This window comes from Rhinatrema bivittatum, chromosome 6 (assembly GCF_901001135.1).
Source record: "Rhinatrema bivittatum chromosome 6, aRhiBiv1.1, whole genome shotgun sequence".
Taxonomy (NCBI): Eukaryota; Metazoa; Chordata; class Amphibia; order Gymnophiona; family Rhinatrematidae; genus Rhinatrema; species Rhinatrema bivittatum.
The window spans coordinates 237454345-237568294 of record NC_042620.1 but is presented as its reverse complement, the minus strand read 5'-3'; the positions used below and the strand labels follow the sequence as shown (position 1 = coordinate 237568294).

Sequence of the window (113950 nt, the reverse complement as noted above, 5' to 3'; positions counted from 1 at the left end):
GAACTGTCACTGTTATTTATTTGACAGCTTTTCTATACCGTCGTTTAGTATTACCATCACAACGGTTTACAAGTCGAACAATAAAGAATGTAAAATACAATCAAGGCCTCAAGTTCTCAAAACCGTCCGCTTAAATTTTAATGTGAATTCTCTTTCTGTGCATCTGAATGCTAACGTGTGTCCTGGAGCTACCCTAAGTGTAGTAGTAACCCAAAAGGCAGGCATTACTGAGTGTTGAATCCCAGCTGTGCTGGGCCTGGGGTGTTTGGAGAGAAAAGTTCTATTTACAAGAAGTGCTTGCATTGCTGGCACATTTTAAATGCATGGGAAGGAAGATTCAAACAAAACTTTAAGAGACATCTTTGAGGACTTGGGGTAATGTCAGATGGTGTTTGTTTTAGATGTACTGTCTGATTTTAAATTGTGAATGTTTTAGCTACAATCTGGGATAGTGCAAGCCTATACATTTTTAAATAAATACATAAAATAAATTATGATTGTAACTGAGAGTTGTGTGAGTTTCTCTGTGAACACTGCTGCCTATGGATAAAAGCCTCTCTTGCAGTATTAACAAAACACAAAAAAATAAGTAATACAGAAAAATCTTGGATGGTTGTTGCTTGCTGGAATTTATTTTGGCATCCAACATGTATAATTAGTGGTTAAAAGACTAATGAACAGATTTGATTTATGAACAAAAAAAAGTGCAAACAGTCAGTAAGTCAATATGCTCACATTTTACCCAAGGATTTAATTTCCTGTAACTTCTGAAAGGGAAAGAATTCCAAAGGAAAAGATTATATAAGCAAACACACTTCTAGTCAAAGCACTATTCCTGATTCTTAAATTTAACACTTTCTAGCAAAATAGTGTTTGCCGGTACAAATTCCTTTGGAATTTTTTTTACCTTGTAGAAGTTGCAGGAAATAAAAACCATGAGTAATCCTTGGGCTAGCATCCCATGGAAGGATGCCATAGACCACACCTTAACCAAAGGTTTAAGATGATAAAGTTCTCTCCTGATGTTCATACATTCTGAAAGTCCTGAATTCGTTGTTGGGGGCAAGGCCCTGAGCATTATTCAATAGTCAATCCAGTATTAAAGTCTCTTATAATAATAATCACTAATAACCATATTATTGTAAACAGCAGTAACAATCACGCTTGAAAAAAATTGATGGTTTCCAAATTAATGTTTATTGATTAAAGATGTAAGTTTAGTTCTTATTATTTGCAATCCATTTTACCACTTCTAATACATTTGTGACTTTCAGCTTCCAGTTAAGGTATTCTGTTACTGATGTCAATTGATATTTCTTGATATCAATTGACATCAGTAGTTTTGGAGCTTTCTTTCAAAATTTGGTGAATTGATGTGATGAGTGCTGTGGTATAGTTGACGCAGCCTCATAGGAGAACCTACGAGGCTTATGCTGACAGCCAGCAAACGTACCCTGAAACGGGACAGACTGAAGCTTCACCTATACCAGCTGCCTTGCCTGCAGTTGAGCCTTTGGGTTTTGGTCGCCGGCAGGACTTAGGACCCTAGTGCGATAGAGAGAGAACAAGTGTCCAAAGACTGGAGATATGGTAAACAAACCAGGAGTCGGGACAGGTGGCAACAAGTGTAGTCAGGTCCAAGGCTGTGATCAAATCCAGGCGGCAGACAAATGTGGTCAGGTCCAAGCAGCAGGCAAACATGGTCAGAATCAAGGCTATGATCAGTTCCAGGAGATCAAGTCAAGGATAGATGAAGAAAGACAATGAGACACTGGACATGACTAGCAGGGAAGGGCTGGATGAGATAGGCTGGGCAAGGCAAGGCTTGATGAGAGAATACAGGAACACTGGAACTGAGGTACGCAGAAGTAACACGCTGTGCACTAGGCAGGAGACCCATTGCTGAAGTGGTGATAGACAATCTGGGCCGCGTTTAAGTAGTCAGAACCTGCTGATGTCATCACTGCAAGGCTTTTTCCACCATTGGCCCTTTAAGTGCTGAAATGCGCTGTGTACACGCACCTAAGGAGACCCTGAGGAAGCGCAGAAACATGACGTCGTCAGAGCCGCATCGGGATCTCAGGCCCACTGGATTGCGGTGGTGTTCCTACCACATCAGAAGGGTGCTGAAGGTGCCGGAGTGAGTTGAAGAGAGCAACTGGTCGCGGGCCTACCCCATGGCTGGCCAAAAGTAACAATGGGCCCCTCCCCAGGATTCTAGGCTTGGGTTTACATGGAAAGCATCTGTGGAAGTCCTTAACAATTGAGGTGCCTGGAGATTTGAAGCGGGCTCCAATGAATTTTCTTCAGGCCCAAAGACCTTCCAAGCAATGAGATACTAAATCTTATTCCTGATTTTCCTGGAATCCAGAATTTCTTCAACTTCGTATTCAGTATCATCCTTGACCAGTTGGCTTAATTGGACTTGAGGTTCAAGACAGAATCATGTGCTTTAATAGAGATACATGGAAGACATTGTGGATGCTGAGTGCTGGTGAGAGTTTTATTGAAGGATAGAAAACAGTTCTACAAATCTGGGATCAAATTTCAAGGATGGCATCTTGAAGTGCAAATTTTTTGCACTGAGCCATACATACTAACTCTCCAGGCTGGAGCTGTGGCACTGGACCTCATTTCTTTTGAAGCATTCTGCAGCCTGCTGTAGGAGATGATGCATCTTTTGCCCAGTGGTGTGTGGCGACATTTATAGTTGGGGATTCAGTCTCATTCCCTCAACTCCCTTTCCACTTCCAACTCCCCCTCCCCCTACTCCAAAGTCATCAACAATCTTGCTCCCTCCATTCCCACTACCCTCTCACACACCCCTCCCCAACCCTTCAGCAAACTCACACCCTCTGTCCCCTTTCACCAATATACAAAAGCAGTTGGAACATATATGGCATTAGGCTTTTTGTAACAAAAAAGCCTAATGCCATGGAGTTATTCATGGGCTTGGCCTTCAGAAAGTCATGAATAAACAATTACAATATAGTAAACATCCCATACCAAAATATCACTAACTGCCAGTACTCAAACAGTAAAAACATTACGTATAAAACGGCAACAATGCAAATATTACATCAGGCCCTAAAATACCAATACCCGCCTATTAGGTTAACAGAAAAAAGCCAGGTTGCCTAAAAAATATCTGCAAAATAAATACCTTTACCTAAAAATATTGTACAAGAACTTTTGAAACTATATAGGCCCCTTATTCAGAAGTCAGATCAGAGATATTCACATCTAAAGATGGGTTCTATATTAGCTCAATAGCTCAAGTATAGTATTTTAGGATACATATCTCCAATAAAAGCTATCTCAGCCTGTCAAGAATGCAGTTTACCCCAAGAGACAAATCTGCCATATCAAAACAACACTATCTCCCAGGACTCAAACAGCAACAACCCTATCCAGGAAAGAGTAGCACTGCAAATATTACATCAGTAAAACATTTAAAAACAGCAGACATATCAAACAATATCCAACAATTAAAACTAATAGGGATAAAAAAAATATCCTCTGCTCTCCATACCTAGAAATGTTTGATTTCCAGTCACCTTGAAATTGTCCTGGATTAGTTGGGGGGGGAGGTGTACAAATGTTATCCTCTTTCTCTCCTCCATATACACACTTTTAACTCACATACACATACTCAGTGGCTCTTTCTTCTTCACACACATAGCCACAAAGGCAAGCTCTCCCACTCAGTGGCTTCTCTTCCCCTTACACAAAGGCACTCTCTCACACTCAGTGCTTCTCTCTTCTTCACACACCCCTTCTTATACACACACACAGGCAATCTTATACTCAGTGGCTCTCTCTCCCTCAAATGCACACAGGCAGTCTCACATTCGGTGTCTCCCTCTCCTTCTCACTCACAGACACTCTCCCATACTCTGGCTCTTACACACATACAGACACTCTCATACTTATTGGCTCTCCTTACCTTATACATACACATGCCCCCCCCCCCCCCGGCACTTTCTCACACTCAGTGGCTCTCTTTCCCTCACACAAACACATATGCAGCACTTTCTTACATTTAGTTTTATTTTTTTTAAGTACATATTACCCACCCTTCCTATGTTTAGAGCGGGGTACAATATAGAACATATCCATGTTCAGAGCGGGGTAAAATATAGAACATATACAGACAATAGGGGGGGGGGGAAGTGATACAAAATTTAAGGAAGGGGGAGAGAACAGACAAGTATTAAGGGAGTGAGTTCAGTAGTGCTGGAGTTAGAGGAGAAGGGACTAGAAGACTAGGTAGCATCAACTGAAAGGGGGATAAGAACAGAAGAACATGCCATCCTGGGTCAGACCAAGGGTCCATCAAGCCAAGCATCCTGTTTCCAACAGTGGCCAATCCAGGCCATAAGAACCTGGCAAGTACCCAAAAACTAAGTCTATTCCATATTACTGTTGCTAGTAATAGCAGTGGCTATTTTCTAAGTCAACTTAATTAATAGCAGGTAATGGACTTCTCCTGCAAGAACTTATCCAATCCTTTTTTAAACACAGGTATACTAACTGCACTAACCACATCCTCTGGCAACAAATTCCAGAGTTTAATTGTGCGTTGAGTAAAAAAGAACTTTCTCCGAATAGTGTCCCCTAGTCTTTCTATTATCTGAAAGAGTAAATAACTGATTCACATCTACCCGTTCTGGACCTCTCATGATTTTAAATACCTCTAACATATCCCCCCCTCAGTCGTCTCTTCTCCAAACTGAAAAGTCCTAACCTCTTTAGTCTTTCCTCATAGGAGAGCTGTTCCATTCCCTTTATCATTTTGCTCGCTCTTCTCTGTACCTTCTCCATCACAACTATATCTTTTTTAAGATGTGGCGATCAGAATTGTACACAGTATTCAAGGTGCGGTCTCACCATGGAGCGATACAGAGGCATTATGACATTTTCCGTTTTATTCACCATTCCCTTTCTAATAATTCCCAACATTCTGTTTGCTTTTTTGACTGCCGCAGCACACTGAACAGACGATTTCAATGTGTTATCCACTATGACACTTAGATCTCTTTCTTGGGTGGTAGCACCTAATATGGAACCTAACATTGTGTAACTATAGCATGGGTTATTTTTCCCTATATGCATCACCTTGCAGTTATCCACATTAAATTGAATCTGCCATTTGGATGCCCAATTTTCCAGTCTCACAAGGTCTTCCTGCAATTTATCACCATCTGGAGGGAGTTCATTGTCATCTAGGTTAGGGAATTCTCTCTTGAAGAGGAAAGATTTTAGGGCTTTTTGGAAGAAAGATCTTTCTTGGAGACATCTTAATGTTTTAGGTGGCTGTTCCACAGGAGTGGTCCATCAGAGAAGAATGTAAATTGTCTGGTTTCATCGAGATGGGTGAGCTTTGTAGATAGAGAGACTGATAGCATCTGGTTAGACGATCTGAGTTGTCGGGAGAGTGGATTTTTATTGTTGAGGAGAGCCATGAAGAGTTTAAGTTATGGATTGAGGAATGGATGATCATAGCAAGCTTATATTGTATTCGGTAGGAGATGGGGAGCCAGTGAAGAGATTCAAGTACAGGAGAAATGTGTTCATGCATGGGAGTGTTGGTAAGGAGTCTTGCTGCCGAGTTTGTATGATCTGAAGAGGACGAGTGGCATATAGAGGTAGGCCCGTCAGGAGGGTGTTACAGTAATCGATCCCTGAGAAAAGAAGTGATTGAAGGACCGACCTCAAGTCTGCATATTCAAGAAGGGCTTGAGGTGATGTAGCAGTTGTAGTTTATAGAAGGAGGACTTGGTGATATTTCTTATATGGTTGCGCATGGAGGGAGAGGGGTCAATAGTGACTCCCAAGTTTCGTATACTTTGGGAGATGGAGTGGGAATCAAAAATTATAAGGCTGGGAGTGTTGATGATTGGATGGCGTGATAACATGATGATTTCCGTTTTGGATGTGTTGAGAGCCAATTTATTTTTGTGCAGCCACTTTTGGATCGTTGTAAGATAGTTGTTGAAGAAAGCTTCAGTCAGGGCCCATGTTTCCTTGAGAGGAAAAAAGAATTGGATATCATCAGCATAGATTTTATAGTGCAGTCCAAGGTCATTGAAGATGTGGCATAATGGAGTTGTTGCGCCCGTCTGTTGCAGATAGCTGCGACCTTTGCTGCTCACCTCATTTTGCCTAGTAGCCTTGATTCTGGCTAAGATGGCTGTCTCTGCCTCTGCACGCCGATCTTCTTGGCGTTCCCGGGACGGTGAGGGCAATCCCGGTCGCCATCTTGAACCCGGAGTGACCTAGAGCAGGCGCGCGCCTGCCTCCTTCTTGTGCATGTCATGGCGGGAACCTCGGGGGCGTCCCCCTCTGCATGACGTCACTGCCTACGTGTATATAAGCTAACCAGACTTTCCTACCTACGAGTTAGCATGGATTCCATCTTGCTATTCCTTTCTCTGAGATGCTTTGCATCGCTGTACCAGCATTCTTGGCTGAGTGACTCAGGTACCCGCTCCTCGGGGGCCTTGCTGCTGTTATGATCCCCAGTTGCGGGGCGCTGCGACTGGGCTCATACCTCTCTCCCTGCCAGCCCTGGAGCAACTTGCAGCAGTCCTCTGACCTCTTTGGGCCGCAGCCTGGCCTGTCCATGGCGGTGCCTCCACGAGGGAGATGTCGCCAAGCTCCTGCACTTCCTGCCGCGATGGTGCCCTGCCCGCTGAGCCGGCTCATTTAAAGGGACCAGCACGGGAAAATCAAATACTCCTGTGAACTTACGTCAGATGCTGGCAACTACTTAAACCTGGCTCAAAGTGTCCCTCTTTGCCTTGCAACGAGGTTCACTCTCTCTGAGTTGCTAGTTGCTGTCTTCGCTCCTGCTTGTTCCTGACCCAGCGTGTTCCTGTCTCCTGCTCCAGCCTTGTTCCAGTTCCAGCCCGTCCTTGCCTGCGCCTGTTCCGACGTCCCCTTGGCTTGTCTTCCTGGCTCTTGACTTCGGCTTGTTTCTCGCTATTCCGCTTTGCTGCCTGTCTGCCGCCTGCCCCGACCCTTGGTTTGTCTCCACGTCCTGCATCTCTGCTGTCTGCCTTGATTCGGATTTATCTTCTAGATCCTCATCCTCTGGACACCGCACCTAAGTCCAAGTGGCTCGGGTCCTCACAAGCTCCTCCCGGGAGGATCGCGGGCTTCCAGTGGTGAAGTTCCTTTTGGTCTCCTGGCTCCGACTTCTTCTTTGGACTCTCTGTTTCTGGAACCCTCTTCATACCTTCATCCCCAGAGTACACACCTAAGTCCAAGTGGCTCGGGTCCCCAAGGGCTCCTCCTGGGGGGATCTCGGGTCTCCTGTGGTGAAGATTCTCTCGTATCTCTGGTTCAAGTCCACCTCCCGGCTACGACTCTGCTGTGGGTCTTCCTTCAGCACTGCATCACCATCTTCTAGCCGGCCCAAGGGTTTACAATCATAACAGCTGCACTCAGGGCTATCCGCTTCTTGGAGAGCCTCTCCTGCCTGTCTCACCTTCTTCAGCTAAGTGAGTTGCCTACATCGGATTTCCACTGCTGTTACTACGTATTCTCTACTGCATTGTGAGTACAAGACCTACTCTTCATTACCTCATCTATCCAGCTGTGTGGGATTCCTCGGGTTGCCTGGATCTGCGGACCACTACCGGATCCATGCTATCTTTTGCCTATTACCAACACCTACCTCTGGCTTACCCTGTGCTGCGGACCACTACCAGAGCTACAACGCACAAGCTATATCTGAAGCAGGTACTTTCCAGGTTACCCCACCTGGTGGACCACTACCAGATTTACACTGTCTTGTATCAGTGACTCACATCTGCCTCCGGCCTACCCTGCACGACGGATCACTACTGGAGCTACCACGTACAAGATTATCAAGAAGCAAGGATTCCCTGGGTTATCCTGCTCTGCAGACCACTACCGGAGAATCCATCTCATGTCATCTAATTCCAGGACTTAGTTTACAACCCGCTCCTCGGGTTTCTCTTTGCTGTATAATAAATATGCTCTGACTCCTGTATCCATCACTACTGAGACCCTGCCTGTCGTGGAGAGTCCCCACAGGGCTCCTCCCTGTGGGTGGAGTCAGCTCTCTCCACAACCCAAGGGCCCACAAACCAAGTTAAAACATAACAGATTGCTAACTCCATGGACCTGGCTCAGCTCTCAGCCTTACAGACCATTCCTGGCCTGGCCCAATGGATTTCGGAGCAACAGAGAACTTTGGAGTCGTTGACTACTGCCTTCAATCAGCTGAATACCAGACTGAATGCTTTTCCTACTCCTGATTTGAGTGCATCATCCCCGATGGTTACCGGGCATACTACAGTTCCTTTCTCTGCCCCTACTCGTTTCTCAGGAGACTCCCTGTTGTGTAGGGGTTTCTAATTCAGTGCTGTTTGCACTTCTCCTTACAACCGCTGTACTTTCCCACAGCAATTACCAAGACAACGTATATCTTGTCCTTGTTGGATGGGAAAGCCCTGGCTTGGACTTCACCATTATGGGAATGCAATGATCCAGTCCTGAATGACTTGCCTGGCTTTCTGACTCTCTTCAAATCTGTATTTGATGATCCTGCACGCCAGTCTGTAGCTGGTTCAGCACTCTTACACCTCCAACAAGGGACTAAACCACTCCTGGACTATGTAATCGAATTGAAAACCCTGTCTTCTGAACTCCTAAGGGATTTGGGTTGTTTAAGAGCTATCTTTTTAGAAGTTCTCAACGCTCGTATAAAAGATGAACTTGCAGCATGGGAGTTCCCTGACACTCTAATCTCTCGTATGGATCTCGCTGGAAGCATTGACCATCGTATCTGAGAGCGATCTGCTGAGGTAAAACCTCCCATGAGACCTCCTGAAGGTAATCGCAATCACTCCTTGCCTTCAGCTCAGGTTCAGACACCACCCAATCCTGAAAAAGAAGACAAACCCATGCAATTAGGCCGGAGTCACTTAACCGCCAAGGAGAGGCGCTTTCGCAAAAAGATGGGCCTCTGCATGTATTGCGGGAAGACTGGCCATGCAGTCCAAACTTGTCCCATCTGTCCGGGAAACATGCAGACCTAGGATCCACCGGAGGACTCTTCCTAGGTCTAGCTGCACCATCTCTTCCATTGACTCTCCCAGTCTCTATCATCTCTGGGCCGCTCGAGTTCACCACACAAGCACTAGTCGATTCTGGTGCAGGTGGGAATTTTATTCTGAAAAGATTGGTAGAACAGCTACGCATTCCTACTGAACCAGTACCCACACCACTGCTTCACTCATCCATACACGGCGAGCCATTGCCAGGAGACGTTTCGCTTACCACGCAACCTGTCTGCCTATGCACTGGGTCCCTGCATACCGAGACCATCACATTATTGATCCTCAAGAAAGCTATCCACCCTATAGTACTGGGTATCCCATGGTTGCAAGACCATTTTCCCCAGTTCAACTGGTCTTCAATGGAGTTATCTCGATGGGATCCAACCTGCCATGACAGATGCTTAAAAAAGGTAACACCATTGCTATGCTTGGCCACTTCTACTGCACTCCCTGGTCTACCACTGCAGTATGCATCATTCCAAGATGTATTTTCTAAACAAGCAGCTGATGTGCTTCCACCACACAGACCATTCGACTGTGCAATTAACCTGAAACCGAACACAGAGCCACCCAGAGGAAGAGTTTATCCACTCTCATTATCTGAGACCAAGGCTATGTCGGCCTACATTCAAGAAAATCTACAGAAGGGGATTATTAGACCATCAAAGTCACCGGCAGGAGCTGGATTCTTTATTGTCAACAAGAAGGATGGATCCCTTTGCCTTTGCATTGTCTATAGAGGTCTGAACGAAATTACCATCAAGGATCGATATCCTCTACCACTAATTTCAGAATTGTTTGATCGGCTCCAAGGCGCAAAAATCTTCACAAAGTTAGATTTAAAGGGCGCTTACAACCTGGTTTGCATTCGTCAAGGGGAAGAGTGGAAAACAGCCTTTAATACTCGCAATGGCCACTTTGAGTATTTAGTGATGCCATTTGGCCTGTGCGACACTCCAACCGTTTTTCAAAATATGATGAACGACATCCTGTGAGACTTGCTATACCAGTGTGTGGTCGTATACTTGGACGACATTCTCATTTTTTCCAGTAATGTGCAGAGCCATCAAGCTGATGTTATCAAAGTCCTGTAGAGGCTGCGAGATCATAGTCTATACACCAAGCTCGAGAAGTGTGCATTCCATCAAGAGTCTGTTTCGTTCCTGGGATACATTGTGTCCAACAAAGGCTTTCAAATGGACCCCCAGAAGACCAAAAGTATACAAGACGGTCCTCAGCCTACTGGTATTAAAGCACTCCGCCGTTTCCTATGCTTCACTAACTATTATCGCACATTCATCAAGAATTACTTGACTTAAACGGCGTCACTTACTGCTATGACAAGAAAAGGAGCCAACCCATCACAGTGGTCTCCGGATGCCATCGCTGCCTTTCGAGCTCTTAAAGAGGCATTCCTCAAGAAACCCTGCTTACGTCATCCTGACCCTCTTTGGCCTTCGCTTCATCCCTGCTCATTTTTTTCAAGACGCTTTTCACCAGCCGAGAGAAATTATGGCATCAGCGACAAAGAATTGCTCACTATCAAACTTGCATTCGAGGAATGGCGGCCCTGGTTAGAAGGTGCTCAACACCAGATAACAGTGTTCACTGATCACAAGAACTTGGAATATTTACGTCATGCACAGAGACTTAACCATCACCAAGCTCGGTGGTCTTTATTCTTCAACCAATTCGATTTCTTGCTCAAATACCATAATGCTGATAAAAACGTCCAGGCAGATGCCCTCTCACACTCCTTCACATCTGAAGATGTCCCTGACGCACCCTGTCACATCATCAACCCAAAGAAGATAGTCCTGGCTGCTACCCATTCTGTTCCAGTGGGTAAAACAGTGGTTCCTCAAAATCTTCGGAAGAAACTCCTGAACTGGGCTCATGGCTCCCGGTTAGCTGGTCATCCTGGACAGGCCCATACGCTTGCCACCCTTCAACGCTTTTATTGGTGGCAGACAATAAAAAAGGACGTCTAAGCATACGTTAAATCCTGCACTACTTGCGCCAGACAAAAGCCTCTTGCCGGTCGCCCTTGGGGTCTCCTACAGCCGTTACCAATTCCAGATGAACCATGGACGCACATCACAACCGACTTCATTGTAGATTTGCCACCTTCAAGCGGGAACAATACGATATGGGTCACAGTGGACTGCTTCTCAAAAATGGCACACTTTGTGGCTTTACCCGGACTACCATCTGCCCCAGAACTCGCCAAACTGTTCATACGACATATATGCCACCTGCATAGAATGCCTAAGCACATAGTCTCCAACAGAGGTGTTCAATTCACCACCAAGTTCTGGAGGGCACTGTGTCATAAATTTGACATTGCATTAGACCTGACATCAGCGTATCACCCCCAATCAAATGGGCAAACAGAATGAATTGGACTCTCAAACAGTTCATTCGTGCCTATGTCAACAGTAGGCAGAGTGATTGGGCAGAACTTTTACCCTGGGCTGAATTCGCCCTCAACTCTCATCCTGCTTCTGCCACTGGATCCACTCCATTCCAGATTGTTTATGGTCGTCAACCATTACCACCACTTCCTATATCTTTGACAGGTACATCACCATCGGCTAAGGCTACAGCTGAGGAGATTTACCAACTCTGGACTCAAACTAAGGAACTTCTACATAAATCAGGACAATGGGCCAAAAAGCAATACGACACTCATCACAGAGCAGCACCTCAGTTTGAGCCAGGAGACAAGGTTTGGCTCAGTACTAAGTACCTTTGCCTCAAATTACCTTCAGTTAGATTCGCTCCACGCTACATTGGACCCTTCTCTGTCCTTCGCCTCCTAGGTCCTCTGACCTACAGCCTAAAGTTACCATCATCCATGAAGATACACAATGCTTTCCACGTTTCACTGCTGAAACCCCTCATCCTCTCTGAATTCTCTTGCAAGACTCCAGATCCACAGCCTCTGGATGCTGAAGAGGACATCGCATACAAAGTAGATGACATTTTGGATGTGCATAAGAGAGGAAAGCATTGGGTGTACTTAATTTCATGGGAAGGATACGGCCCTGAGGAAAACAGCTGGGAACCTGCCATCAACATCCTTGACAAAGACATGTTACATCGTTTCCACTTAACTCACTCAAGGAAGCCAAAACCCCCTGGGAGGGGCCCTAAGAAGGAGGGTGCTGTTGCGCCCGGTCGTAGATGGCTACGATCTTTGCTGCTCACCTCATTTTGCCCAGTAGCCTCAATTCTGGCTAAGATGGCCATCTCTGCCTCTGCATGCCGCCCTCCTTGGCGTTCCTGGGATGGCAAGGGCGATCCCGCTCGCCATCTTGAACCCGGAGTGACCTAGGGCATGTGCGCGCGCCTGCCTCCTCCTTGTGCACGTCATAGCGGGAACCTTGGGGGGGTCCCCTCTGCATGATGTCACTGCCTACGTGTATATAAGCGAACCGGACTTTCCTACCTACAAGTTAGCAAGGATTCCATCTTGCTATTCCTTTCTCTAAGATGTTTCGCATTGCTGTACCGGCATTCCTGGCTGAGTGACTCAGGTACCCACTCCTCGGGGGCCTTGCTGCCCTCAAAGCTATCCACTCCTTGGAGAGCCTCTCCTGCCTGTCTCACCTGCTTCAGCTAAGTGAGTTCTCCTGCATCGGATCTCCGCTGCTGCTACTACGTATTCTCTACTACATTGTGAGTACAAGACCTACTCTTCGTTACCTCATCTATATCCTGCTGTGTGGGATCCTCGGGTTACCCCACTCTGTGGACCACTACCAGATCCACGCTATTTTGTGCCTATCAACACCTATCTCTGGTTTACCCTGCGCTGCGGACCACTACCAGTGCTAGAATGCACAAGCTATATCTGAAGCAAGTACTTTCCGGGTTACCCCGCCTTGCGGACCACTACCAGATTTACACTGTCTTGTATCAGTGACTCACATCTGCCTCCTGCCTACCCCGCACAACGGATCACTACTGGAGCTACCATGTACAAGATTATCAAGAAGCAAGGATTCCCCGGGTTACCCTGCTCTGCGGACCACTACTGGAGAATCCATCTCATGTCTTCTAATTCCAGGACTGAGTTTACAACCCGCTCCTCGGGTTTCTCTTTGCTGTATAATAAATATTCTCTGACTCCTGTGTCCATCACTACTGAGACCCTGCCTGTCGTGGAGAGTCCCCATAGGGCTCCTCCCTGTGGATGGAGTCAGCTCTCTCCATGACCTAAGGGCCCACAAACCAAGTTAAAACATAACAGGAGTTAGAGAAAGGTTAAATAGTGCAGTGGAGATAGCAGACCCTTGGGGGACTCCAGAACTCAGGGGCATCAGTGAGAAGATAAGAGTTAATTTGGACTAGTTGTGTCCTGTTGTTAAGGTATGATGAGAACCCAGCCAGCACCAAACCAGAGATCACGAAGGAACATAGCTTTGAGAGTAGGATGGATTGATTGACCGTGTCGAATGCAGCAAAGATGTCCAGTAGACATAAAAGGAACGAGGAACCGTGGTCAAATCCGCGTCTTACAGTATCAAAGCTGGAAAGTAGTAGCAATTCAGTACTATGGTGTTTCATGAACGTGAACTGGTATTGGTTGAGGATATTATTTGAGTCCATGAAGTTGCAGAGTTGGTGGAGAATTGCAGTTTCTGGTACTTTGGCCATGAAAGATAGGGTGGATATTGGGCGATAGTTGGATGTGATGGTTGGTTTTTTGATTGTGGGTTGGTCTGAGGCTTGTTTTAAAATCTTGGGGACGACGCCATGTTGTAGCGATGAGTTTAGGCACTTTCTCACATTCAATAGCTCTCTCCCCCTCACACACAAAAAGACACTCTTACACTCTTGCTTTTACACAAACAGGCACTCTCACACAAAAAAGGTATTCTTATACACTCAGAGGCTCTTTCTCCCTCACACACACACTCACATTTAGAGGCTCTCTCTACATACATACACACTCAGGCAATCTATTGCATTCACTGGCTCTCTGCACAAACACATAGAAACAAACACTAGCACTCTCTCAAATTCAGTGGCTTTCCCTTATATACACACACATACTCAGGCACACTCTTACATTCAGTGGCTTGCTTGCTTGCTCTCAAACACACGCTGTCTCTCACTCAATCACACAGGTTCATGGCATCCTGTTGCATCAGACCCTAGAGCCAAGGCTTCTCCCTGCAGGTCGTTGCCGTCGGTGGGTGGAGCTGACTGGTCAGAGGCCTACCTAGAGCTTCACCAATACCAGCCCATATTCCCTGCAGGTTGAGCCTTTGGCTGGACTTAGGCGGAGGCTTCTGGAAGAGGAGGTATCTGAAGAAAAAGAGTCAGGCAAGAAGGTCAATTCTGTACAGGCTGAGGGCAGGGCAAGCAACAAAACAGAGACAAAGACAAACCATGGTCTGGGCAGGCGGTAAGGCAAGAGATGTTAAGACGAGATCGGAGGTCAGACGAGACACGATCCAAGAAGAAGACTGAGTCAAGGCAAGCCAAGGTCCAAGCTTGTCAATCCAGGAGGAGAAGCTGAAGAAGCAGAGGAGCAGGTCCGGGAACCAGGAACACAGGAGCAGGAACACAAGCAACTTGCTACTCACAAGAGACGACCCTTTGCTGAGGCACCCATGGCTGGTCCAGGCTGTCCTTTTATTGGGAGATCCAGGAGACATCATCCAGGGGTGCCGCAGTAACTTTACTACCACAGGCCCTTTAAATCTTGAAGAGGTGGGTGCGGAGTGATGTTCCCTGCGCGGCACAGCTGATCCTGTGCAGCGGCCTGCCGCATCACTGCTGCAGGGGGCATCATGTCGTCAGAAGAGCCCCGTCCGCTCCCGGCTGGAGGTAGGGAGGACTGGCTTTGCCACGGCTAGCCAACCGCAACAGTACCCCATCCTCTAAGGCCACCCCATGGAGGCCTGGGTTTTCTGGGGTCAGAGGTGTGGAACACTTTTAGGAGGCTTTTATCCAAGATGTTTGGAGGAGGTTCCCATGTGTTTTCTTCCAGACCATAACCCCTCCAGGAGATCAAGTATTCCAATCTTCTGTTCTATCGTCGTACGTCCAGTATCTCATTGACATGATAACCTTTATCCTCTTCCATGGATAAGTCTGGTAGCTCTGGCACGCTCCTGGAAGACCAAGAGAGGATTAAGTGCTTGAGAAGGGAAATTTGGAACATGTTGTGAATCTTCAGTGAAGCAGGCAGCTGTAATTGGTATGTCACAGCTCCTATCCGGCGAGTAACAGCAAAAGGCCCAATATAATGGGGCACTAGCTTCATGGAAGGCACCAGAGGTCTAATGTGATGAGTGCTTAGTCAGACATTGTCTCCTGGTTTAAATTGGGGAGCTGGACACCGATGAATGTCTGTGGCTATCTTAGCCTTTTGGGCGGCTTTCTGGATCATCTCCTCTATTTGTACCCAGAGATTATGGAGCTCCTGCGCTGTCAATTAAGCAGCTGGAGAGGAAATGGAAAGCGGAGATGGACAGAGGAGGGTCTGCCATATACAATCAGGAACAGAGAAGATCCCGTGGTGGCATTAATATAAGAACTGTGAGAGAATTCCGCCCATGGAAGAAGAGAGGCCCAATTATCTTGTCGTTCGGCAATGAATGTTCTCAAAAAGGCCTTTAGCGTGCGGTTAGTGCATTCTGCCTGGCTATAGGCTTGTGGATGATAGGTAGTAGTGTGTAATCCAATATAATGTTGAACTTCCGGCAGAGGGACCGCCAATATCTAGCTGTGAACGTGACCCCTCGATCAGAGACAATATGTTGAGGCAAGCCCTGTAGGTGGAAAACATGCGTGATGAATAATCGCGCCAACTCGGGTGCAGAAGGAAGACCTGGGAGAGCAATGAAGTGGGCCATCTTGGTTGATAATGACCCAAATAGTACAACAGCCATTAGAGAGGGGAAGATCCACCACAAAATCGGTGGACAGGTGGGGCCAGCAATGGCTTTAATAGTCCCCAAGGTCGTCCCACCAGTGGTTTTTGTTGAGCACAGGTGGGACAAGAGTCCACATAGACCTTGATGTTACTCTGCATCTGGGGCCACCTATAATACGGCTGGAGTAGCGTGAGCATCCAGGCCCATCAGGGATGCCCAGCAACATGAGAATCGTGAAACTATTCCAAAACCTTCTGACTGAGATGGCATGGAACAACCTTCTTCCCTGGCGGGATGGGTGTGGATGCAGCAAAGAGGATATTGGCCGGATCAACGATGTGCCTCGGAGAGTCAGGTACATCTCCCATCTCCACTCGGGTATTCTTGGCTGCCGGTCGGTATCTCATGCTCAGATTCGAATCAGGCAAAAAACAAGGATCATAGAGCTTGGCAGGCATTCAACCGTTGGGCCCGATGGAGGTGCTCCAGGTTCTTATGGTCGGTGGATATCACAATTTGGTGTTGCGCACCCTCCAGCCACTGCCGCCATTCTTCGAGGGCCATTTTTTATGGCAAGCATCTCCTTGTCCCCAATGCAGTAATTCCGTTTGGCAGGGGAAAATTTTCGGGAGGAGGAGCACATCCAGAGAACACACGCATTTGGGTGTTGACTCAACATAGCCCCTACACTCACAGACAAGGCGTGAACTTCTAGAATGAAGGGACATGCAGGATCAGGGTGGCGAAAACATGACCCCTGGAGGAAGGCCTGTTTTAACTCATGGAAAGCAGCGATTGCTTCGGGAGGCCAGATCTTGGTATCGGCTCCTTTCCTGGTAAGTGCTGTAAGAGGGGCCACAATCCGAGAGTAATTGGGGATGATGTGCTGGTAGAAGTTAGTGAATCCTAGGAATCTCTGCAAGACGCAAAGTGCAGAAGATTGCACTCAGTCCTGAATGCACTTTACTTTCTCTGGGTCCATGCACAAGTCAGTACTTGAAATTATATACCCAAGAAGGGTAAGCTTTCCTTTTTAAAGATGTATTTTTCAAGCTTGGCATATAGCTTATGGACTTGTAGCCGCTGGAGAACTTGACGGACGTCATGACAATGAGACTGGAGATCTTGAGAGAATATCATCAAGATAAAACACCACACACACATACAGGAGGTCCTTAAAGATCTCCTTCATTATGCCTTGGAATACTGCAGGGCATTGCATAAACCAAAGGGCATAACCAGGTATTTGTAATGGCCTACTCACGTATTGAACATGGTCTTCCATTCATTGCCCTGCTTAATCTGAATGAGATTGTAGGCCCCACGTAGATTCAGATTCGTGACTACCTTGGCTTCTTGAAGGCAATCAAGAAGTTCCGAGTTGAGTGGCAGGGGGCAACAGTCCTTCTTGGTTATAGAGTTTAGCCCCCGGTAGTCTATACAGGGACGTAATGTCCCATCTTTCTTGGATACAAAGAAGAACCCCGCACCTACCAGAGATATAGAAGGTCTGATGAAACGCTTGTCGAGATTTTCTTGGATATACCGGGACATGGCCTTGGTCTCCAGAAAGGATAAGGGATAAACCCTACCCCGTGGCGGAAGAATTCCTGGAAGTAGATTGATGACACAATCGAAGGGGTGATGCTCTGGCAGCATATCTGCCTTACTTTTGGAGAACACATCTGCAAAGTCAGCATACTATGGAGTGGCCCCACAGAAGTCATAGCCAGAGAGATGGGCAGTGGAGGCCAGACCTGAATCCGAGAGTATACCCTGTCTAAGAGAAGAGTTATCCACAATATAAATAATGGTCTACTGGTCATGTATTTCAAACCAGTTCAAAAACATCAATTTTTGTAATTTTACTCTTTTTTTTGTATTTGTTTGTGTAGGATCGACACTCAGTAGGCTTGCAAAAATATCAAAGCCCCTGTTAGTTGAAAGACCACTTTATTAATATTCCAACACATTCAACACATTTGTTATATTTTCCCTTCTATGTTTAAACAATTTTTATTGATTTGAACAACCATAACATTCTCCGGGGCCGTCCCAAAGCCGTCGGGCCCCGCAGACCAAATTACATAAACAAAGGGTACAACAATCCCCATCCATATCCCCCCCAACAGCTCCCCCCCTTCCCTTTCCCCCCCCCCTTGCACCCAGGAGTCTCTGTGCCATCTGCGATCAAGTTCTTAATGCCAAATGAGCAGTCGTTAACATAGGAATCCTTTTGCTTTCAGTCACTGATTTACTAGTAAACTGCGCACACGATGTGGAAGTCTTTGCAAGTATGAGTCCCAAATTTCCAGAAAGCGTTTCTTCTGTCGAGGATCTTGGCGTGCTATAAAAGCCTCCATCTGCATCATCTGATGTAGTCTGTTCCTCCACGTCCAATACGACGGACTGGCAGTTTCTCTCCAGAACAACAAAATAATCTTTTTAGCTACTAAACACGCTTTATGAATAAACAACCGAGCTCCCAGAACTCTCACTTTCAAGGGTGAAATGCAACCAAAGAGCAGCCAGTAATAGGACAACGGAATGGAGACATCCAACACTGATTCCAAATATCTCACAACTTTCTGCCAAAAAATCTGTATCTGCGGGCATGCCCAAAACATGTGAGATAGTGATCCCCGTTCTGCCCCACAGCGCACACATCTAGGCGAATCCGTTATTTTAGAGTGAAACGCCTCTTGTGCGGCTATATAGCTTCGTCGAAGGAATTTATACTGCATTTCACGATAATTCATGTTAGGTGAGAGTTGTGAGATGCGCCGAAAATTAGCATTAATGATAGCTGCAGTTAATACAAACACCCCATCCCGGTTCCATCTTTCCACCAGAATCGTACACGTATCCTGAACCGTTATATTTTCCCTTCTAAAAACAGCAATATGGAAAAATTTGGTAAATATTTAGTCTTCAAATGAGCATCACATCACAACAGTACTTATCTTGCCATCAAAATACCGATCCAACCCCGACATGACATCATGTTTCAAACGCCTTATTGATTGGGTACATCACGAGAAAATATCATGTTTTGCTGAGCATTGATGCCGAGAAGGCTTTTGACCTGGTACACTGGTCTTTTCTTTTCAAAACCTTGGCGAAAATGGGTTTCGGAGATTCTTTTTGACACTGGATAGTAAAACTATATGATTCCCCAAAGGCACGGGTCAGAGTTAATGGGGGCTATGGTGACAGCTTTAACATTGAAAGGGGAATGAGGCGGGGTTGTCCCTTATCCCCGCTAATGTTCGCTCTTTTTCTAGAACCCTTCGCTGCAAGAGTAAGATTGGCTGATCAAATTACAGGGGTCTGTCTGCGTAATCTGCATTTTAAATTATCGCTCTTTGCAGATGACATCTTATTCACCTTAACCAGCCCAGAAGTATCTTTAACTGGAGTAGTAACAGAGCTAGAGCAATTTGGAAGGGTGTCAGGTTTTAAAGTCAACTATGACAAATCTGAGTTATTGAATCTCAATCTGATGGCAGTCGAAGAATCCCAAATTAAAGCCCGGCACTCTTTCAGATGGACTAAACAAGCTCTTAAATACTTGGGGGTTCAAAATTTATCAAGTGTTGTAAGTTACAACCATTCTTTGGATCTTCCTAAGTGCCTTCAGTTTGCAGTTTTGAGGAGAAGTTTCCAAAATCTTATGGAAGGCATAGCTTGCCTGCTTAGTTTAGGGGATAGGGAGGCAAGGATTAGGGTAGTCATACTGGTGGGAGAGGGAAGGGCACCTGAAGCCCAAATCAGCACTAGCAGTCTAGTACCTGAGCATTTAGTGGGTACAGCTTCACCCCCTTGTCCATCCCAAACTATGCCAAGGCTCTTAACCCTTTGCCTGCTAAATTCAGATATATATGAAAATTTTCAGATTATGTTTAAAGTAATTATGCATCTAGAGGGTTAATATAGTGCTGTTCCAGTTCATTTCATTCCTTTGTCTTGCTTTTACTGTTTGTACGGTCAGCCTGCATACAGGAATTTATAACTCTCTCAGCATGAGACTTCACTCTCTCATCAGCCTGGTTACAGAGGGAATGGAATCCCTTCTGCATGGGACTGACTGCTGGGCTTGGCTCTCCCCTTGTCTCCAGCTAAATGGTTTACAGCCAGAACTCTGCCTGGGCTATTTGTCCACGGATTTGAGTGAATGTAGTACTGATTCAGTAGATCACAACTGCCTGTGTGTTCTGCCTTCAGTTTCTTAGCAGCTCCTGCAGCCATAGTTCAGAATTTTATAACTTTATAGAACTCCATTGAGAGGGCTTCAGGGATAACATTTCATGATATAAAAAAAGCTGTAAAGTTCTTCCTTTGTGTTAAGCACATACTCTCCTGGAACTTCAGGCATACTTATCGTTTTCAGGTAGTATCTCTTGAAAAACATAGTTTTGGGGATTATTGTAAAATAAATAAAAATCTTAGGCCATTAGTGTTTCACTTTCATACTGGAGACTGCTTTAGACAGAATGGAGGGGGGCAGATAGTCCATATAAGAAAGGGCTAATTAGCAACAGCTTATATAACTAGAGTTTTCCTTGAAACATTTCCAGACCTCAAACATCATCGCTGATGATACTCAATTAAAAGTTGCCCCTCCTCAGTTTAATCCCACCTCTTTTAAATGTTTTCAGTCATGGCCTTGCCATGTTAACTCAAAGCCTCTTATTTGTTTTTAGTTTATGCATCCTGTCTGTGTGCCTTGATTACAAAAGAACACAAGATTTGCAATACTGGATAAGATCAAAGGTCCATCAAGTCCAGTATCCTGTTTCCAACAGTGGCCAATCCAGGTCAAATGTATCTGGCAGAAACTCAAAAGGTCAATACATTCCATACTGTTTATCTTAGCGACAAGCAATAGATTTCCCTAAATCCACCTTAATAATGGTTTATGGACTTTTTCTCCAGGAACTTGTCCAAATCTTTTTTAAACCAAGCTACACTAATATCTTTCACCACATCCTCTGGCAATGAATCCTAGGGCTTAATTTTGCATTGAGTAAAAACATATTTTCTATTTGTTTTAAATATACTGCCTAGTAACTTTATTGCATGTCCCATAGTATTGGTACTTTTTGAAAGAGTACACAACCAATTTTCATTCACCTATTCTATTCTGCTTGTTATTTTATATACCTCTTATCATATCTCCACAGATTATAAACTGCAAGGAGTAGAGACTGGCCATTGTGTGTCTCAGTACAGCATTATATACAGTTATGGGTTGTACAAATCATGATAATAATAGCATGGTAGCTCAGAGTGCTGATAATTTAACAAAACAGGGAGCATGTCAGCTGGTCATAATAACCTGGAATATTTTTCCTTCTCATGTTCTGGCACGATCCTGGTCTTATTTGCTGACAGAAAGTTAAAAGTGCACCCTCATCAGTGATGGAATTTCTCAATGTTATTTATGTATCAAGAGTGGTTGTGCCTGCCTGCAGTAGGGCTCCAAGCCCCTCAGCCCTGCTTCTTATAAACAGATGTCCCAAACTTTGTACCAAAGCTACAAAACTGGCACAAACTGGAGTATCTTAATGCATTTTAATGACATGTCTAGCAGCAATACAAATTTGGCAGAGCCTTATGACTGTCTGTCATTCAGTCTAGCAGTAGTATTTGTGATGAACTCCTTTGGTATTCATGTAGATATACTGTGCAATTCTGCAGGAACTCCATGCTAGTGATTTTAAAATACACTGAATGAATGATCTCCACAATAGGACCATAACATTCCATGATATCCTTTATTGGCCAATCAGACTGTAGCTTTTACCTTTCAGCACTCTAAACTACAATCTAATAAATGACCTAAAGAAAAATCTATATCCAGTGGAACAGTATAAAAATGTAATCGACCAAGGTGTTTATGATCCTAAATCAGAATATTAAGTGGCAGAGTTGTTGAATGTGTGGATTATAGTCTTGAAGAACAGACTGCACATATTTGTGATGAATATATAAACAAATGTGTAAGGATTTAGGATTAACTAAATCTTTTTTTTGGGGGGGGCGGAGGGCCATCAGTTTCCTCCTCTTCCTTTGGATTTCCAGGTCAGATGGGATTGGCTTGTTTAGTTATGGTGCCATGAAGTTTATTTTAACCCTAACCCAAGGACTGGGTTGAGATCCACGGGACGAGATGACAGGGAAACCTCAACTTTGTACCTTCTCACCAGTTCCCAGAGTGCTGTTGCCTTAATGACTTATTTATTTAAAAAAATGTATAGCTCAAATTCAAAGCAGATAATATAACAAGCAGAAAAAGAACAGCAAACAGGACACAGTGCCACATGAACAAGTTGTTCTGCAAACCAGTACGTTTGTTTTTTTTTGCTGCAAGCACAATGCTTAATATATCTGACAGGAATACTCTTGACCTTCCTGGCTTTTATATGCTTATAGGGCTCAACGCTAACAATGAACATGCAGATGAGAGAATTTTAATGCGGTCTTTTGTAATCAACATCTTTAATACTTCAGCCACTTAGATGACTTTTGTAACTTCAGTCTACCCTATTATGGTCCACTTAGGTACTCATTGGATAGATGCTTAGAACATTAGACAGATGTGAATTATAGTATTGAATGAAGGTATTGATTTTTTAGCTCTTGGACAAACTGAGCCTTTGAAATCAACAGACACAGAGAACTAGACAAATACTTTAAAATAATTAATAGTTACCTCACTTACCTCTCACTCTTCATTCCATGTTAATCAGATTATTTCTGCCATTTCTAGATAACTGCCATAGAAGGAAACTGTGATCATGTCTAGGGATGTGAAAACTCTCCCAAGACTTACTTGCTAAAGGCAAAAATCAATTTGCCATGTACTTTGCTCCTGTCCACTACTGTTTTGGGAGCGAACACAGCTATGGGGGGAGGGGAGAATAAAGCAAGTGCATTTTGCCCTTGGCAAATACAATCCCTCCCCCCAACCTCACCTTGGTGTAGTCCTCTTTTTCTCTTCCAGTTACTCATAACCAATAGCCCCCTCACTTTATCCCCATTTTCTGCCCCCCACACCATCTCTCTCCTACTCTACTCCACTTTTGCCTTGGCCTTGCTCCCTATCACTAGACTCCACCCATCCCCCCTGGGACCCTGCTCAGAGGCTGAACATGATGCTGCCATTAGTTTCTGGACCTTTCCTGGGAGCTACTTTCCGCCTCCCACTTGGAATCAAAATGCTGCCTTCCTGCTTCTGGGGCAGTCTCACTAGCTGTGAACATCCACTCACCCCCAGGTAAGTGGCTGAATGGATTTTGAAAACCCAGATTATGTCCACTTACTGGACTAAAGTTGCTAAGATCACTGTAGCTACTAGGACCATTAGCTGATGGCATTTGTTGTAATTAAAAAATGGCCCATGTGGAAAAACAAACCCACAACAATACTTAATTCCACACAAAATTCAAAAAAATTATTTTGTGAAAAATCTAACAAAAAAGTCTTACAAAGAATTTTTTACAAAAATGCACCCATCATAAGTGGTTAAAGGACCTTCATTTTTAGAGCATCTGTAACCAATCACATAGGTGCACGTCGTCACTGAGAACAGTACAACTTTATTGATTGAAACAAACATCATTGTAAGCAAGGTACAGCACAAAAAAATGTTCAAATCTAAATAAGAGAGAATTATTCAACAGACACATTGAGTCCTTTCGGCTGTACTGTATCCAATTTGTAAATCCAAAATTGCTCACACTGATTTAATTTAATTTCTCTGTTGCCACCTCGACAATGATCAGGAATGTGATTAATGACCATCCATTTAAGATCAGTGTAGCAATGTGAGAAGTCAATACAGTGTTGCACCATAGGAGCCAACACCTTCTGCATGGAGATACAACTCGTGTTCATTCATCCTTAGTTTGATCATACGTTTGGTGAATCCAATGAATATCAATAGGCAAGGCACATCAAAGCATATATAACCCATTTAGATGTACAAGAAGTTATTAACTGAAACCCGATTTCACAGTCCTTAACTGAAGAGCGCCAGTTTGCCCTTTGTATTGCCTGTTCACAATGGCTACAATGATGTGGTACACATGCCCCTCAACTAAGGTGACTCACAGATTCACTCTGGGGTGCAAACATCAGAGGTAACACAGGACTGGTCACAATATCTCTGATGTTTCTCCCATGCATGTGCACAAAACAGGGCAATTCATGTAGTACCTCACATGGTCTTGTACCACAAGCCAATGTTTCTTGACAATAGCCATAATCTGTTGAGATCTATCAGAATATCTCAACACATATTTCAAACAAGAATCTTCATATGAGGGGTGATAATTTAATAGTGACAATCTATTGGCAAACCAAGCTCTTTTAAAAGCCTTCTTAACTGATATCACTGGATAACCACGCTGAACAAAACGACTGTACACAAAGAGGTAGATCTTAAAAAAGTACGAGCGCGCGAACAAAAGTACGCCGGATTTTATAAGATACACGCGTAGCCGCACGTATCTTATAAAATCCGGGGTCGGCACGCACAAGGCTGCGCAAAATCGGCAGCCTGCTTGCACAAAACAGAGCGACAGCCCATCAGTTCCTCACTCTACTCGGTCACATGGCCTCCACAGTACATGTAACTCCCATGGCCAGATTAGCCATGACAGTAACTCAATGGACATTGAGATCACAATGGCTCCAAGCCATTCAACTACTGTCACATCAAATCCAGATAACCCACCAGTTACGTTTATCCCTTCTCTGGTGGACAAACGAGGACAACTTGCTAGCAGGAAATTCTTTCCAGCAACCAGTTCCACAAGTGACTTTAACTACAGATGCATCCACCTTAGGTTGGGGAGCTCACATAGGCAATCTCCAGACTCAAGGCACTTGGACAAAACTCGAAGCAACATTCCAAATCAATTTCCTGGAGCTTCGAGGACTGCCTTTCACACAAGACTGTTCTAATACAAACCGACAACACAGTTGCCATGTGGTACCTGAACAAACAGGGAGGTACATACTCGTACCTCCTTTGCCAAGAAGCCGCACAAATTTGGGGCTGGGCCCTGACACATTCCATGTTTCTCCGGGCCACTTATCTGGTGGGCATTCACAATGTAGTAGCAGACCGTCTCAGTTGTCTATTCCAACCTCACAAGTGGTCCCTGGATCCTTTAGTAGCGACCAGGATATTTCAACGTTGGGGTCAACCAACAGTGGACCTCTTTGCATCAGAACTGAATCACAAAGTGGTCAACTTTTGCTCCCTGCACAAGCAGAGAAACCAGTTAGCCAAGGACGCCTTTGCTCACCACTGGACTGCAGGCCTTTTATACGCGTATCCCCAGATACCGCTAATAACCAAGACTCTAGTAAAGCTACAACAGGACAAGGGGTCCATGATACTCATAGCCCCGTATTGGCCTCGACAGGTATGGTTTCCCATACTCCTCGATCTCTCGATAAGGGAACCCATTCGCCTGGGCACAGCACCCACTCTCAGGATCAGGGCCGGTTGCGCCATCCCAACCGTCAATCCCTATCGCTGACAGCCTGGATGTTGAAAGCTTGATCTTGCAACCATTCAGTCTTTCAACCAAGGTTTCTCAAGTGCTTGTAGCTTCATGTAAACCTAAATATCACCTGCGGTGTTCCCCAAGGCTCCTCACTATCCTCCACCCTCTTCAACATCTACATGTTACCCCTATGCAAACTACTAACAAACCTAGGCATCACCCATTACATTTACGCGGAAGATGTCCAAATTCTGATCCCCTTTTCTGACTCCTTACAGACGGCCCTAAAAACATGGAACTCTTGCCTCACCTCCATCAACCACCTCCTCACCAACATGAACCTTGCACTTAACCTGGGTAAAACAGAGCTCCTTGTCATTTCCTTGAACAACTACACATACCCCATCTCCCCACACAACCTAGGCGCTATGATTGACAATCAATTGAGCTTAAAACCATTCGTTAAAACCATCTTAAATGACTGCTATTTCAAACTTCAAGTGCTAAAAGAAAATGAGACCTCTCCTTCACCTCTCTGATTTTTGAACTGTTCTTCAAACCATCATATTCTCTAAAATTGACTATTGTAATTCTCTACTCCTTGGTCTCCCCTCCTCATCTATAAAACCCCTTCAATTGCTTCAGAATGCCACAGCTAGAATTCTCACCAATACTCGCAAAAAAGACCATATTGCTCCCATTCTAAAACACCTCCACTGGCTCCCCATCGCCTCGAGAATTAAATACAAAACCCTTACTCTCATACACAAGACTCTATTCAATGAAAATATACAATGGCTACATGACCCCATCTGCTTTCATAAATCTGACACACCCACTACATCAGTCTACCAGGGAATCTTACACACACCCTCTCCCAAACTCACACATCTCTCTTCCACAAGGGCCCGAGCAATCTCCTTAGCTGGTCCCATTTTGTGGAACAGAATGCCCCCCGACCTCCGCACAGAGCCTTGCTTACAGAAATTAAAAAAACAACTTTAAATCGTGGCTCTTCAAACAAGCCTTCGATTAACACCACCCACCCTTTTCACACCTCCCACCCTTCCCCCCCCAGCGAATTCTATACTCCTGAACCTAAATTCCCATCTTTAAATTTTAGCTGTCTTGTTTATTCCTTGCCAACCATTTAATACCTCTTTATAATAAGCTCAATGTTCCTGGTAAACAGTTGACTTGTACATAGATCTTATGTTGATTGACTTAAATACTTCTTACTTATTCTATATTTATATGATCTCAATTTGTGCCTTGTAACCATTATGCCTCACCCTATATTTGCTATGTTATTTGTTAACTGATATGTTGCTTGTATCTCTTATACACCATTCTATATGCACTGTGTCTTGGTAAACCCTCTAATTGCACTGTTTTTCTCTGTAAACCGATACGATGTGCAAACGGCAATCGGTATACAAAAAACCTTAAAATAAATAAACAAACAAATAAATAAATAAGAACTATCATTCTAAGTGGAAAAGATTCACCATGTGGTGTACACAAACGTATTGACCCTTTTTCCTGCCCCACCTCCTCTTTACTAGACTATCTACGTCACCTTTCAGACTCTGGTCTCTAGACCTCGTCAGTGCGAATGCATTTAAGTGCAATCTCAGCTTACCATCATACAATAGGGGATGCACCAGTATCAGTGCAACCTCTTGTTAGTAGGTTTATGAAAGGTTTAATTCACCTTAAACCTCCTATACAACCACCAGTCATAGAATGGGAACTAAATGTGGTTTTGACAGGCCTCATGCATTCTCCTTTTGAACCCATGAAGTCCTGTGATATTAAATTTCTTACATGGAAATCTATATTCCTAATAGCTATTACATCTGCTAGACGGGTTAGTGAGTTACAAGCACTTGTCACATACTCACCCTATACAAAATTCTTACATGATCGAGTGGTACTCCGTGCACATCCAAAATTCCTTCCCAAAGTAGTTACGGAATTCCACTTAATCCATAGTCTTGCCCACATTCTTCCCAAAACCTCACACTCACCAAGGTGATAGGTCTTTGCACACCTTGGACTGTAAACGTGCACGTGCATACTACCTGGACCGCACTGCAGTCCACAGAAAATCCTCTCAACTCTTTGTTTCTTATGATATAAACAAACCAGGTAAGCCAGTGGGAAAACAAACATTCTCCAATTGGCTTTCACATTGTATAGAGTTCTGCTATGAAAAAGCAGGCCTTCCTCGCCAAGGGCGAGTAAAGACACATTCAGTACGAGCAATGTCAACTTCAGTAGCACACTATCGTTCAGTGCCAATAGCTGACATATGTAAAGCTGCAACATGAAGTTCTCTTCACACCTTCGCAGCCCATTACTGTTTGGACAAAGAGGGACGACAAGATTCGACCTTAGGACAATCTGTCTTGAAGAATTTGTTTCCAACATAATCCTAACTCCTTCTACATCCAACCTGCTGTGATTTCAGGCTGCCTCATTTTTCCCAACAGTTCACCAGTTGTTGTGCCTGTTGCACAAGTTGTATGCTGTTGGTCCACTACAAATATGACTCAGCCTGTAGCTTGCTAATCACCCATATGTGAGGACTAGCAAAATTGCTTACCTTGTAATAGGTGTTATCCCAGGACAGCAGGATGTAGTCCTCATGAAACCCACCCACCCACCCGCCACCCCGCGGAGTTGGGTCCATTACGTTTTTTTATTTTTATATATTTTAGCTAAAGCTTATTGCTACAAACGAGACTGAAGGGAGACCCCTGTGACTCTAGGAATTATAGTGTGCTGGGCATGCTCAGTAGGCTCACACAGCCAGTCAAAAGTTTTCTAGAAACTTTGACAGAAAGTTTTCTGCTATATGGCTCCGTCGGTGACGTCACCCATATGTGAGGACTACATCCTGTTGTCCTGGGATAACACCTATTACAAGACTGGCAAATTTCAGGGAGACTCCCTTTCTTAGATGATCCACTTGCAACCACCACTGGAGGTGAGAGAAAACTTCCATCGGCAGGTGGTGCCAAATCGAATAGCCCTGAGCATGCGGGCTCCAACGAGACAGCAGGGAGCACTGAAGAGGACACGTGCGCTCTCGCCCACAGCACCACTTCCAGGGTTGCTGCCATCAAACCAAGTACCTGTAGATAGGACCCCACTGTCGGGCATATAGTGTTCATTAAGAGACGCACCTTCGCCATCAACTTCCAATTATGAGCTTCCAGCAGGAAAACCTTGCCCTGCTTTGTGTTAAACTGAACACCCAGATACTCCGACTGAGATAGCTGAAGACTGCTCTTGGCTAGATTCACCGCCCATCTGAAACAGAGAGATCACCTTGCAAGTCACCAGGTGGCTCTCTTCCAAAGACTTGGCCTGAATCAGCCAGTTGTCCAAATATGGGTGTACCAGGATCCCATCCTCTCAATTCTGCTGCCACCACCACAACCTTGGAAAAAGTTCTGGGGGCAGTGACTAGACCAAAGGACAATGCCCGAAACTGATAATGGCACCCCAACACTGCAAACGCAGAAAATGTTGGTACTGCAAGTGGATGGGAATCTGGAGGTACGCCTCAAACAGATTCCAGGGAGGTCAGAAATTTCCCCGACTGCATTGCCTTTATCATTGAGCACAATGTTTCCATGCAAAATTGAATCACCCGCAAATCACGATTGACCCCTTTGAGATCTAGGGTGGGATGAAAGGAGCCCTCTATCTTGGGCACAACGAAATAAATGGAATATCTGTCCGTATTTTCTTGAGACATGGGCACTGGAACCACAGCCCTCAGACTGAGGAGCCTTGATAATGAACATTCCACTGCCTAGTTCTTCTGCAAGGAGTGGCAAGGAGACACCATGAACACATCCCAAGGAACAGTGCATATCCCTCTCATATCACCTCCAGAACCTTCTGATCTGATGTGATTTCGACCCACCTCTGATAAAAGAGAGAGGTGTCCCCCTATCTCCTGTTCCCAGGGATGGGTTGGCAAACCTTCATTGGGAGGCTCCACTACCAAAGCCCACACCCTGCCTGGGCTTTCTGGAATGAAAGGACTGAGACCCACCGAAAGGTCAAGTCTTCTGAAAGGTCGCTCCTCTATAGGGTCAAACACACTTGGAACCCCTGGTACAATCCCTCATGCCAAAGGGGTACAGAGTCTGCTTCGTATCCTCTGGCAACCGAGGAGCAGGTAATTCACCCCGCTTACTGGCCAGTTTCTCCAACTTGTTCCCAAACAAGAGCGAGCCTTTAAAGGGCAATTTCATAAGATTATTATTTATTATTATTTATTATTTAACATTTTTATATACCGGGATTCATGTAGAATATTACATATCATCTCGGTTTACATTACAACGGAACATGCATGTAAGAATGCAATTACATTGAACAGGGCTTAGAACTTGGATCAAATAAAGGGAGGTAAATAAACAGTTATATTAAGGAGGAATAAATAAAACATTGTTTTTTGTTTTGTCTGAAGATCTAGGTACATACTGGAGTTAATGTAAGGTCTGGGTACGCTAAGTAAACTTGGAATGATCGGTTACAAAGTTCGGATGCTAAACTAAATGGATAGCTTGATTAGAATAGTCTGAATATTTAGCCTGCTTGCTAGTAAGGTGCAAGGAGATACGTCATTGGTGTACATGAAACGCTTGTTCAAATAGCCAAGTTTTTAGTATCTTTTTAAACGTGATCATGCATTGCTCCTGATCACGTTTAAAAAGATTAGCCTTGGAGGTTGCCTCGGCCGCCAAATTTCTGAACCATAACTGATGCATGACCACTATTACCGAAGTCACCCCTCTGGCTGAGGTGCAGACCAAACTGCAGGCCACATCTGCTAAAAAGGTGGCGGCTGGCTCCATAATTGCCCTGGAATTCATTCCAGAGTCATCAACCTCCTGAGAGAGAAGTAAACAAGTAAGAGCCACCAGGGAACAAGAAGCTATTTGCAAGGTCATTGCCACTGCTTCAAATACTTGCTTAAGGATGGCCTCAAGCCTCCTATCATGCACATCCTTCAAGGCTGCTCCTCCTTCCACGGGGATAGTTATCTGCTTAGAGAAGGCACAGACAAGCGCATCTACTTTTGGAAAATGCAGATGCTCTCTCACCACTGGATCCAGGGGGTACAGACCTTCCGAAGCCAGATTCCCTTTGAAATTTGCCTCCTAGATGTCCCACTTGATCAATCAATTCTTGAATGGCCTTCATAACGGAAAAAAGAAGAGGCTTTATGCAAAGAAACTAAAATGGTGTTTTTCTTTGACTCAGACATGGAATCTGCCCCACTTACTCCCAGCATCTTCAACAACTGGGAAATCAGAGCTGATAGCTCATCTCTATGAAAGAGCCGCAACATAGTCCTATACAGTTCCAGTCCCGGAGGAATCTCCCCATCTGCCAGAGCGTCAGGATCGGCCTCATCATCAGTACCATTCGAATTCCGGTTTACTTCAGCGCTTAACAGTAGTACTGGATGAGTGAGAAGCCACTGCCTGCGATTCTGACCTAACAGGATTGGACGGGGCTGAGGATTGTGACTGAAGAAAAGATTGTAAGGATCCATGCCAAAAACAGAAGGCACATGAGCTGCACCCACTGAGCTACTGTCCCCGCTGAAGAAACAGCTAAGGGAGTTCCAAGGTCAGGAGACTCTCCTGAAATGTCCTTACACAGGCCAACAGGCTGAGAAGAACCAGGCTTAATAAAATCAGAGGAAGATAATTCTCCCTGAGCCTCTAAGCAGCGCTGGCACAAGTTAGAGGGCACTTCAGGCTGAGATGCCAAAATATGACAGGCACAAGAGGGAAAGGCGCTTAGGTTTTTTAGTCATAGGCACCATTGGTCAGTCAGTACACTTAACAGGCAATTGAAGGTATGCATCCAGCTGCATTCATGCTGCAAATTTAGGAGCACAAAATGTATGCGCCCCAAGGCTAGGCATTGCTAAACTAGGCACATTTCCACCATGCCACACTTAAGTGCACAATCAATGCATCCCAGATTGTGCGCAGGCAGCACGTTCAAAAGAAACTGGTCGCACACCTCTGACGCACTTGCACGGACAGTTCTGAAGAGGGCAGCCTAACGTGCAGAAGGAAGTGTGCAAAAACACCGCAGCCTACCACGCAATGCACAGAAAAGAAAACCTAACAGTGGGGTCTAGCCTACCCGGGCTGCTCAATTTGCCAGGTTGCACAAGTCCTTTAAAATCTCAGGGGAGCAGGAACGAATGTTGGAACAGTGCGCCAAGCACGAAGACTGGAAGTAGGGCAAGGCCTACAAACAGCCCTTCTACTCTGTCTTTCTCCTTTTTTTATTAACCTTACCTGAGCTCAGCCTTTCCCGGCTGAGTACAGAGATGGTCTCTAGCTGCAGAGGGAAAGGGCATATACCATCACTGCCGCACTCAGCTACTCGCACTCGCTGCCTTTCAGCTGTTTTAATAAGCTAAGTCCACGCCGGCTGAGAAAACGAGTTATTGGCCAAGGTACTCATCTGAGGGACCAGGAATTCTCTACTGGGGGAGGAACCATTTCGTATCACCGCAGGAGAGTGGGGTGAATTAAATTGGAGAAATTACTTACCTGATAATTTTGTTTTCCTTAGTGTAAACAGGTGGTCTTGGGACTGAGCAAGCTGACATTACAGTATATATACTCCTGCAATGACCCCAGCCCGGCAGTATTCTCTTCAAAAACAACTGTGGACAGACTAGCAAAAAACTTGATTAAAAACAGCCAACCAGAACTGTACTCAAAACATCAATGAACTCAAGTAAGAACAGAGGTACCCCAATCTAGGGACAGGTTGAACACTTACCAGTAATCCCTTGGGATATGTAGCCCCACAGGAGCACAATTGACAATCATTTGGCAGTCGAGGACATGAATCTGGTTCATCTGTCTACACTAAGGAAAATGAAATTATCAGGTAAGTAACTTCTCCCTTTCCTAGTGTGTAGACAGATGGACTCAGGACTAGTGGAATATGCCAAAGCTACTCCCGAAATAGGGTGGAAGGCTGCCCGTGGTCCAATCAACACTGCACATGCAAAGGCTGCATCGTCCCAGGTCTGCACATGGAAAAACTATGTAAGGAGGTCCACTTCGCAGCTCGGCAGATATCGACGGGAGACAACAAACTAACCTCCACCCAAGACACCGCCTGAGCTCTAGTAGAATGAGCCCTGAGTAGGCAACGGCTTTTCAGCATCCACATTTGCAGCCATGACCACCTCCCTAATCCAGCCCGCGAAGCTGAATGGTCCTGCTTCCTACCACCATGAAGGATTAACGGGCAGTCGTCTTTCAGAAAGGTTCAGAAACCTCCAGATACTGCACGACACTCTGCTTAACATCCAAGGAACGCAGGAGGTGATACTCCTCCACATATCTGACCTTATCCAGGGACGGACCCAAAAAACAAGAAGGGAGGTGATCTATGAAAGCCGTAATGGTGTAAACAAAGGATATGGATGCCGAATGTCCTTTAAAAGTGTTTATTACAGTGGAGTTGTGTAAAATTGCCTGACTCTGGCCAAGTTTTGCCACGCAAGTGGCTGCCTCAGGGGCTTGCTGTTCATGATTCAAACATAAATCATTCATACATCAGTTTGATTTGAAGTGAAGCATCAACAGTCGGTGCGTGTCATTTACGCCCTATTCAGATGTGCTGTCTCTACTCTTACAGATATATCTGCAGGTCTTGTCTTGCTCCCGGCAAGACAAGGCCTGCAGATTGGAAATGCGACGGGCAGAACATATAGCCACCAGGAACACTATCTTCACTGTCAATAACCACAAGGAAAGGCTGCACAGCTGTCGACAAGTAGGGCCTGCCAAGAAGTCCAGCACCAAATTAAGACTCCATAAGAGAACCGGCAACCTTAAGGGAGACCTAAGGTGCTTCACCCCCTTCAAGAAATGGGCCAATCAGAATGGGATGATAAGGAGACACCATTCACCGTGCCTCTGAAACATGCAAGAACTGCAACCTGAACCTTCAAGGAATTAAGGGCCAATCCTTTATTCAACCCACCCTGCAAAAAATCCAGAATAAGGAAGATCTTAACTGAACGAGGAGGAACACCGTGCTCCTTGCACCAGGCCTCAAACACTCTCCAAACCCGCACATATGCCAGAGAAGTAGAAAACTTCCAAGCGCAGAGCAAGGTAGCAATCACCACAGAAGAATATCCCCGTTTCAACAGGCGAGACCTCTCAAGGGTCAAACTGTAAGACAGAACAGAGTCGGATCCTCGTGAAGAACCGGCCACTACTGCAACAAATCCCTGGGCGGCAGAAGACAAAGGGTTTTCTCTACCATGAGTCTCTGCAGATCCACATACCACGGATGCCTGGGCCAATCTGGAACCACCAGGAGTACGAGACCCCTGTGGTCTTCGATTCTGCAAATGATCCTGCCCATCCAGGGCCATGGAGGAAAGGTATACAGCAACTCTTTTTCCGGCCAGGCCTATACGGCCAGGGACCACAGATCTCTCCTGCGACTGAAGAAGCGAGGAGCCTTCACATTGCAAGAAGTTGTCAGCAGGTCTAGAGTCGGAAGGCCCCAATGATCCACTAGCAGCTGAAATGCCTCAGTGGACAACATCCACTCTTCAGGGTCCAGATTCTCCCTGCTGAGAAAGTCTGCTCTCACATTGTCCTTTCCCATGATGTGAGAAGCCGAGCTCATCTGTAGATATCTTTTTGCCCATTCCATAAGATGGTCTATTTCCAGCGACACTTGCTGGCTCTGAAGGCCACCGTTGTCACGTTATCAGACATCACGTGGACCGCTAGACCCTATAGTCTGTGGCTGAACTGCAAGCACGCCAACTGGACCGTCCAGGCGACTAATGCTCCAGAAGGGCTCTTCGGCTGTCCAATGGTCCTGGGCCATCAGCTCCTGACAGTGAGCTCCCCAACCTTGGAGACGCGCATCTGTCATGAGAACCAACCAGTTCGGGGAGGACAAGGACACCCCCCCTACTCAGATGAGCCTCATGCAACCACCACTGGAGGCAAGTGGAGGTGAACCAAATAGTCCTCAAGAGGATGCATATGCGCCCTCGCCAACGGCACCACCTCTAGGGTTGCTACTATCAAACTGAGCACCCGTAGATAGCATCACACCGTTGGACGCATAGTGTTTACCAACTGATACACCTGGGACATCAACTTCTGGATCTGTGCATGCAGCAGGAAAACCTTGCCCTGCTGTGTGTTGAACCAAACTCCCAGATACTCCAACGACTGAGAAGGCTGGAGACTGCTCTTTGCCAGGTTCACCCCCAACTGAGCTCCCGCAGCAAGGAGATCACCTTGTTGGTCACCAGGTGGCTCTCTTCCGAAGACTTGGCCTGAATCAGCGATCCCATCTTTCCTCAACGCCACCGCTACAACCACCATAATCTTGGAAAATGTTCTAGGGGCAGTGGCTAGACCAAAGGACAGCGCCCGAAATCGATAATTTCTGCACAGCACAGAAAACATTGGTGCTCCTAATGGATGGGAATATGAAGGTAGACCTCGGGCAGATCCAGGGAGGTCAGAAACTCTCCCTATTGCACAGCCATTATCACAGGGCGTAAGGTTTCCATGCGAAAATGAGTCAACCACATATGCTGGTTGACACTCATGAAATCCAGAATGAGACGAAAAGAACCTTCCTTCTTGGGCACAATAAAATAAACAGAATAGCGCCCCGTATTTTCCTGAGACATAGGCATGGGAATTAAAGACCTCAGCCAGAGGAGCCTTAGAAGTGTAGACTCCACCACCTGCTTCTTCTTAGGGGAGTGGCAAGGAGACACCATGAACTCGTCCCGAGGAATGCTGTGAAACTCCAGTGCACATCCTTCCCATATCACTTCCAGGACCTATTGATCCGATATGATCTTGACCCACCTCTGATTAAGAGAGAGATAGGCGTCCCCCTAATTCCACTTCCCGAAGGCGGGGGTGTTGGCAAACCTTCATTGGGAAGCTTGGGATGATCCGCTACCCGAGCCCACTTCTCCCTTTGGGACTGTCGGGGGACAAAAGGACTAAGACCTACCAAAAGGCCAAGACCTCTGAAATGTCAAGTTCCTGTATGGACGAAAATGCTTGGAACCCCTGAGATGACCCCTCATAGAAAAGTGCTGCAATTGCTTCTTATCCTCCAGTAACCAGGGAACTGGAGATTCACCCCACTTAATGGCCAGTTTTTGCAACTCGCTTCCAAACAAGAGTGAGCCTTTAAAGGGCATTTTCGTTAGATTAGCTTTGGAAGCTGCAGCAGCAAACCAATTCCACAACCATAGCCGTCTGGCCGCCACCAAAGACATTCCTCTGGGCAAAGTATGGACCAAATCACAGCCTGTGTCTGCTAAAAAGGTGGCAGCGGGTTCTTTAACCGCTCTGGAATTTACCCCAGAATCATCCATCTGCTGAGAGAAAAGCAGACAAGAATATGCCACTAGAGCACAACAGTAGGCAATCTGTTAGGTCACTGCCACTGCATCAAAAGCCTGTTTAAGGATAAACTCAATCCATTTATCATGCACATCTTTCAAGGCTGCTTTTCCCTCCACAGGGATGATAGTCCGCTTAGAGATGGCACAGATCAGTGCATCCACTTTGGGAAAACACAAACGCTCTCTCACACCTGGATCCAGAGGGTATAGGCCTTCCAATGCCCGAACCCTTTGAAATTTGCCTCTGGGGCGTCCCATTCAAGATCAATCAACTCCTGAATGGCGTCCATAACAGGAAAAAAGCAAGAGGCTTTCCGCAATTAAACCAAAATGGGATTGTTCTTTGGCTCTGACATAGAATCTTTCCCCAGGCACTCCCAGCATCCTCAGTATCTGGGTAATTGGGGCTGGTATTTCATTTCTATGAAAAAATCGTAACGTGATTCGATATGGCTCCAAACCAGGAGGAATTTCTCCATCTTCTATGGAATCAGGATCCGCTGCATCATCCATGCCATCCGGATCCCTACTGGGAACCAAGGCATGCCTCAGCATTTAACCGTAGGAGCGGAAGAGGGAGGGGCCACCGGCTGAGGGTCCGACCTGACAGGAGTGGGCAAAGCGAAGGACTGTGCCTGAACAAAGGCCTGCAGAACCTGAAAAAACTCCACTCAAGAAAAAGCAGCCAGATCCAGGCCAGGCCCAGAGGATACTGGAGCAGCTCCAACTGAACTGTGATCCCCTGCAGAGGAGCCAGTCAAGGGAGTACCAAGATCTGGTGAACTTCCAGCAAAAGCCATAACCAGACGATCATCAAAATGGGAGGATCCAGGCTTAGCAAAATCCGAGGAAGACAAGTCTCCCTGAGCATCTGAACAGCGCTGTCACATTGGAAGACAGGTCAGGCTTAGAAGCCCTAATCTGACAGGCGACGCAAAGAGAAAGGTGCTTAGGCTTCTTGTTTATCGGCACCATTAGTGGCGGTAACTGTACATCATAGCTGTTCGTGCTTAAAGTTACGTGCACAAATTCACCCTGGAAATAAGCAAAGCAAGGCGCACACACAACTTGTACGCCAAACTGGAGCATATCACCAGACTTAAAAAAAAAGTTATACGCACAAAGCCACCTAACACTGAGTGCACACAGCATGCGCAGAACTGACACACTGCACACAAAGTCCTGTAGAAGAGCATGCACAGAAGCACACGAAAACGCCATGGCCAGCACGCAGCTCGTAGCCAAAAAGCCTTACTGCGGGGCCTAGGCCACCAGGGGTCGCACAACCCGCCAGGCTGGCCAGTTCCCCTAACCCTAATGGGAGCAGGAACAAACTTCGGGACAGCCCACTGAGCATGGAGACGGGAAGAAATCCTAAAACCCCCTCTGACTCCGTCGCTGAAGGTAAAAATTTTTTAATTTTTTTTTTTTAATTTACTCAAGCTCAGCGCTTACCAGCTGAGTACAGAGACGGTCTGTGGGGGGCAAGGGCAACTGCAGTCACTGCCGCACTTTACCTCCTGCACCTGCTGCCTTTCAGCTGCACAAACAGCTAAGTCCACACTAGGAACCGGCTGCCGGACCAAGGCACACCTCTGAGGGATCACTGCATTCACCTCAGGGATTCTCAACTGGGGGAGGGACCTTTAGGTATCATCACAGGAGAGCGGGGCTTTCGTTTCCTCATTTTAAAATTCTCCTTCCAAAATTTACAGCAATCCCCATAGGGAGATGCACGTCCACCATCTGCTGGAGACGGAGAATACTGGCGGGCTGGGTCACTGCAGGAGTATGTATACTGTGATGTCAGCTTGCTCCGTCTCCATCTGCTCATCCTGAATTCATCTATCTGGGTGCTAGGAAAAATCTATTTTAACATTAGTATCTGAAATGTTCATGTTAACATAGCAACACAGAGTTCATCAATAATGAAGCTATGCTTCCAGCCTTCTGGCAGCAAGTGGGATCAGGCAGGCAGAAAAAGAAAATGGGAAGAAAAAAAAATCCAGATTGTAATGAGCAGCTGAAGTACTCCCTGTCTTGTCAAACTAGCAGCACTCTGAATGAGCATGCTATTGTTATCATCATTTGTATAGCACATACCAGACATACATAGCACTGTGAGGAGACACATAATGAACAGTCCCTACTCCTTGGAGACACATTCCCTCTAAGCTGAGCAGGTGAGCAATCGTTAATACGTTTCGGAGCACTGCTCACAGATTTTACATGGTCACTCACAAATTTTTCTTTGTGCTATATACAGAAATGCAACGCTAATACTGGCACTCAAAAATTGTTAGTTAAAAAAAATTGTTGCTCACATGAAAAAAAAAGTGTGCACACAGCTAGTCACTCCTTGGAGGGCGCATTACTTGGATCATTCAATCTGGTCAAGACAGATAAAGACAGGCAAGACACAGAAACAAAATATAAGAGGCTTTGAGTTACAGCAAGACCATGACTGAGAAGATTTGAGGCAGATAGGATTAAACTGAGGGGCAACTTTCAATTAAGTAGCAGTAGATATGATGTTTGGGGACCTGATATGTTTCAAACAAAACTCTAGTTATGTAAGCTGTTGCTGATCAGCCTTTTTTAATATGGAATATGACCCTCCCTTCTGTAAAAAAACCCAAAAAACAGATATACTACCCAGTATGAAAGTGAAATACTACTCTTGGTCTAACATTTTAACACATGTTCTGCCCAACCTTGACAGCATTTTATTTGTGCATACATATTAACCATATCCCCCAACTGAATCAGTTGTCCAATGTAGTTTTACAGAAACAGAATAAAGCATCAAAATACAATCATACAGCCACATATAAAAAAAAAAAAGAAAAAAAAAAAAAGAATAAGCCCTGCTATCCTTCAGCTCTTATACCAGGCTGTTACCATGTATAACAAGTTATCACTCCCGAGCCCCTATTTCACCTCGCATTGCTAAAACTTAGCTCCACCCTCACCATCCATCCTTCCCTGGTCTAGCAGAATATAGCCCCATGCTCCAAAAGGATCAATGCTGCAATCAGGCCTTGGGACATTAAAGATTTTACTTTCTTCCTGAACCATAAATAATTGTCTTCAAGTGAAGGAAAGTCATTCCAAAACTTGGATCTTGCTGCCCAAAAAGTCCATGCTCTAACCCTAGCCAAATGTAGGTCCTGAATGGGTGGAATCTCTATGGAACCTAGATGCAGAGAATGGGCTATTGCCTTAAATCAATATATAAGCATGGTTTGTTTCAGGTGGGACTCACAAGTAACTCACAGAAGGGAATTCATGAACGTTTAGGTCCTACTATAACAACTGCTCCAGTTCTGCACCACTGTTTTTCCTACATAAAATGCTGAAATATTTTCAGTGATAAATCTGGAACAGTAGTGGTACTGGAGCACACCTCAGAGACCTCTTCTGGTGATGTGCTATAGGGAATGCAATACAACATGGATTAACTGGTACTCCTGTCTGAGAAGCGACAATCTGAGGTTAAGCTTGTCATGAAAGAATTAATTCCCTAAACCCTTGCCTTTGGAAAAACTTGCAACACTGTGCCAGGAAAATTAAAGCTTTCTACAACTGGCAAGGAAGGAGCAAGAAAGATAAATTTGGTGAGTGCAAGTGCAACAGCTTATGCAAATTGAGTTTCTCTTGTGGAAAACATTTGTGCCAGTCACTTGGCTTACTACCAGTCTTCAGGAAAATCTGAACTATTTCCTTTTACTTCGTGACATGGATTGAGAGTAGGAGAAAATCCTTGCCAAATCAGGCCCACAGTATCGAATAAGCTTTGCAACTTTTCAGTTATGTTGCTGTAGGAAATGAACCTCACTCTAAAGCTCATGTGCAAGAACCTGGTGGTTTACTTGCTCTAATGACTGTTACAAGTAGACATTCAAGAATGCCATCACAACTGCTGCATCCATAGAAAAACCCAGCACCTTCATGGCTACAGATCATGAGACTGTTAATGATATGTAAGATTGTGATCTTCTACTTAAACATAAAATCATATTAAAATAATCCATACAGCATGCTGCTCAATGTCAGAATGCCTTGGAATGGCCTACTGGTTAGAACAACAGGCTGAGAATGAGAAAAACCAGGAGCCACTTCTCCCACTGACAGTCCTTATGATCTTGGGAACATCACTTCACTTTCCATTGCCTCCAGTATCAATTTAGATTGGAAGCCCTCTGGGACAGGGAACTACCTATTATACCCATTCAGGGATACTGCTATCCCACTATAACACACATCTTTGAATATTCACAAGTGATAGTGTAGTGCTTTAAGCTAATACGGCAGGGCTTTTAGTACTGAATTACAGCACACTCATCTTTCATGCCATTTTATAATAGAAAACATACATCAAGGCAAAGCCAAGATTTTTTTTTTTTTTTTACAGTAGATAAATCATTTTCATTAATATAATTATGCCAGAAATCTCATAATGTGAAATATTTTTTTTAAGCATAGGCACAAAATCTAAGAAAGTGATTAGGGGCACTGAGAGACAGATACAGAGTTTCCCCTATTCAGCAAGTCTTCACTTTGCTGTAAAACAGAAAATTGGGATACAAGGATACATCATAACCCATCAAAAGATGAAACCTGAGATCAGGACTCCTAGAGAACGAGACAAACCCTGATTGCATTTACCTTTTATTTCATGGCTATTTGTGATATCATTCCTTACAATGTGATTTAAATATGGATCCATTGTTTGCAAACTCTGCTCCTTTTAGTGGATTTTTTTTTTCAGCAATACAAAATTTAAACACTTACAAGCCATGAAATGACCCACTGAATACTTTCGGGTGGATTGATCCTGAGCGGCATCATTAAGTTTAAATACCAATGAGGTGATTTTGGAAAGACATTATAAAATGAAAAATGTTTTAATAAAAGTTTTTCATAGGTGCTGATATAAAACACAATTTCTTAAAATTTGTTTCACAGGGATCACTAAACAAAGCTTCCTATTTGCCTGTAACATTAGCAGCCAGTGTGCTGCAGTCTTTCAATTGCAGTTATACATACAGTTAAAATATATATTACACTTCTGCAAATATTTAAAACCACTGTAGTCTTTCGCCATAGAATATTAATGGGCAAAACAGGAATAAAAGTCCACTCATGATGATGTGAATATTTTATATATATATATATATTATTTTATATATATATATATAGTAAACTTCTTTTCTGGAGCAAAATTAAATCAATGCTCATGTCCTAAGGATAACCATTGTGATAAGACCTACAAGACAAAAAAATTGGAAAACAAGTCAGAAGCAAAGCCTTGGTTTACTTTAACAGATGCAAAATTTCAAACTATCATAGACATTTATACAGCAAAAGAAAAAACAAATGCACAAACAATCAGCAGAAACAGTATAAACTCAGAGTAATCCGACGAGGATCTTTGGTAAGAAAATGCAGAAAGGTTATTCGGTTAATGAAGGCAATACTCCTGTGTGATCAGCACGGACCTGCATGCTCCGCTCAGAACAGCAGACACAATGACTGAAATTCATAGCAGCATCTGAGAAGTACGAAAGATCTCAGCTGTAAAGAAATCACTAGAACCCTGCAAAAACTATTTTACTGTGGTCAAAAGATGTGGCTCACGGGAATTGAGAAACTTCTATATAAAAGTTTCTTGTTACCCAAATATATAATAAATCACAACCTGCAGTGAATTCAGTTTTCTCTAGGAACAGAAATGATCCCTGAAAGTATAGTTTAGTTTTCTCCAGGAATTATATGCTTTTTTTTTGTTTTTTTTTGCAGCAAGGCCTTTGCATTACTATTAAATGTTGTAATATTCCACAAGTGGAAAAAACGGTTATCTTATAAAATCGAATCACTAAAGAACACTTACCTAAAACATAAGCAGCTACTAATTTTTGATTCACGCTTAAATGGAGGTAGAGAGGCACTACAGATTCCATTTCCCCCAATGTCGGTAACATAAGTGCTGCAATACAGATGATTCCTAGGAAGACAGTCAGTAAACTAGGTCCTGAAGAGGAAGATCTGTGCTCTAAAAAAAAAAAAAAATGTTGTTACACGACTTGAACTGTATTATTTGCACAGAAGAAACAATCATAAATCTAGAAACAACAAGCTGCTTCCCTGTAAACAGGGTCCTCTATAGACAGTAGGTTGAATTAGCCATTTCACATGGGTGATATCATCTGGCGGCGCAGACACAAATCCAGTTCTCAGAGCTCAGTAGAAGCTTTACTGAGCATGATCAGGAGTCCTCATGCATCCTGCCTCATGAACCCTTTAGTCTCTTCCAGAGCTTAAGCTTTAGGGAAATATCCGACTCTCCAAAGAGGCATGCAGGTGTTAAGTATGGCTAATTTCATCCTACGGAGAACCTGATAACAGGTAAGCAACTTCCTTTCTCCATTGACAAACAGGCATGAATTAACCATACTGCATGGGGGGTCCCAAGCTGAGGGTTGTAGAGCAACTACTTAAACAAGCAACTCAGACGTCATCAGTAGAGAACGGACTACTGGGAGGAGCTACGCAAAACGGCTTGTCCAAAGTTACTGTTCCTTAAAGACATTTTTTAAAATTTAAATATCTAGCTCACGCTTTTTCATTGGTAGCTCAAGACAGTAGCAAGACACGCAGATGTGAATTGATGACCAAGAAACAGCTCTACAAATATCTTCAATAGAAGTGGCCCTTAGATGAGTCACTGAAGAAGTCACCAATGCTCTCCCTTGATGAGACTTGACAGAGTCTGTAATCTACATGCCAGCCAACAAAAAAGTGCAGAATACAGTTCACTAGTCAATTTGACAGAGTTCTTTTGGCAATTGCCTGCCCTAGTCTATTGGGATCAAAGGATATGAACAGCTGAGAAGCTCAACAATGAAGTTGTGTCCTCAATTAATATACCAGGGGGTTCTCATGCAGTCCAAGAGAGCCCAGAGCCTTTTCTCCACTGTATGCATGCAGTCTCCATAATAGTTTGGTTAATGTGGAATACAGATGCCACTTTTGGAAGGAATTTAGGGCACTTGTGTAGAACCATCCTGTTGTGAAAGAACTGAAGTTATAGTGAATATGAAACCAGAGCCTGTAATTTGCTTATTCTTTGTGCTGAAATAATAACAAGAAACAATATTTTCCAGGTGAGAAACTTCAAGTCCATTGACTCAATAGGTTCAAAAGGAAGTTTAATGAGTTGAGCAAGGACCATGATGATGTCCCAAGGCACTGGAGACTTACTGATTGGAGGCTTGTGTATTAGACTAGGATTGAAAATGTGAAGAATTTCGGTGTACAAGCAGGGCCAGTTAGACCCCTGAAGAACTGAACTACTGCCGAAGCTGTATAAATTGTGAATATATACATTTAGGATTTGTTAAGATTTTTGGCTTCTCTTTTCTGTTAAGCTCTCTCTTTTCTGGAAAACTAAACCACTGAATTTTGAATGCTAAGTGGCGAGTCTGTGAGGCCCTCAAGAAATCTGCATTATTGAGCTACCTATAGGTCATATTCCGCTAACCATTTTAAGCCAACACCTGGCAAAGCCCCTCTCTTTAGGGGTGGAATACATGAGAAAGAAAAAAGTGCACAGCATGATTGATGGCTGGATATTGGCAGGAAAGTAAGAGAGAACAAGATATTCCATATAAACACCTTACAAAACCAACACTTCAGTACTGGTGGTAACAAGATATTTGATGACATGCCATGCTCCAGCACGCTGTGTTCCTAGAGCATAATAGACTGCTATGCTGCTGAGGTTCATAGATGATCTCAGGGATGTAAGCAGATTTGGAATTATATTGTGTGTGCGTGCGTATATAATACACACACACACATACATATTATATACACAGTTTTTTGATTTATCTATTCTATGCATATACTTTCTTGTATACATTACATTTGTATTTGTATTATTTTTCCTTGTTTACATTATACCTTATTCTTATAAGCATTGCAATTTGTATTAGTCTTAGATTATTAGATATATTCAATTTACTGTGACAATAAATGTGAAAATCAGCTAAGCACAGCATATAGGTATATCTGTTTGTGTCTGTGGGAATTAGATATAATGCCACCTAGCAGCCTTAACCACTCCCCAGCTATTAAGTTTGGAATGTTACAAACCTCTCATGAACTCTGATACTAATGAGTAGAAGTAGATTTGAGCTCCTTCCACCTGCTGGTGTTATGCCACAATGGACCAAGCCTGAGAAAGAGAGGAAAAATAGATATGAAAGCAAGTCCTCTGGGCCACAGGAGAAAGGGTCCAGTCAGTTGGTCCCACACCAAATCGAGAACCTCTTCCATTTGAATCTGTAATATCATCCGGTAGATTGCTTTCTAGCCAAAATCAGCATGTCCTCCTCAGTAAGGAGATGACTGTGTGTTCAACGTCTGCCAGCAATGGCAGGCTTGGATGGCAAAGTCTGCCACCCTCCTGTGTAATAAGACTCTGAGAGCTCCCCAATGAAACTGAGTTGTTAGATGGATGAGATATAGATACCACATTTGACATGGCCAGGATGATGCTATGAGAATCTCTTCCTTGTCTGAATGACTTTCTGGACAGTCCTGACAATGAGAGGAACTGGCGGGTATGCATAGAGTATACCAGTGTTCCAGTTAAGCAGCTGCTCAGAAGCACGAAGCAGAAATTACTCAACCTTTTTTTTTGTACTCTGAGGTGAACAGGTCAATCAACAGCATTCCCCAAAGACTGAACACAACTTGTCTGTGATTCTGTGATCCAAGAGCCACTCATGAGGTTGAAGTTCTCTGCTTAGGTGGTCAGCTAACATGTTTTAGACTTTTGGAAGATAAGTCACCCGGAGATGGGTATTGTGATGACTTGCTCACGACCAGATTTGGAGGGTTTCCTTGTAGACAGCATACGAACCCATGCCTCCCTGCTTGTTCACTTAGAACATGGCCACCTGGTTGTCCATCTGAATCCATATGCTCTTGCCCACAGCAGGTAAGAGAATGCTTCGGACATAACAGATAGCTTGCAGCTCCGGCAGATATGTCTGTGAATGGTTTTCTGCTATGGACCATGACCTGTGGGTCCATGTGGCTTCTGTGTAAGCCCTTGCTTCTTCGTGAAAGCATTGGTAAGCAAGATCAATTGATATGCTGGAATGCACAGCAAGAGGTTTACCATGAGAACCTCTGGGTTCATCCACTACCAAAGGTATGCCCTTATCTTGAGGATTATGAAGATTTGGTGAGCTAATAGTTGATAGAGTTCATCTCACTGATTTAAGAGGATTTACTGAAGGCCCCACATATGCAGCCAAGCAAATTACATGTACCGCTGCAGCCATGTATCCCAGAAGAAACAGGACCGACCTTGCTGGTGTTTCATTCTGCTGTAGAAAGTGCTCCTTAGACCCCATCATTTATATGGTTCTTTTAATTGGACAAAATGCCTTCTCTTTGACTAAAGTCTATCCAGACTCCTGAATCCTTTAAAATGGGACTCAGGCTGAACTGACCAGGAACTCCAAGATTGGAGAAATCAAACAAACAGTCGCATCAATGTACTCAAGAATGCCTGTCAGAAATGGACCGGTCATTAAGCAATTGTCCAGCTAAGGGAATATGCAGACTCCCTGCCATCGCAAATGCACAGCCACTACTGTAAGGCATTTTGTGAACATTCTAGGGGTACAGAAAAACCAAATGGAAGTACCTTGTACTGGTAAAGCACATCCTTCATCACAAACTTGATGAGAGGGAAGAAAGGGGATGTGCGCATAAACGTCTTTCAGGTCCAGAGTGCAGTTCCCATCCCCTGCTTGAATGAAGGAGAGAACTGGCTGGAAGGAGTTCATATTGAACCTATCATAAACCAACTGTTTGTTCAGCCCTAGGACTCAATCACCCTGATTTCTTAGGGATCAGAAAATATAGGGAGTAAACCCCTGGCCACACTCCCGAGAAGGGACAAGCTTGATAGCCCTCTGTTGCAGGACTGACTCTACCTCCAGTTGCAGCTGGGCAGAGTGAGAAAAAATGCAAACAGTAACCAGACTACAATTTTCAGGATCACTAGTCCTTGGTGTCTATCTGTTTTGAAGGAATGTCTGGATCCTCTCTTCCATTGGAAGAAGTGGAGAAGCAGGCCTCAATTACATCAAAAACTGGTCCCGGGCTTAGGCTGCAATTGCTATTGGTTCTTCAGTTGGTACCTTTCCTTCAGCAGACTTCTAGTGGGCAGCTGCAACTGTTGAAGAATGAGAGGAGCCTAAGGACACTGGAAAATGCAGAAGGGACATCTTTCTAAGAATGTACACTTGTGGGAAATGTACTGATGTCAGGCTGGGACTGGCTAGTTCCCCGCTACTGCTGATGACTCCTTAATCAGACCCACTGTCTTCTTCATCTTGTCACCAAACAAATATTCCCAAAATAGGAAACACCCGCCAAAGAGTCATGGCACATCTTCACAAAAGGCCAGTCACTCTCAACCAGGTAAGCCTTTGAGCTCCCATGGAAGGGGCTGAAGTCCTGACTGCAGTGTCAACAGCTTTGAACACAGAGCAGATCAGATACTTCTCACATTCCACTTTATCCTCTACAGCTTGGTACAATTTTGCTTGTTCAGAGTCTGACAATTCCATCAAAGATTTCAACTTCTGCACACATTCAAATAATATATCATATAGAATAGATGAGTCATGATCCAGACACTAAGCATGAAATCCTGGAAGACTTTCTTCCCAAATGTCTCAAACATCTTTGGGTCCTTCCAGGAAGCATGTTAGAGTGATTAGAATTGTGCTTCAGTACCGACTCCACCATCATTGAGTGCTGCAGTAGCTGAACCACCACAAAAGCTAGGAAAGCCTGCACTTCAGATTCAGCTTCTGAGCACTAGAAGGCATGATATTGGCATCTGCCATATCCTTATTCATAGATCTTTGAGGAGTCTATGCCTTGGAATGGATGCAGCAGCATCTTCCAGAAGTTGAAGAAACTGAAGCAGCCCGAAGATATCTGCTCTCAGGTCTATCTCCTTCCTGACACTGATAAAAAGCATCTTTGCCAGCTTATCCAGAAAATGTGAGTAGCAGAGATCTTCTGGGTGAGATGTATGCTGGGGCAAGTCTGGCAAAAGATTGGAAGAAATCCTCATGAAATCCTCCTCCTCCCTTGATCACAGTAGTACGCTGAGCCATGATTTTGACAATGATGACGGCACCTGGGAAGACCACCTCTGCTGCTCCAATGGGAAAGCTTCTGGGAGGAACTCAGAATGTACTGATGCTGTCTTATCCTTCTGAATCATAAAGGGACTTCCCTGGAGGAGGCAAATCCTCTGACTGCAGGAAGGGAACTGACTCCCACTGCTGGAAGACCCTGGGGTGAAGCATGAGCCTCCGGAGTTTTGAGCAGCCCAACTATGTGGGAAGATTTCCTTTATCTTGGAAGAGTGTGGCTCTAATCTCCCTCTCCAGTCTTTAGGATCTAAAGAAACAAAACAATTATTCACAAACTCCAACAGTTGGGCTTCCACTGGCTGAGGGTCCCTCTGCCCTGGAGTTAGAGGAGACACCTAGATTGGCTCCCCTTCATATACCTCATATTCATATATTTATATACCGTCATTCTGGACAAAATCACAGCAGTTCACAATAAAAGCAATTAAAACAATAGTTTCAAACACATAATATCGTTATCACAAATTAAAAAAATAAAATACACAACTATTCCCCAGCCTCACTATGACTGAACTCTATACTTTCTGTTCTTCATCAGCATACACTACATAGGATTTAAAAAACATGGCTATTCTTTCTAAAGTGATTTGTGTCTTTCTGGGTACGCAAGAAGTCCAACATTGTGTTCCACAGTTTTGGACTAGCAATTGAGATTGCCCTGGCTCTTACTTCACGTAAGTGTGCAGAATGCAGTGAAGGAATTTATAATAGGCCTTTATTAGCTGACTTCAGGTTTCAAGCTGGAACATATAAGTGTAACCAATCCGTATTAATATTGACCATGTTATGAAGAATACAAAGTACTCTATGTTGTATTATAAACTTGATTGGTAACCAATGCAGTGTTTTCAGAATAGTTATGATGTGATCACATTTATTATTACCTGACAAAACTCTTGCAGTAGCATTCTGGAGAAGCTGCAAGGAATGGATTGTATCAGCTGGCAAGCCTAGTAATAGGGCATTACAATAATCAAATTCAGTAAATATGAGGGTTTGTAATACTGTCCTGAAGTCTTCATATGTAAGAAGAAGCTTTAAATGTTTTAACATGCTTAATTTGTAGAACCTATTTGTTATTTTGCATGAAATATATGTTTTTTCATCAACAAGTTGCTATCCGTCGGGACTTCAATTGTGAGCCTGATCCGTCAAATCCATTTTCATGCAATCATTTGTGACAGAAATTGGAGATGTAATAGAATCTTTCTATTTAGTAGTATGATTTCAGTCTTTTGTGTTTTCAAAACTAATCTCATTTTTTTAAAAACTGATGAATGGTGGATAGATATATTTCAAGGATCTTTAAAGAATATTCAATTGAAATATCTAAGGGGATTATAAACTGTACATCATCTGTGTAAATGTAGTAATTTACACCCATTCCTGACAGTAAGCGACATAATGGAAGCATGTATATATTAGAGAGAGTTGCTGATAAAGCAGAACCCTGAGGTACTCCTATATCCATGATGACTACATGCGAGGAAAACTCGCCTAATCTTACCTAATATGTGCAATGTGCTAAAAAAAGATTTAAACCATTTTAAGGTTTTTCCTTCTAGGCCTATTTCAATCAGCCTTTGGACCATGATGTAGTGGTCCAGGGTATCAAATGCTGCTGATAGGTCGAGTAAAATCAGCAGATATCAGTGCCCAGCATCAAACTCTCGGAGAACTGTGTCAATTCAAGCTAGTAATAATGTTTCTGTACTATAATGTTTCCTGAAACCGAAATGAGTTGGGAATAAAATATTATTTTTTTCAAGATGATCTGACAATTGAAGAATTACTCTCTCTAGTATTTTTGCAATAGCAGATAGAGTTGATAATTGTCTGTAATTATTTAAAACTTCGGTGTCTACATTGTTTCCTTTTAAGACTGGCTTAACAGAAGCACATTTTAGGGAATTTGGAATAACCCCTTCGGCTAATGATAAATTTACGATCTTAGTTATAGACTGAATTATCAAATCTGATGTAAGCTTTAGCGATTTGCTCTTCACTAAGGCCCGCTGATGTTGGCAATGCAGAGTGGGAGCTTGGGACTGCAGTAGTAGCTGTAGCTCTCTGTGGGACACTTTGCACTAGATGCATTAAGACTTTCTGTGTCAATGCCATGTTTGATAATTAGCACTGGAAACACCCCCTTCTGTGCCATAGTAAGACTTTTGTGCTTCGGCCCAAGATGCTGCTCCCAAACAAGGAAGGTGCGTTAGCAGGCCTCACACCAAGGAGGAGCTCCATGATGAAGAGAGAGATGGCATCCTGGTCTGCACTAAGTCCAGACAGAAGAAGTGGCTTGGTGCCATGGGGATCTTCTGTGCCATGAATAAGGATGGCACCTGCAGCAGAGAGAGTACTGTTGCTTCTCAGAGTTCGCTTCGGTGGAGAAGCACACTAATAGCACTGGCTTCTTCAGCACCAAGGGAGAAGTTCCAGATGGGATCTCTTGCATTTCTTACGTGCTCTTCTCTTTGCCACAGCTGGTGCCTTGCTTCTATGTGCCATGTTCAACCCCTGACCTGAGATGGATCCAGGAACTGTGTCAGAGGAGGGGAGGCTTGCTGGACTTGTGGGATCAGGAGGGAGAAGCATCCCACTTTGATTTTCTGTGCCAGAAGTCCATCAATGTCTTGCCCCAGGGCAAGGAGCAGCTCCATTGCACCTTCTACAAGGCCTCCATTTTCCAGGTGTGATGTTGTTGCACCCATGGGGATATTCTACTGCACTTGAAGCAGTTGGCAGAACAATCATCAAGGCAGCGAAAGCAAACTAAATAAGAATCTGTGATGGTCATCTGGTCCTGATAGATGCAGGCCTTGAAGCTGCTGACCGCAGGTCTTTTCTCTCCCAGTTTGTCCCAGACTGCATCATTTCACTTTTTTTTTTTTCCTGGCAGAACAAAAGTTCTGCTGAGGGACTGCCAAGGCACAGGTTTGAAAAATAAAAAATGAATAGGCCAATAAAAAGGCCAGAAAACAAACTATAGAAAGAGAGACTGGGAACATGTCTGCGGTAGCTCAAAAAAAAGCAAGATTCATGAGACAGCATGCACATGCAGGAACTCCTGTGATGCTCAAAACCTTTACTGAGTTCTTAAGAGTAGGGTCCAAGTCTGTACCATCAGATGCCAACACCCATGCTAATTTATGACTACTTGTCCATGGAGAACTCAGTTTGTTTAAATAAATTTATAACAATTTGGGACTTAATTGGTTGAATAAATGTTAATACAGTGAATAAAAAATGTTGAAAAATGTTCTCTCAACACACAAAAGCTGTAAGGGCAGATGCGAATTATTGGTGTGGTTGGCGTTAGGCTAAGCTGCACTTTGGCTCTATTGTAAAACTGTTTCTTGTTTTTATTTACTATGTATGTCTTGCTGTACCCAGCCCTGAATAGGAAGGGCAGTTAATGCTAAATTATTCTTACCTGATAATTTGCTTTCCTTGACACCTGTTAGACCAGTCCTCACTATACAGATTTCCTCCTCCATAGCTGGTGCAGATAGAGAACACGCCTCCAAGCTCTTTGCTGTGACGTCACTTCCCCTGTGCTAGGGACAGTCCCCAGTAGACTTCTGCCAAAGCTAGTCAGCTGCCCTATTTCGGTTAAATGCTAGGAAATCAAAGAATTATAGTGAAAAACTGAAAATTGGCCCTGGAGGTCACATGCAGCTCCCAAGGGCCTGGGTAATCTACCCCCTAAATCTGGAATAACCCAGTAGCTGTTCTGGCTTCCTCCATGCCGAGAATCCACAGGCCCTGCTAAATAGCAGGGGGACCAGCATAAATCTAACAAACATGCACATGTCCCCTCTCTGCAAAATTAGGGCTCCCTCTCTTTTTTTTTGGGATGCCTTGTCCCTTGACCTATAGGGGCTGGCATCTTGGGAGCGATACCTAAGAAAAAAATAGCAAACAGAAATAGACAACAGAAAGTGTGGAAGATATCTTTGCCCCCAGCTTCCTGCAAAGTCTCTGCCCACCCCCCAGGGTGGGATAGAATGATGGGAAGGGGACATCGCTGGAGGAGAAATACCTTTTTCTTCCTCCCTTTTACCTTTCTTCCATCCTTGCTCGCACCGGACAGGAACCACTGGTCTTGCAGGTGTTAAGGAAAGCAAACTATCAGGTAAGAATAATTTTGCGTTCCTTATCCACTACTAGGGGGAAATACAAAAAGCTATCAGTTTCTAGGGTGGGAGGCCACAAATGCGGTACCTAAAACTCTTGCCCCAAAGAAGGCCTCTGAATTAGCCCAAACATCCACTCTATAGTGCTTAATGAAGGCGTGCAGGAATGCAGAGGTGGCGGCCCTGCAGTTTTCCTCCAGAGGCACCCTTGACACAAGACATTGCCTGGGCCCTGGTGGAGTGTGCCTACTGGTACTCTTTTGCCTTTCCTAGTATAGGCTGTGCCAACTGTCTCCTTAATCCATCTGGCCAGAGGTGCTTTGGAGGCTGCCTCCCCTTTCCGTAGGCCACCGAGTAACACAAACAGTCTGTCTGGTTTCCTGAACTGGTTTGTGACTCTGAGATACCATAGTAATGTCCATCTGACATCGAGCAAATGCAATTCTGTCTCCCCATTGCCTGAACTGCCTTTCTCGAAGGCCAGCAAGTTGATGGTCTGGATTGAGATGAAAAGGCGATAGAACCTTAGGCAGGAACAAGGGGATCGGGTGGAGGGTCACAGCCATTTTGGAGAAAACTAGGTATGGATCTCTGCAGGAGAGGGCCTATACTTCGAAGATTTGCCCGGCCAATCAAATGGCCACCAAGAAAACCACTTTAAGCGAGAGGTCGTTCAGCGATGCCTGTCTCAGTGGCTCAAAGGGAGGCCCTGTCAAGGGGGCAAAAGCAGCCTTCTTATGGCTACCTCCAAGGCCAAGACCCGAGAGGCCATCCTGAGGAGGTTATTATAAAGGGTATCTGCCAAGAAGGCTACCCCTGATTAAATTCTGGCTGAATCTTCTGATCCTGGCCACACCCGAGCAACATAGCCTCTGCAGATGGGGACTTGTAGGGCCTATGCATTGGTGGCAAATGATTGCTTCAATAAGCTTTCGATTTTCCTATCCTGTTGGTCTCTCAGAACCAAACCTCCTTCCACGGGGATGGTGGTTCTCCGAGTGACCGGTGATACTAAGGCATCAACCATGGGGAAAGTGAGGAGAGATTCCCTCATATCTTGGGGCAAGGGATAGACCTTGCCAGGATTTTTGTTCCCCTGACAGGTTTCCCATTCTGCCATAATCATTTCCTTTAGGGCCAGGTGAAGGATTTCTGGGGCTTCTTCCTCCCCAGGAGAATGAGGTCCCGCCCTCCTGGGATCTGCAATCTTAAGGACCGCCAAGGTATTAATGCTGGCAGCTCCTCTTTGCAAAAAAGACACACCACTGCTTCATCTCGTCGTCCTGCTCCTCTGAGGAATACGAATCCAGACTGAGAGTGCTTCCCCTAGAATTGGGGGTTCTTGAGGAATATCCCAGGCTCGTGGAGGGCCTGGGATTTTTATGGGGTGTCCCCTGTCCCACGTCTCGACAAGGGCCTGGGAGGGCTTGGTTGTTCTGCATGGCCTGGTATGATTGGTGCAAGAGCAGGATAGTCTGCTGAGAAGATGTTAGGGGGCCCCCGGCAGGAGGAGCAAAGTCCTTTGGCTTCCAGTGCCTACTCTCTGAAGCCAACGAGGTAGGGCCTGAGATCTCCTAGTCCCTGGGGATCCTGCTTAGCTAGAGCGTCGCTGCCTCAGCCTGTCCACCCTTTTCCTTGCCCACTCAGGACTCACACCTGCTTGTTCTACTGGGGGGGGGGGGGGGGGGGGGCCCAGGATCATCCGAGGGAGGGTGCAAGTCGCAGATGGGGGCAGAGGGAACCCGCCATGGTAGGGAGCCTCCTGGTCCCGCAGGCGGGACACCACCTTTCCCTCAACATGCTGCCGAGATCCGGCTTGCCTTTGAAGTAGCAATGGTAGCACTTACAAGCCTGCTGTATGAATGCCCCCCCCCCCTGCATAGGTGGGCCTAATGCATCAGTGTCTGCTCCTGAAAGGAGCACCTCACCCCCTAAATCTTCCATGCAATCAGCTTGCTTCCCCAGTGTCTACTTTCTGTTCTTTCTCCCCCCTCTTTTTTCTTTTCAAATTTACTCACTGTGTTTTCTGAGGCAGAAGTACAGCGTCGGGCCAAAGCACTTGGCCCTCAGACTTCCTGTCTCCCCATGGAGAGGTAGAGTCCCCTTTCAGGGCAGCCACTCCAGCCTTCACGAGGGCTGGGAGCACGGCCCGAGGGAATCACCAGGGGGAAGCTAGACCATGACCCGGGAATTGCGGCTGACGAGAAAGGCCCCAGAGGGACTGCCCTGTGTGAGCAACCTGCCAACTGAGGAAAGCAAAAAAAAAAAAGGTTGAAATTTCAAACAGCATTCGTCTGTACCTGCTGTGAGGCAGAGAACTACTGGGGACTGCCCCTAGCATGCCTCCCTTACAGGGGAAGTGACATCACAGCAAAGAGCTTGGAGGCATGTTCTCTGCTGCACCAGCTATGGAGGAGGAAAACCCTAGAGTGAAGACTGGTCTAACAGGGGTATAAGGAACAAATGTTTTAAACTAAACAAAATAAATATTTGTCAGAAAAAGTCAAACAAATATGATCTGCCACAGTAAATAACATTCAGAGGCACAGGTATGTCTCAGCTGCAGAAATGCATGATTGTCCTCAAATAAGATTGAAATACATTCCACTCAAGTTTCAAGCACACTGAAATACAAGCTCAGATGAAATGCACATCTAAGAACTCAAAGCAAACTCAATGTATACTATATGTGGGTGGTAATCACATATAGGCCTGATATTGCTTAAAATAAACAATGGGGTATTCATATCCAAAGGGTGTTTAGATATTTTATTTCATCATAAATGCTTTTAAAATAGAGGAGCAGCCTAGTGGTTAGAAGAGCAAGCTGTGAACCAGGAAAGCCAGGGTTCAAATCCTAACACTTCTTATGACCTTGGGCAAAACACTTAACTTCCATTGCCTCACTTACAAACAGGATTGTAAGCCCTCTGGGGACAGGGAAATACCTACCATACTTTGAAATGGCTGACCAGTCATGAAATGCAGAATCAAAAATTAAAATTTTTAGCCTTTATCAAATATTGTATGTTCTGCAGAATTTATGATTCTTCTACAAGCATATCAAATTTTAATTTCTAGAAAATATCAAATATATGTTGCGAAAATGTTTTTTTCTACATTTTCTAGGATATCTATTTTAGCAAAATTGGTTACTGCTGCTGTTAAACACTATTACACAGAACTACTGTTATATTAACGTGGCCACACAGTCAAAAGTGCTACATATTTCTTACATGATATTTCCTGTTCTACAGGACTCGGAAGTTTTTAACTCTCTCAGTAGGAATAAAACACTCACTAAATGTAGACCACTGCTGAAATATCTGGGGGTAATAAGAAGTGAAGTCAGGGAGAGCTGGCTGACCTGCTCACTTTTTACACTGACATTCTCTAAGCCAGTCCTTGAGAGCCACCCAGCTAGTCAAGGTTTCCAGGATCTAGCATTAATATTCATGTGCTGTATTTGCACAAAATAAAGACAATACATGCGAATATTTCTCATGCATATTCATGGGTGGACATCCTGAAAACCCAGAGTTGCTGGGCAGGTCCTGGGTACCTATTTGAGAAGAAATTAGTACCCAATGGTTAATGCTATTCCTTGAGTACCGCAAACCAGTCGGGTTTTCAAGATATCCACACTGAATATCATTTGCATGCACCACCTGCACTGTATGCAAAAGTATCTCATGCATATTCTTTGTGGATATCTGGAAAATCCAATTGGCTTGCGGCACTTGAGGAATGGAGTTGCCTACCCCTGCTTGATATGTACCATTGGAAATCGGGTTGGAAAGGAATTATTTATCATTCAGAAAAAAAGTAAAGGCATGGCTGTATTAAATTGAAAAAACAAAATGATTTTAATGGATGAGGAGTTTTAAAACTGAGGTTTTTTGTTTGGTTTTTTTTATATGATTGATTGTATATGGTTTTAATATTTTGTAAACCGTTCTGACCAGTTCTTCTGTTGGGTGGTAGAGAAAAACTAAAAAATAAATAAATAAAAGTGTATGCCCACATAGCTTAGAGAAGAGGACCGGAAGGCTCATCTGCATACTCCTCCCTGCATCCCCCAGGAAAGGACTCCAAAGATCACAGCGAGTGATCCAGGTTTTGAATTCAAACCCTTCAAATCTTCGAGTGAACGTCAATTTAATGGTGGTTATAGAGGATTAGTAAGTACAGCTTTGGGAAATCTTTGGACTTAAAAGTTTGGAGAAAGGTGAAATAGTGGGATATATTCTTTAAAATGTGTGTGTGTCTGAGATAAGCAAGCCAGATGTAGTTAATTCTAGTGTCTGTCTTTCCCGCCCACTCAACCCTTGATTTTTTGGCAGGAGACACTTTCTCATTAAAAATCATACTATTGAACCAGCCCTTATTGAAAGTTTAATCATCCCCTTGTAGGACACTAGCTGATTAATTAGTAAATTCACCTATAAATTTAAAGTATTCTAATTCCAAATCCCTTAGTATCCTAAACTTAACTAGGATCTCAAGAAAATTAAGATGAAGGCAGCAGTACAGCAGCAAGAGGGGGGCTTTCCAGTCTTTTGCATTGAGTGTCACATGTATGATTTTTTTTACCCATCGGTGAGACATTGTATGTGTGCACCAGTGCAAAGAGCTCCTGGCTCTCGAGTCCGATCTGTGGAGGCTAAAGTGGCAGACATGGAGGAGCTGAGGCAGAGAGGTACATTGATGAGACCTTCAGGGACATAGTAGCCAAGTCCCAAATCCAATCTGGCAGCCCCAGTGCTGCCTCGGATCAGAAAGGGCTCCCAGTTGGAGAACATCATCATGGTGTAGCAGGAAGTGATCCTATAGCAGAGACCTGCTCTCCAGGTGATGTATTGTCCTCTCGCACTCCCAGGGATACTGCCCAAGAGGGAAGGGTTAGGCCAGCCATCTTAGTTGGTGATTTGATTATTAGAAATGTAGATAGCTGGATGGCTGGTGCACGTGAGGACAGCCTGGTAACTTGCCTGCCTGGTGCGAAGGTGGTGGACCTCATGCGCCACCTACATAGGATTATAGACAATGCTGGGGAGGAGCCAGCTGTCGTGGTACATGTGGGCACCAATGACATAGAAAAATGTAGGAGAGAGGGTCTGGAAGCCAACTTTAGGGTTTTAGGTAGAAAGCTGAAATCCAGAAAATCCAGGGTGGCATTCTCTGAAATGCTTCCTGTTCCACGTGCAGGTCCCCAGAAGCAGGCAGAGCTCCGGAATCTCAATGCGTGGATGAGACAATGGTGCAGAGAAGAGGGATTCAGTTTTGTAAGGATCTGGGGAAACTTTTGGGGAAGGGAGAGACTTTTCCGAAAAGATAGGCTCCACCTTAACCAGAATAGAACCAGGCTGCTGGCACTAACTTTTAAAAAGGAGATAGAGCAGCTTTTAAACTAGAACAAGGGGGGAAAGCTGACAGTCACTCAGCAGTGCATGATTCGGAGGAATGTATCCTTGAAGGATTCTAATGAAACAGGAGAATTAGGGCATCCCAACAGAGAGGTTCCAATAAAAGCAAACTTAGTCCATGTGCCTATATGTAAAAAATCACCGAAGCTAATGATTTCCAAATTATCCCTAACAACTGAAAAGAAGGTTAACACAAACAAAAAACACACTTTGAAATGTCTGTATGCCAATGCCAGAAGTCTAAGTAGTAAGATGGGAGAGTGTTAGCAGTAAATGATGAGATTGACATAACTGGCATCACAGAGACCTTGTGGATAGTGCTATATCAGGGTACAAATTATATCATAATGATAGGGAGGATCAACTTGGTGGGGGTGTTGCACCTTATGTCCGGGAGGGTATAGAGTCCAACAGGATAAAGATCATACAAGAGTTTAAATACTCAGTAGAATCTATATGGGTAGAAATCCCATGTGTGATGGGTAAGGGTATAGTGATAGGAGTATACTACCATCCACCTGGACAAAATGGTCAGACAGATGATGAAATGCTAAGAGAAATCAGGGAAGCTAACCAATTTGGCAGTGCAGTAATAATGGGAGATTTCAATTACCCCAATACTGACTAGGTAAATGTAACATCAGGACATGCTAGAGACAAAGTTCTTGGATGTAATAAACGACTGCTTCTTGGAGCAATTGGTTCAGGAACCAAATGAGAGAGGGAGCTATTTTAGATTTAATTCTTAGTGGAATGCAGGATTTGGTGAGAAAGGTAACGGTAGTGGGGACATTTGGCAGCAGTGATCATAACATGATCAAATTTGAACTAATAACTAGAAGGAGGGTAATAAGTAAATTACAGCTCTATCACAATGTTCAAAAGGGAAACTTTGATAAAATGAGGAAAATAGTTAGAAAAAAACTGAAAGGTGCAGCTGCAAAGGTTAAAAAAAGTGTTCAACAGGCATGGACATTGTTTAAAAATACAATCTTAGACATGCAGTCCAGATGTATTCCATGTATTAAAAAAGGTGGAAGGAAGGCAAAACAATTGCCAGCATGGTTAAAAGGTGAGGTGAAAGAGGCTTTTTTAGCCAAAAAACATCCTTCAAAAATTCGAAGAAGGATCCATCTGAAGAAAATAGGGAAAAGCATAAGCATTGTCAAGTTATATGTAAAACATTGATAAGTGAAGAAAGAATTTGAAATGAAGTTGGCTGTAGAGGCAAAAACTCATAATAAAAACTTTTAAAAATATATCTGAAGCAAGAAACCTGTGAGGGAGTTGGATGGACCATTAGATGACCGAGGGGTTAAAGGGGCTCTAAGGGAAGTTAAGGCCATTGCAGAAAGACTAAATTAGTTCTTTGCTTCTGTGTTTACTAATGAGGATGTAGGGGAGATACCAGTTCCGGAGATGGTTTTCAAGGGTGACAAGTCAGATGAACTGTACCAAATCACTGTGAACCTGGAAGATGTAGTAGGCCAGATTGACAAACTAAAGAGTAGCAAATCCCCTGGACCGGATGGTATGCATCCTAGGGTTCTGAAGGAACTAAAAAATGAAATTTCAGATCTATTAGTTAAAAATTTGTAACCTATCATTAAAATCATCCATTGTACTTGAAGACTAGAGGGTGGACAATATAACACCAATATTTAAAAAGGGCTCCAGGGGTGATCCGGGAAACTATAGACCAGTGAGCCTGACTTCAGTGTCAGGAAAAATAGTGGAAACCATTCTAAAGATCAAAATCACAGAGTATATAGAAAGACACTGTTTAATGGAACACAGTCAACATGGATTTACCCAAGGGAAGTCTTGCCTCACAAATCTGCTTCTTTTTTTTTGAAGGGGTTAATAAACATGTGGATAAAGGTGAACTGGTAGATGTAGTGTATTTGGATTTTCAGAAGGCATTTGACAATGTCCCTCATGACAGGCTTCTAACAAAATTAAAAAGTCATGGGACAGGAAGTGATGTCCTTTCGTAGATTACAAACTGGTTAAAAGACAGGAAACAGAAAGTAGGATTAAATGGTCAATTTTCTCAGTGGAAAAGAGTAAACAGCGGAGTGCTTCATGGATCTGTACTTGGACCAGTGCTTTTCAATATATTTATAAATGATCTGTAAAGGAATATGATGAGTGAGGTTATCAAATTTGCAGATAATACAAAATTATTCAGAATTGTTAAATCACAAGCGTATTGAGATATATTGCAGGAAGATCTTGCAAGACTGGAAGATTGGGTATCCAAATGGCAGATAAAATGTAATGTGGACAAGTGCAAGATATTGCACATTGGGAAAAATAATCCATGCAGTAGTTACACGGTTAGGTTCCATATTAGGAGCTACCACCCAGGAAAAAGATCTAGGCATCATAGCGGATAATACTTTGAAATCGTCGGCTCAGTGTACTGCGGCATTCAAAAAAGCAAACAGAATGCTAGGATTTATTAGGAAGGGAATGGTGAATAAAACGGAAAATGTGTTGATGTCTCTGTATCGCTCCATGGTGAGATGGCACCTTGAGTACTGTGTACAGTTCTGGTCACCGCATCTTAAAAAAGATATAGTAGCACTGGAGAAGGTACAGAGAAGGGCGACCAAAATGATAAAGGGGATGGAACATCTTCCCTATGAGAATAGGCTGTTCAGCTTAATCAAGAGACGGCTGAGGGAGGATATGATAGAGATCTTTAAAATCATGAGAGGTCTTGAATGAGTAGATGTGAATCGGTTATTCACACTTTCAGATAATAGGACTAGGGGGCACTCCATGAAATTATCAAGTAGCACATTTAAGACTAATCGGAGAAAATTCTTTTTCACTCAACACACAATTAAGCTCTGGAATTTGTTGCCAGAGGGTGTGGTTAGTGCAGTTAGTGTAGCTGGGTTTAAAAAGGGTTTGGATAAGTTCTTGGAGGAGAAGTCCATTAACTGCTATTAATCAAGTTGACTTAGGGAATGGCCTCTGCTATTAATTGCATCAATAGCATGGGATCTTCTTAGTGTTTGGGTACTTGCCAGGTTCTTATGGCCTGGTTTGGCCTCTGTTGGAAACAGGATGCTGGGCTTGATGGACCCTTGGTCTGACCCAGCATGGCAATATGTTCTTAAGAAGAAAGCGGCCTTGCCACAAGGAAAGAAACAGATGGAAAGAAGCAGAAACACATGAAGACTGGTTCTGCCCTTAAGCCAGAGCATTCCAATCCTTCCGAGTGACTCCACAGCCAGTCAGGTTTTCAGGATATCAACAATGAATATGCATGAGATAGGTTTGTATACATTAGAGTCCCAGTATATGCAAACCTCTCTCATGCATATTGATTATGGAGATCCTGGTGTTCAGGATATCCACAATAAATATGAATTAGAAATTTGCACATAATGGATCTCCAATGTTTACAAATCTCTCATGTAGATTTGTTATGGATATTATGAAACTCTGACTGGCTGAGGGCTCCAGTACAGATTTGGGAAGCCCTGCATAAAAAGCTTCAAAATTCCAAATAGCAACTACCTGGCTGACATGAAGCTTGTTCAAAAAAAACACTTTCTACTAAATGTTCCTTTATTCTTTTTTCCTCCTCTTCCTTCTGCTGCTGCTCCTTCGCCGATGGCAAAAGAGTGGCAATGACCTCTTTTCGTCCTAGGGCCTTCCTCTGGCTCTGCTCAGACACTTGGAGCCGGAATTTGTCTATTACACCATAGTGACAGGCTCGGACATCTTTGTGACGAATCACACTGCAAAGAGACAGAAAAGCACGGGCAAACTGAGTTATTTCTGCTTTTACACAAAGGCAAGAAAAAAAATCAATTTCTACGACTTGACTGCATGATTTATATTCATGGAAATAAAAATTCTCCTTTTCCTATGATAGTCCCTGAAAGAGAATCACCACAAACTGAGAAATGCATTAAAATGTTAATGTATTCCATTGACACGGCATGTTGCCTGTTAATAACTATCCCATTCTACAAAATACCTCCCTTTTCACCAGGCAACTGATACCGGATATGGAAACAGGAGTTCCATTTTACATATGTCCGCTAGAATTAATGCCAAATTTTCATTTTAGAAGTACAGTCCTTACTACTGTACCACTATCAGAGCACAGCTCCATATCAGACAGATAAAAGCCACCCAGCTGTTTCTAAACTATTCTATTCCCCTCTTTGACACTGGAGATTGCAGAGCATCTGCAGATCAGAAGGACTGGCAGCCAGCCAGCCAGCCCTGGAAACAGGCACACTATCAATCCCTACTCTAGCAGCAGACCAATATTTGGAGCAACAATTTTACCCTTCTTGAGACACCGAGAAAGAGTTTTTCCATTTTGAAAAGGAAAATAAAGATTTCTCTGTAGAAATACTCAGACAGTGCCTTTTAATTTAAACCTCCATGCCTCAATCAAAGAAAAGTTCATAATCAGAAAGTGACTGACTTAAACCTATTTGCTGGCAATATCTCAAAAATTGTTTAACTTATTTGGTTAATCAATTTGCCCAAAACACAATGATTTAAGATGGCGGAACCTGAGGGATGCCTGTAAGAATGTGTCACCATGATACTGAGGACATAATTCTCATTTCTTGTGTGCAGTCAAGAAGATAGGAGTTAAACCAGTATATAACCCGAGATGCTGATGTCACTTAGTTGGGAAAGAAGTATACAGTGGTTCAATGTGTCAAATGCAAAGAAATGCCAAGAAGTACCATAACATATTGCGTGTCACTGCTGAAACCTTAGCGTCTTGTATCAAAACTTGACAAGAATTTCAGAACCAATGAATTTCCGAAAAACAAGCTATTGCTGATCAAGAAAGCAGAGTTGCTTACCTGTAACAGGTGTTCTCCCAGGACAGCAGGATGTTAGTCCTCACATATGGGTGACATCATCAGATGGAGCCTGGCACGGAACACTTTTGTCAAAGCTTCTAGAACTTTGACTGGCACACTAAGCATGCCCAGCATGCCACCAACCCCGTGGCAACATGGGGTCCCCCTTCAGTCTCGTTTTATAGCAGAAAAGCACTAGGAAAAAATAAAACAAAACATAGGCAAACCCAACTCCGGGGTGGCGGACGGGTTTCTTGAGGACTAACATCCTGCTGTCCTGGGAGAACACCTGTTACAGGTAAGCAATTCTGTTTTCTCCCAGGACAAGCAGGATGGTAGTCCTCACATATGGGTGAATAGCAAGCTGCAGGCTAAGTCATACATATGAGACCAAGCAGCACCCAACATGTGCAACAGGCACAACAATTGGGGTGCTGTTGGCAAGGATGAGGCAGCCTGAAATTCACAGTCGGTCGAGGTCGGACAAATTGGGTTCCTACACTGGAAACAAATTTCTTAGGACAGACTGGCCAAAGATGGAATCCTGTCATCCAGCCTTGTTCAGGCAGTAGTGAGCTGCGAAGGTGTGGAGAGAGCTCCATGTCGCAGCCCTGCAGATGTCAGCAATTGGTACTGAACGGTAGTGTGCTACTGACGTTGCCATTCCTCTGACTGAGTGTGCCTTCACTCGTCCCTGTAGTGGAAGGCCTGCTTGCTGGTACTTTCCATGTAAGGTATCTGAATTTGCAGGAGTGCAAGGGCTCAAAAGGAGTGTGCATGAGTCGTGCAAGGACAATATTGAGGTCCCATGACACAACTGGTGGCCATAGAGGAGGCTTAAGCTGTACTAAGCCTCTCATGAAGTGACTCACCAGAGCATCCCCTATTCCCTGATGGTAAGCAGAAATGGCACTAAGGTGCACTTGGATAGATGATGTCTGGAGACCAGATTCCGAAAGGTGCCAGAGATAGTCTAATAGCTCAGATGTGGGGCAAGAACAGGGATCAAAGCCCTTCTGTGTGCACCACAAGGTAAACCTCTTCCATTTAGAACGGTAAGATTTCCGCATGGAAGCCTTCCGTGAAGCTACAAGGACTTGAGAGATGCCAGTGGAAAGATTGAGTGGTTGTAGAATCAACCTTTCAACATCCAGGCTGTCAGAGACAGGGTCTGGAGGTTTGGGTGGCGTAACTTGTCATGATTCTGTGTTATGAGGTTGGGTGACATGCCCAGGCGAATTGGATCCTGGACAGAGAGGTCGCGAAGTATGGGGAACCAAACTTGGCGTGGCCAATACGGGGCTATGAGTATCTTTAAGCCTCGGTCCTGTTATAGCTTCACGAGAGTCTTGGCTATCAGCAGAAATCGGAGGATACGCGTATAGCAGACCTGTTTTCCAGGGACAGGCGAAGACATCCATGGTTGGTGTTCTTCGGTCCCTGTGTAGGGAGCAGAAGCGTTCCACTTTGTGGTTATGACTGGACATAAAGTGGTCGATGGTCGGCTGACACCACATGTGGAAGAGTCTGCTCGCAACCGAGAGATCCAGAGACCACTCGTGGGGTTGGAAACGTCGGCTGAGGCGGTCTGCCTGAGCATTCTCTGTGCCTGCTAGATAAGTGGCTCGCAGAAGCATGGAGTGCGACAGGGCCCAGGCCCAAATCTGCGCCGCCTCCTGACAGAGCAGGTAAGAGCCCGTGCCCCCTTATTTGTTGAGGTACCACACTACAACTTGGTTGTCTGTTTGGATCAGGACAACTTTGTTGGAGAGGTAGTTCTGGAATGCATACAGGGTGAACTGCATCGCCCGAAGCTCCAGAAAGTTGATTTGATGGGTCGAATCAGCTGTTGTCCAAGTCCCTTGAGTTTGAAGACCTTGGACATGGGCTCCCCAACCGAGGTTGGAGGCGTCCGTGGTTAGGGTCACCTGAGGAGCCAGTTGCTGGAAAGGAAAACCTACTTGAAAGTTGGCTGTGTGTCTCCACCAAGTAAGGGTCAGAAGAAGCTGGCTGGTAATATGTACCAGGACGAAAGCGGTTGCGTAGCTTGTCGCCACTGAGATTTTAGAGTCCATTGTGTAACTCTCATGGCTAAGCGGGCCATTGGAGTGACGTGGACTGTTGATGCCATATGGCCGAGCAACTTGAGTAGGTGGCCAGCCAAGGTGGTTGTGGTGGCCAGCCAAGGTGGCTGATAAGAGTTGGCCAGGTTGGACAGCATTATTGCATGGTCATTTGGTAAGAATGCCTTGGCTAGGGTCATGTCCAGTTCTGCTCCTATGAAGGAGAGATGGTGAGACGGTGTCACATGGGATTTGGAGTAATTTATTAGAAATCCTAATAGTTGAGAAGCCTTATGGTGAGGCCGAGGGAGTAGAGGGCTCCTGTTTTAGCTGGCTTTTTATTAGCCAGTCGTCTAGGTATGGAAAAACATATATGCCCTTGCTGTGTAACTGTGCAGCACGACTGCCAGGCACTTTGTAAACACTCAGGCAAGGCTGAACGGCAGGACCCTGTATTGATAGTGCCTGTGACCCACCACGAATCGCAGATACTTGCGATGAGGAGGGAAGATCGCAATGTGGGCGAATGCATCCTGAAGGTCCAGAGAGCAGAGCCAATCCCCCTGTTGTAGCAGCGGAAGCATGGTGCCAAGGGATATCTTTCTGAACCGTTCTTTGTGAAGAAATGTGTTCAACGCACAGAGATCCAGAATAGGCCGGAGGCTGCCGGTCTTTTTTGGAATTAGGAAGTACCTGGAGTAGAACCCTCTCCCCTGCTGATTCGGTGTAACCGGTTCCACGGCTCTGGCCGACAGAAGGTTTGAGAGCTCTGACTCGAGTTGTCCTGTGTGATCTTCCCAGCTCCAGAATGGAATGGGTGGGAAGTCCAGGGGTATTTTTGAAAAATTAGATGGTAACCGTGGGTTACGATAGGTAGTACCCACTGGTCCGTGGCAATTGGGTGCCAATTTGTTGCAAAGTGGCAAAGGCGGCCCCCCACTGGAAGAAGGCTGCTGCTCTCTGGAAAGGAGTCAAAACCCAGGCGCAGGGCCAGCTTGTGGAGCTGGTTTTTGCCTAGATGTTCTCGCTTGGCGTGCCTGTCCTCTCTGGGGTGCTCGAGCTGGTCTTGCACGGGACACAGGAGGAAAATATCTGCATGGCCGGTAGAATTGTTTTCTAGTGTCCCTACGGGTACCCCTGCAGGCTACGGAGGGAATATCTGTGGAGACAGTTGACAACTGACGCAGGGTCTCATTATGGTTCTTTAACTGAGCCACTGCATCCTGCATCTTATCCACGAACAGGTTGTCTCCAGTACAGGGTAGATCTGCAAGTTTGTCTTGCTCTTCCGGGCGTAGGTCTGATGCCTTAAGCCAGGCCCAGCGCCTAGCACTGATACCTGCTGCCGAGACTCTGGATGCTGTTTTAAAAGAATCGTAGGCAGATCTGAGTTCATGTTTGCATGCTTCTAATCCTTTTTGTAGGATGGAAGACAAGGTGTCTTGCTGTTGTTGTAGCAACATCTCCGCAATCTCCTGGACTTGTTTCCAGAGATTTCTATTGTATTGGGTCATGTATAATTGATATGCGGCTATTCGCACTATCAACATGGACCCTTGAAAAACTCTTTGTCCCAATGCATCTAGTGCCTTCTGTTCCTTACCTGGAGGAGCAGAGAAATGTGGATGTGATCGTTTGGCCTTTTTCTGAGCTGATTCCACAACTACAGAATGATGTGGCAGCTGACTTTTCTGAAATCCTGGGGTGTGTTGGACCAGGTACGTAGCATCTGTCTTTTTGTTGACTGGAGGTACAGTACCTGTATAGTCCCAGAGGCAGTGCAAGAGGTCAAGAAGGACTTCGTGTACTGGTATTGCCATTTCCTTTGGAGCGTCTACAAATTGTAGGACCTCCAACATCTTGTGACGAGAATCTTCTTCTGTCACTAGTGGAAAAGGGACAGTCTCAGACATCTCTTTGACAAAATTGGCAAAGGAGAGATCTTCCGGAGGTGATCGTCGCCTCTCTTCCGGGAGTGAAGGCTCTGAGAGCAACTCCTTGGAAGCTTGTGAAGAATCATCCATAGATGCGTCTCCCCATAGATCATAGGGGCTTTCCCCAGACCCTGGAGGACTTCCTGATGGAGGAAGTATGCTAAATCCAAAAGGGCAAGAAGGCATCAATGAATGTGGCATCGGCACCAAGGGAATTGGAGCAAATGGGGTGCGTTTGGGCACAGATAGCCCCGATGGACCTGGAATGGGTTCCGGCATCGGTGGTTCCTGTGGAGGGATCTGGCCGGGAACAGATTCTTCCGCCTCCAAGGAACCCGGTATTGGTATCAGGACCTGCGGAGGCCTCGATGGACGACTCAGTGCCAGCAAGTCTAGTGGCACGGGTTGAGTCGGCAAAGTACCGATGAGTGTATTGAAGTGCTTGAAGAGTGGTGCGAACATCGAGGGAGCCGTTCTGGTGCCAGTATGGGGGCCAGCGACTGGAAGCCTCGTAGGGCATTCAGCACTGCCCCTTGAACTATGCGGTCCAATTCCTCCTGGGAAGCCGGCATGGGTGGCACGGCAATCGGGGTAGGAGGCAGGCTAGGCACCACCAGAGTTTCCACGAGGGCCCTTGGAGGCTCGGTGCCTGGCACCAGTGGGGAACGCCTAGGGGTCCCGGGTCCAGAGGAGGATGGGGGCTCCTCTCCCCGGGCCCTTTTCGCAGGCGGCTCATTGGAAGTCGATGCTGCTGTAGTATCAGTGCCGGTGTTGATGTTTTCCTCGTAACTCGGTCCGGTCTTTCCCCAGCACCGAGGACAATGACGTTGACGTCCTCTATGGAGTTGGTTTCTGACAGTCACCCTGACCACGATGCTCCTGGCGAATTGTCTCCAAGGTCAGTGGACCCTCCACGGTCGGTGGCACTTGAACTGGCGTCGATGGAGCAGTATGTTTCGAAGAAAATAACTGCTCCGTTTTGTCCAGGCGAGCGCAATGGCCTTTGGGGGTCATTTGTGCGCAACTAGGGCATTGATGAATGTCATGTGAGGGGGCTAGGCACAAAACACAGACTTCGTACGGGTCCATTATGGACATAGCTCTCGGACATTTTCTTGGGGCATTTTCTCGAGACATTTTCTCGGGGCATTTTCTAAACCCGGTCGCCATGTCAAAAATTTGGCGGGTGCGTGGTCGATGACAGTCAGGCCCCGGAGCGGTAAGCTGCTGGGAACCAACCGCAAGTACCAGAAAAAGCACTTACCAAGTGCCAGAGGGAACGGAGCGTGATGGGGGACACAGGGTAGGGATTTTTAAGAAGATAAACTTCAAATAGTTCCGTGAGGAAAGTTGTGAGAAATTTCTCATAGAGCTCCTAAACTGCACGGAAAAAAAAAGAGACTGAAGGGGGACCCCTGGTGGCTATAGGGTTAGAAATATGCTGGGCATGCTCAGTGTGCCAGTCAAAGTTCTAGAAACTTTGACAAAAGTGTTCCGTGACAGGGCTCCATCTGTTTATGTCACCCATATGTGAGGACTACCATCCTGCTTGTCCTGGGAGAAGAGAGCGCTTGTCAAGATAATCTGTTAATTGCTTAAAAATGACAGTCAATTATTTTGACAAGGAAGAGAAGAAATGGGATGGTAACTGGAAAAATTGGAAGGATCAGCACATGCCTTCTTCAATACTGGATAAACCAATGCACGCTTCAGAGAGACAGAAAAAAGTGTTTTCAATGGAAAGACTGACAATCTCCAAAATGTGTTCAGCGATGTCCTCTTGGATTATTTTCAGCAAAGCAATAGAAGTATGTTTGCTTACTGTAAATGGTGTTTTCCATAGATAGTAGGATGAATTAGCCATGAGTGATGACAAATGGACTCATCTGTAGAAGCTAGCAGAGTTTTCAGCTTTACTGAGCATGTGCAGGAATTCCTGTGTGGGCGTTTCCTTGACAGCCTCCTCAGTCTGCTTCAGAGCTAACTATGTAGTCAACTCTCCAGGGAGGAGGGCAGGAATCTTATGAATAATTCATCCTTCTATTTATGGGAAACACTGTTTATGGTAAGCAAGCATGCTTTTTCCGTCAATAAGCAGACTGAATTAGCCATGATATGTGGGACGTCCCAAGTTGAGGGCTGCAGCAAACCATTACTAAAAGGCAACCCAGACTCTACCATAGACAGTAGAGACTACTGTGAGTGTACTTTCTGCAACACTTATTATCCAAAATTACTGTCTGTATTTGAGGGATTGTCTAGACCAGCACTTTTCAACTAGTGTGTCACCAAACACCAGCAGGTGTGTCGTGTCTCCCGGTGTCCCACTACTCCGTTCTACTTTCCTTTTGCCTTTTTCCAGCCCCTGCGGGCCAACTGGAAGCCTCCTTTCTTCCTACCCCCATTGCCCAATGGGAAGCCTCCTTCATTCTGCCTGCCCCCCGCACAGGCCAATCGGAAGCCTCCTCCCTACCAGTGGGAGTAGGAAGAAGGGAGGAAGCCTTTGATTGGCCGGTGAGGCAGGCATCAGAATGCCCTGGGGGTTGGGTGGGAGGAATAGAAGTTTTTGAACTCTGACAAAGCAAGGCCGCGGTGAAGAGGAAACCAGAACCCAGATGAAGCAAAGCCGCTATGGGAGCCCATTCCCATGGCGGCGAAGAGAAAACCCGACCCTGACTGAGACCACCACGGGAGCCCATTCCCGTGGTGGCGAAAAAAGGAGGCCTGCCGGAGTAAAGCTGCGGCGGAACTGGAGCCCATCCCTGCAGTGAAGGAAGACATTTTTGGTGAGAGCTGGAGCGTTTGTGTGTGAATGAGTGCCTGGCTGAGAGCTGGAGCGTTTGTGTGTGAGAATGGGTGCCTGGGTGAGAGCTGGTGCGTGTGGGTGTGAATGGGTGTCTGGGTGAGAGCTGATGCGGGTGGGTGTGAATGGGTGCCTGGGTGAGAGCTGGTGTGAATGAGTGTGAATGGGTGCTTGGGTAAGAGCTTGTGTCTGTGGGTGTGAATGGGTGCTTGGGTGAGAGCTGGTGTGAATGGGTGCTTGGGTGAGAGCTTGTGTCTGTGGGTGTGAATGGGTGCCAAGGTGAGAGCTGGTGTGAATGGAAGCCTGGGTGAGGGCTGGTGTGAATGGGTGCTTGGGTGAGAGCTTGTGTCTGTAGGTGTGAATGGGTGCCAAGGTGAGAGCTGGTGTGAATGGAAGCCTGGGTGAGAGCTTGTGGGTGTGAATGGGTGCCAGGATGAGAGCTTGTGGGTGTGAATGGATGCATGGGTGAGAGCTTGTGGGTGTGAATGGAAGCCTGTGTAAGAGCTGGTATGAATGGGTGCGAGAGCATTTGTGTGTGTTTGACAGCTTGTATATGAGACCATGAGTGTGATTGAGAGAGAGGCTGTTCAGGGTGGTGATGTGTTTCTGTGTGAGAGAGAGAGAGAATGGTCAGGAAGATGATTAGTGTGAGAGAGAGACCGAGACTGGTCGTGGGGTCTAATTGGGGGGGGGGGGGGGGGGGGGGGTGACTGGTTGTGGGCGCTAAGGAAGAGGACTGTGAGGACAGAGCTTCAGCAGCCCTTGCTGCTTCTGGTGAGTGCTATTGGCCTGGAAGGGAAAGGAGTAGGAGAGTTGCTGGACAGGGTAAGTAAAGGTGGCTTTTTTAGGTTATTTTTCTTGATTGACTGCCATTTTAATTATTGGGTATTATGCGATGTCTGCTTTTTTGAAATATTTATTGATATTTGGACATGTTTTAATAATTTTTATGATTTTTTAATTACCTAGAAAAATAGAAACATAGAAGTGACGGCAGAAGAAGACCAAACGGCCCATCCAGTCTGCTCAGCAAGCTTTCACACCTATTTGTTTTCATACTTATCTGTTACTCTGACCGCTGAGGTCAGGGCCCTTATTGGTAACTTTTTGGTTCCAATTCCCTTCCACCCCCACCATCGATGCAGACAGCATTGCTGGAGCTGCATCTAAGTGAAGTATCTAGCTAATTGGTTTGGGGTAGTAACCGCCGTAATAAGCAAGCTACTCCCGTTTGTTTACCCTGCCTGTGCAATTCAGTCCTTGTTGGTTGTCTGAATATAAATCCTCTTTACTTCATTCCCCCCCCTGTTGTTGAAGCAGTGAGCTGCGCTGGATATGTATTCCAAGTGAAGTATCATACTTAATTGATTTGGGGTAGTAGCCGCCGTAACAAGCAAGCTACACCCATGCTTATTTGTTTACCCAGACTATGTAATTCATTCCTTGTTGGTTGATGCTGAATATAAATCATCTTTTCTTCATTCTCTCTGCCGTTGAAGCAGAGAGCTATGCTGGATGTGCATTGAAAGTGAAGTATCAGGCTTATTTGGTTTGGGGTAGTAACCGCCGTAACAAGCAAGCTACTCTCCTGCTTTTTTGTGGATGCAAATCCTTTTTTCCACATTTCCTCTTGCTGTTGAAGCATAGAGCAATGTTGGAGTCGCATTAAATGTGTGTATGTTTATTGAATAAGGATATTAATCTCCAGGTAGTAGCTGTCATTGTTGGATATTATTCTGTTCAGCAGCTGTTTTGTAACATTTTTAGTATAGCTTTACAATTATTTCTGTGTGGGGCTCTATAGCAGCTTGGCTTATTCTGTTTTCCCAATAGGAAATGTATTAGTGTTTAGGGCCTGGTTTAATAGTTGTATTTCTTAGATAGGGTTGTTACTGTTTTGAGTGTGTTCCATAGTACAGGTGTAACTTTGTGTGGGTTAGTCTGTGTGCATTATTGCAAATCCTGAGAGTCTGTTAGGTGCTATATTTCTCTTTCCGTTTCTCCAGGTTCGCACTGCATGCAGAGTGGCTTTTTTGGTTTTCCATTCCAGTTTCTGTCTCCATATTTATAATTTGTGGTTTTTCTGTACTTGGTGAAGGGTGTGTGACCGAGGTGAGGTATTTAACTAGCATGTAGGCATTTGTATCAATCTTATTTGTTGTGCTGTCTCAATAGGATATGCATTAGTGGTAAATTACTGTCTTTTCATAAGGAAGGCTATTTTGCCTGGTAGTAAAAGAAGTTTGTTTTACTTTTACTGGGATGTCATCAGAACCAGAATATCTTTTTTGTATGGCGATTTGTACAGGGTAATGCCCTAGATCTGCTCTGTACTCATTGCTGGGGTTTGAGGGGATTCCTGTGGATGCAGAATGCATGTTTACATTTAGCCCCGTGATGGTCACATGTTCAGAGTGTCACACACATGTGAGAACCATCTGTCAGGTGTGCCCCGGCCAAAGAAAGGTTGAGAGTCACTGGTCTAGACAGTAGTGGGCTGTAAAGGTATGCACTGATGACTAAGTGGCAACTTTGCAGATATCTTCCAAAGGAACTTCTCACAAGTGGGCAATGGGCGAGGCCATAGTTCTGACTTGATGAACTTTTACTGGATTGGTAAGATGAAGTCCTGCTGAAGTATAGCAGTGTTGAATGCATTCTGCTATCCAGTTGTATTAGGTGCACTTAGACACTGCTATTCCTAATCTATTAGGGTCCAAGGAGCTAAAGCTGAGAAGCTTATTGATATGACTGGGTTCTTCTCTTGTAGTAGGTCAGTGCTCTTTTACAGTCTAATGTGTGGACGTTTTTCTCACCAATCATTAACATGTGGTAGTGGGAAGAAAGTTGGCAGCACAATGGTCTGATTGATGTGGAAAGCGGAGACCACCCTTGGTAGGAATTTCAGATGCGTACTAAGGACTACTTTATTGTGGAAAAACTGCATGTAAGGCAGGTAGGGTAACAAAGCTCACTTACTCTGCGCACCAAGGATACTGCAACAAGAAAGATTACTTTCCATGTGATGTATTTCAGTGATGCTGTATCCAACAGGTCAAATAGCAGTTTCATCAACTGGGCAAGGACTATGTTGAGATCCCATGGCACTGTTGGTTTACGCACCGGAGGCTTCAATTGCCACAACTCCTTCATGAATTTCGCTACAAGAGGATGTTTTGAGATGGGTCTATCATTTAGGATATATGATAGGTTGCAATGGCACGGAGGTGCACTCTTACAAAAGACATAGCCAGTCAAAAATTTGATAAGAGGTGCAAGTTTGATAAGAGGTGCTTGGGTTCACAGTAGAAAGGGTCAAAATTGTTCTGGGCAAACCACAGAGAATACTGGTTCCATTTAAAGGAATAGTTGCACCCGGTGGAAGGTTTACAGGCTGAAAGTACAATATCTTCAACAATTTGGTAGTGAAAGGCCAGCTATTATGAACTCAACATCCATGCCATGAGGTTGAAGGACATTAAATTCAGATGAAGTAAGCTACCGTCTTCCTTAATGAGCAGGGGAGGATCTGACTCAAGATGGATTGTAGGATGTAGTGAAAGATGAATGAGATATGCATACCAGATTTATTTGGGTCATGCTGGAACTATGAGAACCATGCAGCCTTGATCCCAAAGGAGTTTCTGTATGGTCCTTGCAATAAGAGGTAGTAGTGGAAAAGCATGTACAAGGCTTGTTCCCCAATCCAATAAGAAGATATCTTGAGCTAATCTGAGATTGCTTAGAAGAATGGAGCAAAATTGGTTGAGTTTTTGGTTTTACTCTGTCGCAAATAGGTCAATTAATAGATAATTCACACCTAACAAACCGAGCTGTGGGGCTGTCTAACAGATCATTCGCAAGGTCAAAATACTTTGAGGCAGTCCAACAATGTATTGAATATTCCAGATAGGTAGGTGGGCTTGATCGCCAGATTTCCAGTATCTCCTGACAGAGCTGCCAGAAGCTTGTGTCATCCTGTTTGTTCACATAAACATGGCAACCTGGTTGTCGGTTTGAAGGAAGATACCCTTTCCTTGCAGCAGGTGTGTGAATGATCGGAGTGCATTCTTGATTGCTCTTAGTTCGAGAAGGCTGATCCGAAGATGACATTCCTCAACAGACCCGTTGCTCTGTACCTGACAGGACTGTGAATGTGACCCCCATCCCTTGCTGGAGATGTCCACTGCCAAGGTAACTTGATAAGGAAAAGATCAAAGGGGGGGCTCCATCCCGAAGCACATGAGGAAGCAACCAGCAGTGGAGCTCCTGTTTCATCTATCGAGAAATGCGAATTACTGTGTTCAGTGGTTGAGTGAGCCGATTTCACTGCGTGCATAAGCCCCACTATAGACAACAGATGTGTAATTAGGTCAGTGGGACATGTATCACTCCTGCTATGTGGCCCAGGATGGCCAAGAATTGGCGGGCTATGGAAGTGTGAAGCGATAGAAGGACATGTAGAGTATGCATTCTGTTGAAGGGCAGGAATTGCAAGGAATCTATCCATGCAATGATGAATTGGATTCGCCGCATCGGAATCAAGATGGACTTCTTGAAGTTAATTAAGAATCCAAGGTCATGTAGTAGCTGGATTGTTGTTTAGAGGGTTTAGAATACCTTTTCTTGAGAGGATGCAGTTATTAGCCAGAGAACATCTGGATTCCCTAATATCTCAGGAGGGCCACTACCACTGCAAGGCACTTGGTGAAGACCCTGGGAATGGCTGAAAAGGTCAAATGGGAGTACCTTGTATTGAAAGTGAGCAGAATCCACCTTGAAGCAAAGGTAGTGTCTTCACAAGGGGTGGACAGGGATATATATATGCATCCTTGAGATCCAGTGAGCACATCCAGTCCCTTTCTGAACAAAAGTGAGAATGGTGCTGAAGGAATTCATCTCGAGCTTCTTCCAGTGCAAATAGTAATTAAGGTGTCTCAAGTCTAGGATGGGCCTCAATCCTTCAGACTTCTTGGGAATTAGGAAGTAGTGAAAGTAGAAGCCCTGTTTCATTTATGAGGTTGGGAACTACTCTATGGCATGCTGCTGAAGAAGTGCTTGTATTTCATGTAAAGCTGAGGAAACTGTGCTTGATCTGGAAGGAGAGTTCTGAGAAATGAAAAGGAAGGGAGCTGAGAAAAAAAGTAAACAGTATCCATACTATACAATTTGGAAAAACCACTTGTCTGTTGTGATTTGGTGCCAAGCTCCCAGAAAGGATTGAACTCTGCCCCCTATTGAATTGAGGTTCTCCAGGAAATTCTGGATCAAAAACTTGGCCCAGATTTTGGCTGTTAGCGTTTCCTCTAGTGAAATCTAGCCAGAGGCTGTTGGTGTTGTTCTCTGTGCAACTGCAAGGGTGATGGACAATACTGATGGAAAGACTGATAAGTACGTCATTGATAGTAAAGTCTCTTATAAGAGAAGGATTGCCTGGACAAGGTCGGCAGGTTTCGTGCTGTGGACAAAGCTTGAACTGCCACATGCTATTCTTTCATTTGAGGAACTGTTTCCGGAGTTCTTTCCCAAAAAGGTAGTCCCCCAAGCAAGGGAAGTCGGCTAGATTTCAAAGCCTGGCCCGAAGCCCATGTTTAGCAAAGGCTGTGGGGAGAAAGGTTTGCTAATTTGAGTGTGAATAAATGCTTTCGGTTTTTTTATGCAACCATGTATATATTGGACCATGTAAAATTGGTGATCCTGTAATCATTCAAACTCTTCTCCAGGAAAGAAGTCTCATTTTGTTTGCTTTCTCAAGTGCTAATTCCACGACCAACTAGTGTGGAAGCTGCACAAATTTGAAACTGGGAGAGTTCTGCATTCTTGGGCCAATGCAATAAAAGTGTCCAGTAAAAGAGGTGCTCGTGTTGAGCACATCCACAGCCCCAGGGCACCTAATGGAGTATGTAAATTAGTGGCTATGCTAAAAAGGATGTGCTAGTGACAAACTATGCGTCCCTAGCGCTCAAAAGAACCGGGTGCCCTGGAGACGTGCCTGTGTGCAGATTAGGAAATGGACGCTCAATATGAGCACCCATTTTATTCCAACACAAATAATTCACACGAAACTATATATGCACACCTGCAGCATGTATATTGTGTGTATACTGTGTGCCCACAAACGTTTTTTTAGTTATCAAGCCCTTCCTTTTTTCATAAATTTCAATCCCTGCAAGCAGTGGATCATAGTATCGCAATGATACTAAGTAAAGAGGAACTAGTGACAGCAGGATTTTTTTCCTTGCATCCTTGGCTTGCGATATGAACACCAGCTCAGGGACTGGCATTAAGTTTGCCGCATTGAGCGCCAGAGGTTTTTCTGCTTTGGGGGTTACAACTAATAGCCTCATCTACATGGCATTTACAAGTGATGAGCGCTATTAGCTGCACACTTGTTTGGATGCACTAATCGTATTACTGCATTGGGAGTTATTCTAGTGTGTCCAAAATGCACCTTAAGCTGTGCGCTAAGCTGAGAACACTATATTGCATTGGCCTATCTGTATTTAAAGTCAAACTTTCTGACTACTGTTATGCCAGAAATGAGTATTTACCACATTTTCATTTGTAAGATATTCAATTTGGTATGCGTTGGAAGACCTACTGGATCTGATGGGATGTCTAAAATCTGAAGTAGTCTCTACATTGACTTTGAGAGCTTTGCCCAATTTTTTTAATGAACTTTGAATAAGACAGACCTTCCAGAGGAAGCGTGATCCGGAAGTTCTGGAAGCAGATCAGAAGGGATCCCTGTTGAACTCCCAGGTGAATCTAGCAACAATGTCACACTTGACCAGGACTGCAAAGACGACTGTGGTGAGAGAGGTGGTTCATACTGATGTCTTGGTGAGGGAAATGTTTGGTATGTAACTTCCAAATGAGAAGACTCCGCTGCAAGTGAATATGAGGAACCATGGATTGGAAGTTCCAAGGAGGCATGTATAAGCGATGTAGAGATCGCAATTTGGGTGAGTGTTATGGGAAAAGAAAAGCACAGTGGTGGAAAAGATCCAACTGATTCTCTGGAAAGGAATGCAAAGAAGCTTCTGGCTATTTCTGTCACTTGCTCGATAGTCTGAGTTCTCTGAGCTAGTGTAGGAGGAACATTCTCTTCTGATACCAGGACTGGTTCCTGCTCCATGATAGGAGGCCTATTGGAGGAAAGCAGGAAAATAGAGCAGACAGGGCCCAGCATCTCCAAACACAAACCACAAGCCAATAATTGCAAGACCCGAAGTGGCCTAGTGATGGGAAGGAGGCAGTCAGAGGGAATCACTGGATAAAAACAGGCCTATTTTGTGCAATATAAAGCTGAGTGGGCAAGGCAGCTCTCAGAATTCGAGATTCCAAAAGTCCTGTAGGCATAGAATGTTTGGATTTGGACAAATACACCAGTAGGACTGGAGCAGAGATGGAATGCTTCACAGACCTGAGAGTGTTTGGAGCCAAGATGAGAGGAGGATGCAGAGTGCGTTGATGAGGCACATGATAGGTAGACTGTAGACTCCTCGTGCATCGGATAAAGAAGGGTAGAATGCATTGGTTTACATCTGGAGTGCATCCAGTAAAAAGTGTAATGGATGCTCTTACATTAGTGCATCAGGTGTTGGATGTGTCAATATACTGTGCTGTTTTGATACACTATGCACTGGGTGCTCACATCGATGCACCGCACATCGTGCTTCGAGGAGCCAGGTTTCTCCTGCACTGTTGGCACTGATGCTCCATGCACTGACAGTGCCAAAATGAACCTCAATGCTTATGCTTCTTCAGTGCATGGGGAGGCTCTGGTGAGTGGTGCCATTTTGACTGACACATGGCAGCCATTTTCACTCAACCCCATGGCTACTATCTATGCCAATGGGAGGGGAGGGGGGGCAGGGTTGTTAAGGACCTTCGGCTTAACTCTCTTTCCTGCAATGCAGAGAAATCTGCATTGCAGTATAATGATGTGCTGCAGCTCCTATGAGACTGATGCAAGCTCTTTGTTTTTGTTGCTCTAGATTGCTGAGACTGCAGGACAACCTACCACAGACCTGGCAGCTTGCCTGATCATGATAGGGTCACAAACGGTGGTAACAATTCATGTTCATCAATTGTGGTCATCACTTGGTCGCAAACACGATTTCTGAATCCACTATCCATGATGTTCTTATTCCCCCAACATGATTTCAAAAGAAGAAGAAGGGTAGCTTTTCCAGAAAGCAGAGTTTATTTATTTATTTAAAAACTTTTTTATACCGGCATTCGTAGGACACATCATGTCGGTTTACAAATAACTGAGAAAGAAAGGAAATTACAATGAACAGGCTCTATCTCTGGTAGCAGTAAGGTGCCCAATTTTAAGTGAAGGGGTTTGGAGAGTGCCAGCAAGGGAGTTTCTAGTGGGGCGATTAGCTTGACGGAATTGTGGCATGTCTTCAAGCCAGGGTGAATTGTTGTTGTATAATGTGTTGTGGAGGATGGTAAGTGTTTTATATTGGGAACGGAAGTTGATGGGGAGCCAATGGAGATCTTGGAGTATGGGAGTGATGTGGTCAGTTTTTCTGGTGTTTGTTAAGATTCTTGCCATGGCATTTTGAAGGATTTGAAGGGGTTTAATGGAAGAGGGAGGGAGGCCTAGGAGAAGGGAGTTGCAGTAGTCGAGTTTGGTTAGTATGGTGGTTTGCATAACCGTGCGGAAGTCATGGGCGTGGAGAAGGGGCTTCAGTTTGAGGATTTGTAGTTTGTAGAAGCCCCCTTTTAGAAGTGATTTAATGTGGGATTTGAAGCTGAGTTGATTGTCTAGGGTGACTCCTAAATCTCTGACACTGGGCGGTAGTGCGTGGACTTGTGAGGTGTTGAGAATCATTTGGTGGATTGAGTTGAGGGGTTGGTTTGCTAGGATGAGGATTTCAGTTTTCGAGGTTGCTTACCTGTAACAGGTGTTGCTTACCTGTAACAGGTGTTCTCCCAGGACAACAGGATGGGTGACGTATTCAGGCATGCCCAGCATGCCATGATCCCTGTGTCAACAGGGGTCTCCTTTTAGTCTTGTTTGTAGCAAAAAGCGCGAGCAAAAAAATAAAATAAAAAATGTAAGTGGACCCAACTCCACGGGGTGGTGGGTGGGTTTCGTGAGGACTACATCCTGCTGTCCTGGGAGAACACCTGTTACAGATAAGCAACTCTGCTTTCTCCAAGGACAAGCAGGATGGTAGTCATCACATATGGGTGATTAGCAAGCTACAGACTGACTCATATTACAACAGGCCAATAGCAGACAACTTGCGCAGCAGGCACAATAATTGGCAATGATGAGGCAGCCTGAAATCACAGCAGGTGGTTGTGGAAGGAGTTGGGGATTATACTGGGACAAAGTTTTTCAAGACAGATTGGTCAAAGGCAGAGTCTTGACGGACTTCCTTATCTAAGCAGTAGAGGGCTGCGAATGTGTGAAGAGAGCTCCATGTCGCAGCCTAGCAGATGTCGGCAATTGGTACTGAACGATAGTGTGTTACTGATGTTGCCATGGCCCTTACAAACTGTGCCTGCACTCACCCCTGGAGAGGAAGGCCTGCTTCCTCATAGAAGAATTCGATAGTCTGCTAGCCAGTTGGAGAGAGTTTGTTTGCCCATTGGAACTTGCAGCTTGTCTTTGTCAAAGAAGCAAAGAGTTGGCTGGATTTCCTATGCAGTGCAGTCTAGATAGAATGCAAGTGCACGCTTACAGTCCAAGGTGTGCAAAACCCTCTCGCCCTGGTGAGTGAGGCCTTGGGAAAGAGTAGGCATACTATAGACTGAGTAAGGTGAGAGGCTGTGTCAACTTTAAGAAGAAATGTAGGGTGAGTACGGAGGACTCGGTCACAGAGGAACCTAGTGTCGGGTGAGTATGCAACAAGGGCTTGTAACTCACTGACCCTTTTAACAGAGGTGATGGCTATGAGGAAAAGAATTTTCCATTTTAGAATTTTAACGTTATAGGAATGCAAAGGCTCAAACGGGGAATGCAAGAGCCTTGTAAGCACTACATTTAGGCCCCATTCCGTAACCAGTGATCATAGAGGAAGCTTAAGTCATAGAAAACCCATGATAAGCCGACTCATAAGGGGTTGAGCCGTTAACAGGGCATCCCCTACTCCCTGGTGGAACGCTGAGATGGAACTGAGGTGTACCCGTGCGGAGGATGTCTGGGGACCAGAATCCGAAAGGTATCCTAGATACCCTAATAGAGATGGAGTGAGGCAGGAAAAAGGGGCCAATACCTTTTTGTGCATCCATTTGGTAAATCTTGCCATTTTCGAATGGTAAGATTTACGTGTGGAAGGTTTTCGTGAAGCTACAAGTACCTGAGAATATCAGTGAGTCTGTGTTATGAGGTTGACCTGTGGGCAGGCAAATTGGTTCCTGGAGTTGAGAAGTATGGGGAAGCATACTTGACAAAGCCAGTACAGGGTTATGAGAATCATTGAAAACTTGTCCTGCTGTAGGTTCACGACAGTTTTGGCTATGAGTGGTATCGGAAGAGACGCATATAGGAGGCCTTTTTTGCAGGTGCGAGCAAAGGTGTCCATGGCTAACGCATTTCAAAGTCTGTGTAGGAAGCAGAATCTGTCCACTTTGTGGTTCGGTTTGGAAGCAAGAGGTCGATAGTTGCTTGACCTCAGCGCTAGAAGATTTTACTCGCTACACATAGATTCAGAGACCACTTGTGGGGATGGAGACATCGATTGAGATGGTCTGTTAGTATGTTCGGTATGCCTGTTAGATAAGTGGCCTGGAGATGCATGGAGTGTGCAAGGGCCCAGGCTCAGAACTGAGTGGCTTCCTAGCAAAGCAGATAAGAGCCTGTGCGTCCCTGTTTGTTCGAGTACCACATTGCCACTATGTTGTCTGTCTGTATCCACAAAGTTTTGTGTGAGAGGCAGTGTTTGAAGGCATAAAGGGCATAATGCATGGCTCGAAGCTCCAGGAAGTTGAACTGAGACTTTTCATGGAGTGGCGTCGACGCATTTTGGGTTTGGAGGGTGTTGATACAAGCTCTCCAACCCAAGTTGGATGCGACCGTGGCCAAGATCATCTGAGGATTTGGTTACTGGATCGGTGATATGGATCAGGGATGAAAGCTGTTGAATGGTTTAGAGCCACTGAAATCTTAAAATCCACTGAGTTTTTCTCATGGCTAGTCTGGCCATAGGAGTGACATGGATCTTGGAAACCATGTGGCCCAGCAATGGAAGAATTGATGGGCTGAGGCTATGTTGCATGCGCGCAGAGATGTGGACAATTTGATAGGATGTCTGCACGGTTTTTGGGCAGGAAGGCCGTTGTGACTGTAGTGCCCAGACCTGCTCCAAATGGGATTTATGGTAGTTGATCAGAATTACCAGCCAAATGTAGTAGATTTATAGTGAGTCTTAGAGAATTTAGAGCTCCTTGTTTGGATTGACTCCTTATTGGGCAGTCGTCCAGGTAAGGAAACGCGTGAATGCTGTTGTTCTTTGTAGATGAGCAGCAGTCACTGCTAGGCATTTGGTGAAATACACAAGTTGTCGAAGCTAGTTCAAATGGCAGAACTTGGTATTGAAAATGTTGTTGACTCACTATGAAGCGTATAGAAAGTTCAGAGAATATAGAGGCAACCCCCTTGTTGTAGTAAGGAAAGCATGATGCCGAGAGACACCATTTTGAACTTTTCTTTCTGAAGAAATTTGTTGAGATTTCTGAGGTCCAGGACGGGCAGAGGTAATGTTTTCTTTGAAAGTAGGAAATAGCAGGATTAGAATCCTCTGCCTTGTTGCCTCCGGGGAACGATATCCCGAGCCCTAGTCCTCAGTGGGATGGACTGTTCTGTTCTCTGGCAAGGTTGAAAAATCCAGGAGCCTGCCCGACTGGCGGAGCTGGTGTGATCTGGATATCAGATAGTTTCACACAGGAGCGGTAAAAGGTCCTTCTAGCATCCCTCTTTGCTGTGCAAGAAACGTAGAGAGCTGTCGCAGGGTCTCGCGGTGGTCTTGCAATTGAGCCACTGTCTGCTGGACCTTGTGCACGAAGAGATTATCTGCGGTGCATGGCAGATCAGCTAGTTTATCTTGGACTTTGGGCCGTAAATCAGGGGCCGTAAGGCAGGTTCACCATCTAACACTGAGTTCTGTTGCTGGCAACGGGAGGACGTTTCGAAGCAATCACATTTTGCTCGAATTTCATGTGGATGGCAGAAAGGTTCCCTTGGTGTTGTGTCAAATATAGCTGGTAAATAGCAATATGCGACACCAATATAGTTCTTGGAAGACCTAGACCCTCCCGAAACCTTCTGGTCCTTTTTAGTGACCAGGTCAAAAGGGATGGTTTCAGACACGTCCTTTACTTAGGTCTCGATGGGATCAGTGCCGAGTGGGATTAGAGTGCCCATCGCCATTTGAGGATCCCGGGATAGGTATAGGGGTCCGTGGAGGCTCAGGAGGATGAGTCGGCGTCGATGACTTAGGCTGTCGTTGGTAGGTGCCACAACGAGGCGGTACCACAATGGTGCGAATATCATTGGCTCTGGTGCTAGTAGATTACCGAAGGCAACGAGGACGGCCTGACGGACGAAGACGTCCAGCTCCTTCCTGGAAGCTGGTATAGGTAGCGCAGCTACAGGGGGGAGATAGGCTAAGTGTTACTGGCACTTCCACATGAATCTGTGGTGGCTCAGTACCCGGCACCGGTGTCAGTGGGGTGCAGAGGAGCATGGAGACTCTTGTACCCGGGCCCGCTTCGCAACTGGCTCAATGGACATTGATGCCAGTGCGGTATCAGTGCTGGCACTGAACGCGGAACCACATCTGTGCCGGCGACGATGTTTCCCTCGGGGCTCGGCCCGGTCATTCTCCAGCACCGAGGAAGCTGCCACCGATGTCCAGAATGGTGTCAGTGACGGACGGTCATCGTGTCAGTGACGATGATTCCCAGGGTGCTCAGCCTGGTCATTCTCCAGCACCGAGGAAGATGCCCTCGCTGTCCCGGATGGCATTGATGATGAACAGTCACCATGCCTCTACTGCTCCTGGCATTGTTTCTCGCCCAAGGATTGCACGGGGCTCTTTTGAGAACCGAAAGTATGGAGCATTTTCTTTAGTCGAGGCCCTCGATGGGGGGCCATAGATGGCAGCATCAACGGCGACCGCAACAGGAACCGTGGACGTCCCAATCCCTCTAGCCCCGATGGGAGATCGCAGCAAGGACACTAGCGGGCATCGTGGGGCAGACCGAGGGTGATAGACATAGGAAGAAAGAGGGCCGCAATTCAGTTGGTAAACAGGGGGAACCAATAGTGAGGTGAGAGGAACAGACCTGAGAACAGGATATAGTACTCACCGAGCGTCGATGAAATGTACGCGAAGGGAGACCCGTGTAGGAAAATTATTTGTGAAATAAAACTTCAAGTGTTTCCGTGAAGAAACGTTGTGAGAAAAATCTCACAGAGCTCCTAAACGCAAGGCAAACTGCAGCACAGAAAAAAAAAAGACTGAAGGGAGACCCCTGTGGACACAGGGATCATGGCATGCTGGGCATGCTCAGTGTGCCAGTCAAACTTTCTAGAAACTTTGACAAAAGTGTTCCGTAATAGGGCTCTGCCTGATGATATCACCCATATGTGAGGACTACCATCCTGCTTGTCCTGGGAGAAACATCTGTCCCTATCACCATGGAAAACATTTTATTTTTTTTAATAGCACTGAAAAATGCTGGGGTGCTACTGAGGCAGCGAGGCAACAAGAAATAAAGAAATGTTAAAAGAAAAAACTGAACAAATTTGATAATTCTAGAAAAATTGTGAGAGCCAGAGCACATGTCCATACTTCAGCTTGGACAAAAAATGACTGAGGAGGTTCTCGAGGAAACACCAGCGAGGGAATTCTTGCACATACTCAGAAGAGCTCAAAGCTCTACTAGCCAGTGCAAGAGTATTTGATGCCCTAGGAGAACCTTCGGTTATGCACTACCACCCCCAACTTACCTACTGGCAGCAGCTCCAAATCAGCCCTCCCTTCTTTGGCCATCTGGCTTCATGCTGGTCATATTTTGCTGCATCCAAAATTCTGACACTCTAGGCAACCACTTATTTTACCTAATGAAGGTACTGGCCCTGCTACTAGCTTGGAGAGACAAGTCCATTCAGTTTTGCCAGATGACGTCACCCATATATCATAGATAATTCAGCTTGCTTATCAACGGAATAACAAAGATTCATTTTTTAAATTTGGGGGATCTCAATTAGATATTAAGAATTTATCCTATTTTGATTCAGTAACCCTAGTTACTAAAGGAAGACTGATGTATCATCAGAGGTGAATTGTTAACAGATATCATCCACCCACTTAGAAAAAAAAGGTGCAGATATCACATTGATCAGGAACAAGAACGGGGCATTTCATGCTCAAAATGCCAATATCAGTGTTAGTGAGATGCTTAACGATATAAAAAACAGTTCTCAGGGATTGTTGTAAACAGCCTGAATTCTCCTAGAATCAATCTTTTTTAGACTGGTTTATTGTCATTCTATAGTTATCTAGAGTAAGGTGCTCAGACTAACTTGATACATTTATTGATTTCATTTCAACAAAATGAGCAGGACTTAAAGAAGGGGGTGTAACTCCTGAAAGCTAATCAAGAAGTGCATTAAGTTAGTCCAATAAAAAAGGTATCACCTTATATGCTTTTGTTTATTGACAATTATTCCCTCTAGAAACATACCTAATTAGGCTCAGGAACAATGCTATCCTGTTTGATACAGGTATCCTTTGATAAATTCTGGACAAAAACACTGTAAAAATGCAAAATCGGTACTTAGTTTTCACGGAAAAATGACTGTGCACACGACTGCAAATGGTTTAAGCACAAGACTGCAGTGAGCATTTACCCATAGAGCCATACATTAAAAACATCATTATGGTTTGCACCCCACTCAAAGTTACCTTAATTTCATGACAGAGAATTTTTTTTAAAAAGGAAATTAACCAAGGCCATTAATGTACCCTTAAGATAAAATGTTTTAGTACTACAGTTAGTATAAATTAAATTAATCTCTTACTCACTGTAAAACTGCTTACTATCAAAGAAAAAAAGAAATACATGAAGCATAGCTAGTTTACTTACATATCAACACAACATTGAGGTTTTACTGCACCAGCAGCATCCACCACAACATATTTATTTGGAGTGGTGCAAAGAACTGAAGAAGAAAAGGAAAAAGGACTTATTTATTCAGAAGCATGGCAAACAATGAAAATACAAACTTAAAAATGAGAACAAAAATTATACTACAAAATCAGATCTTTAGAATATTTTCAAAGCTACTATGTAAAAAAAAAACAACCACCATCAAATGCAAGCCCGAATGCAGCAGTGTACAATCAGAAAGAACCACAAGTATCTTCTGCTTTTTCCTCTTAGCCTGTTGATATTTAATTTTCTATCTTGTTTATAATTAAGGTTTTGCTGTATTATTCATGTTTTACGGGACTTCTTTTTATTATGACTGGCTCATGAACATATTTTATTACATTTTTTTTTCTATTCAATGATTGTAAAATTATTCAACAATTTTCTTCATGCTGATACTGTAGTTTTAAATGTTGTTGCTGCCTTGAACCCTGATAAGACAGGTTAAAAGTAAATAAATCAATAAAGGAGAATTTGACCACAGAACAATGTCCAAGAATTTTCTTTAGCATTCTTCCAAGAAAAAACTAATTTGTTTGCAAGCTTTTTGTTGACTGAAATTCTTCTAAGATTCTTGACCTCAGAGGTCTCACCTATTGCAGATATGTGATGTCAGATAAGTAGTAAATCTAATGTTTAATATGATGAGGACCCAGCAATACCCACCAGCGGTTGCAATAAAAGGAGACTCACCTTTGAACTTTAAGGCAAATTCATAGGGGTTGTACAGAGTCAACACTTGCTTGTGGGTTGACTGATCGTCAGCATAAAATATAAGCTCTGTAGGAAAAACAAATACAGGAAGATTTCCTTCCACAAGCTCTGGCTGTCTTTTTTGCTGCTGCATTGGCACAGAGTCCTTTCTTCCTCAGCTGAGCCTTCAGTTTTGTGTCCGTGCTGGATTTCTGCTTTTGATTCAGTTACAATCTCTTAAGCATTTTGACATCCCTGCAAAAAAAAAGAAAACCATGGAGATAACTGAGTTTATTTCCATGAACTCAGCCAGCAGATTTTATCCAGATACACTGCTCGACATTAGCTTCTAAGGCTGTTTGTAATTCATTTATGAGTCCTCAAAAACATTTTAGTTCAGGTGACTACGGGCTTGATCTACTAAGCTTTATTCCCTATCGACACAGGATGGGAAAAAGACTTCAGTAATTCAGGACTATCACAGCAATGGCTGGGCTAAAAGAACTGTGCGTGTGTGGTGGGGCGCTAAAAAAACAAGAAACAGGAAATAAGACTCATGGTGCCATAGCCCAGTGGAAGCTGGTTCTGATTGTGCTGAAAGCCCAAAGAAGCAGGAGAAAGAGTTGCTTACCTGTAACAGGTGTTCTCCTAAGACAGCAGGATGTTAGTCCTCACCAATGAGTGACATCACCTGAAGCCTGGCACGGAAAACTTATGTCAAAGTTTCTGGAACTTTGACTAGGCACACTGAGCATGCCGTAAACCATGTGTCCATGTGGGGTCCCTCGTCAGTCGTATAACATAGAATTATATAATAAAATACAAAGAGAAACCCAACTCAGCAGGGTGGCAGGCGGGTTTCATAAGGACTAACATCCTGCTGTCCTAGGAGAACACCTATTACAGGTCAGCAACTCTACTTTCTCGTAGGACAAACAGGATGATAGTCCTCACGCATAGGTGAATCCCTAGCTACAGGCTGCTCCCCAACACAAAAAGGGACTAACAGACACCAACCAGGTGCCAATGGGCACAACAACCAAAGAGTGCTATTGGTAACAGAGGAGACGGCCAGCCTGAATCCAAACAATGGGTCCTAGGCAGGGAGAGTTGGGTTCTACACCTCAAAGATATAATCCTGAGGACAGACTAGCCAAACCTACTGTCATGACGGCCATCCTTATCCAGACAGTATGGGATGCGAATGTATGGAGAGAACTCCACGTCGCAGCCTTGCAGATCTCCTCCACGGAACTGCTCATTAGTGGGCCACTGATGTTGCCATGACTCTGACAGAATGAGCCTTGACATGACCCCCAAGATGCAGCCCCGCCTGGGCATACAGAAGGAGATGCAATCTGCTAGCCAACTGGATAGTGTCTGTTTGGCAAATCCAACTCCCAATTTATTCCTATCAAAAGAAATAAAAAGTTGGGAGGGCTGTCTATGGGCTTCTGTCCTCTCCAGCTTTGCAGATCACCTTGATGTGAATGGGGCCTGGGAAAGAATGTTGGCAGGATGATTGACTGGTTAAGATGAATATGCGTCACCACCTTAGGCAGGAACTTAGGATATATACGCAAGACCACCCTGCATTGAAAAAAAACTTAATATAAAGGTGGATAAGTCATTAAGGCCAGGAGCTCGCTGACCCTGAGCATTGAAGTGACCACCACCAAAAATATGACCTTCCAGAGCAGATACTTCAGGTCACAGGAGCACAGCGGCTCAAAAGGTTTCATCAGCTGATGTTGAGGTCCCAACACACAGCAGGAGGCCTTAGGGGAGGCTTCAACTGAAGCACGCCTGGCATGAAACATACAACTATAGGCTGTACAGAAATGGGCGTATCATCTACTCCATGGTGGTATGCGCCAGTTGCACTCAGATGAACTCTTAACAGAGTTGGTTTTCAAGCCAGTCAAGCAGTTTTTGTGTGGGGCAGGAGAACGGATCGGCTCCTCCACTTCAGTCCATAGGAATTTCTAGTGGAAGGCTTTCTGGAAGCCACCAGGACCCAAGACATATCCTCTGAAAGATCAAGTGTCTGCAAGATTAACCTCTCAACATCCAGGTTGTGAGTGATCGTGCCTGGAGGTTGGGATCACCCCTCGATCATCTAACGGTCCAACTGACTCCCTCACAGGCTTTCTGCTTAGGATATATTTTTAAAAGTTTTTACTGTGAGTTTTTGCCTCTACAGCCAACTTCTTTTCAAATTCTCTCTTAGCCTGTCTTATCAATGTCTTACATTTAACTTGCCAACGTTTATGCTTTATCCTATTTTCTTCTGTTGGTTCCTTCTTCCAATTTTTGAATGAAGATCTTTTGGCTAAAATAGCTTCTTTCACCTCCCCTTTTAACCATGCCGGTAATCGTTTTGCTTTCTTTCCACCTTTCTTAATGTGTGGAATACATCTAGACTGTGCTTCTAGAATGGTTTTGGTTTTTTTTTTTAACAATGACCACGCCTCTTGGACATTTTTTTTACTTTTGTAGCTGCTCCTTTCAGTTTTTTCTAACAATTTTTCTCATTTTATCAAAGTTTCTCGCTGACCTTCTTGCTGAGGTGGGCGGGGCTGAAGTGCTGGCAGAGAGTTGCTGGAATGGCTTATGGTGGTCCCACAACTGGGCTAACGCACTCCTCACTTTATCTCTTAAGATTCTCTCCCGTACATGCCAAGTCAGCGAGTCTTTGTACCTCCGGTCGGAGATCCAAAGCCCGTAGTCATGCCATTCTGTGGGTGCCGATTCCCGCCGTAGAGACTCTCGATGCCATTTTGAAAACATCATAGGTTGTTCGAACCTCATGTTTTATGCACTCCAGGCCCTTATGCACCAGCGACACGAAGGTATTTTGCTGATGTTAAGGCAGCTGCTCAGCTGCCTCCTGCACTTGCTTCCAGAGGTTCTGCAAGTATTGGCGAGTACAGGGCAGATAGGAGGCACTCTCACTCTCCACTGCTGGTACTGCGTTTCCCAGCCGGGCAGGCTTTGTGCTGCCATGCCCACCTGTGCTAACATCATCAGGGCGATGGCTAAAAGATCCGTGGCGACGCCGGAGCGTAGCATGACAAAGGGACACACCCTTTTGTTCGCCCTTCATTCACTTCTGAGTTCTCTTCTATTTTGCCTAAGTTTTTCCTTTTCTATCTAACCTTGGTTCTCTATCTTAACTTAATTCCATGGCAAGATGGAAATCACACCTGTACCTGGTAAAGGTAAATATGGTTCACTTATTCCTTCGAAAAACCCTTTAAAACCATTAACAGAAGCTCCTTGATCTCAATAATGCAGACTCTTACCGGTGCTACTGTTATTCTCTCTTCTGTAACAATTCTTTTTTGCAATGCTCAACCAGTAAGGAAAAAAAACACCTGTTTTTTTCGATTTGATTAATGCTGATAAACCCGACTGTTTCCTGTTAACAGAATCCTGGCTCACCGATTCCAACAGCGTCACTGTAAATAACTTGTGCCCAATTGATTACGTAGGCTTTTCCGAGCCCAGACCAAATCACAGAGGGGGTGGCTTGCTTACAATTATAAAATCCTTGCTTTCTCCCATAAAAAAGCACATTCCTTGTTCTCCACCAGTTGAAATTCTGGTTATCACTACCTCTCTCTTAAATATAGGTGTTATATATTGCCCCCCAAATGTACTACAATCTGATCTATCCAGTTTTCTAGAATTAATATCTAGTCCACCACTAAACTTGTCTCAAACAATTCTAGTGGGCGACTTCAAACTGCACATTAAGTCTTCTCCTCCTATACCTGTTGTGGTTTCTTTTCTCAACGCCATGGCCGGTTTAAGATAGGAGCAGCTCATTAAAGAACCAATGCATTCTCATGGTCATTTGTTAGATTTGGCTTTTTACAACCCTTTTTATGCTACAGTCCCACCTGATAAAACAGTTATCAATCCTATCCCATGGTCAGATCACAATCTTATCTCCCTTACCATGAATTACTATACTATACATGAATTACAATAACTAACCCAAACTATTTCTAATCCCTGTCCTCTAGTAAAAAAAAAAAAAAAAGAAAATGTTTCCCCTGAAGCGTTCATCGATGTTTTTATTCCTAACATGCCATCACTGCCTAATCACAATATAAATGAATCTGTATTGGCTTGGAACTCAACTATTGTAAAAACATAAAACTCTGTAGCTCCAATAAAAACCATCCCTCAGAAACAACAAACCAAGGGCACCATGGCTTACTAATTCTCTCCGTTCTTTACAAAAGAATTCTACGTCAAAAAGAATGTTTCTGCGGCAAGGACAGAACTACCGACTCCAAAAACAATTTCTATTATACCCTACATATTTATAAATGAGAAATCATCAAGGCCAAAAAATCTTATTATGCTGGTAAAATATCATCTGCCAATGGGAATCCGTCGGTGCTATTTAATATTGTCAAATCGCTAACTTCTTCTGGCCAAAATTCTATTTCAACCGTCGATGATACTATATGTAATGAGATAGCTAACCACTTCCGAAATGTTAACAATTTTATTTTTGAAGAATTCACTCACCTACCCTACCATCTCAAACTCTTCTCCGGAACACAACTGGTCCTTCTTTACACCTATCTCTACAAATACATTACGATCAGTCCTTAAAAAACAAAAAGTCTCTAACTCCTCCTTAAACCCATGCTCTGGGCTCCTTTATAAATCTATTGGAGAGGTCGCCTGTAATTATGGTCACCCCCCATAATCTCCCCGCACCCCCCCCCCTTTTTCACTCCCCTAACTCCCTTTTCCATTATCCACTAGCTTATTTCATAAATTTTATAATTCAATTGTAAATATGTTGTTTCTGTCTCTAGTCTTTTGCTCCCCGTACAACCAAGTTCAGTTCGCCCTACTTTATGTAATTTCTAATTACTTTTCCTAAGTTAACTCTTCACCTGTTCATTGTAAACCGATGTGATATGCATATGAATGTCGGTATATAAAAGTCTTAAATAAATAAATAAATACCTATGCAAGTTAATAAACCTATCACTTGAGTCCGGATCCTTCCTGATGTTTTAAAACAGACTTCAATACCCATACTCAAGGGTAAATTACAAAAATTATTGAAATCCATGAAATTACAACCTATTGCCTCAATTACTTCTCTAGCCGAACTTATAGAGTCAATTGTTCTTCACCAGTTGACAGATTTCCTTACAGATCACAATATTTTGCATCCCTGTCAACACGGCTTCCATAAGGGCCACTCTACAGAAACACTGCTATTATCTTCCTTTGACACATTTTTACATGGTTTTGATACTAATACAGATTTCATTTTAGTTTTCTTGGACATCTCGGCTGCTTTCGACACTCTCGACCACCAAATTCTCCTACCCAGTCTCCTCTCTATAAGAATAAATTATATAGTCCTTAATTGGTTAAATCTTACCTATCCAACCATATGCATCAGATTAACATTGGTTCATATTCCTCAAATCACTACACAGTTGCTTCTGGAGTTCCCCAAGGTTCCTCTCTTTCACTAATTCTTTTTTTAACATCTACTTACTTCTCCTTTGTGAACTACTTTCCGCTCTTGACATCCAATTTAAAATTTACACCAGACGACATTCAGTTTTTTATCTCATACAAATCCGATTGGTCAGACACACACTTTCCACTGTAGTTTTATATATAAACACTGTTAATAGTTGGCTTTCACACAACCGTCTGAAACTAAACCCAAACAAAACAGAAATAATTTATCTATCCTCAATTGCTAACCCCTCAATTGGACCACCATCACATCTGCAGTTAAACGGTACTTCCATACCCATCCTCACGCTCGAAATCTAGGAGTACTTTTAAACTCAGACCTTTCATTGTCACAACACATCTTTCAAATTGTCAAACTTTTTTCAAACTACATATGCTTAAGCGCCTACGTCCTCTCCTCTTTTTCCGTGACTTTCACACTGTACAATCTTTAATTTTCTCGGGTCTTGATTATTGCAACCCACTCTATCTTGGACTTCTGTATTCCGAAATTCGACATTCACAACTAGTCCAAAATTCAGCCGCTCGGATTTTACTTGGTTCACCCTTAAAAAAAAAAAAATCACATTACTCCAATTCTATTTTCATTATATTGGTTAACGATCAAGTTCTTATTTTTCAAACCTTCCAGACACTTAAGATCGTTAAATAAAAATTTACTAGATGCTCCATCCATCAGATTAGTGAGATTAGATCTTACTAGAAAAAGAACCTTCTCTGTCACCGGTCCAGTTTTATGGAACTCCTTACCATCTAAGGAATTTTAAAAATCATTGAAAACACATCTATTCTTAAAAGCATTCAACATCTCATCCACAGAACACATTTAACGTTCCACTTTACACATTCTGCTCAGACATTGCCAACACTCTTTTCTCTTTTAAGATTTAATTTCCTTTTCTTTTAATTCACAATGTATGTATTTTTTCCTTTTTAAATAATTTTAAACTGCTTGACCAATACTTTATTGAAAAATCTGTATAATCATTATTTTTAAATAAATAAAATAAATGAGCATGGTTCTCTGGAATACTATTCTCCCAAGACAGTGTCCATCGTCCTGTGAACCTTTCCCGGGGTTGCAGAGGCATGGGTCTGAGAGCGCTTGACCCTCTTGAGGGCGGATTCGACCACCACTGATTGGTGCGACAGCTGATGCTTCTCGAATCCGGTAGCCCTCTGGACAAGTTAAACCCCATCCGCCTTCCTGTTTATGGGAGGCACTGTGAGGGGGTGCTCTCAGATCTTCAGCAGCAACTCCTTAAGAATCTCATTTTCCTGGGACCGCCACAATCTCCTTAGGAGCCTCCACGAACTGAAGGATTTCCAGCATCTTGTGCCTGGCATCCTCTTCCAACTGAAAAGGGATGGCCTCGGCCATCGCCTACACAAAACCTGCGAAGGTTAAATCCTCTGATGGAGACTTCCTTCATTCTTCTTGAGAAGGCTCTGAAGGGGGACCCTCTGAGTCATGAGAGGAGGATTCTGCAGTGTCATTCTCCCAGGGATCATACAGAGCCTCATCCTTAGGGGATGTGGCCCTAGGAGCTCGGCCTTTGTCCAGAGGCATGGGCACTGGTGGCACCGGAAAAGCTGCATAGGGGGCTGCATGCCTCTGTGTCCCTGCCGGCCTCAATGGAGTTTCCTTGGAGGAGGAACCAATAACTAGCACCATATCGGACGGGGGAAGCATCAATGCCACGCCGGGCACAGATGGGTCGGTAACAGTGATGAGCACTTTGAGCCGTTCTAGCACGAAAAGTATGGGCATCGGTACCAGTGCCACAAGCACGTCATCCTGCAGCGCTTATGCCACTGCCAGCTGGACTCTCTACTTTAACTTCTCCTCGAAAGTTGCCGATGCCAAAACCAACTGGGAGGCAGGAGGGGTGGCCAGATCTTCCTCGGATCCCTGAGGTGGATCGGCAACTGGCACCAGGACTGGCGGAGATTGTCACGAACCCACAGCATTGATGGGAGGATGGGCACTCCTTGCTTTAGGGGCATCACAGCCTGAGACAGCGCCTTCCTGAGCCCAGCACCGTACATCTAAGTTAACTGGTGCCGATGCTGCCTCGGCTTCCCTTCATGCTCGGTCCGGTCTTTCCTCAGTGCAGAGGTCAACAAACCCATCCTGAACCTGGAAGAAACCAACAGGGGTCGGGGTCTCCAGCACCCATATCTGCCAGCAGCATCAATGTAACCGATGGCCCCGCTGACGTCAATGGTGCAGTGTCTATCGGTGCGGCTCCAAGGTCCATCGATGCAGGTGCCACTAATGCTGATGGCTCGGACTTCCTCCATCTTATTGAATCAAAAGACATCCTTTAGGGGTCATCTGGGCGCACACACTGTAACCTTGGACGTCATACGATGCCCCAGAAAGGATACACATCTTGGGAGGGTCCGTGATGAACATGGTCCTCAGACACTGGGGGCATCAAAGGAAATCAGATGAGGCCATGACAAATGAAAAGGGAAAATAAACGAGTGCAGTGATGGTGGGCACCAAGGCACTGCAGGAAGGAGAGAAAAGGAAGCGAAAATAAACTTACTGAAAAGCTGAAAAATCTGACTAAGGAACCTAAGGGGAGGAACTGAGAAAGACCCAGCACTGATGAAACGTGCAAAAAAAACAAAAAAAAACAACCCCAAAAAGAACCAGTGAAAGTTTTCCAAGACAATTTTTTAAGAAAAAGCCAAGAGCTCACTTAACTGCATGGCGAAAGCTCTATGGAAAAGAAAGAGACTGAAGACAGAGTCCACATGGATGTGTGGTTTAGAGCATGCTAAGCATGCTCAGTGTGCCTAGTCAAAGTTTCAGACACTCCAACATAAGTTTTCTGTGCCGGGCTCCATCCGATGTCATCACCCATGTATGAGGACTACCATCCTGCTTGTAGTAGGAGAAAGCTACTGGACCATAAAAATAAAAACTATAAGAAAGGAATACAGATTTTACAACATAAACTTGAAATAAAGGTCAGCAAATACAATACATCTGAAACTAGCTTTTGAGCTTCATCAGCTTTGCAGAAAACTAAGTCAATGTTACCCAAGTACATATACAAGTTCACTTGATGATTCCATCCATGGTACGCAGATCTAGTGAAATGATAGAGAGGCAAGATGGTCCTGGCCTGCATGTGCTCGAGGGTACTGCTAACCATTAAATTAAAATAAACCTTTACCACATAGAATTTGTGTAAAGAGAGAAAAAGGCAAAGGAGAGACAGCAGCACAATTTGCAGAAGAAATTTACAAGAAACTTGTGTGAGCACATCAGTGTCTCTATACAGTCAGTGGGTTTGTTTTCAGGTATTTAATCACTCCAAGATCGAGTGTCTTATGTTCTGATGTAGACTCTAAACTCCCTTTTAGCATTACAAGGTCAGTGACTGCATACTCTTGCCACCAAATTGTTCTCCCACAGGTATGCCCCTTTCTTTTTCACACTCTGCAAAGGTTTACACTGGTTTGTTTCTATCAGGTGCATCCTTCGTCATGTTTCGAATATCGGATGGTGTATACCACATTAGCAGAGGAGAATAAATAGGATTCATTTATCATGAATGCCTAACTTGTGAGCAACTGTAGTTGCCTGGGATATGTGCTGGCTTAGCTTGAAGTCTATTTTGAAGTCTATTATCTTGCACAATTTAATGCATTTCTCCTCTTGTTGAACTTTTGTTGTGAATTTGCTTCTCCCCAGTGGTATCAGGGAGGTGTGGTTTGTGGGGAAGGTATGTACTCAATGTTTTTCTCCAGATGTGAAGTAAAGATGTAACTTTCTTGGCGATTTCATATTTTATATCTTTTTTTTTTCTGAAACATTCAAGGTTTTAGTAGTAGTAGCAGTAGTAGTAGTTCATATTAGCTAGTTAAGGACTTTATACCAAAACTTTGAAAAATAAAATAAAATCAATAATCAAAACTAGAAAATAAGCAAGAGAAAAAAATATAAATCTGAATGATTGACCGCTGTATGTGTCCTCCCGTTCCAGGACGCCGGATTCTTTGCCCTGCTCGGCGCTGGGGAAAGACTAGGCCAAGCACCGGGGGAAATCAAGGAAACAGTCATCAATCGACGCATGCCTCCAGTTCCGGTAAGGTGCCAGTATCAGCCGCTTTGCCCCCAAAGCAGTCCCACAGAGACCAAGCTTCGCCCTCAGTGGAACCTGGGAGTCTGAGACACTTCCTATCAATTCCCATGTCTGTGCTGGATACCGATCTACCTCGTTTCAAAGGCGATCCCGGTGGCATCTGCACCTGTCTACGGCGGCCTTCGAGGAGGAACTGGATCATAGGGTTAATTTGGCAATGCTCCGAGCCCACAGGGGTATTGAACCACAGTCATTGTCGATGCCTCCACCGATGCCGGAGCCCACTCCCTCAATCCTAGCACTGTTGCTGGAGTGCTGATTTCTTGCTGGGCGTCCTCCCTACGCAGCCAGTACCTGGGGGTACCTCAGTCCCCCAGCAGCCATTGTTACCTCCCCCTTGGGGGCTATACCAATCGCTGGTTCTTCCAAGGAGGAAGGCTCGGCACTTCTAGTGCCCTCGGGCACCTATATTTCCGCTTCTGGCACTGAGCCCTTCAGGGGCCTCGATGCCATCTGTGCCTTCGGTGCTTACGGGGCCCAGACCACGGGCAATTAGCACGGGTCCCCTGCTGACCTCTCCTAGAGATCTCAGTGAGGAGGAAGCCCCATATGACCCGTGGGGGGACTTCCGAGTCCTCTGAGGATGTCATCTCGGCACAGTCACACCCAGAGGAACAGCGTCATTCTCCTCCAAAAGGACTTGACCTTTGCCGGTTTCGTCCACACCATGATGAAGTCTATTCCATTCCAGCTCCTCACGGAAGAAGATGCTAGCACCACATGCTGGAGGTGCTCCAGTTTGTGGACGCACTGAAAGAGGTGGTAGCTGTTTCTGTGCATGAGATCCTCAAGGAGTTGCTCCCGCACATTTGGGAACATCCTGTTTCCATATCTCCAGTAAACAGGAAAGCTGACGCTGTCTACCTCATTCAGAGGTTCCTCATGTTTGAGCGGCATCAGCTCCCCCACCAGTTGGTGGCTGTGGAATCTGCCCTCAAAAAGGCAAAACAATCTGGATCCATGCCTCCAGGTCAGGAACATAGGGAATATGACGCACTAGGTAGGAAGGAATGCTGGGCATGCTCAGTGTGCCAGTCAAAGTAGAAGTTTTCCATGCTGGGCTACATCTGATGATGTCACCCACGTGTGAGGACTACCATCCTGTTTGTCCTAGGAGAAGAAGCTGTTTCCCCAAATAAAATATGTGGCATTAAACCCAAATTTTCAGAATATTCCACACTTGCTAAAAAAATATTTACGGTAACAAGGACAACAGAGTTGCTTAACAGTAACAGGTGTTCTCCAAAGACAGCAAGATGTTAGTCCTCACACATGGGTGACATCATCGGATGGAGCCTGGCACGGAAAACTTACATCAAAGTTTCTAGAATTTTGACTGAGCCTCAATGAGCATGCATTATAATCATATGGCCATGTGGGGGTCCCCTTCAGTCTTATAATATAGAATTAAATATAAAAAAATAAAAGGAGAAAAACCCCAACTCCGCGGGGTGGTGGGCAGGTTTCATGAGGACTAAAATCCTGCTGTCTTTAGAGAATACCTGTTACAGATAAGCAACTCTGCTTTCTCCGAGGACAAGCAGGATGGTAGTCCTCACACATGGGTGAATTCTTAGGTACAGGCTGCGCCCCAATGGAAAAAGGGGGGCCCAGCCTCAACACAAACAACCGGCCCTGAGTGGGAACAGAGTTGGGTTCTACGCCTCAAACAAGTTCAGAAGGACAGATTGGATAAACCTACTGTCACTTCAGCCATCCCTATCCAGACAGTAACGTGATATGAATGTGTGGAGAGAACTCCGTATCACAACTCTGCAGATCTTCTCCATGGGAACTGCTTGCAAGTGGGCCACAGACACTGCCATGGCTCAAACAGAATGAGCCTTCACATGGCCCCCAAAATGCATTCTTGGCTAGAAGATGCATTCTTCTAGCCAATTAGAAAGTGTCTGTTTGGTAACAGCAATCCCCAATGCATTCCTAGCAAAAGAAACAATAGTTGGGTGAACTGCTTATAGGCTTCTGTCCCTTCCAGAGAGAAGGCTAAGGATCTTTTGTAGTCTAAACCGTGCAGAGCTTGCTCGGTTTAGTGCAAATAGGGCCTGAGAAAGAATGTTGGCAGGATGCTGGACTGGTTAAAACAGAAGTCAGTCACCACATTAGGCAGGAACTTAGGATGCATACACAATAAATCCTGTCATGGAATCACTTAATGTAAGGTGGTTAAGTTACTAAGGCCTGGAGCTCACTGACCCTGCATGCTGAAGTGACCACCACCAAAAATATGACCTTCCAGGTCAGATACTTCAGGTCACAGGAGCGCAGCAGCAACGTGGATAAGGTGATGCATACAGAGAAAAATAACCCATGCAATAGTTACACAACGTTAGGTTCCATATTAGGAGCTAGCACCCAGGAAAGAGATCTAGGCATCATAGTGGATAATACAGTGGACCCTCGAGTTACAACCAGCTTGACTTACAAACAACTTGGGTTACAACCAAAATTTTAGTTTTGAGTTATAACCTAAATGCCAGCAAGGCCATGTGTATCCGCTCGTGCGTGTGGTTGCTTCTAATTGGGCGTTTTTTTCCTGTCAATTGCGTTTTTTTGGGCTTGGTGGGTGGGACTTCTGCTCTGCTGTTGCAGTGATTGGCTGCTGCTGCCGATGAGGCCTGTCCAACTCAGGCACACCCAGAGCTGCAAATGTTCACAGGAGCACGTAGGCAGACCTGGCACGGCATTGCTGCAAGCAACAGCATCACTGGTGACCAAGGAAGCTTCTGTGCAGCAGCAGAAAGGGAGTGAAGCACTCAGCTGCCTGGAGCAAGGTATCAGGAGGGGAGGAATGAGTATGCTAGGAGGGGGAAATAAGTGTTTGGGGGCCAGAGATGTGCTCTGAGGGGGTGGGGAGGGGGGAATCCTCCCCCTCCTCCCTTCCTGCAAGCCAAAGATGTCAACTTGAATGGTGAGTACATTAGGAAAATTATAGGTGTTTCTGGTAATTGCACACATTATACAACCCCTTTTTTTATTATGAAAATGTTAGGTAAGGGGTGCTTTGGGAGGTTTGGAACACATTATGGGTATTTCCATTATTTCTTATAGAAAAAATAGTCTTGACTTACAACCAACTTGAGTTACAACCATCCCTCTGGAACAAATTGAGTTCGTAAGTCAAGGGTCCACCGTACATTGAAATCATTGGTTCAGTGTGCTGCGGCAGTCAAAAGAGCAAACAATGTGGGGAATTATTAGAAAGGGAATGGTGAATAAAAAAGGGAAAATATCATAATGCCTCTGTATCGCTCCATGGTGAGACCGCACCTTGAATACTGTGAAAAATTCTGGTCGTCACATCTCAAAAAAGATATAATTGCGATGGACAAGGTACAGAGAAGGGTGACCAAAATGATAAAGGGGCTGGAACAGCTCCCCTATCAGGAAAGACTAAAGAGGTTAGGACTGTTCAGCTTGGAGAGCTGGGGGTACTCCATGAAGTTAGCATGTAGCACAATTAAAACTAATCAGAGAAAGTTATTTTTCATTCAACGCATAATTAAACTCTGGAATTTGTTGCCAGGGGATGTGGTTAGTGCAGTTATTGTAGCTGGGTTGACTTAGAAAAATAGCCACTGCTATTACTAGCATCGGCAGCATGGATAGACTTAGTTTTTGGGTACTTGCCAGGTTCTTATGGCCTGGATTGGCCACTGTTGGAAACAGGATTCTGGGTTTGATGGACCCTTGGTCTGACCCAGTATGGCATGTTCTTATGTTCATCAGCTGCGTTAACACCATGCTGAGGTCCCAAGACACAGCGGGAGTCCAGGGGGGAGGCTTTGACTGAAGCAGGCCTCGCATGAAATGTACAACTATAGGCTGTACAGAGATGGGCATATCATCTACACAATGGTGGTATGAGACAACTGCACTCAGATAAACTCTAAAGGAATTGATCTTCAAGCCACCTTCTGATAGGTGTAAAAGGTAGTCAAACAGTTTCTGTGTGGAGCAGGAGAAAGGATATAGGGCTTTCTGCTCACACCAGAAGGAAAACCTCCTCTACTTCAGTCCACAAGACTTTGTAGTGGAAGGCTTTCTAGAACCCACCAGGACCTGAAACATCTTCCAAGAGACAGAGCAGTTGCAATATTAACCTCTCAACATCCAGGCTGTAAGCGCCAGGGCCTGGAGGTTGGGATTCCACAACTTGCCTCAATCCTGTGTGATGAGATCTGGGAAGTCCCCAGACTGATGGATTTCTGGATGGACAGATCCTGCAGGAGTGGAAACCAGACCCCTTTCAGCTAATAAAGGGCTTTGAGGACACCAAAAGGAAGAACCCGGGGGGGGGGGGGGGGGGGAAGAGGGGAAAGGATATAAAAGGGGAACCCTGCATCAACCGCGTGAGGCAGCGAAAAAAAGTATCGCGAAAACGAGTTTTCCAAAACTAGGCCAAGTAGGCCCAAAAGTTGAAAAAAATGAGACTCATCTGACTGCAAAACAATAGGCTCTGTGGAAAAGAAGAGACTGAAGGGGACCTCATGTATGCTAAGTATGCTCAATGAGGCTCAGTCAAAGTACTAGAAATTTTGACTTAAGTTTTCCATGCTGGGCTCCATCCAATGTCACCCATGTGTGGGGGACTGCCATCCAACTTGTCCTCTGAGAATGATGCTTCAACATATAAAACACTAAGGGCCTGGTTTACTAAGGCTTTTCTCTCATATTATGTGTATGGAAAAAAGCTTAGGAAATAGAGTCCTAAAGTGGCAAGAGTTTTAAATGAGATTTACAATGAAGTCTTGAAGGCCACCAGCATGTCTGCTTTTCAGTTTCACAAAATGCTTGTATACAGTAGCTTTAAATAAAAGTTTATGATAAGAAATAGAAATTAATAACTAGTCTGAGACCCTAGGGGATTAGAGTCAAGCCCTTCTATCATAAAAAACCCTGCACCCAGCTTTTGTGCATGCAACACCACACTGTGGTTTGAAAAAGTGTAATCAATTAGATATATAATTTAGTGAACCAAAATAAAAACCACCTGGCCTTATCTTTTTTCTTTTTAATCTCCATTTTCCTCAAGCTTTACTTACTATCACAGTCTGTACCTCTTGGGGAAACAGCCTCCAGAAGATACAGACTGAAGATGATCGAGCAGAGCTGTAAAGCTGTTTTGCCAAGCCTAACAATCCAGCTCTCTGTACACTGTAATTTGGGTAGCAAGCTCTTCTAATAATTTGAGCAAGTCCTTTGTTTCAGAAGAGGTCGAGCAGCACTGTAATTACTCTGTACAGCCAGGCTAATTATCAGGACAAAAATATCGAGAAGTGGTTTGCGTTAAATATTATTCACTGACTCATATATATGTGGTACTTGGCAAGTGAATCTGGCCTCACACATCTCAGTTCACAAGGGGGATTTTCAAAACAGCATTGTGTGCCCCGTTCCATATGGGCAAAAAATAAGTCGTCTTCTTCTGCAAAGTAGTGTAGTACTTCAACCAGAACAAATAGAAAAACACAAGTAGAAGTAGCCAGTGTTCGAATGTAAATTTCAATCAGATTAAATAGAGCTTGGTCACTGGGTGTCAGTTCTGTCTGCTTCAGTGTCATTGTCGTTGCTCCTCCTTGTTTTTGGTCACTTAGCCGGTACAGTTTGCCTTCCTAGTTGATCCCATGGCAATTGGGGAAACTAGTCCCATCTCTACAGCTTTACTAGCATGTATGTAGCACATTTTAGAAAATACCCTTCTTTATTCAGCTGCCTTTTATAGCCGGGGAACCCTTTTCTCCCTATATATTATTAAAATTTACTCACACGTACACTGTTTGCTCTCTGTGCACACAAGCAAAGTGCAAGACTTACTGTTACCACCTAGAAAGGCTAATTTCTGATGCAGTGCTGCCTCTTAAAAGACAATGAGTTTCTTATTCTTCCTGCGGCATGTGACTAGTCAGATAGGTCTGATTCGAATGTGATAAAGATGGGCACTGTCTCTAGATTCCACTGGGGCCTTCCATGTTCCCAACTGCAGGCAATTGCTATGAGGGCACATTCAGGCTAAATGTGTTATGAGACCAAGGCAGGTTCATCCAACACTGGGCTCAGCTGACAGTTATAAAGCACATAAAAATGCTTGTGTACAATCCATATCATATAAAAGAAAACATTTGTTAAAGGATGTTAGCATGAATGATAACCAACTACCTTCTTCATAGTACCTCCATTATAGTTTTGTCTGGAGCTGGTGCAGCGGGATTACAGGATTAATCATGTTTGCCTATGAAGTCAATAAATGTTAATTATTATCACAGGCATGACAAAAATTATCAAAGAATACATTTCTACTTATATTTACTGAACAGAATTATTTAGAAGTAGTATAAAACTATTCATCAATGCTATTCTTCTCCTTCTGCAAGAAATATTTACAGAAGTGAAAAAAAAACAAAAACTAGCAGCACTGGCAAGAGCATACACAAAGTCACAGAAAGGAGATCTCAGGGACATCAAGAAGCAAACGTCAGCTTTTATTGCTGAAGTAAAATTCTCTTTACAAACGAAAGAGGAGCAAAGAACAACCCTAACACCCCTCCTCCCACATGGTTTTTCCTCCAGCAGTTCGAAAACAGCCATTGGAACAGTTTTTAATCCTGCTATGGACAATTTACTCCAATACTCAAAAGTCTAGTTTAATTTCTCAATTATCCCTGCACTCGTCTTACTATTACTGAATGCATGCACCGTTGCCATTTGCTGTTGGCTTTCTGGAAGCTCGATGACATTGCCTGGATTTTTTTTTTTTCCTTTGCACCTACCCAGTGCTGGTATGACAAGATTTCTAGAAGTGGCAGAGGGTTTCCCTGGCCATATCTAAATCGTGGAAAAAACCCATAGAAAGAGAGGAGATGGTTCTACCATAAACAAAAGCAAAACAGGAAATGCTGAGTTACTGCCATCCCACTTCTGTGATATCACTCCAAATGATTTATTTATTGAGTCTTCTATACTGATATTAGTAAAGACATCATATCGGTTTACACTGAACTAAAGAGCGGAAAATTACAAATAACAGGGGAGGGGGGATAGGATACAATTGAACCAAAGGAAAGAGAGGAAGGTGCAGAGAGCAGAGAAACAATAACAAAACAAGCACTCTAGAGAAACTTTCAGAACAAATGCTTCAAACTTTGAGACATTATTGCATATGGGAGAGACTGCGGAGGGGCAGTTAATGGTATTGGGGTAAGGCTTGTTTGAAAAGCCAAGTCTTTAGTTGTGATCTGAATTTTATACTGCATGGTTCTAGCCTGAGGTAGTTCGGAAGAGAATTCCAATGCATGGGGCCAGCAATGGAGAGCGCCTGATCTCTCGTGGATGTAAGGTGTGCTTTAAGGAGGGCACATGGAGGGTCCCTTTGTTGGAGGTCCTGGTAGGTCGATTAGGGCATGTGAGGCAGAAGGGTTCGTTGAGCCAATTGGAGTTGTGTGTATATATGGCTTTGTGAACAGTGGTAAGTGTTTTGTTAAGGATACGAGATGGGATGGGGAGCCAGTGCAGGTCCTTGAGGATCGAGGAGATGTGATCATATTTATGTGTGTTGGAGATAGTTCTGGCTACTGCATTCTGCAGCATTTGAAGGGATTTTATGGAGGAGTAGGGTAAACCTAGGAGGAGGGAATTGCAGTAATCCATTTTGGACGCTAGTGTGGCCTGGATGACAGTGCGGAAGCCATTGGCATGAAGTAGCGGTTTTAGTTTTTTCATGACCTTTAGTTTGTAGAATCCCTCTTTAAGGACGGCATTGATGTGTTTTTTGAGGTTCAGTTGCTGGTCGATCTGAATCCCAAAGTTTCTAGCGCATGGCTGCGCATGAAAAGTCTTGTAGGCGGGGTCATTTGCGAGTGAGGGTTTAATGGGTAGGTGTTGGGAGATGAGGAACAGTTCTGTTTTGGAGGTGTTTAAGGCTAGCTGGAGGTTGGTGAGTAAAGTATTGATGGCTGCAAGACAACTTCCCCAGAATTCAAGAGCATTGGAAAGAGAGCTCTGGATAGGTATGATGATTTGCACATCATCAGCATAAAGAAAGAATTTGAGGTTGAGTTCCGATAGGAGTTGGCAAAGAGGGGTGAGGTAGATATTAAAGAGGGTCGATGAAAGGGAGAAGCCCTGGGGGACTCCCTGGGAGACAGCGTAGTGAGAGGACTCAGCAATGCCTATCTTCACAGAGAATTGTCTGTTTTCGAGTAGGAGGAGAACCACTTGAGGGCCGAACCTGAAAGGCCAATGTCAGATAGGCGGGAGAGGAGGTGATTATGATTTATTGTGTCGAAGGCCGCCGAGATGACTAGTAGGGCAAGGATGTAGCTTTGACCTTGGTCCATTCCCCTAATGATGTGGTCGGTTAAGGAGAGAAGGAGGGTCTCTATATTGAGAAATTTGCGGAAGCCAAATTGAGATGAATGCAGTAGATTATTGGATTCAAGGAAGTCTGTTAATTGCAAGTTAACAACCTTTTCCATGACTTTAGAGATGAATGGGAGGTTGGAAATGGGGCGAAAATTTGTGAGGTCCTTAGGGTCTAGTGAGGGATTTTTGAGCAGTGGTTTAACCACGGCGTGCTTGAGGGGGTCGGGGACGGTGCCTGAAGAGAGGGAGCAGTTCATGATGTCGGCAAAGGGTTTGGAAATTATGTCAGGTATAGTGAGGAGAGCTTTTGGTAGGGATAGTATCTGAGGTGTGAGTTGCAGGTTTCATCCTTTTGAGGATTGATGCAATTTCTGTGGATGAGACGAGTTCAAGGGCACTGAGGGAGGTGGCTGTGGAGGTGGCGCCTTTGATTGTGAGGAGCGACAGGGGGTTAGAGGGAAATCTGAGGAGAATATTTGCAATTTTATTATGAAAGTAGAGTGCCAGTTCTTCACATTTGCTACTGGCTTCACTGTCGGGAATGGGGGGGGGGGGGGGGGGGGGGGTATGCTTGGTAAGGGAGGACACATAGGAGAAGAGGGCTTTAGGGTTGAATTTGTAGTCTTGTATTCTTCTTAAGGCATAGAAATCACGTTTAGCTTTCTGGGTGGCCAGTCTATAGAGATGTAAGAAGGATTTGAAAGTGGATGCTTTTTGAGAGGAGGGGTCTTTGCGCCAGGTACGTTCCTTTCGCCTGAGTTCGTTTTTCATTTGTCTCAAATCTGAGGAGTACCATGGGTTTTGTTTTTTGCAGATGGTTTCAGTTCACGTCTGGTGATGGGGCACAGTTTGCGATGTCTAAGGTGACTTTGTTCCACGAGTCAAGGGCCGTGTTGAGGGTAGAGCAGTCTAGTTTCAGCAAAGAATTGGCAAAGGCTGCAATGAGGTCCTCACTGGGGCAGGATTTTCTGAAGATAATGGAGGTGCTTGAGAGATGCTTGCAAGATTCGACAGTCTTTATGGAAAGAGAGGATTTGATGATGGAGTGGTCGGATCATGGGACAGGGGTTCAGGTGGGCTTGTTAGGGGAGTGGATACTGGAGTTAATGAAGATGAGGTCGAAGGTGTGCCCTGCTTTGTGCGTGGGGGAGGAGATGATTTGAGTAAAGCCAATGGCATCCAGAGAGTTGAGGAAGGCTTCACAGGATGAGGAGTGGGGGGTGACATCAACATGGAGATTGAAATCTCCTAAGATAATGGCAGGGGCTTCACTGTTGATGTGGTTGGAAATAAATTCAATAAGGGGGGGGAAGGGTTATGTTCTAGGGTGCCGGGGGGGGGGGGGGGGGGGGGGGGGAGCATAAACTAAGCAAATCTGGAGTTCCTGGGATTTGTATAGCCCTATCTCAAGTTTGTGTGGGGTGTCAATTTTTGCAGGTTTGAGATTTATGTGCTTTTTGACTGCCAAAAGGAGACCTCCTCCTCGTTTCTTGGGTCTCGGGATGGAGAAAATATCGTAGGTGAGAGTAGGAAGCTGATTGAGAAGGACAATATCTGTATCTTTAAGCCAGGTCTCTGTGATGGCGCAAACATCAGGCTTGCAGTTGACTAGAAGGTCATTCAGTAAGAGTTTTCTTGGTTAGAGATTGAGCATTTAGAAGCACAATGGATAGGGTAGTGAGTCCTAGAAGCTGAGTGAGTGGGGTGATGAGGATGGGGAGGAGGGACTTACGTTGGGTGACAGGGCTGAAAAGGATGGGGTGAGGAGCTCTACGGGTTGGGTAATAGATGCGTGGTATGGGGAGGCTTCTTGTGTTTGAGTTGATAGCCATTGTGGGAAGCTGAAAGGTCAGGGGTGGGGTGACAGCTGAAAATCAGCAGTCACAGTGATTATCAATGTTACACAACAGCAGTATCAAGATTAACACAGCAGTATCAGTGATCATGTCGGTATCGGCAATCGGGAAGTCAGTATTCAGCAGAACGGAAATTATAGTGGGATTAAATCGGTAATCAGCAGTTACAACTGTATTAGGGAGGTCACTGCAGTGTCAGTGGATAGACAGCAGTCATAGTACTCACAGCATCATATGTATAGAGTGTAAGTCCTTTGGACAGATACCTGCTTAGCCCTGGCAGTTGGGAATCCGTGCAGCACAGAGCAAAAGGGAGGGGGCTATGGGTGGGCCTTGACGTGCTACGGGACAGCAGATTAAAGCCGTGTAGGATGGGTGCGCACAAAGGGGCGCACCAAGGGGCATGCCCCTTAGTTGCGCTCCTTAGGTGCGCGGCACCAGAGGCGTGCTTCTGCCTCTTTTAAGCCCAGGTCCCACGTCGATGGGCGGGGTCTAGTGCCGTGGAGGAACTTCCTGGCTTGTCTTGGCTTTGGGTTGGAAGGAGTCATAAGAACATAAGAATATGCCATACTGGGTCAGACCAAGGGTCCATCAAGCCCAGCATCCTGTTTCCAACAGTGATCAATCCAGGCCATAAGAACCTGGCAAGTACCCAAAAACTAAGTCTATTCCATGTTACCGTTGCTAGTAATAGCAGTGGCTATTTTCTAAGTCAACTTAATTAATAGCAGGTAATGGACTTCTCCTCCAAGAACTTATCCAATCCTTTTTTAAACACAGCTATACTAACTGCACTAACCACATCCTCTGGCAACAAATTCCAGCGTTTAATTGTGCGTTGAGTGAAAAAGAACTTTCTCCAATTAGTTTTAAATGTGCCACATGCTAACTTCATGGAGTGCCCCCTAGTCTTTCTATTATCCGAAAGAGTAAAAAACAGATTCACATCTACCCGTTCTAGACCTCTCATGATTTTAAACACGTCTATCATATCCCCCCTCAGCCGTCTCTTCTCCAAGCTGAAAAGTCCTAACCTCTTTTAGTCTTTCCTCATAGGGGAGCTGTTCCATTCCCCTTATTTTGGTAGCCCTTCTCTGTACCTTCTCCATCGCAATTATATCTTTTTTGAGATGCGGCGACCAGAATTGTACACAATATTCAAGGTGCGGTCTCACCATGGAGCGATACAGAGGCATTATGACATTTTCCGTTTTATTCACCATTCCCTTTCTAATAATTCCCAACATTCTGTTTGCTTTTTTGACTGCCGCAGCACACTGAACTGACGATTTCAATGTGTTATCCACTATGATGCCTAGATCTCTTTCTTGGGTAGTAGCACCTAATATGGAACCTAATATTGTGTAACTATAGCATGGGTTATTTTTCCCTATATGCATCACCTTGCACTTATCCACATTAAATTTCATCTGCCATTTAGATGCCCAATTTTCCAGCCTCACAAGGTCTTCCTGCAATTTATCACAATCTGCTTGTGATTTAACTACTCTGAACAATTTTGTATCATCTGCAAATTTGATTACCTCACTCGTCGTATTTCTTTCCAGATCATTTATAAATATATTGAAAAGTAAGGGTCCCAGTACAGATCCCTGAGGCACTCCACTGCCCACTCCCTTCCACTGAGAAAATTGTCCATTTAATCCTACTCTCCGTTTCCTGTCTTTTAGCCAGCTTGCAATCCATGAAAGGACATCACCACCTATCCCATGACTTTTTACTTTTCCTAGAAGCCTCTCATGAAAATCCAAGTATACTACATCTACCGGTTCACCTTTATCCACATGTTTATTAACTCCTTCAAAAAAGTGAAGCAGATTTGTGAGGCAAGACTTGCCTTGGGTAAAGCCATGCTGACTTTGTTCCATTAAACCATGTCTTTCTATATGTTCTGTGATTTTGATGTTTAGAACACTTTCCACTATTTTTCCTGGCACTGAAGTCAGCTAACCGGTCTGTAATTTCCCAGATCTCCCCGGAGCCCCTTTTAAATATGGGGGTTACATTAGGTTACATTAGCTATCCTCCAGTCTTCAGGTACAATGGATGATTTTAATGATAGGATACAGGAGAGGCAGTCCCCACCCGTGGACGGTTGGGGACATGGATCTGGTCTCGGGCCTACCGGTGGACGGTAGGTCAGCGTGGCTCGGGGTCTATCGTGAAGGAGGGTCCCGGCAAGGTCCTGACTTGGGAACCACTGTGGGGCAGAAGGGTCCCGACTAGGTAGAGCCTACCACACGGAGGTCTTTCCGGCAGGTCCGGGAGGCTGCGTCGGTGTTCTGATCAGCGCGGCGATCCGGGAGAGAAGGGTCCTATTGGCGTGCTTCTGCTTCTGCCTCTTTTGGCGACGTGGGGCCTAGACTTAAAAGAGGACCTGAATTTTTTTGCCATTTTGAAATGTAGTAAGATCCCAGAATCCCATGCCTTCCACTTATATAAATATGCCACTCACCATATATTTTATTTCATCCAAACCCTTAGAATGGCAAAAAACAAAAGACAGAACAATCATGAAACTCTACTGGCATCCTAAAGGGAATTATTTTTCACAAACAAAATTATAAAAGATGAAGGTTCATTTAGTTAAAAAAAAAATACAGCTGCACAAATGCATCACACTAATGTCTTTATTATACTCTTTTTCCTTAACAATTTATTTCAAGAACACTTTGGTTTCAAATTATTAGCCATGATGTAAATAGAAACAACAATTCAAAGGCAAATAGAATCTGATATTCATGTTTCTAAAGAGCAAACTGATATCCTATTAAGTTATTAAAATTTCAGCTCTCCAGATGCACAGTGTGAACAGAAAACATCAATAAATGTTCTGATAGCTGCACCAGGGAATGTACCACCAGAGGCAAAAACAGGAGGCAAGAAAACTAAAACCAGAATAAAAAATGTTTCAAATAATGAAAAGAACCAGATGCCAATAGCAAAGAAACAGAACACGTGCACTCAGTGGCAGAAGTGCTGAGCGATTGAAGACTAACAGAGCTAACAGATGCGCGTGAAAACTACAGAACTGCACATTTACACTATTCACTTTGCACTGCAATTTGATTGTCGCTTTTCTTTTCTATAATCACACAATATTGCTTGACAGAATCAAATGCAGAACCTAGTTTGAGGCCTTGTAAAGCTGTCACAACTGCCTATAAACACATCACTTCATGAAGGCTAGCAAAAGGGACACGAAACCTAACCTTTGGACAGCTTGTCATCTCAAAGAAGAAAGACCCTCTTGCCTCAAAATTAGTATTTTATTTAGACATTTTATATACCGCCGTTCCATGTAAAGATCACAACGATTTACAAAAATAACATTCATAGCTATAAATCAGCAACTAATGATGGGTTACAGAGGTAGTATTCATAAACATGCATTAGCATCTATCAAAAGCTCTAAATAAAAATAAAATAAAATGTAGTGTTGCAATACATGTTAACTAAAGATCTAGGACATAAGACATGAAGTACATAAAATAAAACAAATTTCACATATTAGTCAGTACGTTTTGGTGAGATTCTTACAATCTCTCATTAAATTTGTTCCTCATGCATCAATTAGTATCTCTTGACCTTCTTATTATTGTAGATCTCAACATTCTGATGTTTTCAAGTTAGGGTTGCATGCATTTTTGAATAGCCATGTTTTTAAACTCACATTATCTTTCTATCTGGTATCAAATGTAACATCTCAGGTAGGGAATTCCAAAGTTTTGGGCCCGCTATGGAAAACACACAATCTCTTACACGCGTCAGATATGTGCTCCTTGTTGCGGGGACAGTCAGTAGTCCTTTATTTTGGGATCTTATGGTTTGCTGTGGTGAGTATGGTTGAAATGGTATTACTAGAATGTAATGGTGTTACTAGAATGAATGATTTTGAATATTAACGTTAATATTTTAAAGTAGACTCGGGATTGTACTGGCAGCCAGTGCAGTGAAATTAGCAAGGGTGTAATGTGATCAAATTTCCTAGACCCTAACAAAAGTCTTGCTGAGGCATTCTGTAGTATTTGTAATGGTTTTAAGAGACGTGTAGGAAGACCAAGAAATAAGGAGTTATAGTAGCCTAGGTCTGAGAAAATTTGAGTTTGCAATAGAGTTCGGAAGTCTTTGAAAGTTAATAAAGGTTTCAACGGATATAACATACGCAATTTGGTGTAACCTGTACTAATTAATTTACTGATGTGTTTTTTCATAGTAAAGTTCTCATCTAGCTGGATACCTAAATCCCGAACTTGATTCGAGGGAGAAATTTGAAAATTATCCAGGTCTAGAGCCAGTGGTTTAGCTATCGGAGAGTTTCTACTTAACCAAATGATTTCAGTCTTTTTAGGGTTTGTTAGTTTAAGTTGCGATAGTTCCTGCAGTATTGCTTTCATATAAGTTGAAAGTGTCATTACTGTATTTTTCCAATGATTTGGAGAATGGAATGTAAAACTTATGTCATCAGCATACAGGAAGAATGTAATTCCATGCTATTACAAAACTGGGGCACATAAATAGCCTTCATGAGAGAGTAGTAGTGAAGCCTGAATTTGGATAGAAGGATGGGAAATGCACATGGGAAGCAAATGTAATTTTTTTTTATTGCCCAAATAACTATTTCAAATAAGGAAAATGATTATTGTATACAAATATTACTGAAACTTCACATGAGTCTACGTGATAGAACTCCTTGATTACTCAATACCATCCAAGACCATACATGTTAAACACCAAACATTTTTCTTCTTTAGCTGGAGATTTAAACCTCTTAGTCTGGTCATGGTCCAGCTAGTTTCATGTTCCCAGTGGGGTCAGGTGGCAGGATGTTGTACAGGTTCTTAATCACAGCTCACAGGCCAAGAAGGAAGCATCCTCCACTCATGACTCAGAACTTACATTTGATCTTTGCCAAAAAGGCCAAGAAGCAATCTAAGTATTTGTTACGCTGATTATGCTTCCTTTCTCAGCCCGCTGTTAACAGTTCAGATACAAGTGATTTTTTTTTTTAACTGGCAGTTTTCTCTTGCGCCTTTAAGCTCAATCAGGATCAGGGCTGGGATTTAGATCAACAAGCCTTCAATGCCATCTACCCAGAGGATTTCTCCCCTCTATTTTATATCCTCTCTCAACTTACTTAGTCCAGGCTTGTGGCAATAGTCCTGGGCACTCACGGGCCCTAAATCCGGCCATTTGATGTCACCTTAGCATGATGACTACAACTGCAACCCCTCTCCCTGTGCTGATAACTGTGCATGCTGCTGCTACAGCTTCCACAGCCCCTGCTGACCTAGGCAGAGGAAGAGTTGAGCCAGCAATCGAACCTAGATTCCTTCGCATGGCAATGCAGCCACCAGTAGATCTCACAAATTGCAAACAGGAAGCTATTGTTTTGATAAAATAAATGTAATAGGGGGCTCCCTGAAGCACCCTCCAGTACATCACTGCCTCAAGACCAATAGCATGGTGCATGCAAAGGCACCTCATCAATCTGGTAACCTTCACTGGGAGTACAACAAGAGAAAAGAAAGCAAAAACACCAGTCTCCAACCCTGAATGAATTCTAAAGCTAGTCTCCAACTCCTCATTCACTCGAGGCAGCTTTACTCCAGGCCACAGCTCAGAAGAAACAGAGACAATGGCAGGAGACAGAGTTTACTTTTTTGCCAATTCAAATTTTTAAAGATTAATCATCTCTGAATACAAGACAACTCTGAGGTAAGGTATTGCTGCACTGAATAAAACTAATGAACGCCATCTTCGAAAAACAGAGCCAAACACCGGAGGTAGGGATAGTTCAATATAGTTTTAACTATGAAAACATTGGGAACATTTGAGTCAGCCATACAAGTGTTTATGAAGAACCTTGATACAGTTTACTGTGAACTTCTATCATCATCATTCTCTCTCTAGCAGGTTCACAGGTATCTTTTTGCAGAAACTGCTATGTAATCAATTCCCGAAAAGCAGTTTAGTGAAAAGCACCCAAAATTAAAACATAGCCTAAGTGCAGTTTACCAGAATGTAGCACTCAAACACACAGTAAATTCTCAGTCACTGAATCAACAGAACTACCTACAGGCCAGGGTTGAGCCATCCACTTGAATTAGAATTTGCTAAATATTTACTTACTTCCTCTTTGAAAATTAGGTTGAGCAAAGATTTTGATTTCACAATACTCAACAGTAAAAATGAATAGCAACATACTAATGATTCTGCTTCAACAGCAGGGGAGAAGAAAAACTAATACTTCATGCATATCCACGCATATTTTACTCTCTGCTTCAACGGCAGAGAGCTATGCTGCCACTTACCCAACTAATCAAGCTTGATATTTCACTTGGATGCAGCTCCATCACTGCTCTCTACATTAATGGTGGGGGTGAAAGGGAAATAGAACCTAAGGTTACTAAGAGCTAAGAGAAACAGATAAGTATGAGAAAAAAAGTGTAAAGCTTGCTGGGCAGACTGGATGGGCCGATTGGCTTCTGCCGTCATTTCTATGTTTCTATGTATCCATGTGACTGTTTCTTGACAGCTTTGGTTTAGTTTATTCTTAGTCTTATGTATTTTGTGTAATCTGTTTAGCATGTTTTGTTATGAATGGAATCGAAATACCTTTAAATAAGTAAATAAATTCCTACGGTTCTTTTTTTTTTTTTTACCACTTTTATCTTGAAAAAATTGCATGTGTATTCATTTTGTCTGTATGGCTACACTATCTCTTGAACCATTCAACCCAAAAAATGTCAGGACATATAAAAGCTAGAAACCAAAATATTCTTCCATGAAATGCATGGATCTTGCAAAAAAAATGGGAAATTTGTTTTTTCACAGTAAGATATAAACCTATCTGTATGTATTATTTCCCTAATTATTTAAGCTATAGAAATCAAATTTTCAGTAATATAAAAACCAAAATATTTTCTGATAAAGCTTATGTATCCAGGACAAAATTAAAAAAAAAAAGTGTTCATATGAATTGCTCTGCAATTTTTTTCTTATTCATCGTCCTAATATACTTTATGTCTTTGAAATAGAACTTTGTGTACGCCACGCCCTGTTTATTTTAAACACTTCCTTCCCTGAGTTCACTCAATAGTTGTTCATCTTATCATAGTCATATTTTCATGTAGCAGTGCAATACCTACATGCAGCAGGTAGGAACATAACAAAAACACCTGCACCCTGAGTTTCTTAGCCCCCTAGCTCTGGGAGTGGGTAAACAGGGGAAGCTTTCTAAAACGTCTTACAGGTGCTCCTCAAAGCTGAAATAAAAATCTGAATTAAAAACCGATGGCAATGTCTCTGCTTGTTTTAACTGCCGACTAACTTTTCTAATGTACTTCCTACTACAGCTGCTTCAAGCCAAGCAACCCCTGTGCAAGGGGAGGGCTGACGGACGTAGGCTGGTACCCAGCAGCTGTTCGGTCTCGGCAAGGCCTTTTGGGATAGGGAGACAAGGCATTCGCCCAAGGCCCCACTGAGCTTCCATGGAGGCTGTGGTTCTCCTTGCGTTTACGTGACTCTTCCCAGCGGGAGAAAGCCCCTGCAAAGAGGGGCCAGGTCGCCCCTTCTCCTCCCGCAGCCTCTGCGGCTTCCAGCTCGAGCGCGGCTGCTCCAGGCTCCACGTGGCTAGTCACGTGAGCGTGTTTACAGCAGCTCTGCCGCAGTGTGTCAGCCGCTTCCACCAGGTCCTGGGAGCCGCCGCTATAAACGGGGAAGGGGGGGGGGGGGGGGATGGAAAGCGGCGGTAGCAGCAGCGCCCGCCCCTCTCCGGGAGGAGTCTCCGGAAGTCTCCCAGGTAACCTCAGAAACAGCCCCAGGCAAGAGCGCAAGGAGGGACGCAACCCGGTAGCGATCTATAGCACGGGGTCTGAGAGAGGCGAACATCCACAATCCAACCTCACCATCTCTCTCCCCCACCCCCGCCCGCTCGCACGCGAGACCCGGAGCCCAGCAGGGAGGGCTCCATCTGTAGGGAGACGAGCCGCGATGGAGGGGACGGCGGACACCCAGGTGCTGGGCATTTGAAAAGGACTCGCAATCTTTCCAGTCCGAATATCCGCCGAGGGAGAGGAAAGCGCGGCTCCAGGGATGTGCTGGGCTAAAAGAGTGATCTCTCTGCCGAGCACTAGGTGGAGGACGATGAGAGGAGATCGGGACTTAATCCGGGGCCCGGGCGGGGAATAGATAACCGCGACCAGGAAACAGAAGGGAAGTTAGCCGTACCGGACACTGATGTGGGCACGGACGGGCGGGAAGGGAGGGGGTAGAACTATGGTCTGGATTCTGTCTTCCTCTCCCCGACTCAGGCGGCGGGTCGGGCTTCCCAGCAGAGGCGGCCGGAAGCGGACCTTGTACCTGATTTCCTGCTCTCTCACCGCCGGCGCCGAACCCAGCTCTCAGCTCCCGTCTCAGCTGTTCCTTTGTCAGCCTGGAGGCTACTGCTGCTCCTACTCCCCACTCTGCGGCCGCGCTCCCTGTGCCTGCCGGGATACTGGAGGACCGGGAGCTGCCGCTCGGGCTGTGGGTGACGTCAGAGGATGGGAAGGAAGGAATGATAGGGACGGGGAGAGGGGGCAGGCAGTGGGTGACTGCGCGCGAATAATTGCAGGCGCTGCGGGACAATGGGCCGCATGGGTGCATCCGGCGGAGAGGGGGGGAAGGGGGAGTTTACAAAAAAAATTAAAATAGTCCGCCGGCGAATGGGCGCGGCAAATCTGCAGTTTACTCTGCTCACGCACAAGTCAGATTTGTGTTAGCGGTTAGCCAGCAAAGGTTAAATGCGTCTCCCAGCATTTTCGGACGGGGGAAACCCCCCCCACATTTTATTACTTAAATGTTCATTTTTGAACGGTAGAATGCGTTCTCTTCATTTAAAGACTGATAGAGCATTCGGCGCTAAATTAAATTTGGTTCTATGCTGATCTGCGATATATTATATTGTACAATCACACGAAAAGTCCCTATTCGAAGGAGGTTGTGTAATGCTCACGCCTGGATTTATCAATAGGCACACTAGAGTGTGACTAGGGCAGTAGAAACTAGGGGGCAGCAGGCCAGCTGAAGATTTGCTGCTTTTCAACCATGCTGAATCTCACTGGACAGATAATGGCCCTCTGCTTCCGAATACAACCCTCCCTTCCCTCCAGGGAGCAATAGAGTTTTCAGCACATAGATGAAAGGGGGATCATTGGAGGGTGGTAAGAGGATGAGAAACGGTTTGGGGCGGCCTATGTCTGTGTGTGAGAGAAAGGGGGAAAAATAGGGAGCAGTGTTCCAGTGGGTGAGACAGAAGGGATTGGTGCCAAGTGTGTGTCATATTGGGTGGGATATCAGGGGGGAAGCAAGAAAGAGCAGAACCAGGGCATGATGGGGACACTATCCTCCTCTCTTCCTCACCCACTGCAATTTAAATCCTCCATCCCTTGATCTTGGATTCTGTTCACCAGATCCTGGAACCTCCCTTTCTCTTCTCCCCAGATCCTAGAAAACACTCCCCAACCGTGCCTATTCCCTCCTCCCCTTCCTCAATCCAAGACCCTCTCTCTCTCCTCTTCCCTGTTCCAGATTCCTAATCTTGCCCATCTCTCATCCTCCTCATTCCTAGTCCTCTTTCCTTCTCACTCTTCCCCCTTTCTCCTTGCCCCATTCCTGATCC

At 44.5% G+C, this 113950-nt stretch overlaps 1 protein-coding gene across 5 annotated transcripts; it reads right to left on the bottom strand.

The window, feature by feature from the left end:
• Positions 1-40647: 40647 nt before the first annotated feature.
• Positions 40648-112981, bottom strand: MOSPD1 (motile sperm domain containing 1). Of its 5 annotated transcripts, none has more exons than XM_029606650.1 (7): positions 112651-112981; positions 100222-100280; positions 84339-84593; positions 83580-83655; positions 60341-60567; positions 41883-42044; positions 40648-41258 (listed from the first exon to the last, which is right to left on the bottom strand). In XM_029606650.1, the coding sequence occupies exons 3-7, from the start codon at positions 84490-84492 to the stop codon at positions 41227-41229; spliced, it is 651 nt and encodes a 216-aa protein (XP_029462510.1). In that variant the 5' UTR covers positions 84493-84593; positions 100222-100280; positions 112651-112981; the 3' UTR covers positions 40648-41226. The 5 variants fall into 5 exon arrangements, with proteins under 5 accessions (XP_029462510.1, XP_029462507.1, XP_029462511.1 ...); XM_029606647.1 differs by having other exon boundaries at positions 100208-100280; positions 112651-112980; XM_029606651.1 differs by having other exon boundaries at positions 60344-60567; positions 100208-100280; positions 112651-112965.
• Between the last annotated feature and the right edge of the window lie 969 nt (positions 112982-113950).

What these genes read in the sequence shown, in the direction of transcription:
- MOSPD1 (XM_029606650.1), bottom strand. Translation starts at nt 84,492, where the DNA reads ATGCAGCAGCAAAAAAGACAGCCAGAGCTTGTGGAAGGAAATCTTCCT. An exon ending in ATTTGCCTTAAAGTTCAAAG is followed by an intron (nt 83,656 to 84,338) that starts GTGAGTCTCCTT and finishes TTTCTTCTTCAG; the next exon opens with TTCTTTGCACCACTCCAAAT. An exon ending in AGTAGCTGCTTATGTTTTAG is followed by an intron (nt 41,259 to 41,882) that starts GTAAGTGTTCTT and finishes TTTGTCTTGTAG; the next exon opens with GTCTTATCACAATGGTTATC.